This window comes from Vulpes vulpes, chromosome 3 (assembly GCF_048418805.1).
Source record: "Vulpes vulpes isolate BD-2025 chromosome 3, VulVul3, whole genome shotgun sequence".
Classification (NCBI taxonomy): Eukaryota; Metazoa; Chordata; class Mammalia; order Carnivora; family Canidae; genus Vulpes; species Vulpes vulpes.
In genome coordinates this window covers 56,791,731-56,935,909 of record NC_132782.1, presented here as the reverse complement: position 1 = coordinate 56,935,909, position 144,179 = coordinate 56,791,731, and the positions used below count along the sequence as shown (strand labels likewise).

The following is a 144,179-nucleotide window of genomic DNA, read 5'->3' as shown; positions in this document are numbered from 1 at the left end:
GGGAGTCTGCTTCTCCCTTTGCCTATGTCTCTGTGTCTCTCATGAATAAATAAAATCTTTTTAAACAAATTCAATAAATAAATGCATACATATATACTGGTGGAACCCACTCAAGGGATTCCATGAACCAGAGTGGAGGCTTGCAATTTGAAGAAACCAGCAATAGAGGGCACCAAAGTTCTCTCCTACGGTAAAGGGATGGTCCCTTCCAACCATTGCCAAAACAAAAACCAACCCCAAAGTTCCACAAAGGAGGTAATGTAATCCGAAGGGGAGACTAGAGGACTAGAATTAGGATATAGTGTATGACTATAAGAAAAAAAAAAAAAAGTAAGTCAGGGACACCCATGTGGCTCAGTTGGTTAAATGTCAGACTCTTGGTCTCAGCTCAGTTCTTGATCTCAGGATCCTGAGTTCAAGCCCAATTTGGGCTCTGCATTGGGCATGGAACCTACTTAAGAAAACTAAAACTAAGTCATTTAATCATTCCATTGTGACTTCAGGTTCCTCTTTGGAGAAGTAAAGCATTATAATAAAACCTGCCCTCTGTTGTTTTTTTTTTTTAAGATTTTATTTACTTATTCATGAGAGACAGAGGAGACAGAGAGAGAGAGAGAGGCAGAGACACAGGCAGAGGGAGAAGCAGGCTCCATGCAAGGAGCCCGACGTGGGACCTTATCCGGGACTCGCTCCTGGACTCGATCCCGGGACTCAATCCCAGGACTCCAGGATCAGGCCCTGGGCTGAAAGTGGCGCCAAACCTCTGAGCCACCCAAGGATTCCCCCAAAATGAGCATGTTAAAAGAAATCACAATCCCCAGAATTTATTAGAAAGCTTGTAATTTCATCTTTGTGGATTTTTCCCAGTAAACCCACTGAGCAACTGGTGCTCAGAGGCATAAATGCTTACTGCTTAACGGTATTGCTTATCCTAACCCCCTTAAGAAAGTAGGGAACAACCTAGAGTTTGCATTTACAACCCACACTTTATGTGTGGAAAATTATATGTTCTCTCAGTCATTATATCATTCAGTAATTCACATTTGAGGGCTTCCAATTTGTTTGACTCTTCTACAAAAGACAAAATTCTTCTGGCAGATGGCCATCATCCTCGTGCCCACCCAGACTGCAGAAAGCCCTTCACATGAAGCCAGCAGAAGTGGGCTTCATGCTGCATCCATCATCGCTTTAAAAGGGCTTGCTTTTTTCTCTTCATATCTTTGGAAATATATTGTCTAATACAGCATCACCTGATATAGGAAAGATGTTGTCGTTTGAAGCTGACGGCCAAGAAAGAATTCTTGAGATGTCTTTAGTGCAAAAAGGTGTTTTGGGTTTTTTTAAGATTTTATTTTTTTATTCATGACAGTCACACAGAGAGAGGCAGAGACACAGGCAGAGGGAGGAGAAGCAGGCTCCATGCAGAGAGCCTGATGTGGGACTCAATCCCAGGGAATCCGGGATCAGGCCCTGAGCCAAATGCAGACATTCAACTGCTGATCTACCTGGGTGTCCCCAAAAAGGTGGTTTTATTAAAGGACAGGACCCGTGGCCAGAAGGAGCTGCACTGGTGTCATGAGGGGTGGCCCATTATATACCTTCAATTTGGGAGAGGGTTAGGTATCATGTAACTCTAAGGAATTTTGGAAGCAAGGATCTTGAGGGAATTGTTGGGAAAAGGTCATTTATTACTAATAAAACGTGAGTCATGAGATCCTTCAGATGTATATTGGTGGGTCATATGCTTGGGGGATGATTGCCAACATGTATCTTATGGCACAGAGGTAAAGGAAGTTTCCAAAGGAGTTTTTTATATTAAAGGAGACTTACAGGGTTCTAGGGGGTTGGGCTGAAATTGCCTTTTGCCCTTAGCAAAGTACCAACATCCAGGCAGTTGAGTCCCTAGAGGAAGGTCACTCTGCCTGTTTCAAGAACTTGTCTTTGGGCTGCAGGCAGCAGTAAGGAAATTTCATTTTCTTTTGCTTTTGTTTCCCACATCATCATTGATGAAAATAATGCAGCATCTCCTAGGCTGCCTCCTCCTCCCTTACTGCCTGCCAGCCCCCTCCTACCCCACACTAATCCTGCCAGGTTTCTTTTCTCTCCACACTTGCTCTTTGGTGATCCCATCCATTGCCTTTGGTGCCTGACATTTCTAGCCTAGATCCTGGGCCCCCAACTTGAGGGTCTCATCAGTCTTAAGCTGAGCATGTGTGAAATGGGATATCCAAATGCATGGTGGCAAGCTGGTGAATGAGTGGGACTTGAAGGCCCCAGAGGCCAGAATCCTTCTCACCAGGAGACCCAGCCCAACAGGTGACCTGTCAGTAACAGTCGGTGGCCTTTTGTCACTCTGTGGATCTGTTGTCCCTACTCTTGAGAGTCCCCAGAGCTCTTAAGGGTGAGACCCCTCCTGCTCATCTCCACTTCCCTTGAAGACCCTGCCCCAACGCCTTGCACAGAGTGAATCCGTATTAACTGCTGGTCCAGTTGAAGTTTTGCTCAGCGCTGCCCACATTCATCCAATGTTCAGACTCTCATTCCAAGAAGCTTCAGCCACAGACAAAGGCCCCTGTGTACTTCTCCCTTGGAGCCGGCAAGGCCCAGAGCAGACACTGGAGGCACACTAGTCCCTTTCCTCCTCCGGCTCTCGCCTCTGCGCCTGTGGTTTGGCATCCTTTGGCATCCTCCCTCAATTCCAGGACCTCGGCAGCTGCGTGAAAGCATCATAGGTATGGCCAGAACGGAAAGCTGTAGGGAACTGATGGCACACAGAGGCCCTTACCTGCAGGCCATTCTCAGAACCCATTGTCTTCCTTTCCTTCCTCCTCTACCCTGGGGACCCTCCCCCCATACCCCGTGGTCCTCTGCTTCCACATCAACACACAGGGTGCTCATCTAACCCTCCAGTGGGGCCCCACGGGGATGGGGACAGTCTTGGAGGCAGGCCCTGCTCCTGAGACCCTCCTTGGCCCAGCAGAGCTGAGAGGGTGAGCCTCTCAGGGTTGGGGGGTGGGAGTGAGGCTGGCTGGGGCTTCCCCTCCGTGCTGCAGGTGCTCCAACAGCCCCAGGGACAGTGACTGGATACGGCTCCCTGACAATGACTCCTCAGCATCATCTCTTCTCCCCTTCCACCTGCAGATCTGACACAGGCTTCACACCCCCAGGGCTATGCGGGGTTCTGGCAAGTTCCAGGGGGCTGCTTCTCACTCCACCTCCCTCTCCTACTCAGGAGGGCATACCCCACTCATAAATGAGTGACATTTGTGAGGGACAATCTTGAATGCCGTCTGGTTATTGCTTATATTTTAAAAGACAACTGGCACCAGCCTTGCCAGAGCTATCGAAACTGAACAAAATGACTTGGGTCCGTGATGGGGTGGTACATCTGTAACATTACAGAGCATGGAAATGTTCAGAAAATAGTTATTGGCTATGGTACGGGGATGCATGCCTGGCCCAGACACAGTCATTTGTGTTAGAAATTTTGTACTTAGTTTAAGTTTGGTTGTGCTGATATTTAAGGGACAACTAGAATATCATTCTCTATGGCCCTTTTTTTTTAAAGATTTTATTTATTTATTCATGAGACACACACACACACAGAGAGAGAGAGAGAGAGAGAGAAGAGAGACACAGGCAGAGGGAGAAGCAGGCTCCATGCAGGGAGCCTGACGTGGGACTCGATCCCAGAACTCCAGGATCAGGCCCTGGGCTGAAGGCGGCGCTAAAGGGCTGGGCAACCCGGGCTGCTCTCTATGTCCCTTTTCTTAGTAAATCATTACTAAGTGCTCATTGTGGAGTGTGTGTGGTTCAAATCCCATTCAAAACAATGCTGAAAAGCAGTTATAAATCTATCTGGAACTTCTAAGGGATATTTTAAAATGTGAGTTGGTTGTTTTTTTTCAACATTGAGAAGGTGAAAGGAGATGTTTGGAAAAACAAGGTTGTCCTGTTACGCAGATAGATTGTTTAAGTAAAGGGGAGTCTCTGTTAATAGCTCTCTTCCTGTTACAGGCTCTACTTTCCCACGTAAATATAGGCACTTAATGGGAGAGGCAGATGGCTTTTCCTGCATTGGCTGAGTTTTTACTACTTTTAACTCAAAATAATCTTTATGCCAAAGTGGTCCATCTTGGAGCAGCTTGCCCTGGGCCCCTGCCCATGTCTTTTAGGAGTAAAGGGACAGATTAGTAGAATAATGGACTATCTGCTTGGTCCATAAAGATGAAAATGGGCATAGGAAAAGCAGCAGGCTCTTCTAAACATTTCTGGAATATTAAATATGTTTCTCACCCATGAGCATTTTTGTACTAAATCAACTTTTGCTTCTGTGTAACCCAGCTGAGAGCACGTTGATCATTTCAGTGGGTTGTTTTCTTTATTGAAGATTATTTCGTTACTTGGATACCTTCCACCCCCTATCCCTCCGTGCCTGCTAGGAATTACTGCCAGGGCAATTTTCTCCCGCGTGTTGAAGCAAGGATGGTTTTTCCACAAGTTCCCATCTGCACTACTTCAGGAATCTCCATGGTGTAGGGGGAATGCCCTCTCATTCAGCATCTTGCTGTGTTTGGACTGCAGGTGTGCGGCACACTCTGACTCGGATTTTTTGTGCCCAAGATTACATATCCGAGAAACCACCAAGGAGCCGACACCGATGCAAACACACGAGGGTTTATTTACAAGCTCGAGCTTGGGTCCAAGTATACCCGACACAGCGGAGCAGGGACTTGGACCCCGAGGTGGGTTCCAGCTTAGTTTTATGGGCTGGTCTAGGGGACCTCCAGAAGGGCGGGGGGAGGAATTTCTCAAATTCTGTTTACATTCTGATATGGGGCTTTCAAGGGCATTGAGCTCTGTTCTCATTCTAATATGGGACTTCACTGACTAAGGTGAAGTTCAGCTCTTATTCCCAGGGGCTGCACTTGTGCTAACACTGAACTTAAGGTGGAATGGCCTTAATTTTCTCGGCCTCCACAGGGTTCAGGCCAGGGTCCTTAGAGCCCAGGCACAAACAGGTGAGGGCTTGCTGCCGGCTCCTGTCTCTAAACCTGCCGTGCAGACCTGTTGCAGAGCTCGGCTCCAGAGCCAGAAGTTGGCTACCCGCTTGCCTTTTCCTAATGGTCTCTCTCCTTAGAACCTGGAATTGACCTCTTTTTTTCTTTTCTTTCCTTCTTCTTTTAAATTTTTATTTATGATAGTCAGAGAGAGAGAGATCGAGAGAGATCGAGAGAGATCGAGAGAGAGGCAGAGACACAGGCAGAGGGAGAAGCAGGCTCCATGCACCGGGAGCCCGATGTGGGATTCGATCCGGCGTCTCCAGGATCGCGCCCTGGGCCAAAGGCCGGCGCCAAACCACTGCGCCACCCAGGGATCCCTTCTTTTTTTTTTTGAATTTTAATTCCACTACAGTTACCATAAAGTGTTATATTAGTTTCAGGTGCACAATACTGGAGTTGATCTCTTAGCCCACAGCTGAACCTCAGCTGAATCACTTCACTACTATGAGTTGTCATTTCAGTGGTCTGCTGGCAAATGCTTCAAAACCGGCTCTCAAGGGATGGGAGGGGAAAGGGTGTTGACTTACAGTATTTGCTGATTTCATTTTTTAAAAAGATTTTATTTATTTATTTATTCATGAGAGACACAGAGAGAAAGAGGGGAGCAGAGACACAGGCAGAGGGAGAAGCAGGCTCCATGCAGGGAGCCCGATGCGGGACTCCATCCTGGGACTCCAGGATCACACCCTGAGCTAATGGCAGGCACTAAACTGCTGAGCCACCCAGGGATCCTCTATTTGCTGATTTCATGGGGGTAAATACTCCCGCCAATGCCAATTTCAAACTGCCAACGTCAAATCTCATGCGGGAAACAAAGGCAGAAGAGAAATTATTAAGTTTCTCTACTACCTATGGCCCCATTGGCAAGTCCTTGAAATGGACAGAGTGACATTGCTCTGGGAGCTCCACAGCCTCGATTATTGTTTAGTAAACCCTCACTTAGGAGACCCTTTAGATGTATATCTAAAGTGGGTCATATGCTTGGAGGATTAGTGCCAACATGTTATCTTGGGTTAGGGGGTAGAGATAAAGGGAGTTTCCAAAGGAATTTTTATATGTTAAAGTAGACTTACAGGATCGTGGGGTTGGGCTAAAATTGCCTCTTGCCCTTAGCAAAGTATCAACATCCAGCAGTTGAGTCCCTAGAGGAAGGTCCCTCGGCTCGGCTCTTTTCAAGGACTTGTCAATGGGCTGTATGGAGTAAAGAAAGGTAATAATTTTTCTTCTGCCTTTGTTTCTCACATCATCATGACTGAGGGTTTACTAAATAATAATATATGGCCTTTCCCAACAATAGCTAGCCCCCTCGGGATCCTGGAAACCTTGTTTCCAAAATACCCGGAAGACTTAATTTTCCTTAACTTCCTCCCAACTTGAAGATATATCATCACCAGCCCTCACGACCCCATTGCAGCTCTTTCTTCCCATGGGGCCTGTCCTCGTGCTTTAATAAAACCACCTTTTTGTACCAAAGACGTCTCAAGAATTCTTTCTTGGCCGTTGGCTTCGAACCCTAACATCTTTCCTACATCAAAGTCATTTAGTTGTAGTAGAGCTGGTAAGAAATATGTGCCATTGGCTCTCCTGAGATAGTCCCAGCGACTCCAGCACACCACTGCTTCCTCTTCAGTGAAACAAGAATCATGATTAGAACATATTCTTGCTCACAGAAATATTTCTGACTTATTCGATCATTCATTTTTTTCAATAATGCATTTATGGAGAATCTATGTCAAAATCAGTGCTAGGTGCTGGAGATGGAGGAGCACACTGCTGAGATTGTGGCTCAAACAAAATAACACACACCAGGGAAAGACTCCACCTTCTTGATCCTTAAAATACTATACAAATGTAAATTAACTTGAATTAGATTTAAAAACATGGGTTTACAAAGGGCTTCGTCTGTCCAAAAGGGCTCTATCTATGAAGAGCTATTTTGTTTTGTTTTGTTTTGTTTTTTTGTTGTTGTTTTATGAAGAGCTATTTTGTAAATATTAGTATAATGAGATATTGAAGAAAATAGATCTACAGGAACTTTAATAATTTATGTATCTCCTACCCACTTCCAAAAAGCATTTGCAGTAGTTTGATATGTAAAAACAATTAGAAATATAAGAGCAAGTCCCACCATCACAAAGATAAAATGAGACACAAAAGGAGAAAGGAAGGAAGTGATGACAGAAGGAGCAAGTGAGCCATACTTTCAACTGTAAGCCTCTTAAAGCCAGGGGAGTGTTTATACTCATCAGATTTTTTTCTTAGTGCTTAAAATATCTTTGGTTCCAACATGATCGTTGCGTGAGTCTGTAGCATTCATTTTGCTACCATTTACACTTCTGAGAATTTATTGCATAATTACCGAACACCTCGTTGAAACAGAAGAAAGATGTAGAAGTAAGAGCATCTTTTTTTTTTTTTATAGGTGAATCTGGGTAAAGATATTTTTTTTATTATTCATAGAGACAGAGAGACAGAGGCAGAGGCACAGGCAGGGGGAGAAGCAGGCACCATACAGAGAGCCCGACGTGGGACTCGATCCAGGGTCTCCAGGATCACACCCTGGGCTGCAGGCGGCGCTAAACCGCTGCGCCACCGGGGCTGCCCGAGAGCATCTTTTCCTAAGTCAGAGCCCTTGGGGCCTCTTCTGTGCTTAATGGAACGGGCTCCTGGAGCCTTGTCTGCTTTGCTGGCCGAATGAGTCTCCCATACCTTCCCTTGGGCTCTTGCATCAAGTCTACACTGTAGCCTGACAGGACAGGCTACTCCTCCATCTGGGGTGCCCCTGCCTCCCTTAGTGCCCATCCAGCCGCTGCCCCAGCAGCGCGGCTCCTGCCAGGCCCCACTCATGTTTCCTTCTTCCTCGACCCCACTGTCTCCCCCTTACCTCTTACAGAGGACAGCTCAGATTCCACCTTCTCCAGGACATCTCCAGCCCATGCTGATTCCCCTTCTCCTTGCTGTTTTGGGGCGCTTTGCGGTTACACATTTGGTATTTAGTTCATTGAGGATGTGAAGGAATAGAGAGTCTTGTGAGAAATGAAAAGCAAGGTGTGATTAGACCAAAGACCACATGACAAAAATTTTAGAAATACATTTATAGAATAATCTTAGAGTGGGGAGGGCTACTAACAATGATCTAGCCCAGCTCTTTTACACATAAAGGAACTGAGACCTGAGAAGAGAAGTGACTGGCTCGAGGTTCTCCAGTAGGTTAGCAATAGAGCTGGAACTGCAGTCCCTGAATCTCAGTTCTCAGTATTTTATAACACTAGTTTCATTTTGTGTTTCACTTAATAGCCAGCAACTAGGACTTTAGATATTCAGCAATTCAGGCCCCAAACATGATTTGGGGAAAATAACTGTGAAGTCAGGAGCACCTGGGTGGCTCAGTGGTTGAGCATCTGCCTTTGGCTCAGGGCATGATTCCAGGGTCCTGGGATCAAGTCTCTCCTCGGGCTCCCAAGGGGAGCCTGCTTCTCCCTCTGCCTTGTCTCTGCCTCTCTCTCTGTCTCCCATGAATAAATAAATAAAATCTCAAAAGAAAAAGAACAGTGAAGTCAGTGAGAGGCAGGACATCTCAATTTCCATCCTAACTTTCCAAAGTTACAAATCACTTCAGGGCTCTGGGCCTTTGTTGTTTCATCTGTAAAAGGAGGGGATGAGCTGGATGGCCTTTAAGGTTCTATCTGCTTCTGTCACTCTATAAACTTACCATAGTTGGCCCAGCCTTCCCACAGAACTCCTGGGAGAGGGGACATCTCTAGCCTCTGCTCCCTCCTTCACCCTGGTCCCCAGCCAACCCCTCTAAACCCTCACCCCACATTTCCCTGCCTGAGCTCCTCCCTTCTTTTTTAAAAACTCTGCTCAAACTGCTAACACTTAACATTGCCAGTGTCTTCCCCCTACCCCTGGCTAAATTAGATGTCCCTCCAGCTAATGTAAAATCTTGGGTAAATATCACTATTACCTTCTTGTTCTATATTATCATAATTTTTTCTTATCTCATCTAGTAGCATAAGAACTTACTAAAAAGTCTGGGAATGTGTCTGGCTCATTGTTCTATCTTAAGTACCTATAAATATGTGTGTCTCATAGCAAGAGTCAATAAATATTTGGTGAATGAGCTGAATTATTTTAGACCAGGAAACAGGATCAAGTCTGGTACTGATTTTGGCTGAATCTGTGAAAAGAGACAGCTTGACTGAAGGCTGGGACTGGAACTGAACATTCGAGGATGATTAAATTATGAAAGATGTGGAAAATGGTCACAGAACACTGGCCTAAGTCAGGGCTCAGCAAACTTTTTTTGTAAAGGGCCATATAGTAAATATATTAGGCTTTGCAGACCATATGATCTTACCACGATAGCACAAAAACAGCTAGACAATACGGAAACAAATAGGCGTGTCTGTGTTTCCATAAAACTTTACACATAAAGAAAGTGACATTTAAATCCATATAATTTTCACACGTCACAAAATATTCTTTTAGTTTTTTCAATTATTTAAAAATATATGGGGAGCCTGGCTGGCTCAGTCGTAGAATATATGACTTTTGATCGCAGGGTTGTGAGTTCAAGCCCCACACTTAGTGTGTAGTAATCTCTAGTGTAGAGATTACTTAAAAATAAAATTTTTAACAAACCAACCAAAATATATAAACCATTCTTAACTTGTGGGCTATACAAACACAGGGAGTACATGGGTTAAAAGTGTTATATCAGTGTAATTTATAAAATTAATACTGCACTATGATTATTCTAAGGAAATACCCACTGAAGTATTTAGGGGCAAAGGGTCCTGAGGAATGCAACTATGCTATATAGGACATAGTAATTAGAAATCCAGATTGTTGAGATTTTTTTTTTCGCATAATTTAGAAAGGATCATGGGATTCTAGTGTGGGGTGTCTTTCTAAGAACAAAACAGGGAGAAATAATAATACAATAAACTATAGAAAATAAAAGACAAATGAAAAACTGGGGAAATAGTTTGCCTCATATATGACAAAAAGTTGGTAGCCTCAATGTGTAATGAGCCCTTGCAGATTAATAAATAAAAGATAAACAAAGGCAGTTCACAGAAGTAGGAAAATATGTTCAACTTCTTCAGTTATCAAAGAAATTCACGTTATAACAAGATAGAATGGCTTTGTGTGTGTGTGTATGAATATATATATACATATATATACATATGTGTGTGTGTGTGTGTATATATATATATATATATATATATATATATATATATATATTCTAATAGAGACCACACCAAGTTTCTCTTGGAGAAAATGGTGATTGTTTTAACATGAGACAGAACCCCAGGGTAGAAAGAAATGTATGGTTTAGCAAGGGGGCTTCTTTCATAATTCCTGTAGAATATACAGGTTTTAACCAGTGCAAAAACTCAAGACCTTTAATAGTATCTTAAGGAGCAGGATCTCTGGCCCCTCTGTGGTCAGAATATGGTGGGGACCTCTTGAAATGGCTTTAGCTGTGTTCTAATAACACATGACACTATGATCTACTGACAATGAAGTTTGAACTCCATATAATTTTCATGTCATGAAATCTATGCTTCTGATTTTTTTTCAACCATTTACAAATATAAACACCATTCTTAGCTTGTAAGCTATACAAAAATGGGCTTTTGGTCCACTGGCTATTTTTACTGACTCCTGAGGTAGAAAAAAGAAGAGGGGTGGATTTCCGGAAACCGCAAAGGCTAATCTTTTCTTAGCTGTAGACTTGTGTTAAAAAAAAGAAAGGAAGAAACTAAATGAGGTTAGCAAGAGAAATCATGAGGGAAAAGAATGTGTAGGGCTCTGCAGGCCTTGGGAGAACCTTGGCTTTAGGGAAGTGGCAAGACATTACAGGGTTTTAAGCAGCATATTCAAAAACTTCTATACTTGCTCCATAGGCTTCTGCCCAAGAGGGTCCCCCCCAGCATTTCTGATTCAGTCTCTACTTCCCTGAGCAGAATGTTGGCTGCGGAGATAAGGCCCAGTAAATGACCTTAACGACTCAGTGGGATTGCCTTTGTATCTTCCCACACTCAAGACACCTCTGTCAAGAGTGGTTGTAAGGAGTAAATGAGGATTAAATAATAATAAAAGCCCCTACCACCGTGCCTGGCACCTGGCAGATGCTGAATAAAGGGCCCCAGGGCTGACTCATTTGGATTCTTGATTATATCGGAAAGGAAGGAACAATTTTGCTTCCAGTGATTATAATTACAGATTTCTCGGTCATACAGTTTCTGCTTTTTTGTTTCTGGACTGGCTTTGTGCTGATTCACTTATCCCGATGTTTGCTCCTTCTTTGTGCAAGAAGTACCGAGCTCTGTCGAATTGCTGTCCCTGCCAAGAATGAAAACCTGGGCATCCAAAAGTGGTCTCTTTCCGGAGGCCAGCCTCACAGACACTTGGTCACCCAGATTCTTCATGTGGCCAGTATAGTCACATTTGAAATCCTTGAATCAGAAGCCTTAACGACAAAATGTTCATGCAACAAAATGACAGCGCTTTTTAAATACCTGGAAGCAACACTTTCTAGTCTGTCTGTGCAGAAGAGATGAGATGAAGCTCTTAGCACAGCACGTGGCTCAGGGTCCCAGTTCACTCATTACTAATGGGTACCATCAACAGTTTGTTCCTCAAAGATGAAAACACCTGGGCCTTGGAGCTTCAGACAGGGAAATGGCACACCTCCTTTTGTGTTAAGCCCCTTAAAAAGCTGTGCATATGTAAAATAAAAGTAAACATATTTTTTGGAAGGAAAACAAGATTTAGAGGGAACCAAAACAAAAATACAGTTCCCTCGACCTTACACCCGCATGGGAGAGTGGCCTCAGAGCTAGGTACTAGTGTGATCCCACCCCGCCATCTAGTGGACAATAAGGAGAACCCCAGACTTAGAGCAAAGTAATTCATCTCGTCATGACATTTGTTTCACAGCCTGGAATTCACTGAAAATGTGTTTTGTAATCGGGATAATTTAAATTCCCGATTATATTCACTAGTTACAAGCTTCTATTCAATTAGTTAAAGCAAAATGACAGTGCTGGTATTTAAAAAAGACTAAGGCCAAACACTAAATTTCCTAAGTCACGCAGCGCTGAAGAAGGTCTGCCTAGGAAAGAGAGAATGGTCCCCAGGTCTCATCAGCATGAATTTCCATGGTCCACCATTCTCATTCATCTGGTACTTTTCTGTCAACACATTTTGTGTTTATTCTGGCACATGGGCTGCGAGTGCCCTCGGAGACCAGGGGTATGTCTTCCCTGCAGACTGCTGGACACTGGCCAGGACCAGAATCATTCCATTCATTTTCCAAGAATGCAACTATCCTTTGTAGCCAGGGTGAATGCTTGGCAAGGGCCCATGTTCTTGGTTTGGTTTGGTGTGTGTGTTTCCTCTCCTTTTATTATTAAGGCTCTTCATGACAAACAACCAGCTTCTTCCTCTAGGTGTTTATTTCTTTTTTGTCTAGGATGAAAACAATAGTAGTCCAGTATCCCCCAAAACTCACTCATAGCAGCACACCTGAAGTATTCAGAGTGGTCCTGAGACCCTCTAGTGAGTATGCGAGTAATTATGATTAACAATGATCATCCCATGTGTTATTTTTTAGTTCCCAGGCACTGTGAGTTATATGCATTTTTGCTAATCCTCACATCAATCCTGCAAAATAAGTAGTATCACCTCCCTCTTGCAGATAAACTGATGCTCAGAGAGGCTACATGGCTTACCCAAGATCACACAGCTAGCAAATGAGTGGCAAAGTCAGAACTGCACTCAGGTCTCACTGGCTCCAAGGCCCCTGCTCCTACCACTGCACAATGGGCCTTTCATTAATCACTCATGTGACTGCCAGACCCAGGGGTCCCCTTAGGGCCGTCACCTCTATAGTCCCTACGACTTAGTACCTGAGACCCCCTAAGAGCCCATGGCCAGTGAATCCAGGAGGAAGGGACTCGATGTGCAAATGACAGACATACAGCAAAACTCTGACTGTGAGCTGCACTTTCTCCCCTGCACTTCCAGCTTAGACTGAGGGACATTCTCGGAGGTTTGCTGGTTCTGAGAATTATGAGGTTCTTCTGGGAGCCCTGGGGGATACTGGGTGAAGAGGGTAGAGTCTCTGCTGGCAAGAGCCCCGGGGCCCACAGGGGAGACATAGGAGGGCCCACAGAAGAAATTCTCCCTTGAAGGGTCTTGTGAGGTGATGGTGGGTGAACCCACCACCTCCACAGCCCCTCTCCTCCTCTGGCCCCAGAACAGAATAGGACAGAATAGAATAGAACACAACAGAATACAGTGGACTGGAGTAATAGAACAGATCAGATAGGACATCATACCCTGTAAGGGGACTATTGTTCCATAAAGTTGTTTTCATTTTAGAAGTGTATTATGTTAAAAAAAAAAAAAAAAAGAAGTGTATTATGTTGTGAACACTGTTGGATGTGAAACTGGCATCTCTTTGTGGCTGCACCCTAAGGAGTATAGACATCTCTAGTCTAGACTAAACTGGGGGCATCCCCCCCACCCTCGCTTGGTAGCAGGAATGAAGGAGGTCATGTGGTGACAGTCCCCAGCAAGGAGGTGGCATCTGGGGATTGTCAGTGCTGAGAGGATCATTTCTCTCTCCAGGCTTAGGCAGATCCTTCCTGAAGGCAGGAAATGGCCCAGATGACCCTGAAATTATGCAGTCTACCCGTGGCCAAGTGTGTGAGGTCCTCTGTGCCAGCCCTGTGCCTGGCTGAGGATCCCCGTCCCCTCCTGCTGGGCCCACAGGAGAGGGGAAAGCAGCCACCAGTGCCTGGTCATCATTTTACCCCAGGTGCCACTTACCTGTGGAGTGGCTGGAATCGGCTGTCAGGTCTCTCAGTTGCAGCATTGTCCCCCAGCCCTGCTGTCCCCAAGCTGTGGGTGTTCCTTGGCTGCCGGAGGCCTCAGGGCCCGGCCCCACCCCTGGTTTTGCAGCGGGTGGCTCTGGGGTTCCTGGCCCACTGCTTTGTCAGGGCACTGAGGCCATGGCCCCTGGAGACTCAGGCCTTCTGTTCACACAGTGGTGGTTGGGGGAGGGTGGTCAAGGACAAGGCTTCTCCATTTCCTCCCTTACAGCCTTTCAGCAAGACTGCCATTCCTCTTCCTCACTGTCTGCTCCTGGTGTAAGGGGGTCTGGGTTGGATGACTGCCCTAGAGAGGAGTCTCTGGGTGTTACTACAGATGTCCCCAGGTCACATCTGGAGGAGGGCAGGGGGAGGCATCTCCCTGAGCCAGCTTCTCCTCTGCTCTCCGCCCTTCACTCCACACATTGTAATCACTTGCTATGTAACAAATCCCCCCATATCTTCATAGCTTAAAACAACAAACATTTGTTACCTTATGGTTTCTTTTTTTTTTTAATATTTTATTTATTTATTCATGGAGACACAGAGAGAGAGGCAGAGGGAGAAGTAATCTCCCTACAGAGATCCTGATGTGGGACTTGATCCCAGGATCCCAGGACCACAACCTGAGCCAAGGGCAGATGCTCAACCACTGAGCCACCCAGGTGCCCCTACCTTATGGCTTCTGCCTTATGGTTTGTTACCTTATGGTCCCTAAAAGTTTTTGTTGTTGTTGTTGTTTTCTTTTTTTTTACTGACTCCATCACATTATCCACATAGATACATGTGTCATCTGCAAATAAAAAATAATTTTAGGGACACCTGGGTGGCTTAGCCGTTGAGCGTCTGCCTTTGGCCCAGGGTGTGATCCCGGGATCCGGGATCGAGTTCCATATCAGGCTCCCCACATGGAGCCTGCTTCTCCCTCTGCCTATGTCTCTGCCTCTCTCTCTTGCTGTGTCTCATGAATAAATAAATAAAAATCTTAAAAAAAATAAAAACAAAAATAAATAAAAGTAATTTTAATTCTTCCTTTCCAGGCTGGATGTCCTTCAGTTTTTCTTCCTTGTCAAGACAATTCAGTGGGGGAGAGAATAGATTTTCTAACAAATGATACTGGGACAACTGGGCATCTACTAACAAAAAAAAAAGCACGAAATTGGCCCTGTATCTCACACTATACAGTAAATTTTTATTTTTTAATTTTTAATTTTTAAATTTTAATTTTAATTTGTTTATGTATGATAGTCACAGAGAGAGAGAGAGAGAGAGAGAGAGGCAGAGACATAGGCAGAGGGAGAAGCAGGCTCCATGCACTGGGAGCCCGACGTGGGACTCCATCCTGGCTCCAGGATTGCGCCCTGGGCCAAAGGCAGGTACTAAACCGCTGTGCCACCCAGAGATCCCTATACAGTAAGTTTTTAATAAAAATTAACTCAAAATGGATCATAGACCTAAACATGAGAACAAAAACTGGAAAACTCTAAGATAAAAACACAGGAGTAAATTTTTAGGCCCTTGGGTTAGCCAATGATTCCTTAGATAAAACACCAAAAGCACAAGCAACAACAACACAAAAAGTCCATCAAAAATTTTTAAAAAGATTTTATTTTATCTATTCTCGAGAGACACAGAGAAGCAGAGACATAGGCAGAGGGAGGAGCAGGCTCCCCGCCAGGAGCCTGATGCGGGACTCGAGCCTGGTTCCTAGGATCACGCCCTCAGCCGAAGGCAGACGCTCAACTACTGAGCCACCCAGGCATCCCAAGTCCATCAAATTTTTTACATTTCATGCTTCAAAACACACAAAAAAGCAAAAAGACAATGCATACACTGAGAGAAAAAGTTTGCTAATCATGTCAGATAATTCATATCCAAAATATACAGAAAATTCATACAATTCAATAAAAAATAAATAGCTCAATTTAAAAATGAACAAAAAATTTCAAGAGACATTTTTAAAAATTTTATTTTATTTGCATTCTATTAATTCACTTACAGTGTATTCAGTTTCAAGGTAGAGTTCAGTGATTCATCAGTTGTATATAACACCCAGTGCTCATTACATCATGTGCCCCCCTTAACGCCTGTCACCCAGTTATCCCATCCCCCCACCCTCTCCCCTCCAGCCACCCTCAGTTTGTTTCTATGGTTAAGAGTTTCTTGTGGTTTGTTTCCCTCTCTGATTTCATATTGTTTTATTTTTCCCTCCCTTCATCTATGCTCCTCTGTTTTGTTTCTTAAATTTCACATGAGTGAAATCATATGATAATTGTCTTTCTCTGACTGACTTACTTGCTTAGCATAATATCCTCTAGTTCCATTCATATCACTCCAAATGGCAAGATTTCATTTCTTGATGGCTGAGTAGTAGTCCATTGTGTATATACATACCACATCTTCTTTATCCATTCATCTGTTGACGGACATTCCGGCTCTTTCCATAGTTGGCTATTTTTGACATTGCTGCGATAAACATTGGGGTGCAGGTGCCCCTTCCAATTACTACATTTGTATCCTTTGGATAAATACCTAGTTATGCAATTGCTAGGTCATAGGGTAGCTCTATTTCTCTCTTTTTTTAATTTTTATTTTATTTTATTTTATTTTTTTATTTCTCTCTTTTTGAGGAACCTCCATACTGTTTACCAGAGTGGCTCTACCAGCTTATATTCCCACCAACAGTGTTTGAGGGGTCCGCTTTCTCCAAATCCTTGCCAACATTTGTCATTTCTTGTTAATTTTAGACATTCTTACTGGTGGTGAGGTGGTATCTCGCTGTTGGTTTTGATTTGTATTTCCCTGATGCTGAGTGATGTTGAGCATTTTTTCATGTGTCTGTTGGCCATTTATATGTATGTCTTCTTTGGAGAAATATCTGTTCATGTCTTCTGCCCATTTTCTCAATTGGATTATTTATTCTTTGGGTGTTGAGTTTGATAAGTTCTTTGTAGATTTTGGATACCAACCCTTTCTCTGATAAAACATTTGTAAATATCTTCTCCCATTCTGTAGGTTGTCTTTTGATTTTGTCCATGGTTTCTTTTGCTGTGTAAAAGCTTTTTATCTTGAAGTCCCAATAGTTCATTTTTGCCTTTGTTTCCCTTGCCTTTGAAGCTGTGTCTAGACAGATGCTGCTGTAGCTAAGGTCGCAGAGGTTGCTGCCTGTGTTCTCCTCTAGGATTTTGATGGATTCCTGGCTCACATTTAGGTCTTTCATCCATTTTGAGTCTATTTTTGTGTAAGACAATGGTCCAGTTTCATTCTTCTGCATGTGGCTATCCAATTTTCCCAACACCATTTGTTGAAGAGACTGTCTTTTCTCTATTGGATATTCTTTCCTGCTTTGTTGAAGATTAGTTGATCATAGAGTTGAGGGTCCATTTCTGGGTTCTCTATTCTGCTCCATTGATCTATGTGTTTTTGTGCCAGTACCACACTGTCTTGATGATTACAGGTTTGTAATCGAGTTTGAAGTCCAGAATTGTGAATGCCACCAGCTTTGGCTTTCTTTTTCAACTTTCCTTTGGTTATTCGGGGTCTTTTCTGGTTCCATACAAATTTTAGGATTATTTGTTCCAGCTCTATGAAAAATGTTGATGGTATTTTGATAGAGATTGCATTGAATGTATAGATTGCTCTGGGAAGCATGGACATTTTAACAATTTTTGTTCTTCTAATCCACGAGCATGGAATGTTTTTCCATTTCTTTTCGTCTTCCTCAATTTCTTTCCTGAGTGTTCTATAGTTTTCAGAATACAAATCCTTTACCTCTTTGGTTAGATTTATTCCTAAGTATCTTATGGGTTTTGGTGCAATTGTAAATGGATCAATTTCTTAATTTTTCTTTCTTCTGTTTCATTGTTAGTGTATAGAAATGCAACTGGTTTCTGTGCATTGATTTTATATACTGCCACTTTGCTGAATTACCGTATGGGTTTTTAGCAATTTTCGAGTGGAGTCTTTTGTGTTTTCCACATAGAATATCATGTCATCTGCAAAGAGTGAGAGTTTGACTTCTTCTTTGCTGATTCGGATGCCTTTTATCTTGTTGTTTGATTGCTGAGGCTAGGACTTAGGGTACCATGTTGAACAACAGTGGCGAGAGTGGGCATCCCTGTCATGTTCCTCACCTTAGGGGAAAAACTCTCAGTTTTTCCCATTGAGAATGATATTTGCTGTGGGCTTTTTGTAGATGGCTTTTATGATATTGAGGTATGTTCCCTCTCCCTACATTGTGGAGAGTTTTAATCAAGAAAGGATGCTGTATTTTGTCAAATGCTTTTTCTGCATCTATTGAGAGGGCCATATGGTTCTTGTTCTTTCTTTTATTAATGTAGTGTATCACATTGATCGATTTGCTAATGTTGAACCCACCCTTGCAGCCCAGGAATAAATCCCACTTGGTTGTGGTGAATAATCATTCTAACGTACTGTTGGATCCTATTGGCTAGTATCTTGGTGAGAATTTATGCATCCATGTTCATCAGGGATATTGGTCTGTAATTCTCCTTTTGGGTGGGATATTTTTTAAAATTTAATTAAAAATTAATTTTATTAAAGATGTTATTTATTTATTCATGAGAGACACACAGAGAGAGGCAGAGACACAGGCAGAGGGAAAACCAGGCTCTATGCAGGGAGCCCGATGTGGGACTCAATCCCAGGACCCTGGGATCACGCCCTGAGCCAAGGCAGACGCTCAACCACTGAGCCACCCAGGCATCCCTTTGGTGGGATCTTTGTTTGGTTTTGGGATCAAGGTAATATTGGCCTCATAGAAAGAATTTGGAAGTTTTCTTTCCATTTCTACTTTTTTACAAGACCAGTGCTCTAACCCCTGACCTATGGAGTCTCATTTCTACTTTTTAAAACAACTTCAGAAGAGTGGGTATTAATTCTTCTTTAAATGTTTGGTAGAATTCCCCTGAGAAGCCATCTGGCCCTGAACTCTTGTTGAATTTTGATTACTGCTTCAATTTCCTTGCTGGTCATGGGTCTGTTCTGGTTTTCTTTCTGTTTCAGTTTTGATAGTTTTTACATTTCTAGGAATGGATCCATTTCTTCCAGATTGCGTAATTTGTTGGCATATAGTTGCTCATAATACGTTCTTATAATTGTATTTCTTCGATGTTGGTTGTGATTTCTCCACTTTCATTCACAATTTTACTAACTTGGGTCCTTTCTCTTCTTTTTGATAAGTCTGGCCAGGGTTTATCAATCTTTATAAATCTTATTAATTCTTTCAAAGAACCAGCTCCTAGTTTCATTGATCTGTTCTACTGTTCTTTTGGTTTCTATTTCATTGATTTCTGCTCCAATCTTCATTAATTCTCTTCTCCTGCTGGGTTAAGGGTTTATTGGCTGTTCTTTCTCTAACTCTGTAAGGTTAGGTTGTGTATTTGAAACTTTTCTTGTTTCTTGAGAAAGGCTTATATTGCAATGTACTTCCCTCTTGGGACCGCCTTTGCTGCACCCAAAGGTTTTGAACAGTTGTGTTTTCATTTTTATTTGTTTATATGAATTTTTAAAACTCTTCATTAATTCCTGGTTGACCCATTCATTCTCTAATAGGATGTCTTTAACCTCCATGCATTTGTTTTCCTTCCAAATTTCCTCTTGTGATTGAGTTTTCTTGTGATAGTGTTTTAAAGCATTGTGATCTGAAAATATGTAGGGAATAATTCCAATCTTTTGGTACCAATTGAGACCTGATTTGTGACCCAGTATGTGATCCATTCTGGAGAATGTTCCAGGTGCACTCAAGAAGAATGTGTGTTCTGTTGCTTTAGGATGGAATGCTCTGAATTTATTTGTGAAGTACATCTGGTCCAGTGTGTCATTCAAAGCCCTTGTTTCCTTGCTGATCTTCTGCTTAGATGATCTGTCCATTGCTATAAGTGTGGTGTTAAAGTACCTTAGTATTATTGTATTTTGATGTGATTCTTTAGTTTTGTTATTAATTGGCTTATATAAATGGCTGCTCCTTTGTTAGGGGCACAAATATTTACAATTTTTATATCTTCTTGTTGGATGGACTCTTTAATTCTGATCTGGTAACCTTCTTCATCTCTTATTACAGTCTTTGGTTTAAAATCTATTTTCTTGGGGCAACCCAGATGGCTCAGAGGTTTAGTGCCACCTTCAGCCCAGGGCCTGATCCTGGAGATCCGGGATCGAGTCCCACATCAGGCTCCCTGCATGGAGCCTGCTTCTCCCTCTGCTTGTGTCTGTGCCTCTCTCTATATATGTCTCTCATGAATAAATAAATAAAATCTTTTAAAAATTATAAAATAAAATCTATTTTCTCTGATAAGGATTGCTACCCTAGCTTTCTTTTGATGTCCATTAGCATGATAAATGGCTTTCCACCCCTCAATTTCAATCTGGAGATGTCTTTGGGTCTAACATGAGTCTCCTATAGACAGCATATTGATGAGTCTTGTTCTTCTGATAACCTGTGTCTTTTGATTTGAGCATTTAGCCCATATACATTCAGAGTAACTACTGAAAGATATGAATTTAGTACAATTATATTACCTGTAAAGTCACTGTTTCTGTATATTGTCTCTGTTCCTTTCTGGTCTATTACTTTTGGACTCTCTCAAGAGACATTTCTTCAAAGAAAAAATAAGAATGGCCTATGAGCATATGAAAAAATATTCATTACTAGTTGTTAGGGAAATGGAAACCAAAACCACAATGAGATACTACTTCATATTGACTAGAATGGATTTAATAAAAAACACAATAGCAAATGTTGTCAAGGATGTACAGAAATTGAACCCTTGTACATTGCTATAGGGGATCTAAAATTGTGCAGTCACTTAGAAAATTGTGTGGCAGTTTTTTCAGAACGTTAAGCAGAGTTGGCATGTTGGCATGTTACTGCCTGACTCAGCAATTTCATAAGCACACACCTAAGAGATATACATGTCCACACAGAAACTGGTATACAAATGTTTATAGCAGCATTATTCATAATAGCCAAAAGGTGGAAACAATTCAAATGTTTCCGTCAATGGAAAAAAGGATAACTATGTTATAACCATTCAATGGAATACATGTTACAATATACCTGATCCTTGAAAACATTGGTAAATCAAAAAAGCCAGCCAGCATGACACATATTGTATCATTCCATATATATGAAATATCAAAATTAAGTAAATATATAGAGGCAAAATGTGGAACAGCCTTTGCTTGGGGCTGTGGGTAGAACTGAGGGTGACTGCAAAGAGGCATGAGGTTTCTTTTGGGGGTGACGAAAATATTCTACAATCTGATTTTGGCTATGTTTGCAAAGCTTTGTAAAAGCTTTGTAAGTGTGCAATTAAATTGTACACTTACATCATGTGAATCTCAACAAAGCTGTTTTTTTAAAAGAAATGAATGTATTGATACAAGAATAAAAATGAATCTCAAGATAATTGCTGAGTGAAAGAAGCCAGGCAAAAAAAAAAAAAGAGTACAAGTTGTACATTCTTCTATAAAGAACCTAGAAAATGCAAAGGTTCTAGAAAATGCAAACTGATTTATACTGACAGAAATCAGATCGTTGCTTCCCTGTATAGATGGGAATGGATGAGAGGGAGGGATTCCCAAAGGGCAGGAGAACCTTTGAAGGTGAATGGTTTTATCATCTTGTTTGTAATGATGGTTTCATGAATGCATACATATGTCAAAACATCAAATAGTATACATTTTTAAAAAGTTTTTTTTAAGTAATCTCTGCATCCAATGTGGGGCTCAAATAGATCAAATAGTCAGTCGCATGCTCCACCTAGTAAGCCAGTCAAGTGCCCTCAAATAGTACACCTTAAAGATGCACAGTTCAGTGGCACCTGGGTGGCTTGGGCAGCTCAGGTCCTGATTTCAGGGAAATTGAGCCCTGTGTGGGGATTGAGCCCTGTGTGGGGCTCCATGCTCAGTTGGGAATCTGCTTGATGATTCTCTTCCTCTGCTCCTCGCCCCCTACTCTCTCTCTCAAATAAATAAATAAATCTTTTTTAAAAACCCCAAAAATCCAAAGGGACCAATGATTCAAAGACAGAAAAGAATAATTTTTTCAGCAGCTGGTAGTAGGACAAACTAGATTTTTCTTTAAGATTTTATTTATTCCTTCATGAAAGACACACAGAGAGAGGCAGAGACATAGGCAGAGGGAGAAGCAGGCTCCATACAGGAAGCCCAATGTGGGATTCAATCCCGGTAGTCGGGATCATGCCCTGAGCCAAAGGCAGACGCTCAACTGCTGAGCCACCCAGTCGTCCTGGTACAAGAACAGGATAGTAGATGTCAGAGGCTGCAAACTCAAATGCCTTTGGGGCCAAGCAGGTTAGTGGAGTCTGGTAAACTAGAGAGCACAGCCACTTTCTAAAGAGAACATTTCCTTCTGTCCCAGCCAGTTGTTAAGTAGAAATACAGCCCCAGTATTGCCATTTTTAAAAAATATTGTACAGTCCAAACAAAAGATATCACCAGTTTTCATCCTTCAACATTTAATGTGTGTCCAGTGACTGGTAATGGTGGTGGCCATTGCTGGGGTGGCAGCTTCTCAGGACCCCACCCCCGCACATTATTCCTGCCAGGCAACAGATTCTCTGCAGGGTGCGGTAGTCACAAAGGCCACCAAAATCCAGCCCCTATCATAACCCTCCTTGGGAGGCAGGGAGGTCGCGTGACAATGCTGGAACCTAGTAGAATGAACCTCATCTCCAGCCTTGGTCTCTACTGAGAGTTCCAACTACCTCCAGGGAAGACGCGATTTTTTAAATAAGATTTTTATTTATTCATGAGAGAGAGAGAGAGAGAGACGCAGAGAGACAGGCAGAGGGAGAAGCAGGCTCCATGCAGGGAGCCCAACGTGGGACTTGATTCCGGGTCTCCAGGATTAGGTAGGCCCTGGGCTGAAGGCGGCGCTAAACCACTGAGCCACCGAGGCTGCCCGAAGACGCAATTTCTAAAGTCATCTGGAAGTAATGCTTTTAGTGTTTGCATCTGAATTGCCATACACACTTTAGAGAGATCTTTTAAATAAATAGCTTGTTGGTTTGCACTTAACCACTAAGGATTTTGATTTTTTTAATGTGCTGACCACAGTCTGAATTATTTTGAACTACTGGTAAGAAGTTTCCAAATATCATCTAGGCTTCCTGGGGGTCCACTGACTTTAAAAGTTCCGGTTTTCATCCCCTTGCCCCACTTCATCACCACCACCACTAGTGATATCATTCTTATCAGGATGCCCATGTATGTGAGCGCTGCCATTTCTATTTATGCAGGGAATGATAGACCTTATTTGAGGAGCTTTCCCCAAACCCCCCACCCTAGGCTCATGTAAATAGGTAGTTGGGAGGAGGCAGCCCAGCCAACCTTGGTATGAGTGGGGCTGGCTCAGAAAAGACCAAGGATTTGGAGAAAGAGATTAATGTTTGTTGGGTTTACAAAAACCTTGCGTTCAGCAGATCCTAGCTACTGTCACTGGGAATGCAGGAGACTTGAATACACATCCACAAGCTTGGGTATGCAACATTTGTGAATCTTTAGCATTTCTAAACTTGTCTTATGCCCTATCATCTTACTCTGATCACATACAAAGTGCTTACAGCAGCCTTGAGACTCCTTGTCATTGCTTAGAATTCACTCCAACTACACAGACCTTTTTACTATTCTTTGAAGACACTGAGCCTCCTGCCTCAGGGCATTTGCACTGGCTGTTCCTTCTACCTGGAATGGAACATGCTTCCTCAGATATTCACAGGCCTCAGATTTTCTCTTCACTCAAATTTCTATGTTATTGTCTCTATCAGGAAGCACATGTGCTCACTCTGTGTAAAGTAGCATGTGTATACCCTTTATCCTGCTTTCCCAGCATTTATTACTAGTTGGCCTTATTGATATACTTGTTTGGTTGTTGCTGGTCTTTCTTTACTGGTATGGTAGCTCATGAGAGCAGTAACTTTGTTTTACTTGTGGATGTGGGCCCTAGTACCTAGAATGGTGCCTGACACATAGTAGGTGCTCAATAAACATTTGCTGCTCTATTTCACAAAGACTAACCCCATTGCTTCCTCCACCAATGTCTACTTATGATTCAGTCAGAACGAAGTCTAATGTATTATTTTTCCTCCAGGTTTCTAGGGTGACCTTTTCTCAGATGCACTTTGGTAATGAAAAACTCCCAGCATTTCTACCTAGACTGGTTTTGTCACTGTTCCAATCTCTTTGACTACTTCTGGCTCTGTGCCATGTTTCTGTGAATTACACAATAGGTGCTCCCATTACTATATTTTTGTTATAAAAGAATAGACTATTACCCACAAAAAAATTCTGTTTGTCTAAGGTCAGACTCATGGGTTTCTTCATGTAGTCAGATGTTTCCCTCTGGTTTCTGCTTTACGTGTTAAGCCAACAGTTTGCCAGCCTCCTCTCCTTTCACCCCTGTCCTGTCTTTGTCTGGATTTGTGCCCAGCAGCCTTGTATTTTTTCAGATATAGATTGTGACTTGTCACTTTTTGGTAGGTGACACGATTAACTTAATAAATTGTGAACAGCATTTTAAGAAAAAATAGTACAGAAAATATTGAAAATGTTTCTATTTTGAAACTGTGCGATATATAATCCAAAAACTTTGAGAGCACCACTCTGGCGTATATAGGTTGAAAGAAGTTTTAGCATTATTTTTCTCTTTACCTTTAGAATGTTCTGGAAGGAGGGGTTTTTGCACTCCTGGCTTGTGTTGGGTTGTAGAAAACAGGCAGTGCCCTTCTAAAATTTCCCCACCAGAGTGGCGGGCACACTTTTTCCTTTAACTGTATCTATTTCATAAAGCAAATACACAAAGGGCACTGAAATTGAAAACGTTCTTTGCAGGAACACTCCATTCAAACCCCTGCACTAACAGACGTGATCAACCTCACACGGCTGCCTGAGAACACGTCCCGGAGATGGACCAGTCCTCCTTTTGTGTTTCTGACTGGAAAAGCTCAAGACTGTCACAAGAATTTACCATTTGCTGTAGCCAACACCTGATGATAGGCCCCTGACCTCCCTTAGAGCATTTACTAATAAGGTCTTACAGTAGTAAATCTGTCCTCTATTCCTTTGAGATATACACGTTTGCATTTCCTATAGCCCAGGAGTGTCATTTGCAAGGACCTGATAAGCCATTCCTTTGAATCTATCTAGGAAGTAGAGGGCCTCTACCTGCCAGTCTCTGTGGGAGGACAGAACCCTAACATTGTCAGCTAGCAGACACAGCAGGGCTAATCACATTTACTGACCAATGCTTTATAATTTTTCACTTCTCTGCCTCTACTTCAATGCCCACCTGCTTTCTCTCCCCTGCTCTAGTCAGGGGTGCCTGGGTGGTTCAGTTGGTTAAATAGCTACTTTCAGCTCAGGTGATGATCCCAGGGCCTGGGATTGAGCTCCAAATCAGGCTCCCTGCTCATGAGGGAGTCTGCTTCTTTGTCCCTCTGCTGCTCCCTGTGCTTGTGTGCTCTGTGATTGATAAATAAACAAACAAACAAATAAATAAAATATTTAAGAAAATAGCAGAATGGGGCTTGGCTCTTTATGTCAGTAGTTACTGGATAAAATCTGTTTTCTCTGCTTTGTGTGTCTAGCTTTGTTTATTGTTGACAGTATGTACACACACACACACACACACACACACACACACACTCCTCCTAAGGATAATGTTGCTCCTCAAAGACAGCTGAATCTTGTCATCCTCATTATCCAGAGTGTTGCTCCTGTTTATGCTTATTTCCATATGTCATCCCTAAGTCATTATTAGTAAAGTCTTATTCAACTGTTTCAGCCTGGTCTGTGACGTCCTTTGGGAAATTAAGAGCCACGTATAGGACTCTTTCCTTATACAGATGAGAGTTCGGTCTATGAGATTCAACTCTCTGTCCCCACTGGGAATTTCTCCCTCTACTGCAAACTTGGGGGGAAGTGGGTTAGTTTTACCAGGGGAAAAGGAAAGTTTTCTTACACACAAACCTTTTTTAAAGAATTTGTAGGGACGCCTGGGTGGCTTGGTGGTGGGCATCTGCCTTCAGCTCAGGGGGTGATCCTGGAGTCCCAGGATCGAGTTCCACATTGGGCTCCCTACATGGAGCCTGTTTTTCCCTCTCCCTGTATCTCTGCCTCTCTCTCTCTCTGTGTCTCTCATGAATAAATAAAATCTTTAAAAAAAAAATAAAGGATTTGTAGTCAGGAAGTCTCCTATCTTCTTTTGCTCTTTTTCCAAACTTCAGAAATTAGGGGACCCGAGAAATACCAAGGTTCTAGGATAGCTAGAGGTCAACACAAGAAGGGTAAAGAGGTTTCTATGTTTGGAGACCCCAGGGGAGGCAGCAGGTTAGGGACCAGAGATGGGGCAGGCATGGGTGTCCAGGTAGCCTGCCATGCAGGAATCAATAATAAAGGAGTTATCTGAGCACGCAAGAAAATGGAAATCCCTAGGAGTTAGAACAAACATGGAAGTGAAACCAGAATGATTGGTAATTAGGCAGGCTGATCCTGGGCAGTTTGGGAGTAGGGGGGACCTGACCCAAATTTGCCCCCAGCACCAAGGGTCTTGAATTATGGCAGCATACAAGAATAGAAAACAAGGGGTGTGTGAGTGACTCAGTTGGTTAAGAGTCCAACTTTTGGTTTCGGCTCAGGTCATAATTGGAGGGTCATGCCACTGCACCCACACTAGGCTCTGCACTCAGCAGGGAGTCTGCTTGAGATTCTTTCCATCCTCACTTCCCTCTGCTCTTCCTACCTCTGGTGGTCTCTCTTAAATAAATAAATAAATAAATAAATAAATAAATAAATAAATAAATAAAATGTTAAAAAAAAAAAAAGAACAAAAAATATGGCAAGAGCCCACAGGAGGTAGGGGAGGACTGAGATCCTATCTAAAGGCCACATTTCCAGAGAAAAGGTCCAGAAAATGGCACACAACAGTAGAGAGCACCAAGAGCGGGGAGAGGAGCCAAGGAAAGCTAGGCGGATGCCAGGCCTTGGCCAAGCAGCGCAGGCATCAGATTACCACTTAGTGGGGAAACTGAAGGGGTCGGCAGTGAATTTAAGGTCAAAGCCCCATTTTGACTCACAGCCAGTGCACTGGCTGTCGCATCTATTGCCCAGGATTAACTCCAGAACACTTCCCACCAGTGAGATGGGGCTCTGCTTCCCAAGGTTTCCCACCTAGAGTCCCTGGAGCAGAGGAGCCAGAACCTCTACTTCCAGCAAGGCCAGGATGAATGGTCTAAAGTTATCATGTGACCCTACACTTCTCTAAAACCTCAGGTTTTCCTTTTCAGTGGTGTAGGATCTTTGCAGTGTAATCCAAAACAAACTATGTTGATGATAAGTCTTCCAGGGGCCAAGAACTCCAGCTCTCTGTCTCACGTGCCAAGTTCCACATGTCCTGATCTGAGAAACCAAGTCGGTTAAGGCTTCAGAGTGAAGTCGACAGTGATGTCGGTGAAGGAAGGGTTAAGAGTCAGACCAGATATCAGAAACCTGGAAGGGGTCCTCCTGTAAGAAGGGGTAAGGCAGGGAGGATGAGAGTCATGGTTTGTAGGTGGGTTGGTACCAGCATGCTCTAAGAGGCAAGGAGACTCCAGAAAGGGAGAAGCTATCTACCTCTTGCCATTCTGTAGACCACCTCAGGGAATTCTATCCTACAATTTTATTGAAACCCTCTTGAACCAACTGAAATGTTTTAAGTTTCCACCTCCTAAATTTATTTCTACTCAGATACTACTTACTCTATCAACTAAAACAAGCAAACAAACAAACAAACAAAAACTTACCTAGGGATGGTGTACAACATATTCTTACCTGTTCCACACGTTATAGAATAAATACAAACTTTATTTGCATATTTACGTTAAACAATATCTTTAGTTTGATAGTTTAAAAAAATACAAATCCATGTAACCAAAATGCTTAAAGGATTTGGTCAACTGAGCGTTGACTATTTTACCTATAAATATGAAAATTCGGCCTGTCAAGATGGTTTTGCAAGAGCCATATTTGAGATATTTGTGGATTTCCATGAAGGTTGACTCTTCAGACTATGAGATCTAATACAATACTCAAATCAGATATTAAGGGAAAAGTGATTTTGCAACCCCAAGTTAGGACCTTATATAAGATACACACTTGAAAAATTCTGAGTACTTATTCAAAATCAAGTAGGATATGTAAATAACAGTACCTCAAGTGCTTTTATAAACAGCAAACCTATACTTTCACAGCTATAAGAAAATGATATTTGTATTTCCCTGAGGGCATAGTTTGAGTTCAAGGGCAGTATGCAAGTGTGTGTGTGTGTGTGTGTTTCCTGAAGCCACAGATTGCAGACTGTGGTGAAGGCTAAGAAGAGAACATTATCTATTGATGTTCAGGTGAGCTTAGCTCCCTGCCCATTTCAGACCAGCTTTGGCAACTGGGGTACCTTAGCCTCTCCTCCTAGTTTCCACGCCATCAGAGCCTGTGGGCCTCATTCTCTTTAGGTCCAGTAAAATAGGAGACTCAGCCAAGTAGCTCAGAGGCCCCCCAATAAGTGGGTCTGGTGGCCCCTCTTGTTCTAACTTGTGCCTATATTCTCCTGGAACCCACCTGCCTGAAGCACCTGTTCCTTATCTCCCTTTCCTTCTTGAGAATGGAGTCATGCTCACAAACTCAAGGGACCATGATATCATTTTCTAGATCTGGATCCTTAAACCTGACCTCCTCTTCCTCCTCCTATTTCATCCTCTTCCTCCCAGCCCGGGGCACTCTGTTCATTCACAGGACCTGCTTCAAAATCCAGTCTGTGGTGCCAGGATGTCTCACATACCCCACTCTCAGCCCAGGGCCCTTTGCCTCTGGTTGCTCCTGCACCTATCTGCCTCATCCCCCTGCAGGTGGTATTGGTTATGACAGCTACACAAACTAAAATTTTGATTATTTATCTATTAATGGAAACTAGATTTTAAGAGCTTCCCTCCCTGGCTAGTGCCTAGAAGCTTAAATCCTGAAATGCTTATAATGTTCCCCCAAATTACTTGGACTGTTTTCTTTCCCTCAAAGCTGGTGACTGGCAGCTTTAAGTGCAGAACTCTGTGTTTTAACAGGTGTAAACTGTTTGCCAACCCATGCCATTATTGAGAATTTCTATTTCTTGAGGGCCAGGCATCTGGGATTCTACAATTTACCTGCCTATCTGGTGAAATAAAAATCACATAGAATCCTTCTCTTGCCTTCATTTAGATATTCTGAACTAGTCCTGAAACTTGGGTCCTGCAGTTACAACCAGATTTATAACACAGAGATCTTAAATCCTCATTTTCCCAGAGTAGGGCTGGTCCACTGAGGGTACAAAATTTGCTGATTGCTCTTATCAAAGGACTGCCATGACAAGGAACATTCTTTTTCCAAGGGAAGCTCTCTACACATGTCATTGATTTTGTCATTTGTTATCTTTTTGGAAGTTCTTCCCTGAAGTTGTCTTTGTAAATGTTTCCTCCTATAGCTCATATGTGGTTTCTGAAGGTGATCTCAAAGAAAGTCAAGTATGTAAGCAATGGCCACATCATTGACCCAAGAGCACAGCTTTCCAAGATGACCATTAGAAGGGCAATAAAGACATGGATGTAATCTCATAACTTCACATATATTTCATTTTTTCTCTAACTTGATGAAAAGAAAAATTAAAATGTTGACTAGAGGCTTGTTTACCAGTTTATTGAGTGTTGGGAGGGGGGGTGTTTCTCATGGGTGTTCCCAAAGCTTGACAAACAGAACTCCTTGAATGTTTGCTAAATGGAACTAGATTAAATGGTTTCAGTTGAAAGCTTCATTAAGGTTATTAGTGCTCATGAGTACACTACTTACTGTAATGTGTTCTAAATTTCCACAAATATGTTCATATTTTCCCATCCTACTCTTCAGAGCAGGGAGCTCAACCTAACCCGACCCTCAGGCATGGAGCTTTTCACAGACTGATGTGTTTATATTTATCCTCAATGACCTACGTGTACATATAAATCTCATTTGTAATGTTCCAAGTCTTTTTTAAAAAATCAACTTTGAACTTTAGTTTCTTCTAATCATAACGTTTCTATGAAAATTCAACTCACTATCAACTCTAATACCTCTAACTTCCCAAACTACTCAGAATACAAGCACAATCTGCCACATCTAACCTGAAATAAAACTCTGTAAAGAGATTTGAAATCATATGATGAAAATAAAACACTGAGTAATGCAGTTACTATGTTGTTACCATTGTTGTTGCTTTTTAAGTACAGCATATGAAACAGGATCTCTTAATCTGTTTCCCCAATTTGGGGATTAGAATGAATTTCCAATGAGCTCATTTAAGAGCTCTACCTCTTAGAGTGAAGGACAGACCCTATTCTTTGAGTCAAAACAGTGCCAGGCTGATCCAAAAACCAAAAGAAGGGCTTAAAAAGATCCTGAAAACTAAGGTTCCAGGGAGGTGGGGTCTCAGGGACACAGACTCAAATCACAGTCTAAAAAAGTAGTAAGTATACAGTCAAGAAGAGTCCGTCATTCCTGCAGTGGCCAGCAGTGGAGGGATGTTTACATTTATTTATTGATATATATCTCAATCATCCTGAGTCTCTGGAAAACCCTTTCTATATTGCAATACAGGTGTTGGCCATGAAAAGGCCAGTGCACTGGTTTGTGCTGAAAGTACAATTTCATCTGACAATGACAGTTCTAGTCTGAAATGTACCTCCGTGATCATAAGAAATAGAGGTTTTGATGGGGGAACGCCTTTTATCTCTTTCAAAGCACATAGGTCCTCCCAGACCCATTTCCCAGTCCTGTCAGATGGAACAATATATGAGACACTCTTGACAAGGAGCCAAAGGCTCTAACACTAGGGATTCCATATGGTTTAAATGTAAGGAAAAAAGAAAAAAAAAAAGAACTTTATTTCCCCGCCTTGCTGAGTGAATCCTTTAGCAAACTTGTCAGAACAAAAAAATGAGCCAGTTTTTGTTTGTTTCCTACTTGGAGATAGACAGCATGACAGAACAGGACTGACTTGCAATGCAAAGACCTCAGTTTACACTCCTGGCTTAGCTACTTACGAACTGAGTGACCAGGGGCAAAGCACTAAGTCTTTCTAAAGCTCAGTTTCCTCACCTATAACACAGACATTATAATATCTGGTCACCACGTTGTTACAATGGTTAAATGAACTGATATACAGAAGTGCCTGGCACAGAACCTGGCACAGAACAGGTGTGTCCTGAATGTTAAATATTCTTCTTTCCTCCTGAGGTAGGTCATGCAAACATTCCTGGCTGGTCTCAAGTATCCCAAAGCTGTGACTTCCAAGGAACCCCCACGGGGAGCTGCAGGGAGCCCACGTGAACGGCCTGTAGCTCAAGCCCAGCCTGCTGTCTTTAGTGGGATGAACCTGGGCAACAGGTGAGGAGGGAGGTCTCCTGGCACCCAGTCCAGAGCACCAGGGGCTCCCGTCCTGCGCCCTCCCACAGTCACACCGACACTGCTCCAGGCACGATCCTCCGGATATGGGTGTAAGATTTCCTGATGGTGACACTGCCATGGTGTGACACCCCCCGGGGCAGAACACACTCCTCCGTCAGTTTCTGGGCCTCGGGGTCCCAACATAGCACGGTGGCGATGACCTCGTTCTTCTCGTCCCGCCCCCCAGTGATGTAGAGCCGATTGTTGCAGGGCGCGATGCCACAGCTGGCCCTCTCATGGCTGAGCTGGGTCACCAGGCACCAGCTGTCCTCCAGAGGGCTGTAGGCGTATAGTGCTCTCATGGCCCCTCCTGAAGAAGAAGGGAAACACAGTGGGCATTCACTGTTTTTCTGGTTTTCTTCCCCTTTAACCACAAAAATCCTACTTCTGTTAGGTCAAATCTACCATCTTGCCAATAGAAAGAGTAGATTCATGGCTCTCCAGAAAGCTCGAATGGATTCCACCAGTCTTATGCTGAAAACAATTCAGAGCCCTTTAAACTTTGTGGCCAGGCATTAGGTTCTAAATGGACAATTAGCTTCACATGGTGCCAAAATGTACCCTAAGATGGCTCCCTAGAAGAAATACCATCTGGTGCATCAGGTGCATTCAGTTTGTAATCTCAGCTCTACCACTTTTTTTATTGTAACCATAAGCACTGATACTGTGGTGGTTTTGAGACATCAAAAGGGACCATGTGCATATGGCCCCTGCAGAAGGTCTGGTGCATAGAAACTATCAACACATGGCAGTGACTAGAAGTGGTGGCATCTTTTGTAGACTGAGCATGCCCTGGGGCACCAGTCCAAATTACTACCTGAAGATGAGCTTTGAAGTCATGAGGCTGACCATAAAGAATCAGGGAACCTGAAGCAAGGGCTCCCTTAATCCGTCCCTGTATTTTGCCTCTGGGAAGCCTTCTCCAATTAGCTCTTATTTGCTGAAATTACGTATTTTTGGCATCTCCTAAAATCAGTGACTCTCAATTGTGGCTGCACAGGAAAACCACCTGCACATTAGAAACAACTTGCACTGTTGGTCAGCATCCCGTCTCCTGGTGATGTCATTGGTCTGGGGTAAACCCCATCTATGTGCATTTCTGTAAAAAGCTCCCTAAGTGATTCTCATGAATAGTCAGGATTGAGATCATCCTTAACATTTACATGCCAACTGTGGTCTGGCCAGCCAGCCTTTCTTTTTGGCTAAATGCAACTTTTTAGAGCCCTCAAATCAAGTGGAAGGAGTAAAATTCTCATGAACACAAAATAAGGAATAATGATAGTTATCATTTATCGGTCACTTGATAAACTGTGCACATTTCAATTTCTGTACATTTCTAAAGTTTACAATACACTTTTTTTCCTGCAGCAACCTCTGGCTCCTCCACTGGGCCCCAGTGTCATGTCCCCTGAAAGTGGGCTGCTTCTGCATCCAGGACTGCCACGGTAAATTCCACCAAGGCCTGGACAAATCCCATCTCCTCTTCCTTTTCAACTTCACCCAAATCACCCAGAATCTGTGAGTTCCCAGGAGGACCTTATCTGATCTACCTGCATGGCTGCATGGGTGAGGAACCTCAGCTAAATAAGATGCCATTCATTCACTTACCAACAACATAGATGCGATCCCGGAAACTGACTGCATTGATGCATTTAGCCTCCACCGGCATGGATGACTTTAAATTCCATTTATTGGTTGAAGGGTCATAACACTGAGTCTTGTCTGTGGCCAGTTTCCCATTGGGCCCGCCCCCAATCACATAGAGCTTCTTCTTATGGCTGGTGGCTGCGAAGGAACTGACGTGGACAAGAAGGGGTGCTGCCTGCAGAGGCACAGGGCACCAGGAGAAGTTGTCAGTCACAAATTGCTGATTGCTACTGTAGCTTACAGGACACAGGCCAGGAGCTAGAGGACATAAACCTGGGCATCCTCTGACTGAAGTTACAAGCCTGTGGAGAGGTCAAAACACACATTTCCCACCCTCCCTGTGGGCTCAGGACACAGACTAGAACAGGCTGAGTGATGGACGTTTCCAGCCTCTGTCTTCTACAGTCCAGCTAATCAGGAGAGGAAAAGTGTTTATAGGAATAATTGTTTCTTTTTTTTTTTTTTTAATTTTATTTATTTATGATAGTCACAGAGAGAGAGAGAGAGAGGCAGAGACACAGGCAGAGGGAGAAGCAGGCTCCATGCACCGGGCGCCCGACGTGGGATTCGATCCCGGGTCTCCAGGATCGCGCCCTGGGCCAAAGACAGGCGCCAAACCGCTGCGCCACCCAGGGATCCCGGAATAATTGTTTCTACAGATGAAACCAGCCAATGTTGGAGGAAAATGCTTTCACAGACATGCATCTTTATATTCATTCATGTGTTCTTTCATTCAAAAAATATTTACTGAGTGCCTACTAGGTGCTAGGCATTGTCCTTATTGCTTATGTCTATGAAGAAAAGCTGGTATAAGGGTTTCAGGTGGCCATAGGTATGTGGACTCCCAGACTGGGGCAGCATGAAGATTCAGGTATTAAGCCAGACTTGTGCTTCCACCCTGTGAACCCTCTGGCACTCAAGCGGACTTCCAAGAGCCTCTTTTCCATTGATATGGCCCTCTTGAGTCATAGAGCAACTCTGTAATGGGACTTGACAAGTTGACAAGATCTGAGATATACTGCCATAAATATTAAGGGCTATACAGGACCCACAGGCATTAGTCCTCTCAATCCTCTAGAAGTTCCATTACATAATACTTCTGTTCTCTTAGGTTGACAGATCTTGGCTAGATGACATGATGACCTGGCTACCTTTGCTTGTGTCTCTGATGACCATGTTTTACACTCCCCAAAGTGGAACATATTCTGACATATGATAAGAAGAAAATCAAAAAAGAAAAAAAGAAGGAGAAGAAAGAAGAAAATCTGAAATTGGGAATAACCTGGAAATATAGGAAGTGAGATCACTTTACTTATTATTATTATTATTATTATTATTATTATTATTATTACTACTACTACTACTACTACTACTATTACAAGGTCAATATGAGATCTACTCTCTTAGAAAATTATTTTTCCATGTCAGTTGGGTAATGTGCCAAGATCTTAACAAGGTTTGAGGGAGGCATATATCACACAATGGTGTGAACACTCTACTATCACACTTATACACTACAGAAGGATTTCTCTAAATAAATTTTTAAGCATAAAATGTAGTATTGTTATCTGTAGGCAGATCTCCAGAGCTTATTCACCTTGGATAATTGAAACTTTATGCCCACTGATTGGCAATGATATACAGCTGAGGTTGAATTGCTAAACAACATATATATGCAAGCAGCATATAGATGGTTTATCATCAATAGGCAAATAAATAAGGGCTGACCTCTAAACACTACCATATGACTCTGACTCAGTAAACAGTGTAGTAAAGGGATCCCTGTATGCCCACTGTGGTGACAACAGGGCAGATGGCATCTGAGAAGACAGAGACTCTGAACTAAGACATGCAGACTGTGGTTAGGACCAAGCCCCCCTCTAAATCTGGGGCTTTTGGCTGGATAGACAGGTGTCTACAAGAGCTTCCCCACCTCGAACGAAGCTGTTTCTATGACCTGATCAGCAATGACATAGCAATGGCTCCTTTTAGGAGGGAAGCTCAGAGCCACCAATAATGTTCTCAGTGGGAGCACAGAGATGAGAAAGCCATATACCTATATTGTCATATACTTTTTTTTAAAGCTTTGAAGTATTAATACAAAGTTACTCATAGAAATATAAATCTCCTATACCTCTGACCAACAGTTATGGAAGGGATCATAGGTCTCCACATTGTTGATCCTCTGCAAGCCATCAAAACCTCCAATCACGTAGACCTTGCCACCTAACACCACCATCTTATGCCTCCAGCGGCCAATGTTCAAATACTCAATTTGAATCCATTTGTTGATTGAAGAATTATATTTCCAAACATCGTGCTGTGTTTCTTTGCCACCTAGAAGAGATACAGAACATTTAAGAAACCACCAGGTATGTCAGAAATAGAGCTTCTCCCATAATTTCCCATAGTCCTTAAGTGCTATATCCCCAGGCCAGCTCCCTCTAAACAAAAGAAATCATGAAGGCATGAGTGGTCTGGTTGGGGAGACAGAGCCAATACAGGGGAACAGAGAGAGAGCCAGTGTGAGGCTGGAGCGAATCATGTACCAGACCGTGTCATGTGTCACCTCTGTGCTCTGAGTTCAGAGAAGAGGTGGCTAAATGAGTTGGGTCCAGAGATGTCTTCACGGAAGTGGCACCCAAGTCCACATGGGTGGGTAGGGGACAACAGGAGCCTGGACTTGGTATCTGTGCAGCCTAGGGACGGGAATAAGGGCAGGACAGGTGAGGTTGGACTACTGTGGTGGGGATAGTAGGGCCTTGACCAGCAGCCAAATAAGAAGGCATCTTAAGTTCTGTTTGCTTATTTCTTTAGATAAATACAAACCTGGAAAAATCACCAAGAAATCTTACAGAATTGTCTCAGTTCAAATCTCCAATCTATACAAAAACGTAAGTGGGATTTGTCCTATTGTTAAATAATTTTTATTATAAAAGAATGAGATGCTCACAATAGATAATTTGAGAATGAGCTGGTAAATATTTTTTTTCAAAATCACTCTCTTAATAAACAGAAAATACATAATCCAGTTAGGGAAAGAGACCAACACAAAGGAGAACTGACCTTTTTTGGTGACTTTAATAAAATATTTTTACAGCTTTGTGTTTCCATTTCCCATCAGCACAGAGTACCACCAACTACTTATTTTTTTTTTCTAAATTTATTTATGATAGTCACAGAGAGAGAGAGAGAGAGAGGGAGGCAGAGACACAGGCAGAGGGAGAAGCAGGCTCCATGCACCGGGAGCCCGATGTGGGATTGATCCCGGGTCTCCAGGATCACGCCTTGGGCCAAAGGCAGGCGCCAAACTGCTGCGCCACCCAGGGATCCCCCACCAACTACTTAAAGTAAAAGATGCACTTTTCAGACTTATAAACGTGCATGAGTGGGGCAATATGTATCACTGATGATGCTCTGTGTCCTGGGTAAGTGTTTCTCTAGGATAAAGCTCAGAATTGAGATTTCTGTCAAGAGCCTGCCCACGTTGAATTTTTATAGGTGTTGCCAAAGAGCCTTCCATAGCTGTCCTGGTTGATCTTCCTCTACCCCACCCACAGCATATATTAAGAGCATTTTTCGTTTTGTTTTATAAGCTGATGGAGAAAAATAATGTCATAGTTTGGTTTTTCCTGGTTGCTAGGGAGACTAAGCTTCTTCCTCTTCCATGAAATGTTTGTTCATATAGTTTAAACATTTTTCCTTGAGATGTATAACTTTTAGAGGCCTCTATTCAAAATACCGTGTGTGATATTGATCCCATTTAGGTAGTGTCAAAAATTATATATATATATATATTTTTTTTAATTTTTATTTATTTATGATAGTCACACACACAGAGAGAGAGGCAGAGACACAGGCAGAGGGAGAAGCAGGCTCCATGCACCAGGAGCCCGACGTGGGACTCGATCCCGGGTCTCCAGGATCGCGCCCTGGGCCAAAGGCAGGCGCCAAACCTCTGTGCCACCCAGGGATCCCAGTGTTAAAAATTATAAAATAGGGGCGCCTGGGTGACTCAGTCGGTTAAGTAAGTGTCTGACTCTTGGTTTTGGCTCAGGTCATGGTCTCAGGCTTATGAGATAGAGTCCCGTGTTTGGGTTTCACGCACAAGGGGGAATCTGCTTGAGAATCTCCCTCTGCCCCTACCCCCACTCATGTGTGCTTGCTCTCTCTCTAATATAAATAAATAAAATCTTTTTAAAAAGTTATAAAATAACTATGTGCTTTCTTTTTTTAAAGATTTTATTTATTTACTCATGAGAGACACAGAGCAAGAGAGAGAGAGAGAGAGAGAGAGAGAGAGAGAGAGGCAGAGACACAGGCAGAGGGAGAAGCAGGCTCCATGCAGGGAGCCTGATGTGGGACTCGATCCCGGGACCCCAGGATCACACCCTGAGCCGAAGGCAGACACTTAACCGCGGAGCCATGCAGGCATCCCAACTATGTGCTTTCAAAGAAATATATGCACACTCTATTAAAAAGAAAAAAATCTATGATTTTTACTTCAAGATGTAAAGGAAGACCTGATTAAGTGGGACACGTATCATGTGCATAGATGAGACAACATGTTATTGCAAAGATGTCAACCTTCCCTAAGTCAATCAATACATTCAGTGCCTTCAGGACTTTTCAAGGAGCTTGAAGAGGTTATTCTAAATTTCATTTGGAAGAGTAAATTTGGAAAAATTTCTAAGAAACTTTTCAAAAAGAATGAATGAGGCTTTTCCTAGCAAATATTGAAATAGAAAGCTATGGTAATAAAAGCACTGTGGTACTGACATAAGATGAGACAAAATGATGAAAAACAAGAGTACAGAAGAGACTGAAAGATATAAGGGTCATTAAATAAATGGTATTAGAACAGTTGACTATTTGGAGAAAAATTGTTAGATCCTTCTTTCACATTACAGTTAAAATTTCAAAAGTAAATGGCATAAAAGTAACTGCAGAATATATAGGAGAAGATGTTGATGATCTTAGGGTGGGTAGGGGCTTTCTAAGCATGACATGAAATATAGAATCACACAGGAAAGAAAGTTACTATGTGAAATGTAAATCAAAGTTAAAAGATAACCATAGTATGAGAGAAACTATTTTGCAATACAAATAGCAAAAGATATATATATTTATATAGATAATAATATTTATATATATTTATATATATATATAAAGATTTTTATTTATTTATTCATGAGAGACACAAAGAGAGGCAGAGACATAGGTAGAGGGAGAAACACGCTCCCCACAAGGAGCCCAATGTGGGACTCAATCCCAGACCCTGGGATTACGCCCTGACCGAAGGCAGACGCTCAACTGTTGAGCCACCCAGGAGTCCCAAGCAAAAGATATGTAATAAGAGCTCCAAAAAATTAATAGAAAGTCAAACAATAGGGAAACATAGAGTAGGAATAGATGATTTTTAAAAAAATAAAGTGTTGGCTAATAATATATGAAAATATGCTAACATCATTAACGATCCAATAATGTAAATGTAAATATTCTAAGCTATTAAAAAATTTAATTCACAATAAAAAATGTTAGCAAAGATGTAGAAAATGGGCACTGTCATTCAACACTGGTTGAACCGTAAATTGATTCAAACTTTCTGGAGAACAATTAAGCAATACCTATAATTCTAAACGGACATATCTTATGACCACCTCCAGGAATCTTGCCAAACAGCAGCACAGGTTCATAAATATATCTGTATTAAAATGCCTGCTGCAGAATGCCTCAGTGACTCAATTAGTTGAATCTGACTTTTGATTTTAGTTCAGGTCATGATCTCAGCGATGTGGGAATGAGCCCCATGATAGGCTCTGTGCTAAGTGCAGAGCCTGCTTGTCTTCCTCTTCCTTTGCTCCTCTCCTGACTGTGCTCATGCTCTAAAATAAATAAAATATTTTAAAAAAAGTTTTAAAAAATAAAATGCCTATTGCAGCATTTTTTTCAGGGGGAATATAAGAGCTGAAAAAAAACCCCTGTGTTTTATTCATTCCATAGACTGCCATATAGCTGGTGAAAAGAGTGCCAGTATTGATGACAATGGATAACACTGCTGAGCTGTCCTGTGTGCTTGGGGACTGCACTTTACATGTATTACATCACTTAATCTATATGATAGATCCATTATATCAACATGTAACGATGTCCAAAATAGATTGCTAAAGTACAATCTTCCATGATTTAACTGTGTATAACAAGCACACCTTCATGCATTGGTTGTATAATTTTTCTTTTTTTTTAAGATTTTATTTATTTATTCATAGAGACACACACAGAGAGAGAGAGGCAGAGACACAGGCAGAGGGAGAAGCAGGCTCCGTGCAGAGAGCCTGACGTGGGACTCCATTCAGGGTCTCCAGGATCACGCCCTGGGCTGCAGGCGGCGCTAAACCGCTACGCCACTGGGGCTGCCCGGTTGTATCATTTTTCAACAGACAACAACAAATCTAAGTGAGGGGAAGGACAAGCTGTAGAATAACACAGGTAGTGTATGTGACAAAGACTGACTATGGTTACCAAACCCGTCTTTTCCTCCTGGGCACACAGGCAAACTAAATTTCCTAGTTCCCCTGTGTGGGGGCTGGCAGTGCAGGGGGAGCATGTGGCTAGTTCTTGCCAATAGAATGTGAGCAGAGTGATGCCTCCTGTCCAGGCTGGGGCTATTATGAGCAGGTGTGCCTTCTCAACTCCTTCAGGGTCTCTGTCTTTCTGAAATGCATCCACCTTTGAAGGCCATGTGTGGAAAACGGCAGCATCATCAGATGGAAGGAGCCTAAGTCCCTGAATGACTGAGTGAAGCAGATCCACTCTCCCCAGGGCCCACATACTATTGCAATAAGTCACTATGATTTAGTGTTTGTTATACAAACTAGCATTACTTAGTCTAAGACAATATAAAACTATTTTGTAAAAAAGTTAAAGGTATAGTATTGTAATGGCACAGTTGAAACTGCCATATTTTACTGTATACTCCCTATATTATTTGAATCTTCTACAACAATCAAAAAATATTTCTACATGATAAACAAAAAGCTATGGTATTAACATACCTAGGGAAGAGCTGATCTGACCACGATTTTGGATGAAGCCAGTTCTGGGAAGAAGCTCTTCCCCAAACAACCTCAGATTAGACAAAGCCTCTGAGAGAGGGCTTGTCTCCTCCCTTGGGGCCCCAAAAAGAGCTGGGTGGCTTCTAATATCATGGGGGAGAGCATGGGACTCAGAGAACCTGGATTGGAGCCCTGCCTGACATTTACCAGTCCCATAATCTTTCAGAGCCTGCATTTTCTCCATTTGTAACTCTACCTTATAGAGTTAATGTGAGAGGCAAATGATTAAGTGCCACTAAAGTATAAATGCATCTACTGTGCTGTAAAGGTGGTAGAGACTTTGTTGCTTAATAAATATTAAGCATTTACCATGTAGCCAGGTGCAGTGCAGGGTAATGGCAGGATGGTATTGACTCCCCTGGAATTTAAGGACTAAGGGGAGTCACATAAAAGTATAATTGTAAATATGCAAATAACTTAGAAGTGAGAAATGACAAAGTACTGTGCCTACTGGAGCACTGAAAAGTATGACAGTAAACTTGAAGTGAGGTTTCAGGTTTGGGCAGAGGAACAGACATTTTTATTCATTACTGCATCCCCAGGGCCCAGTTCAGTGTCCTACATCTCTAGCAAATACCAGATAAATTCTACTATCACTTTCCTTCTTCCTTTTCCATGAAGTACCGGAACTGTCTTCCTGCTCCCCAGATCTCGTAAAATACTGCTCACAAGTTAGTGTCAGTTAAGTAAGAATGTGCTTCCAAGATAAGACCACCTGAACTTCTGGTTTGCACATGCTGACCCAGTCATAGCTAGACCACTGCCATTCCCAGTAATTCTTCTAAGTTGGTTGCCTGGCTCTCACTCAGGAAAATACATAGTGCCACTGGGGGCTTACTTTGGCATCATGTGGCTCCTGCTTACCTGAGATGTAGACCTCATTTTTTAATGTCACGCATGCAAACTCCACCCACTTCTTATTCTCACTCTCCAGCTCATGCTCCGTCAAGGGGAGCTTGGCCACCTCCAGGCGGCTGCGCCTCAGGGGGTCCAGGCAGGTTACCTCCGCCACAAACCGTTCATCCTTCGTGCAGCCACCAATGATCATGAATACCTCAGACTGAAACTCATGCATCCTGGGCTTGGTGCGCTCCGAAATGATCTGGAAAACCAATGGGAGTATGTAAAGGCAGGAAGACACAGAGGTTCAGAGCCCAGGCTACAGAGCCAGACAGAGCAGAGCCCAGTTCCCAACTCTGCCACCATGTGACTTCACCTTGAAGTTCCATTATCTGTGTAATGGGGACTTTAGTGGTAACTGTCTCATAGGTTTGTGTGAGGATGAAATGATATCATATACGTAGTGTGCCTGGTCTGCAGGCAGGTATACATAGATAACAGATACTGAACAAAGATTACCTATTGTTGCTTTTGCCACTATCTTAGGAATTCCAGGTTCATTTACCATTAAATGCACTTCCCACTTTACCCTTCCTGCCTGGTTTGAAGGCTTGAACCCTGGAATTTCATTTCTGTCCACCTTCCACTCCCTCCTGGTTTTTTTTCCCCCCTCCTGGTTTCAATTTCTTGATGATATCCCAGACTTTGCTCACTACTAGACCTCTTCTGAAAGAGAAATCCTGATGGTAGGCACATAAGAGCACTTACAGACTTAGGGGAAAAGAGCCAAAGAGAAGCACAGTGTGGCTGGGGATGTTGAAGGACTAGACCCCTACATCAAAGATATGACCCTTCAGAGCCTTGAACAAGCAAAGAAATCCACACCACGGATATTTGAACCCAGCTGAAAGAACAGAGGTTTGAAAGTCAAGTACACCAGAGTTTGGTCCTTGTTTCACTACCTATGACTATGTGACCTTGGAGGAGCAACACAATATATGGCTGTAATCACTTCTATGCCAACAAGCCACTGTGAGCATTCACTGAGGTTTTGATGTAGAGGGATGAGCAGAGCACCTGGCATAAGCACAGCCCTCATGGCAGTAGGAGCAGCTAGAGATGTCACATTGGCATTATTAGGGAAAGGGAGAGCTGCCCTCCTCCTGGTTCCATCCACCCTCTGGACTCAGTGGGGAAGGTTCCGCAGGTGGGCTTGTGGGGAGAGAGCCAGCACCCATTTTCCAGATGACCAAAACAGCCTGCAAGCTGAGGCTGACCTAACACATGCAATGAAACTTCAATCTTGACCACAGATGTGACAAACAAGTTACAGTAGCAAAAACTACCCCCCTCAAGTGGTGAATCTATTTTTTTTAAAGATTTATTTATTTATTCATGAGAAACACACACACACAGAGGTAGAGACACAGGCAGAGGGAGAAGCAGGCCCCATGTAAAGAGCCTGATGTGGGACTCGATCCTGGGTCTCCAGGATCACACCCTGGGCTGCAGGCAGTGCTAAACCGCTGCACCACCAGGGCTGCCCTCAAGTGGTGAATCTAATCAATGGTCACAAATAAGCAGATCAGTCAACACCCAAACTCTACTTTTCCATAAGAGACTTTGGTTTTCTGTACCAAAGAGTCCGATACAATAAAATTTGCATCCTCAATTCATGGCCATAAAGCTTGTCACAGGGCCCCCTTTTGGAGGTTGGCAGAAAGAAGTGGGGCTGTATGGGGCAATGGGCAGAATCTCAGGGTGTGGACAGTGGAGAAGACAGTTGGGGTAAGAGTGGGAGGGGCAATCCTAGGAACCGGGGGTACTGTGAGGACAGTGGCAAGACTGTCAAGGACAGGATCTGAGCAATGAGTTGGCACCAGAGACAAATTTTGCCACTCTGTAATTTTCTTTCCCACTATCTGCCCTGCTTCAAGGCTCTAAGTCTCTCTTCCCCACAGTTGAAATGCAACCCCCAACAGTAATCTGGTCCTTTCAAAAGGATTAGGGATTATGGAGTAATGCTTAGAGGACAGCATTAGCCTTCCAAATTGGTCCCTATGTGAACCTTATTCAAGCTCTGAAAGCCAGGTCTCTTCTTCACAGTGGCTACTCTCCTGCCTCAATAACCTGCTGGCCAATAGGGGACTGGATGAGTTGTGATCTTACTCCTGATTCCCAGGCTGTTACCCCATTCCTGAGTCCTGGGTTTTGTGGAAGACTCTGCTCCCATTGACTGAAACCTTTGCATTCCTGCCTGCTATCTAGGTATTCCCACAATATCTGTCCTTGATTTCCCACACCACCTCCCCATCCACTTACCCTTTAAGTCACTGGCATTATTTGTAATGTCTTTTTGTCCTTTCCTCTAAGAAGCCATTCTTGACTTTCGACACATTTCCACAGCGCCGGATTTCCCCATCACAGTACTTTTCATACTTCCTTGTAATTTATTATAAGGTCCCTGATGGCAGGGACAGCCCTTATTCTCCAATGAACAAGTGCTTGGAGGTTGTGGGTTTCCACAAACATTTGTTGAATGAGTAAATGAATGAATGAATGGGAGAGCTAGGCAACCCAAGACTTGATATTGACTTTTTTTCCAGTCCAAATCACTGTTGTAACCAGCTTCCACAGTGGGGCCCAGGAATTCTCACCTCAGGGTACTTATGCCTTATGTTCCCCCCACAGTGTTCAGGGTTGGGCCTCTATGCCAGTGGAATAAGGCAGAGGTGATGGTTTATCACTGCTAAAGCTAGGCTATAAAAAGCACAATGGCTTTCATCTTGATTGCTCTCTCAGTCTTTCTGGGGCCATTTGCTCTGGAAAACCAGCTGCTATGGAGAGGCCCACATGGCAAGAAACTCTGAGGCTTCCAGCCAACAACCTGCAACAAACCTGTCAACGATCCTGTCAACAATCCTGTGAGTGAGCTTGGAAGTTGATCCTCCAACCTTATTTGAGCTTTGAGATGACTGTAGCCCCTGCCAACAGTTTGACTACAGCTTCATGAGAGACCCTGAGCCAGAATCACCCAACTAAGTCATGCCTAGATTCCTGTGAGCTGTGATATAATAAGTATTTGTTGTCTTAAACTAATGAAGTTTGGGGATAATTTTTCATACAGCAATAGATAACTAATATAACCATCTAACTGATGGAATTGCTGGGTATTAAGATCTACCTTATCACTTGGCACCAAAGAACTCCCAGGCGGTCACCATTATCAAACTGTAAATTCAGCTACATCTGACAAAATATTAACCCCAAAGGCACAAGTGCCAGTCTGAAGTGAGATGTGCAAGTTTGTTGCAGACACATGGAAGTGTTTGCTAATGAATCATATGCAACAATCAGGCCTAACCAGTTTCTTTTCACATTGTTAAAAATAGAACAGACAATTGCACCTTGCTGACTACTCATTAACAGGTCTTACACTAGGGGATCAACAAAAGTGACTGTGTTGCTTCAACAAAGCTGTCTTTAAGGGTGAGCTTCTGCTCCACTCAGGAGGAAGAGCTACCACACATGTCAGAGCAGCCTTTGGTATAAATCAAGGTGGTTGCTGGAAATTTAGGAGGCAATAAAATAAAGGGGAAACTATCTCTTCTCCAGAAGACTTCTCCTTTTTTAAAAAAAATTAATTTATTTATTCATGAGAAACACAGAGAGAGAGATGGAGACACAGGCAGAGGGAGAAGCAGGCTCCATACAGGGAGCCTGATGTGGGACTCGATCCCGGGTCTCCAGGATCACACCCTGGGCCAAAGGCAGGCGCTAAACCACCGAGCCACCCAGGGATCCCCAGAAGACTTCTCTTAATGAAGGTCCTCGCTACCACTCCTAAATCAAATGCAGATTGACATTGGCTTTTATTTTTCTTAAATATCCCACTATTGCCACCTCCATAAGCTTAGAGGAGGAATAAGGTTAAAGGGGGGAGATGATGATAGGATAAAAAAGGTTTAATTTGGAAAAGGAAGGTTAAGAGGAGAAGTGTAGTCAGAAAATAGCCTTCAGACTTACACTACTATTAACAGAAGTAAACCCAAGATCATTCAAGCAGTGAGCAGACAGGGAGTTTCAGGGAATGAACTGGCAATTAGACCCCATTCGAAGATTACAGTGGTTGGTTGGTTCATTTACCAAGATTGTAAAAATGGAACGAGAAAGTGGCAGCAACCCTAGGACACAAAGAAAAGAGAAATCTTAGCTTCAGAGAAAGAAAATGCTTGGTTGTGTGAGATAAGCACCATAAAGGAACTATGAAAGAATGAGAACAGTCTTTATTTGTGAGGCCTTACCATGTACCAGACAGGGTGCTAACCACATCTTATTCATTACCCTATTGAATTCTCAAAACAATTGTATCAGTTGGTGGGCATTATTATCACCATGTTACAAGTCAGGAGGGAGCTTTCAAGCAGTTAAGTGGGTAAGCCCAAGGTCACACTGTCAGTAAATTGTGCAGTCAAGATTAAAACCTAGATCTGCCTAAATGCAAGCCCAGGTTCTTACCACTGGAAACTCTCCCAGATATCAGAATTCTCTCTTCTCCTAAATCCAAAACTCATAATCCCACTCTCCCCGACACTGCAAATACCAGAGTCAGAGCACATACTTCATAGCAGCAATTTTGCAGAAGGCATAGCAGAGATATTTTACATCAGCAGAAAATCTTTATCACCTGCATTTCGGGGACTTAGGAAACAGGAAGCAGAAATAAAAATAGCTAGAATACTAGAAGTGTAGTTGATCAAGACTCCGTACTTTATTATTATTTTTTTAATTTTTATTTATTTATGATAGTCGCGCAGACAGAGAGAGAGAGAGAGAGAGGCAGAGACACAGGCAGAGGAAGAAGCAGGCTCCACGCACTGGGAGCCCGACGTGGGACTCGATCCCGGGTCTCCAGGATCGCGCCCTGGGCCAGAGGCAGGCGCTAAACCGCTGCGCCACCCAGGGATCCCCAAGACTCTGTACTTTAAATGCTGAACTGAGATCAGTTGCAGAGACAGACACTATCTGCAGTTTTATGAGGGCTTTGCTACACAGTTCTGAGCCATCTGCCAGCAACCCATATACCCAGCGTAGGGTAGGACTCATATGGTTGTCTGGATTCCCTCCATCAGTCTGCTCAACACCGTTCATTTGCCTAGTATCTGGACTTCTCTGACAGACAATAAATTTCACAAGGCAGAGACTGTTTTTGTAGTGCCTGGAGCCATATCTGGCATATAGTTGGTATTCAGAATTTATTTGCAAAAAATACATACATAGTATAAGTATAGCTTATTAAAATATATGGGATACTGTTGAAGTAGTATAAGGGGGAAATTTATAGTACTACTGACAATACTAGAAAAAAAGAAAAGTTCTCAAATCTATGACTTCAGCTTCCACTTAAAAAAAAATAAAAGTAAACCCAAAGTAAGCAGAGAAAAAATAATTCAAGATCAGAATATAGGGACATCTGGGTGGTTCAGTGGTTGAGCGTCTGTCTTTGGCTCAGGTCATGATCCCAGGGTTATGGGATCCTGCAGGGAGCCTGCTTTTCCCTCTACCTATGTCTCTGCCTCTCTCTGTGTGTCTCTCATGAATAAAATACTTTAAAACATCAGAATACAAATAAATGAAATAAATCATAAAAACAAATGAAACCAAAAGCTGTTTCTTTGGAAAAACTGATAAAATTGATAAACCTCTAACTAGACTGATCAGAAAAAAGAGAGAGGAGACACAAACTATGAATATCTGGAGTGAGAGATGTGACATCACTATAGATCCTACAGATATCAAAAGGATAATAAAGGAATATTGTGAGCAACTTTATGCTAATAAATTCCACAACTTCTACGAAGTGGGGAAATTCTTTGAAAGACACAAACTACCAAAGTACATTCTAGAAGAAATAGATAGCCCTGTATCTATTAAAGAAATACAATTTGTAGTTAAAAACCTCATAAAGGAAACTCCTGGGATGCTTTGGTAGCTCAGTCAGTTGAGTGTTGGACTCTTGACATCGGCTGTAGTCGTGATCTCAGGGTTTTAAGATCAAGCCCCATTTTGGGCTCCCCGCTCTGTGTGAAGTCTGCTTGTTCTTCTCCCTCCCCTACTTGCATTCTCAATCTCTCTCTTAAGTAAGTAAATAAAATCTAAATAAACAAAACAAAACAAAACAAAACTCTCCTGACTCTGATAGTATCACTGGTAAATTCTACCGAACATTTAAGGATATATTTGCAGAGTGAATTGATGACAAACACAGAAATGAATTGAGGACAATACAGAACTAGAAAAGGACACACAGGAAAAGGATGAGGCTCCAGGGGCCTCAGACAGACAATTCCTAAACCACTTGTGGCTAGGATCTCTATCAATATCTTAATGAAGGGATCCTTGGGTGGTGCAGCGGTTTAGTGCCTGCCTTTGGCCCAGGGCGCGATCCTGGAGACCTGGGATCGAATCCCATGTTGGGCTCCCTGCATGGAGCCTGCTTCTCCCTCTGCCTGTGTCTCTGCCTCTCTCTCTCTCTCTTTGACTATCATGAATAAATAAATAAAATCTTTTAAAAAATATCTTAATGAAGGTTTGGTAGCCAATCTCAGAACTATTGTACAGTGCTATATAGGTGTGTATGTTCATGTGTATAAACTTAATACACTGTCCCTATATTATTATTTCCTGATGGGTTTGTTTCTCTCCACTAAGACTATTTTTGTCTTTATGAAGTTTTGAATAAAACATTTCTTCAGAAATTGTTAAGGAAAATCTGGTACATCCAAATGATATGTATATTCATCATCTTGGTACTCATTTATTCATCCAACAAACATTTACCAACTGCTTACTCTATACCAGGGAGTCTCCTAAGGTCTGTAGATGAAAAGTGCAGTAAGACATATTTCTGACCATAACAAGCTCCCAGTATAAAGATGTTTACAAACAAGGAATTCAATGGTTACCATGTAGCAGTTGGTGCTATGATAGAGCAATGCACTAGGTACAATGAGAATGAGAAAGATGTAGCTGGAGTAGAAATCAACTAGATGAAGAGGGGAAAAAGGCACCTGAACAGCACCTGCATTAGTGGATAAAAAGGCACATTCACTTTGGGGAACTGCAAAGAGTTCATTAGCAGGAGCTTAGCAGGAGGGAAAGGTTGGAGATGGCGCTAGAGAAGTGGGTGGGAGGTGAAGTATTAAGACAAGGCTCTGGGAGCTCAGGCAGGAAGCGTGTGGGCTTTACCCTGAAAGTCAGGAGGAGCCATGAAGAGGGTAAGCCCAAGAAACAATAATTGGTCTGAGTTTTAGATCATCCAGTTGGTGAATGAATTGGAAGGAGGCCAGACTGAGGGCAGGAAGGTGAGTTTTGAGGAATTTTCAGAAATTCAGGAAGGAAATGACAGTCAGAACCAAGGTAACGTCACAGGATATCCATGAGACTTGAGGTTCTCCAGAGTGGGCAAAGTAGGAAAGCTACTCTGGAATGGCAACTGGACAGGGCACATTCTGTCCTGTGTGTCACCCCCACCAATCACCACCCTTATGCACTCGGAAGAGGATGATGGTGCTGAGTGAGATAGGGAATCACTCATGTCTTCATGAGAGATACAGAATTTCTTATCTCACTCCGTCCTCTCAGTAGCTGTTTATGATGTAGTAATTTTACAGATCAGAAATCCAGGGCTTCTGGAACTGCCTGCCTCAAACCATAAACAGTACAGTGTCTTCTTCTCCATACCATAAGGATTGGTACACACCTATGCTTCGGTGAGGCCGCTGTCTCCTTTACTTCACTGCTTAACTACAGTGTCACCCTTTGTCAACTCACCTCATTGCCTGAAAGGTGATACATCCTGGCTTCCTGAAGCAGTGGGAAGACCTCTGGGCATTGCCTGATAAGAGGATCTGCCTCCACTGTCTCCACGAAGTACCATGGGTCCAGAAGTGGCAAGCGCACATTCTCAAGTACATAGGGGAGCAAGCAGAGCCGTTCTGACTGTTTGTGCCGGACCCAACTCATCACAGTCTCAAACACCTGAGCCTCTTCTGTCACATAAAGGTCATCACTCTTCAAGATGTGGTACAGAGTGTCCACGGGAAGTTCGAGGAACTCTTCGGAGTTCAGAATTTGCACAAAGTTTTGAATGATGTAATTTTGAACCTGCTTTTTCAGACTGTCCAAGGAGTGTGTGTCCGCCAGCCTTAGTATTCCCACACAGTTTTCTGGATTCAAGGCTTCTGTTAGGAAGCTGGCACAGGCATCCACCATCCGCAGGAACTAAAGGAACAGAAGGGAGGCAAATCAGGCCAGAAAACCATTAGTCCACAGGGAGCCTTGTCAGTGAGTTGTGTGTAGTAGCAAAAAATTGGAACAACCCAAATGGCTGACGATAGCAGCTTGCTAAAGAAATGATGCTACATTCTTATTTTCCACAACTCTGTAATCACTAATACAAGTAAAAAAGATTGTTAAAGGATATAGAAAATGTTCCTAATGTATTAAGTTGAAGAATCTCACTGAATCTGACCAAGCCTCTAGATTTAATCAGCAATTTACAAGAAATATAGCAGAAAGAGGAATATGTTAAATGATACCATGGGAATATACAATCAGCAAAATCTGGACTGTGAGAAACTGAACTGAACTAGTTGTTCAGTTTCTTCAATAAGCACATCATAAGGGGAAAAGAGAGAGAGAGAGACAGGGAGGAGGAACCTAAAAGTGAAAAGACATGGAAGAGATACAACAACCTCGTGCAATGTATGGACCTTATTTGGATTATTATTCATTTTAAGTGGGATAATGGTATTGTGATTATGTTTCAAGAAGAATCCTTGTCTTTTAGAGATACATACTAAAATATTTGAAGATGAAATGAGAAAAGCACTTCATAAAATCATAGGTACACTATGATCTTATTTTTATAAAAAATATGGAACATAGGCATAGAAACAAGACTGAAGGGTACACACCAAAATACTGACAGGTATTATGTCTCAGTATATCAGGATCTTAGGACAATTTATGCTGCAGTAACAACCCCCACATCTCAGGTACTGACGAGAATAAATGATTATGTCTCACTCATATTCCATGTCCTACAGGGATCTTCATTCTAAGACCCCGAATAACAGAAAAGTTCTTAGCTGAGATATGCCAGTCTGGTGACATAGGGAGAAAAGAGATGGCAGAGCCACATAAGGCGTTTAATTTTAACACTTTAGCTCAGAAGTTGCACATGCCATCTCTACACACACTTAATTGGCCAGAGTAAGTTACATGGCAAAATTTATAGTCAAGGGAAAAATAATCCTCCCATAGAAACAGTCCTGCAGGGGTAGAAAGGGAAGACATTACATAAGTAACATAAAGTACCATATTTTCTAATAAGACTGAGAATTTTCCTTACTTTTTTTTTTTACATACTTTAAAAATCCCCTAAAATGAGTAAGTAGCACTTTCGTAACTTAAACATTCATTTGTAAAATTGTTGGCTCCTATGTCTTTACTTATTTTTACTTTTTAAAGATTTTATTTAGGGGGATCCCTGGGTGGCTCAGCAGTTTGGCGCCTGCCTTTGGCCCGGGGTGCGATCCTGGAGTCCCGGGATCGAGTCCCGCGTCGGGCTCCCGGCATGGAGCCTGCTTCTCCCTCTGCCTGTGTCTCTGCCTCTCTCTCTCTCTATCATAAATAAATCTTTTAAAAAAAATAAAATAAAGATTTTATTTATTTAATCATGAAAGACACAGAGAGAGAGGCAGAGACATAGGCAGAGGGAGAAGCAGGCTCCCTGCAAAGAGCCCAATTGGGACTTGATCCTGGATCCCGGGATCACGCCCTGAGCCGAAGGAAGACGCCCAACCACTGAGCCACCCAGGTGTCCCTATGTCTTTGTTTTAAATTATCATCATCCTCATGAGAATATAAGTTCCATATGCTTATATAGCATTTAACCATTTACAAAGCACTGTCATGTCCATTATATTATTTAATACTCATTTTACAGTTGAGATGTCTAAAATCCATCAGTTCATTCTTTTCTTATTGTTTTTAAATTTTAATTCCAATATAGTTAACATACAGTGTTTTATTAGTTTCAGTTGTACAATATTCAAATGCATCAGTTCATTCTTACTCATTGCTCTCTAGAGCTTAGCTTTGAACAAGTCCAACTTCCTATCCTCCCCCCTTGTCCCCTGGGCCAGTAAAGGGTCAAGTTCTCAGTGTTTGTGGGTTGATGAATTAACAGAAGGGAAAGAGGAAGGCTGAGTGGAGAGGACATGGTGGGGAGGGCTGGTCTGAAGGCAGGGCCCAGTGAGAATTTGGATGGGAAAGACCCACAACGGAAGGGGTACAGCCTGCAGAGGAAGCACTTCTATGATGACCTGAGGGTGGTATGGTTGTGGGGCCTGAAGGGTGGGGCAGGGCTGCTCTTAGAGTGAACCATATTGATTTAGGCTCTCACCTTCACTCCAGAGCATTCTAGGGGACCCACATCTCTGAACGCTGGGTGAATCCCAATTGCAACATATTATATTTCCATGTCAGAACACTGGTTCCAATAGTCGGTTTAAAAAACATTGACTGAGGGTCAATGAAATGTTAGAAAAGCTTGAATTCTGCCTCAGCCCGCTGTGTCTCCTGGCCTCAGCCATTGTCTGCAGATATATTCTTCGCATGAGCAACTGTAGAAACGGTTGAGACTGAGAATTCTAACATCTGTTTAGTTGTCTGCAGATTTTCAGTTCAAAGAGTAAAAATATACAACCGAGACGAAGCCTTACTGAAGCCTCAGAACCTGTCACCAGAGCCCTATGTGGCCCTGCCCACAGAGACACCTATGAGCTCTAAAAGGGAACTCATTTTTAAGGCAGCCTCCAGGGCAAAGAGCAGGTATGCTATACCAGTGTTTGGGTGAGAAGAAGATGATATGAAAATTAAATAGATTTTCTAAATATGTAAACTGTCTCTGGGAGACCACCTAAGAACCTGGTAACAGCGGCTGTCTCTGGGGAAGGCAGCTGGTAGCTGGGGACAGGGTAGAGAGGAAGACTTACTTTTCACCTATTTGTACTCCCTTGCATTGTGTGCCATGTGACAGAATCACCTATTTAAAATACAGTTTTCTCATAAAAATAAATGAATAAAGTTTTTTTGTGAACAGAGAAAACACTAGAAGGTAACATATCAAAATACTATCCATGTTTATCTCAAATGCAGCTTTAGAGATAAAGTTATTAATTTGTCTTTTATAAACTTTGCTGTTTAGAACAAATGTTCTACACTGCATATGAAGTTTCTTTTTTATTTTTATTTTATTTATCTATTTATTTTTTTGGTAGAGAGAAAGCGCAGGAGTGGGGAGGGTGGGGGAAAGGGCATCCCAGGCAGGCTCTAGGCCCAGTGCAGATTCCAACACAGAGCATGAACCCATGACCCAAGCCAAAATCAAGAGGTGGACGCCCAACTGAGTCACCCAAGTGCCCCAAAATCAGATTGCTTTTAAAATCAGAAGAAAAAAAAAACCTCCTTGTGATTTTTCAAGTACACAATGAGAAAATGTTAAAAATGTAAAAAGCAAAGAACACTTCTTATATGCCAGCCCCTTTGTATTACCCAGATAACTGAATCTTTACAATACTATAAAGTAGCTATTTATTATCATTCCTGTTTTATAGATAAGGAAAGGTTGTCCAGAGAAGGGAGGTAATTTCCTCAGAAACTTATAGCTAGCTAACCAGAGGTAGAGCTAAAATCTGAGCCAGTCTTATCCAATTCCAAAAATGCATGTTTTAGACCATTTCAAGCTACTTCAGGTTAAATAGTGTGTGCAAAGGACAAGGGCTTAACAGACGTCAATGATGATTTGCACACTTCACCATGGAGAGCTCCAATAATCTGATCTGCCAAAGGAAGGCTTGGCCGACAAGGTGTTAATTCCTACCCTTGCTTGATGACTACTGATAAGCAAAAAAGGAAACCATGGAAAAGAATCAAAGCAAGTAATGGAGCTCACATTTGTTAAAAGCATTGTTCTAAAGTGTCCCTCCCCATCCAGAAACTGTTAATCCCCGCTTTCATCCACCTGTTAATTTCCAGAATGTGGGGACGCCTGGGTGGCTCAATGGTTGGGAGTCTGCTTTTGGCTCAGGGCATGATTCTGGGGTCCTGGGACTCAGACCCACATCAGGCTCCCCATAGGGAGCCTGCTTCTCCCTCTGCCTATATTTCTGCCTCTCTCTCTCTGTGTCTCTCATGAATAAATATTTTTATTTTTATTTTTTTTAAACTTTTTATTTTATTTTATTTATTTATGATAGGCACACAGTGAGAGAGAGAGAGAGAGAGAGAGAGAGAGGCAGAGACACAGGCAGAGGGAGAAGCAGGCTCCATGCACCGGGAGCCCGACGTGGGATTCGATCCCGGGTCTCCAGGATCGCGCCCTGGGCCAAAGGTAGGTGCTAAACCACTGCGCCAATATTTTAAAAAAATTTTCCAGAATGTGTGCTGAACATCTGTTATGTAGCAGGCCATCAACCAGTGCTGGGAGTATAGAGGTGAGCAGAAAGAAATGCAGTGCCTGTGCTCATTGGACCTTACAGACAAGTGGGGAAGGCAGACGTTAATCAAATAATCACACAGTGCCAAATTATAACTGTGATAAATGCTATGTAGCAAAGTTCAGTGATTTCTCTGTTTAAAAGTGAAGACATAGCCTTATCCCTACCCCTGTGCACTGTCACCAGGACTCTCTCTGATATATACAGTCAACCTGTGTACTCACCTTTCCCCCAATATTCCTAAGCTTGCCTGTCCCTTTTTGTACTAATGCTGTTTCATCAGCCTGGACCAGCTTTCTCCTTCATCACTATCTGCTAAAATCCTGTTCTCCTTGCCCAGGGAAGTTTGACTCCAGAGCTCCACTTTTTTTTTTTTTTAAGATTGATTTTTACTTACTTACTTACTTACTTATTTACTTACTTACTTACTTATTTGACAGAGACAGACAGAGAGAGAGAGAGAGAGAGAGAGAGAGAGAGAGAAAGTAAGCACACAAGCAGGGAGAGCTGCAGAGGGAGCAGGAGAAGCAGGCTCAATGTGGGGCTTGATCCCAAGACCCTGGGCTTATGAGCTGAACCAAAGCCAGACACTTAACCGACTAAGCCATCCAGGTGCCCCCCAGAGCTCCACTTTTTAAGAAAGGACTCAGGATAGATCATCCCAATTTCAACTGAAAAGGCTCCTTTCAAGGTAACCTCAAAAAAAAAAAAAAAAAAAAGAAAGAAAGGGGGGTGCAGAAAGAGTACCATGCCCATCACCTTATCTACACAGGGTTACTTTCTTCATTCAAAGTGTTAAATCTGGGACTGACTGACAGATGGGCTCCAGAGTCTGTGAAGCCCTATAATGGTGTGCAAATAGATGTTTGCACATGTGGCAGTTTCTTAGAAATTGAGTTTGCAGGAGACACTGTGATCTGCTCTCTATTATCCATGAACCCGAGGAAAAAGCCAACATAAGAGCAAAAGCCAAGCTGACAGGACCAGAGAGTTCTAACTAGGCTGTGCTTTAAGCCTTCCCTGCCTTTGGACATTTTAAATTCTGGATCAATACTTGCTTAAGAACAAAAGAAGAGAATCAAAGAAGGGAAGGGAAAAGAAATGGAGAAATCCTACCTATTCATGAAGTTCTTTCTCAAGAGCTACTTCCTTCTTTTTGGCTTCTCCAGTTGCCCAACATGGAATCAATTCCTCCTTCCTCTGTACTCCACTGAGCAACTCATTTGCCCCTCTGTGGAGCACTGATCACATTTTTCCCCTGTCAAGCATCTCAAGGGCAGATGCTAACAGCACCTAGCATAAACTCTGCCAAAAGAAGGAAAGAAAAGAGAGAGGAGGAAAATAGTTTTCAGGTACCTAGTATGTACCATGATCTGTGCTAGATACTTTCCCATCCATTTTTCAATGAAACAAATTTTATTTTTTAATGAATATATTTTATTTAATAAGTGATAATAAGGTAGGTAATTAGTACAGACTATTTGCGCAGAGGAAGAAACAGAATTCAAAGAGTGAAGTGCATTGCTTAAGGTCATACAGCCAGTAGTTGGTACAGATGACACTCAGGGTCATGGCTAACTCACTCTTCTCACTGGCCATCACACTGTCTTTATAATGTCACAATGTTGAGCTAACAAACTTTCCGGAGAGTCTGAAGAGGCCTTATGAGGACAAAGGTAGTGGGGATCTCCAAGCTGCCTACATTTCCCCCAAAATATGCTTCAAGAAACACTTTTGAGTGTGAGGAGTATAGAGCAGCATCCTAACCAATGGCTTGGAAACTGATGTGTAAGATAATCATGGGAACAAGAATTTGTTTTCTTTAAAATATATAAGCTTTTTGTTTCTTCATATTCAAGATTACTTAGGACTTTAGCGTAAATTTTCTTTCTCAGCCTGTCCTAATGACACATGAACTTGTTTATTAAAGCAGAGCGATGACAGATAATGGCAACAGACAGCTAGCTTCCTGTTTGAGGGGACATGTGAGCAAAAGGTTACAGTCAGGCACCTGACTCTTGAATAGGGAGACTAAAAATACAATCAAAGAAACCACTTGAGACATGGCTGCAGTTCCCATGAGAAGTGTCTACCTCAATGAGAATATACCCTTGCTACCCATCTTCACTGCCCCTCCTCAGCTTCCCGTCATGCTCTCCAGAATATGAAGTCTTAACAAATTTGACCAATGTAATTCCACATCTCCCTAGAGATGCCTTTAAATCCATTCAGGGAAACTGAAGCCCTATTTTGGCCCAAATCAGCAATTCCATTGACCAGAGTCCCTAAGTGACCATACAATTATTGCAAAGGGTGTATAAAGACATGGATATTCTTTTTTTTTTTTTTTTTGACATGGGTATTCTTACCTCCAAGTTCAACAAATCAGTGTATGTGAAAGGCATATGATTTGTTGATGAGATTAATAAATCAAAATCATTTGAAAATGTTTGTGAATTCATGACCCATTGTCATCATCTTTCTTCTCAGATAATAGTTATGAAAAGTAAAGCTGTTCTCCTATGGGGTATGTACTGATTGTTAGAGGTCTTCAGAGGCATCCAAGTGGCTCAGCTGGTTAAGTGTCTGACTTGATTTCAGCTCAAGTCATAATCTTAGGGTTGTGAGATCAAGCCCCATGTATGGCTCTGCACTGGGTGTGGAGCCTGCTTAAGATTCTCTCTCTGCCACACACCCCCACCAGAAAAAGAGGAGTCTTCATACTTAAGAACTGTAAATTACTGCTGATCTGAATCTTCCATCCCTGCCCCTTTCCCTCTTTCTCAGGTGATACATCAACTTCAGAGCAAGGGGAATATGTGCCCCCTACTCCCAGGATGCCTTCTGCTCCCTCCAAACTTTCAGTCTTTGCTCTAGACTTGGCCAAGGGGTCTGCTGGTCCCTAGAAGCTCGGTGGGGTGGGTAGGAAGGGGAACAAGACCTGTAAAAGGCCTACTCACTAAGGTGGGGCAGGTGCTGGGGGACGGGTACAACTGTAGAGGTAGACTGACCTCAGAAGTGGAATCAGTGGGAAAGGAAAGGGTGTGGGAAGTTTGGTCAAGATTCAGGCAGCAGACAGCCTCTGAATTTGCAGAGGAGCCAGTGGGGCCCCGAACAGGCCAGCAGCACATAATGAAGGGGGACACCACATAGGCCATACTAAGATTCAAGGGGCAAGTGCCACAGCTGGAGCTGTGTGATTCATCCGAGGGACAGGATGAAGGCCAGGGAGGGATTAAATGGAATAACTGTGTCTGGGACATGTTTGATGCTCAGGATATGGGTTAGGGGGTGGTTACAGAAGCAGTAGTCATCTAAGTAAAGCCACGTCCTGAGAAGCAGGTCCATGAGCAGACAGCTGTAATATATAAGGTAGCAGGTAGAGCAGGTGGAAACTTTAGTCTCTGCTTACAAGTCCTCTCTGCCTAGAATACGTTTCCTCCAACCCAGCTGCCATTTGTTAAAATCCTACCCATTTTATGAAGTCCAGTTCAATGCCACCTCCTTCAGAACCAGAACTTTTTTCCACTCCTACACTCTGCTCTGGGGTCTGGCTGGATTGCTCTGTGGTTTGAAAGCTCAGTGCAAATCCTTGCTTTTGAGGCTTTGGGGGTAATGGTGGGTGGCAGGTATGTTCTGGCTTAGGTCTCAGATCATAGCTTCACTCTTTGATGATCTGAACTCTCTGTGAGCCACAGTTTCCTCTTATGGAAAGTATTGAGAATAATAAAGCCCAAGCTCCCTATAGTTCCACACTGGCCCAGGAGAGTAAATGGAAGTTTCTTGTGTGTCCTTGATAAGGACACAGAAGTCTCTGAGAGGACTGGAAGTCCTGAGGAAGCCTTGCAAATGGGACAAAGAGAATGCAAAGTGACCCCACAGAGACTGAGGGCCAGAATCAGGTGGGCCTGAGGATTTTCAGCTGATGCAAGGGTACAGGGGTGGGTGTCAACGATCAGAGGGAGACTGATGGAAACACAGATGCTCCACCAGGTGCCAGCATGCACCAGTGATGCAAATAACCATGGTAAGCCTGGACCAGATGCCTCTTTCTACTATGTCCTGGCATTCTGTAAAAACCCCTTGTAACTATGTAAGCAAGCCATATTCTAAGTTAATGAAGCTTTCCTGAAGTGAGATGCCTATAAGTTGACTACAATTTCTATCACTGGTAGAATGGGAAGCTCAGGATACAGATTAAGTTCAAAGTTAGGAAAATAGTAGGTTAGGGGCACCTTGGTGGCTCAGTGGTTGAGTGACTGCCTTTGGCTCAGGTTGTGGTCCCAGGGTCCAGGGATCGAGTCCTACCTCAGCCTCCCCACAGGTAGTCTGCTTCTCCCTCTGCCTATGTCTCTGACTCCCTCTCTGTGTCTCTCATGAATAAATAAATAAAATCTTTAAAAATGGAAAAAGAATAGGTTAAGTCACGGCTTTATCTTTGCACACCTGGGCTTCTAACCTACGAGTTAGACCCTCTACTAATTAGAACTCAAGAACAATATGAAATTCAGACAGGCAAAACAAACATATGGTGACAGATGCTAGAGTGATAGTTATCCATGGGGAGGTACTACCTCAGGAGGGCACAGAGAGCTTTCTGGGATGCCAAGGATGTTTTTGGACTTGATCTGGGTGGTGGTTACATGGCTCCAAACACGTGTAAAAAATAAAAAAAACTGTACACTTAAGATGCGTGCATTTTACTAAATGTAAGTTATACCTAAAAATAAAAAAGAGTAACCATTAAGCTTAAACACAGAACTGGGAAGACTAAAGAGGTCCCACGTGGACAGCAGCAGGCTCACTGTTGAGATGGGGACAGCTGGTGGCCTCAACTGTCCTAGTTTCCCCAGAGGGAGTTAGGCATGAGGGATGGCAGCTGTGCCAGTCTCGCCCCCTAATGCAGTTACAGGGCCCAACTGGTTCCCAGATTTCCATTGGGCAGCCCTCTTTGAGGCTGCTGCCAGCCCCTGCTGCCTTCAGGATCACGGCTTGTTTTATTTATTTATTTTTAAAGATTTTATTTATTTGTTCATGAGAGACAAAGAGAGAGAGAGAGAGAGAGAGAGAGAGAGAGAGAGAGAGGGAGGCAGAGACACAAGCAGAGGGAGAAGCAGGCTCCATGCAGGGAGCCCAATGTGGGACTCGATCCCAGGTCTCCAGGATCACACCCCGGGCTGCAGGCAGCATTAAACCGCTGTGCCACTGGGGCTGCCCTCATGGCTTATTTTAGGCCTGGCTCCAAGGAATGGATGCAATATATGTAGTGGAGAATACACCAGCTAGCATTAGCAGATAAGAGTGAAATTCAGGCTCCTCTCTCATTAGCCATGAAACCTTGAACATTTACTTTACATCACTGAATTGTATTTTTTTTCTCTCTTTTTTAAAGATTTTATTTATTCATGAGAGACACACAGAGAGAGGCAGAGACACAGGCAGAGGGAGAAGCAGGCTCCATACAGGGAGCCCGATGTGGGACTCGATCCGTGGACCCCGGGATCACGCCCTGAGCCAAAGGCTGAAGCTCAACCACTGAGCCACCCAGGTGTCCCTGAATTGCATTTCTCTTATCTCTACATGGGGAGTAAAAATACCTACCTCATTTTAAATGAAACAGTACAGGCAAAAGAGTGGCCACATAGTGAATGTTCTGAAAGGCACAACAATCGCTGTCATGGACTAGGAGATTAACTCTAATTTCTTATCACTTACAATGTCCACAAGGCAACACTGGTATGTGGGAGACCATGCATCAGTCACAGATTGATTTTATCTAGATAATAGCAAAGAGGGGCAGTCTGGGTGGCTCAGCAATTTAGCGCTGCCTTCAGCCCAGGGTGTGACCCTGGAGACCCGGGGATCAAGTCCCACGTTGAGCTCCCTGCAAGGAGACTGCTTCTCCCTCTGCCTGTGTCTTTGCCTCTCTCTGTCTCTCCCATGAATAAATAAATAAAATCTTTAAAAAAAATTAAAAAATTTAAAAAGATAATAGCAAAGAAATAGTTGGGCTAGTTTCCTTGCTTAAATCAACTGACTATTCTGATATTCAGTAGATATAATCTGTGGGTCCCTGTCAATGACAACAGAAGTTCATCTGTAACATATAGTAATGAGACCTGCTTTCGCTAGGTGCCTGGAATTTAGTTGGTGCTTAAAAATGAAGCAATTATTAGTATTAACCTGTGGAATACTTCCTTCCTACAACATTTCTTAAAGCCAGGAGTGGGCCTCTGGTGTCCTCTTAAAGTAGGTCAGGCAATTTCTCAATGGGGTCTTGAGCAGTTTCTGAGGTAGTCTTCATACTCAGCTAGTAATGAAAAGGGGAACATATATACCTTCATTGATTCAAGAAATATTTATATACTATGATCCAGATATTAGTAAGCTCAGAAGCCAACCCAGCCATCAGGGTCAGCCACTGACCACATGGCTACGTCGTCCATACAGATCTCAGCCCAGAGTGTGTTGTGGTCTGTGTCTTCTCAGGCCCAGGCCAGATGAACAGGCTCTCACTCTGGCATCGCCCTATTTTCCCTCATGTCAGCCCACATGACTCACCTGATGTTCTTTCCTCTTTTAAGTTCCTTCTTCTAACCAGCTGCTCTGTTATTTTAGGTATCCTCTATCCCAAAACTAAATGAGGGGTGAGCCTGGTCTCCTTGATCTCACATCTTTTGCTTCCCTGCAGAAAAGCTCACAAGCCCTTATTCTTTCATGAGTTTTTAATAATAAAAATGAAAGTAATGAGTATGACAAAGTTCTCCAAACGAATGGGGCTGAAAAATCTTACCAAGTTCTTAAAGCCATTGTCCCAGGGTCTATAGTTTCTACAGTTTCTGACTGCCTTGTTCATCTAGAACTCAGGAGCCTGAAGTTCCAGCTAAGTTAAGTTCTCTGGGGCCCTCACTGGTTGACATTCACCTCAAAAACCCTGTTCCCCATGTGAAGTATAATTCGGGCCTTTCCTTCTCTTACTCTTACCTTTCTAGAAATTACTTGGAGAAAATATATTTCTTCCCATCATTGACCAATAAATTATGTCTAGGTTATTGCAAAGTTCCTCTAGTGTGCAGTTCATTCAGTACTTGCCCCACCCTAACTTTTCTCCTAAAAGAAACTGTCCCACTCTGTGCTATAGGTGATTGCACCAATGACAACTGACCCCAGGGTTATCATTTTCATGAGGCCAGGAACTCATCAAATTGCCTCTCATGAAAAGCTCTTTCAAACAGCAATAGTGGTGACTAGCTGGGTCAACTGAAAGATCTCTTTCTGGGAAATTCTGGTATAGAAGCAATCAGTGGATAATAGACCTGAAAAGAGAAGTAAAAAGTGAGGAAGCAGCTCAGGCATAATGATGGTGTGACAACTAAAAACTTTTACTATTGGATGGGATAGAGAACATCAAGATACTCTGATTCCCATTGATTTCAGTCCCACAGAGGTGGTATTGGCTTCTGTGGATGTTCTAAATAACAAATGCCAACTCTGGCACACTTTTCTCCATCTATAATTCTGAGTTAATCAAATACAGCACTAGTCCAGTCCATTCTACTAACCAAGTATCATATGAACATCATAAAACAAAACTTTAAATCATGGTCTCTTATAATACTAATCCAGGAAAAAGCAAAGAATGGGGGATGGCACAGGAGAATGTTCTCACAGCTCAATGCCAGCCCAGTTTATTCAAGGCACAAATTGTCCAAAGTAAAGTTAAAATTAATGGACAAATGATGGGAAGGAAATTCCATCCAGCATCTATTATGTGCCAGGTATTTTACAAATAGCATCTCATTAAATCCTCATAATAAGTCTCCCTAAAAGGCAGGTATTGTTATCATCCTAATTTTACAAATAAGAAAGATGAGGCTCAGACAACCTCAGTAACTTGTCCATATCCACAGAGCAAAGAAATGACTGAACTGGAATTTAAACCCAGGTTATGCCTGACTCCAGCACCCATACTCTTTCCACTCTATCACTCTGCCTTATAAAAGACTATGAAGATCTTGACATGTTTCACTCCTCAGGAGAGTCCAACAACATTATGCAGCCATCAAGAAGGCTCTATGCAGGGGCACCTGGGTGGCTCTGTTGGTTAAGCGTCCTATTTGGTTTTGGCTTGGGTTGGGCTCTCAGGGTCATGAGATCAAGCCCCAGGTTGGGTTCTGTGCTCAGCAGAGAGTCTGCTTGGGAATCTTTTCCTCTCCCTCTCTCTGTGCTTGACTTGTGCTCAAGCACGTGGGTGCTCTCTCTCTCTCTCTCTCTCTCTCTCTCAAATAAAGTATTTTTTTTTAAAAGAAAAGGCTCTACACATTCTGATCTGTAACAATCTCCAAAATATATTGTGAAACAAAAAAGCAACATGTTAAAATAGGGTACAGAGTGTGCCAACATTCGTGTTTAAAAACCAGAAACAATGAGTGGGAGTGATATATGCACATGGACACGGGTGTGCATAAGATATGAAGGACAGTAACACAAGGTTAAAAGTGAACATGGCAAAATGTTCCACTGTCTCATTTTTTGTTTTTCTGAATTTGGAACAAAAGTATGTTCTATCCATTCAAATGAATACATACTTTTTTAAACCACAAAGTGATTTCAAAACCTATAAACTTCTGTCCCTTGTGGTGCTTTCTAGCATGAAGATATTCCCAGTTTTCTACATCTGAGACTTCAAAGCAAGTCATTCAGAAGCAACAGAAATCAGAAAGTGGTTTTTTTTTTTTTTTAAAGATTTTATTTATTTATTCATGAGACACACACACACACACACACACACACACACACACACGCACACACACACAGGCAGAGACATAGACTGAAGGAGAAGCAGGCTCCCTGCAAGGAGCCCAATGCGGGATTTGATGCCAGATCCCGGGATCACGCCCTAGGCCAAAGGCAGACGCTCTTCTGCTGAGCCACCCACACGTCCCCCAGAAAGTGGTTAAATAGATACCCAGGCACCCAGAGCACTCTACTCTTGTTTTCGTAAGAATTAACACTCATTGGAAAATGAGTAAAATAGCCTCAGAGAGAAAACTTTGTATTTTTTGCCTACAAAGTGAACGAGATTTGGAAAAATTTTGAGGTGAGGGATTACCAGAATAGGGGAATCAATAATAAACAAAGCATGCTCTATCTCTCTTCTGTCTCTGTCTTCCTCTTCATTCCACCTCTGATTAAAATCCAAATCTCTTTTGAGGCTCACCACTTGAGAGAAAATGAGAAGGAGGAAGTGGAGGAGGAGGAGGACAAGGATAAGGAGAGACTTTATGCCAAAATAATTTCCAGATTCATGAAAGATTTAAGGATAAAGCTATGGAGATAGTAAGACTAAAAGAAATTATAAGTTGGTAAGTATATAAGTAGTGGGGAAGGTCTTTCTAAAAACATATAACAAAGGTGGAGATCCCTGGGTGGCTCAGTGGTTCAGTGCCTGCCTTTGGCCCAGGGTGTGATCCTAGAGCCTAGAGTCCCAGGATCAAGTCCCGCGTCCGGCTCCTGGCATGGAGCCTGCTTCTCCCTCTGCCTGTGTCTCTGCCTCTCTCTATGTCTATCATGAATAAATAAATAAAATATTTAAAAAGAAAACATATAACAAAGGCAAAAAACATAAGGAAATGATCAGTAGGTCTGACTAAACACAAATTTTAGATTTTGTACATGAAAATAGCCATAACCAAAAATTAACAGTCAAACAGCCAAAGGAAAATATTTGCTGCATTATTATAAAACTCTTTACTATCTAAAGAGTTTTTATAAAAATCACCCAAAACTGAAAGGAGAACAAGAAACAGAAACACAAACTCCCTCCTCCATGAAACCAGGAGTTATCAGTAACCCCAAACCACAGAATATAAAAACTGGAAAGTGGCTTTGTTGAGAGCAAAGAGATCAGACCAAGTACCTACACAGGAGTTTGTCCCTCAGAACCCCAGAAAGCAGGAATATTAAAGTCCCAGGGAAAGAGCTAGGCCAGGGCAGATGGGTTTAATAACAGGGATGGGTTTAAGAACTTAAGCCTCCTGGGACTCCTCCCCACTTCTTGTGATCTAACAACTCCACTCTCGGAAAAGAAGATTTATCCTCTGGAGAAACCAGACCAGAGAGGTTATGGACTCAGGGACACCAGAAATTGAGGAAGACGTGTGAGGACATCATACTGAAAATAAGGAGGCTAAGTAAAGATTTGCACATACACCCACACCCCCAGTGTAGAATCCTTGCAGCTGTCTTATAGCTCCCAGGCAAAAGCTGAACTAGATAGAGGCCCTATCTAATGTGGGAAAGATTTCCCTGAGGTCAGACTGTTGGAGCAGAGTGTGGGGGTGGCAGGTTGGATGAGATAGGGCTGCCGAGTGTGCGGTTGCTGAGTCCTTCCCTCCACAGAAAGAGGAGTATTTATTTCCCTGCCAGTTAGTAAGGCTGAAAGGGTAAGCAGGTCAGGACAGAGAAGGGGGGAGGGCTGTGGGAGGTGGGGGGGGGGAGGGGTTTACCAGAAGGCATGACCTTCCTTAACAGAAGTACCTTGCTCTGTATCTTTAAAATGCCCCGAGGAACCCAGGACAATAAAACTGGCAAACAATTATTCGGAACTCAGTGTTGTTTCATAGTTTCCTCCCTCTTTGTATTCTCCCTTCCTTGCTGGACTCCACAGGTCTTGCCTAGGCTTCAACATCCCATTGCCCCTGGTCTTGACTCATAGTCCCTCATTCCTCACCTTCCCAGACTTTGTTTTGTTTCCCCTCAACTGCTGGCCTACTGAGGATCCAAAAGGACACCACCTCTCAAAGTCCCAAACCACACACAGGATCTGATGTTTGCCAGTTTATGGGAATGACCGGGCTTGTCCCTGGACTCTGTCATAAATCTCAATATCTTCAAGGAGACAATCTTTGCTTAACCTGGCAAAACAAATTCAAGGCATACTTTTAGGCCTAGGCAAAGATGGTAACCAGGGCTGGGACCCTACAATAACTATGGATGCAACTGACAGAATCGATGGGTCTAATTATTCTATGAAGCTAACTGTAATCAGATTGAAACAAACATAGTCAAATGGAAACAATAAAACTTAGTCCCCAGGGTTCTCTCTTTCATCTTCCCTATTACTCCTCATGAAAATGCTCTTCTTTCATACTCACCACAAAGTCCTAATCAGGCAAGTTCTTGTGGGCCTCCAAATCTAGACACTGCTCCCAGAGAGGCTGCATGGTAACTGCAAGAATGTAGCTCCTGGACTCAGAAAGCCCAGGGTTCAAATACACCCTTCTCTGTGCCTGATTCTTCCCACCTGTAAAGTGGGGAGAAGTACCTATGTCCCCAGGTTGTACTAAAGATTAGAAGTTACATATAAGAGAGATGCCTGGGTGGCTCAGTTGGTTGAGCATCGGCTCTTGGTTTCAGCTGGGGTTGTGCTCTCAGGGTCATGAGATGGAGCCCCCCCCTGAGGCTCTGGGCTCAGTGTAGAGTCTGCTGGAGATTCTCTCCCTCTCCCTCTGCTCTTCCCCCTGCTCAAGCTCTCTTTCTCTCAAATAAATAAATAAGATCTTTTTTTAAAAAAAAGTTACACATACAAAAATGATGATTGGAACCCTGGCTCTAATTAGGCTTCTGCAAATTGTAGTCATTGCAGTCCAGAACTAAGTACAGGTTCTAGGCACCAAGCTGCCCTGGCTTGATGGTATTAAAGAGTCAATGCCACATTTCATCATCTCTCAAGAAATTTCCAAAGGAGCCTTTTCTGATTTTCAAGTAAGTAGAGGCCCAATTAAGAGAGAGTGTGTGTGTGTGAGTGTGTGCACGCGCGTGCACCAGATACGAGCTTGGAAGCCAGTCCAGGCAGATTTCTGAGGAGTTGCTGCTTTCCCCTGCTCCAGAGGAGAGCATCGAGATTGTTTGTTCACACACCTGGAAGAGGTTAGCAGCTTCCAGGACCCGTTGCACATTCTGCTTGGTGATCAGCGCCTTGCTGGTGTATGTGTAGTCCAGAAGAGTGTGCATGGTCTCAGCATCAACCCCTTTGATGATGATCCTCTTCTCGTACTTTTCCTTCAAATCATTGCAGAACATGGCCCTGGAAGAGAAAGGTGTGAATATGAGTCCTACCATGACTCTTAGTTTTAGGTCTAAACAGACCCCCTTCACATCCATCTGCCTCCATGGAACAGCAAGGTTCCTAAGATCAGGATCCTGGGATGATTGCTCTCTGTTCCTCCAGCACCCGCCACACTCTAAACATTTAATCGATACTTACTGAACTGTCCTGCATTGCTGTGCCCAACTGTGGTCCCTAAAGCAGTCTCAGGTCTGAAGGAACAGCAGGAGTCCTTCTGGCAAAGCTAGTGGGATCTAGAATTACTTTACTGGCCGAAAGAACTACTTTAATGGCTTCAAGTGCTGGAGATTTATCCGGGAGCATTATGGGGTCTCTCCCCTGCCCAGGCCTTCCTTGTACTTTCTCAACTACTAGTACCCAAAAACAGGATTTCTGACTTCATTCTTAGTCCTCATTCCAGCTTTCCTCTGGCCTGGCCACTCAAATGCCCTCCAATAACACAAAGAGATCCTGCCAGTGTCTCTCACTCCAGAGGCTGGACCTCTGTCTATCGGCTCCTAGTTGTAGCTGGGAGCCTCAAATTGCCTTATCTCAGGACAGAACTCCCTAAGGCCATGACTCTGGTCTATGCCTTTTCCTCTCCAGGACTAGGCTTTAAGATATTTAGCCTCTATCCAGGAAGCAGGGGAACAAGATGGAAAAGATGTTGTTTTGACATGAGATAGACTAAGATTTGAACACCAACTCTATCAACTCAGAACTTAGAATGTTAATCTCCATGAGCTTCAGTTTTCTCATCTGTAATAGGAATTTTAATAGGTGTTTAAAAGTTTGTTGTAAGGATCATCTCAATAACTAATAGATAAGTAGAAATAAAGATGTGGTATCTATACACAATGGAATATTACTGAGCCATCAAAAATGAAATCTTGCTATTTGCAATGACGTGGATGGAACTACAGGGTATTACGCTAAGAGAAACAAGTCAGTCAGAGAAAGACAAATATCATATATCACTCATATATGGAATTTAAGAAACAAAGATAAACACAGGGGAAGGGAAGGAAAAATATGAAAAAAGAGGGAAACATACTATAAGAGACTCTTATAGGAAACAAACTGAGGGTGGCTGGAGGGGAGGTTGGTAGGGGGATGGGGTAACTGGGGGATGCTCATGAAGGAGGGCACTTGATGGAATAAACACTGGGTGTTATATGCAACTGATAAATCACTAAATTCTACTTCTGAAACTAATAATGTACTATATGTTAATCAAATTGAGTTTTTTTAAAGATTTATTTATTTATTCATTCAGAGAGAGCGAGAGAGAGGCAGAGACACAGGCAGAGGGAGAAGCAGGCTCCATGCAGGAAGCCCGATGTGGGACTCGATCCCGGGTCTCCAGGATCACACCCCAGGCTGCAGGCAGTGCTAAACCGCTGCGCCACCAGGGCTGCCAATCAAATTGAATTTAAATTAAAAAATAAAAATAAAGCATGTAACCAATAAAAAAAAAAGAAATAGAGATTTTTTTTCACCCCCTGCCAAGCTCATATATGAATTTATCATGCTTCCTGGACTTCAATATTTGAACGGTTGATTCTTCTCAGGAAATGTATGAGCAATTTAATTTAATTTAATTTAATTTAATTTAATTTAATTTAAATTTTTATTTATTTATTTTTAAAATGCATTTAAGCCCTACTATGTTTCTGAAAAGATTTTTGGAGTTTTGAAAATTTAAAAGGTATCTAGGGGATCCCTGGGTGGCGCAGCGGTTTGGCGCCTGCCTTTGGCCCAGGGCGCGATCCTGGAGACCCGGGATCGAGTCCCACATCGGGCTCCCAGTGCATGGAGCCTGCTTCTCCCTCTGCCTATGTCTCTGCCTCTTTCTCTCTCTCTCTCTCTCTCTGTGACTATCATAAATAAATAAAAATTTAAAAAAAATTTAAAAGGTATCTAAAATATAATGATTGCATAAATTATAAGCAGGGGGGAAAAGATAAAAAAAATATGAGTAGAGGAGTGCCTGGGTGGATCAGCTGGTTAAGCATCTGACTCTTGATTTCAGCTCAGGTCTTGATCTCAGGGTTGTGAGTTCAAGTCCCATGTTGGGCTCCAAACTCAGTGTGAAGCCACTTAGAAAAAAAAAATATATATATATATATATGAGTGGAGACATGAAGATAGCCTGAATGAGGCTAAAAGTGCCAACTGCAATGTCATTATGGGTGGGCCTCTCATTTGGCCAATGCAAAAAAAAAAAAAGATCAGCTAGTCAGTTACACAATTTTATAAATATATATATAAATACATATTTATATATATTTATAGTTATATATTTTAAAACAAATCCAAATGCTCAGAAGAATTACTGTTTTCTTAGCACAAAAACTAGATGGAGTTTCTCTTATGAATGTACAGCAGCCTCACAACATTCTTACCATACTATGTTCATGAGTTTATCCTTAATAGTTGTAGTTGAGACAATCCCCTCAGTCCCATTCCCACAAAAGCCTGTTAACTCTCTCTTGCCCTCCCAGTAGCTGTGAGACTCCAGTAGTCCCACAGGCTGGCACAGCATAGGTTATAAAAATGACTACTGAGAAGCTCTAGAATTCAATTTCTTTCAATGTACATGTATTTACTAAGTACCCTCTCTCCATAGGATACTGGGCTAAAGCTGGAAGGGATTTAAATATCAGGCAGTCTCTGGACTTAATTGTGCCCCTCTAAAATTCATATATCGAAGCTCTAACCCACCAATATAGATAGCACTTTTAGGAAGTAATTAAGGCTAAATGAGGTCATAATGGTGGGGTCCTAATCCAACAGGATTGGTGTCCTTAGAAAAAGAGGAAGAGACACTAAAACTATCTCTCTCTCTGCTATATGAGCACACAGTGGCTGTCTGTAAACTGAGAGAGCCCTCACCAGAAGTCCACCATGTTGGCACCCCGATCTTAGACTTTCAGCTCTAAAATTGTGAGAAAATAAATTTCTGTTGTTGAGCCACCGTCTATGGTACTTTTATATGACAGTCCGGGCTGACTAATACGGACAGTCTCTCCTCAGTCCCTATTACTTCAGAATCTAGCAGGTGCACATACGCACAAATAATAGTCTACGAGGGCCAAAAAAGACTCACAAAGTGCTACGGTAGCCAGGGATGGCTGCTCATGGAGAAGGAAAATGTTACTATGTAACAACTATGAATAGGACTTATAGATACTAAACCACAGTAAGTCAATGCAAGAGTGTGGGGAATGCAGAGAATTTAGCAGACACATGGTTTGGCTGGAGCCCAGGGACTATCAGCGAGGGTGGGGAGAAATCAGTCCAGACAGATAATCTGGGTCCTGACTGTGGGAGGTACTAGAGGCAGGCTCAGGAGTTGGGTTTTTATTCAGTGGGCAATGGGGAGCCATTGAAGGTTTATAAGCAAAAGCAGGACTCAAAAAGAACATTTTTAATAGGTGTGTTCTCACTTTAGTTTGCTGGTGACAGGTGCCTTTGGAGTAAAGCATTTATTGCACCCAAACAGAGCTGGGAGGCTTGTGACAATGCCAAAGCCTTGCCCCAGAAATACTAATTGAGGCAGTCGCCATACTGCTAAGCAACTGGACTTCCTGAAAGTCAGACACATGAACAGAGCCATTATCTCCCAACCGAGTCTTTGAAATGGGAAGGTCCCAGGGTTGAGCCCTGATGATAGCATGCATTTACCCAAGCTAGGACTTCCCTGCCAACACTGAGGGATTTACCTTTAGGGGTAAATGCTCCTCCTCCCTTCTCCACACCTCCTATTTATCTCTGGAAATCCCTCATCAATTTTTTCCCTCATTGCCTAATCTGCAAAACAAAGGTAACTGCTTCTGGTTTCCCAGGAACAATTATAAACATCAAAAGTCACAAATCCCCAGAAAGAAAGAGACTGAGAAAAAGAGAGAGAAATCACTTCACTAGATGACTTTTTGGAACTTTCTGTTTTAACCAATGAGATCTTCCTCCTAGAGTATCCTTGTGTCCTTTTTCCCAGCTCCTTTTAATCCTCCAGTAATCCTCCCACCCTTCTCTCCCTTCTCTTCTTCTCTTCCCTCAACTGGCCTCTTTCTCCTTAAGAATATGACAGCAAGAAAGAATAAATATGAATTCTGCAAAATTACTAAATCCCAACTTGGAAGCAGAAGGGCAATGATGTCATTTGGGCAGATGACTGATTTACAAGCCACTTTTGTCAGCCATAAATCTTCTTGGCCAGAGACACACAGAGCCAACTATAGAACCTCGTGCCTTTTAAAACAGTGTCACATACGACTCACCTTGCTGCCTCTTGATCCCATAAAGAACTCTGCCATCATAGCAAGCGCAGTTTCTTCCCAGCTCAGCCTGTCCAAGATTTGGACAACTTCACTTGCTAAACCTCCCTTTCTTTGAGTCCCTAGAGAAGCACTACCCAATAGAAATATAATGCAAGCCATATGTATAATTTCAGATTTTCTAGTAACCATGTTTTTAAAAAGTGAAAGGAGATAAAATTAATTTTATTTAACCCAATATACCTCAAATGTTATTTCAACATGTAATAAATATTTTTAAATTATTAAGATAACCTACATTCTTTTTTCCACACTGAGATTTCAAAATCCCTCATGTACATTAAACACATCCCTTGGCCTGGGTGATCAGTTGATTAAGCATCTGCCTTTGGCTCAGGTCATGATCCCAGGGTCCTGGGTTCAAGCCCCGTGTCAGGATCTCTGCTAAGCTCCCTCTCCCTATTACTCCCCCTGCTTGTGCTCGCTCTCTCTCTCTGTCAAATAAATAAATAAATAAAATCTTAAAAAAAAAAACCCAAACACATCTCAATTCAGACCAGTCATAATTCAAATGTTCAATAGCTGCATGCGGTTAGTGGCACCTTGATTAAGGTAGCACAGCTCTAGAGCATCACCCAGATCTGTAATCGTCTCAGGAGGTAAAGTGAATATCACCCACATAAATATGGAAAACAGGACATTTGGCAGGAGACGATGGGCAGTGATGATAGGGTCAAATGAAGCTTCACAAACTAAGACAACATATTAACAGAGTCCTACCAAGGTAAAATTTAGAAATGCTATTTCACCTACAATGTGATTTTAAGATTAGGAAAAGGTGAATTTTGTTGAATCTACATGATCTCAAACATTCCAATGAAAATTGTAAAAGTCCAAAGTCCACAAGAGAGATGTCTTCATATTAAGTAAGATAAGTATATACATTGTCTAATTCAGTGTCTTGCATTTTGAGGGGCTCTTTTGAAGCCTATGTATTTCTCATGTGACATAATTATTGGGGTCTCTGGTATCATCTGGACTCTTGATCAGGCTGTCACTGCTAGACACAGCTTCTGAATTCTCTCTTGGAATCAGTCACTGAATAACATCTTGCTCCAGCTCAGCCCATGTCCAAGTGGGAATTCTGATTATCCAGAAGCTGACCCCTTTTGGGCTAGTGATGCGTTAGGGGTATAAGAAGAACAGACAGGGGGAGGGAGGAGGCCACGCAAGACGAAAGTCATCCAGAAAGCAATTTCTGTCTGATCCTGCACAGGACCGCTGGGGAACACACTCCAGAGTTGTCCCCACAAGAGACAAAGAGGCTGGTCTGTGATTCTCTAGCACCTGCTGACAGTCTTAGTTATGGGCTTCCCCACAAGTAGGTAAATTCTCAGACACTTCTGGCTTTCTGTGTGTGTGAGTGGATGTGCACATAAGCAAAGAGGTTCCAGGGGCCTAGAAGAGGGTAGGAGGAAGAGCCTGCAGGGCTGCTATTGGAAGGCAAAGAGGGCTGTGGTCTAGTCTACACTCTGACTTTGTACACGTGAGCAAACCTGTGTCCTCCCATGTAAAATGATATTATAATAGTCCCTACACCACTGAGTTGTTGGGAAGAATAAGTAGGATAATATAAACAAAGTGGTTAGCACAATACCCAGCACTTACTAAGGGAAGGCGTTCTGGACCAGATCAGAGGAATCTTGGCAGACTAGTGAGAGATACTTGGAATAGGCAGGCCCATCACACTCTGCCTTGCAACTCTTGACTTGTCAGCATTTGGCCTGGTGCCTATTGGGTAAGTGGGTGTCAGAGTCACCTGCACTGCTGTCCACTGCTCCTCCAGAATAGAGTTAGGGCTATGGCTACACACAGACTCGTCCAGAGACATTAGCATGGTGCCCGTCACATATTAGGAGCTCAGTAAATGTTCATGGGAGAGAGAAAGGAAGTACCCTAGAGACAGAGTCCTCTCTCTAGGGCTCTTTTTGCCTGCTTTAGCTCCCAAAGTCCCAACATTTCTCTGCTCTCCTCAAAGACTTTGTCACTGATTTTCCACCACTTAAATACACTCTCCTGGGCCACAATCATGCTGAATACAGACAGGTGAAGCTAGAAGAGATCTACATACTTCTCATAGACCAAACTCTCAGGCCTCCTGCTGCTCTTATGGGCAGTCCATGGAAACACTTAGGCCAAGTTGGGACCCCATGAACAATATATAACCTCTGTAAGGTGGGTTACCCCTAGATTTCCACTTTAATAATAGTAATCTCTTACTGTTTATATTTGTAGCACTTTGTAGGACAAACAATGTATCTTATTTGATTATTATACCCATTTTATAACTGACAGACTGTAGAGGTAGAAGTTAAGTGAACTGCCCAAGGCCATACAGGTTGTCAGCAATAGAATGGAGATGAGAATCTAGGACTTTGGGCTCTTATTCTGGAGCTCAACAGTGTACTTGAAACCAAGAAAATCAGCATGAGTTCAAGGCTCTCTTTGGAGCGGGGGGGAACCGGACCAAGTTTCCCTCTCTGGAAACAAAGCTAAGTTTGTTGCTATTTACTCCTTGGCTTATACTCGAGATAAATAAAATTTCTATGTAATAAAAAATACTTTCTAGACAGACACTGACCAATTCTCATGAGATTCTTATAAAACAGAGGTAGCTATTAAGATCCTCATTTTATAATAGAAATAGTCTCAAGCAGGGAGCCAGTTGCCCAATACTCAGCAGTGAGTCATGAGTCACTAACCAATCCCAAAATAGAGGTTGGGCGAGTGAGCTATCTCCCACAATAGCCATAAAAACCTCCATAGGTTTTGGAATGAAGTCAGGGTGTGGTCCCAAACATAGCTTGAGCCATACTCTTTTCCGAGCTCTGCCAGCCTTATTCCTCACACTTCATTCAAGTCTCTGCTCAGAAGTCACCTCCCCAGAGAGGCCCTCCCTGATGCTGCCCCAAATCTAGTCACTCCCTAATATCTTCACCTCCTTTATTTTTCTTTATAACCCGCCACAATCTGAAATTAACTAGTTTAGCAACTGTCTCCCCTCTATAACATGAGCTGAGGGTACGGATTGTGCTGTACTCACCTCTGTATCCCTGGGGCTAAAACAGTGCCTGGAGCCTAAAAGTACTCAGTAAATATTTGGGGAGAAAATGAATGAGTGAATGAATGAGCAAATGAACTTGTCCTTCCTAATCCCTGTGTGTTTGCCTTAAACAAGAATCTGTCCCTCCAAAATTATCAAACACCCTTGGGAGAATCAGGCCAAGGAGACCTGTCTTATTGTGCCCTCCATCCCCATAGAGAACTCCCATCACACCCCCAAGTCCAGGGCCTGGAGCTTGAAAAGGACACAGCCACACTGGAACATTTTACTTCGACCTCTGATGAGTGCTAACATGCCTCTGCAGTTCCTAAATGTTACCAACTCAGAATCTTTCACCCAGCCCAACATTACTATAGTTCACCCCTTCCCTGGGCCTCCACACCTGCCTCTGAACCCCCTGTCTCCTATACCTCTAACTCCAATCACAGGCCCGTAGACCAGTACCCCCTCAACCATCCCCACTATCTCATTCCTAGGCTAGCTCCCCCCATGCTGCCCTCTCCTCTATACTTCCTCTAATCCTCTCACCAAACCATTTATACCTGAAACTAACTCTGCATCAATGAGACATTCGGCATTGGAATTGCTTTAACGTTGGTTGACTGAGTTAAATTCTATTTAAGAATATAGATGTTGGGGCACCCAGGTGGCTTAGTCAGTTAAATGTCCAACTCTGATTTTGGCTCAGGTCATGATCTCAGGGTTGTGAGACAGAACCCCATTGTTGGGCTCCGTGCTGAGCATGGAGTCTGCTTAGGATTCTCACTTTCCCTCTCCCTCTGCTCACCACCCTCAAAAAAAAAAAAAAAAAAAAAAAAAGAAAGAAAGAAAGAATATAAATGTTGAGTGTTTACAGCTGGTTAAAATTTTTTTAAATTAGTAATTATGTGCTGGTCAATGAACACTATGTTAAGAAAATATTATTTGGATATAAACCCAATTTGGATGGCCAAAGGGGTCTCTACTCTAAAAAAGTAGAGAGCAGATGCAGGGGTGACCTAGCATGGGATGACAACAGAAGTGTTGTCATCTTCTGATGGTCTCTAGGACCTCTAAGCTGAGAGCACAAACATTTTCACCTGCCACTCCTAACCAAGAAAAAGACATAAACATTTGGTTCAGCCTCATATCTGACCTTAAGGTACTCACTAAGCCTTATGTTTTTTTTTTTTCTTTTTTAGAGAGAGAAAGAGCCTGTGAGCAGGTTTGAGGGAGGGGCAGAGGGAGAAGGAGAGAGAGAATTTCAAGCAGCTCCATGCTCAGTGTGTAGCCCAATGCAGCACTCAATCTCACAACCCTGAGATTATGACCTGAGCCGAAATCAAGAGTCTGACCCTTAACCAACTGAGCCACCCAAGTGTCCCCCAACACTAGAGTTATGCCCATGTCCCTGGCCTGCAGACACTTAGCCTCAAAACCAGTGGGTCTCAAAGAATGTTCACTGGAGACCTGCATTGGAATTCCTGGGGTTACGTATGCAGAATCCTGAACTCTACCCACTACAGACCCTACTGAATCAAAATCCCTGGCTATGGGGCTGGGAATATGAATTTTATTAGGCTCCTCCAACCTCCACTCATAATTCTTTGGCAATCCAATGTTTAAGAACCAATGCCCTAGGAGAGGTCACCTTACTTTCTTTTTTTTTTTTTTAATAATTTATTTTATTTTATTTATTAATGATAGTCACACACAGAGAGAGAGAGAGAGAGAGAGGCAGAGACACAGGCAGAGGGAGAAGCAGGCTCCATGCACCGGGAGCCCGACGTGGGATTCGATTCCGGGTCTCCAGGATCGCGCCCTGGGCCAAAGGCAGGCGCTAAACCGCAGCGCCACCCAGGGATCCCACCTTACTTTCTAACATAAGCTCCTTTGGCTCACCCTGAGAAGGAGGAGATTGCACAACATTCCATGTCAAAGAAATAACTAACTGTGGTGCTGGGACACACGTGCCCTTGAAAATCCTCCCTTGCTGGGCAGCCCAGGTGGCTCATCGGTTTAGCACCGCCTTCAGCCCAGGGCCTGATCCTGGAGAGACCCGGGATCAAGCCCCACTTCGGGCTCCCTGCATGGGGCCTGCTTCTCCCTCTGCCTGTGTCTCTGCCTCTCTCTCTCTCTCTCTGTGTGTGTGTGTGTCTCTCATGAATAAATAAAAAATCTTAAAAAAAAAGAAAAGAAAAATCCTCCCTCCCTATAGATTCTCCCTTTTACCTTTTGAGATCTAACCCTCCTAGAATTCTGTGAGGCCTAAGGCTGCTCCCAAACTGGGGGTGGGGTGCGGCACGCAGCCTCATACGGAAGCTAGCCTCATGCTGGCCTTTTAGGTCTTTCTCTAGATTAGCTGTATAGATATGGCCACTAGAGCTTATATTCAAGTAATAGTGCATTAGAGCTAGGAGTTCTGAAGCAGAATGTGGTGCCAAAGCCCCATTAATAATAAACAGTGGACAATTCTCTGTTCTTATCTCTCTGTTCACATGTGAATCTCACATATCTGGAGGGGAGACTTCCAAGAAGGATTTGGGGGTTCATGGCCATTTCTAGAGACATGACTCACCACATGCTGCCATCTCTACCTGGGGCCTGAAGTCAGCACCCTGAGCCCCCAGCTGCTGGCTGAGGGTGCTCCAAACTGACAGAGGATCTAGAACCCCAGAGATGCCCCCACCTGAATCTAAAAATCAAGTCCTGAAAGAACTGCATTCTGCCAAACACTTTGCTCAAGTTTAGCACTCCTCAAGGACATTGCACATGGACTCTTTGGGGACCAGAGCTCTAGCTATGTTTCTATAGAACCAGAGTCACTCCCAGCCCCACTGGACCTTTGCTGAGGCCTCAGCATGCCATGTAATGCAGCCCATCCAAATGTATAACAGGAAGAAGGGCTTGTTCTGTCCTGCAAGATCAAGCAGGCTAGAACATCAATCACAAACATCATCAACAGCAAACGCTTATGGCCAGGATTCAGCAATGATTCAACTACAAGGTTATAACAAGCAGTTCTTATTTTCCCTGTCCAACATCATTCCTAATCTTCTTAGTAGGCATACCCAAATTTTCCTTTGGGAAACTATCGCTCTTCCAGTATCAGTCTAGGAGGTTTGGATGGAGCTAGCCCCACCTCTTAAACCAGGAGTGAGCATAGTCCCAAGTCACATACTAGTCTCCCATACTGCAGGGATCAGTTCACTGATGGGCATAGGAAGAAGCCAGTCCAATTGAAGCCAATTCTAGAACTTTCTCTGGAACTACTGGGAAAGAGAATTCTCTGCTATCATGGTTGAGCTGGGAGAAATAAAAGTTTGGAGCTACAGGATATTTTCTTGCCTCCACAGGAAGCCCTCTGATTGCTTCTTCCCCCAGTCTGATTTAATGCCCCTTCTGTAAGCAGAACTCCATCACAGTACTTATCTCTGTACTGAAACACTGATTTGCCTGTCTCTCTCCTCTAATTGATTTTGAAGTCAACAGGAAATCAGAATTCATTAATCTTTCTAAACTCAATATCTAGTAGAGTGGTTTAGTGAAATTCCATTTATCTATCCATTCATGTATTCATTCAATCAACCCAAAGTGCTGTGATCCCTAACCCCACCTTTCAAGAATTATTCACTGGGCATCTGCCCCTCCTCTTACTCCCCCACATAACAAAATGCCCTTGACATCTACCTCTGACAAGCCTGAGCTTGCTCTGCGTGACACATGATCTCTTGAATGTCAGTGAATTCTTACTAGACCCCGGACCTGATACATTATACGCAAACCTGCTGGTGGGTAATTTTTGTAGATCCTTGAGTGTCACCTCAGAAAGAGCTATGATGCAACTTTTGGTTTGTGTTTTAAAGTCAGAGCAGTATCAGCACTCCTGTAACTACTGTGGCCTTAAAGCTTTCCACAGAAGTTAGATGTAATAAAAGAATGCCTACTCTTACAGCTTGCAGAGGATAGGAAGGTTGCCTAAATGATATTTTTTTCATAGCAAGGAAGACTTATCTTTATGCAAAAGTGGCCTCTCTAGGGGCATTTGGCTGGCTGTCAGTAGAGCACGTGACTCTTGATCTCAGAGTTGTAGGTACAAATCCCACATTGAGTCTAGAGCTTACTAAAAAAAAAAAAAGGCCTCTGCAAAAGAGCAAAAGAACTTAAAGTGGCTTATACTAAAGCTTCAGAGGTTATTATAAAATACAAACCAGTAACAACAAAAAGTAAGAAGATAAGATCTAAGTAATTAAAGTAGGAGAATATATCACTGAAACCTAGGCTGAAGTAAGCTCAGGCACTGAGCCTCCTGATAGCCAAAGCAAAGACAGAAGTACAATAAGTTAGCTAATAAAACAAAGTAAACTGGGATTTACTATCCCTCTTTAATGTACATTTATTTTTCCTTTTGTCTAATGCTTTCCCCTTTGGGGAAATGCTCTCTCAAGTCCCACTCAAATCATGTGGCTCAAATAGAAACTCTCACCTTTTTTACCAATATCTCTCCTCTCACCGATCCTTCCCCATACCCTTTTTGGCTAACCTTGGATTCCTAAACTAAACTGGGCTGATCCTTGCACCCCACTTCCCTGACATAGTGATTGGTCTAGGATTGGGTAATTGGATGGAGCTGAGCCAATCAGTCTTTCCAGTCTTTCCTTTTCAAACTGAAGCTAGCCCCTCAGTTTCTCTCCGGAACCAACCAAAGAGAAGTGAGTTTCAGAGCTACCAAGAAGCAAGCCCCCAACCATGTGGCAGAAGTCCATCTGAGAAATCCCACCTGAGAAATAAGCCAAGCGAGGGTTGAAGAAACACTGACTACATTCAAGGCCCTGGTTCCTTTTCTCCACAGTCTCTGCTGCATCCCGGCCCTTCCTATGAATTGGCTATGTGGCCAAATACCTTCCTCTTTTGCCCAAGCTGATTTGACCTCAGTTTCTATCCGTAGCAACCAAAAGAATGCTGACTATAATAGGAACATTGAGCAACGTGATGGATGGTGAGCTCCGAGGCAGTTTTACCAATGTTCTACATATGAACAACTCTTCTCGTGGGCTGCTTGGTGTTTACAATATTAGAATCTATTACAAATCTGTATACTTGACATAGGGGTAAAGCTGAGAACTTGAGATGTGAGTGATGAAAATATTTCTCTGTTGTGTTGTAGTTGAGAGCTCCATGGAGCATTATTCAAAACAGAAGAATGGATTTTCTGATCTTGACTGAAGGACAAGCCACACACCCTAGACACTAGGGGTGGAGATGACAGAAATGAATTTTTGTTGTTGTCGTTGTCAGGTAGGCTCCACACCAAGTGCAGAGCCCAACACAGGACTCAAACTCACTATCGTGAGACCAAGACCTGAACCAAGGTCAAGAGTCAGACATTCCACTGACGTTCAACCAACTGAGCCACCCAGGCACCCCCAGAAATGATATTTTATTAAAAATTCAAAGGACCCGACTACACTTCTACCCTGGGGCAGCAACTCCTGTCCAGTACCTTCCAATGCTAAAAAAAAAAAAAAAAAAAAAAAAAAAGGTCTGCAGGAATCACTACGTAGGCTTAGCATATTGTGTCCAAATAGTCATGTGAGTAAACTGTTAAATCCACAACATTCTGCTTTGACCAGGATGCTACCTAATTAGTGACAGAAACTGCAGGAGGAATATCAAGTTTTTATTGACATCAAATATTTACAAATTGTTTGCTGAATGCCAGCCATTGCAATGGTATCAAGGATTCTCTCATAGCTCATACTTTTAGCCAGTTTCTTGACCATGCATGATGGATGGTGTGTCTGCATGCCACATACTCTCACAGGTATACTGGGGGCTAAATATTTGAAGGGAGAAGAGAAGTAAAAAGTGCAAAATAATTTTTAAAAAAGATTTTATTTATTTATTCATGACAGAGAGAGACAGAGAGGCAGAAACATAGGCAGAAGAAAAAGCAGGCTCCACACAAGGAGCTCGACACGGGACTTGATCCTGGGACTTCAGGATGACGCCCTGAGCCGAAAGCAGATGCTCAACTGCTGAGCCACCCAGGTGTCCCAAAAAGTGCAAAATAATTATCCTATTGCCTGTAAGATCTCAGGATCCTTCCTCTGATGCATTTGAGACAAGAGTCATGGAATTCTCTAATACTTGTGTATTTTTCATGATATCTTAACCCTTATTCTGCACCTTATGCAGGCCTGGCACATAGTAGCTGCATGTAATGGACTCTTGCCAGCTTTTGGCTGCCCAGCATCTGAAGCCCTTCATAGGTATGGCAAACTCTACCTCTGAATGATACACAGCGTGTGGCAGAGGCCGCAGAGGCCCAAGGCATGCTTTTCCAGCCTTTGTCACAGTTAATGCATTGGCATGTGTAACTCAGGCTTGACCAATCAGATAAACTAACTCCAGGCTAGGAACTGGGAGTTGGTAATGCAAAGAAGGAGGGACAGGGGAAAGCCCATTATGGTGGAGGCAGCAGAAGCATCAGCAGTCTCCAGTTTTCAGGAACTGCAAGGGCAACAGTGCCAGTGGCCAGAACTGTGTTAGCCTCCAGGATCCCGCAGTAGCAGGAAAGTCCTCCCCATGACATGGGTTGATTGGCTCTGGGCTGTGGTCCTGGCCACTGCCTGCTTGTTTTCTAAGTTCGGCCTTCCGGGGGACTCTGCAAGTTACCTACATAAATCCAGTTGATTTCTCTTAAAATGAAGAAATCTGAGTTATTGTCATGCATAAAATGTTTAGGCAAATGAATTCATAAATAAATCAACTTTATTATGTGTATTTCATAAACTTACTGGGATAGCTATACATAAATCATTAGCTTCATTGTGTTGTCTAACAGCCCTGAGCAATAAAAAGGCCAAACAATTCCTCTAAGATGCACACAGCCAATAAATGGAAGGATATAGACTCAAATGTCAATGACAAGATTTTAAGATGGTGTTTTCATTACACCAAGCAGTTATTGGTGCCTGCCTCAATGATGTCCTATAGGTTCTTGAGGCCCTATACTTTCAAAGTGTACTGTCTCTTCACTTCACCTCCTGACCTGCTTCCTTATTTTGTATTAAATCCCCTGACCAAGGCAACCCGGGTAGCTCAGCGGTTTAGCGCCGTCTTCAGTCCAGGGCCTGATCCTGGAGACCTGGGATCTAGTTTCACATCAGGCTCCCGGCATGGAGCCTGCTTCTCCCTCTGCCTGTGTCTCTGCCTCTCTCTCTCTCTCTCTCTCTCTCTCTCTCTCTCTGTGCCTCTCACGAATAAAAAAAAAAAAAAAAAATCCCCTGACCCAGACTGGTGTCCTAAGCCATGCTGAGTCTTTGCTGCTTTGAGGGCGTCTGTCAGATCAGGCCCCAGACACAAATTGGCTTGAATGTTCCCACAGTACTCTGCTTACCTCTGTGTGTGTTGTGCGTGTGTGTGTGTGTGTGTGTGTGTGTGTGTAGGGTGGGGCTTACAGGCACAAAAAGGCAATTTTTACATTTTCTCCTCATTTTCAGCTTAGGTAGACCATTCTAGTATGTGGTGGGGAAAAGGAATTAATGGTCTTACACAGGAAACGTCCCAACAGCCATATTTCTGCACCGTGGAAAGATCTGTTTTCAGTTTGGATCGCAATGGGGAAGCCATTCTTCCTATGAAGTAAGTTCCTTGGAGGGTAAAATTTTAGGAGACAATGTTATCTACTTGTTGTTACCTAATTGTTGACATTGTGAAGATTAAACCAAATGAAAAAAAATCCAGCAAAGTTCCTGGCATGCAGTAAATACTCAAAAAATGTTGGCCTTTCCAGACTGCAAATTGCAAAGAATACTTAACACAAATACGTTTACTACCATATTATTTATTTAAAAAAAACCAGAATATTAGAAGTAACCTGCATTCTCAATGAGAGAATGATTTTCATACTATGCATCTATTAAAAATGGTAGCAAAAAAATAGAGTCATGAAAACTATGGAGGAAAGATTATAATGAAAAAAGATACAAAGCAAGATGCAAAACTGCATGTAAACTATGTTTACAAGTATGTAAAATATTCCTGTGAAACAAGGTAGAAGAATAACACCAAAATAAAAACAAACTGTACCAGAAAGTTCCATAATCCATTACCCCCAAATCTTGCAGGCAGATGTGCTCTGGCATTCAGAATTGTTTGGACATTACCATATCCTGAATATTAAATAGCACCCTCAGCACTCCTTAATCCAATGCACTCCTACTTCAGCAGTGAATAAATGGATAGTGGCCCTAAGTGGAATAAACAGACTCTAAGTAGCCTTCCCTCAGTTCAGGACAGATGTCTCCATCAGGCAAGAGCAGTTCAAGACACAGACTCATCCACAATAAGTTATAAAAACCTTTCCAATTATCAGCACTTTGAGGATTTTAGAATTGCAGATAAGAAATTACAGACCTAAAGTACGTAAATATTAGTCACCACATTGGTTCTGCCAAACGAACAATATTAAAAGCATAAAATGCTTGACCGGATGGTAGAAGTATAATCACCAGTTTGCTTGAGTTCACCACTACGGCAACAATAATCTTCAATGCTTTCACCATTAACCAGATTTCTAATCCAGATCCAGATGGCCTTAACTCGTTTTCTTTTGCATTTATTTATTACCTGTGCTTACTGGCTCCTTTGTAGACACCTTACACTATTATGTAGAGAAAGCAAAGGCTTATAATGTTTACACATGGTTTAAGACTAGCCTCTCACCTCACTTTCTGCCTTACAGTAATTGGTTGATATATAATAATATATAATAATAATATTAATAGATTGGGCCCACAATGCCATTCCCATGCCTGACCTGTGCTTGCTTTTTGTAGCCAGTGGTCAAAGTCCCTTCACCATGGCCTCATAGACTGAGGTACAGAGGTATGAGACAGAAGCCAAGGTTCAGGCAGATTTGGGCTATCAGCAGCAACAAAGGAGTTTGCTGTTGACTTAGCCACAGCCTGTAAGTTTTTTTATACATGTAGGAAGGCCGGTCATCAGGTAGGACTGTGAGAAACCAGATGATCCCTCCCTACATCACCATTCCTCCTCTCAGCCATCCCTGGGACTCACAACATGATTGCCCTCAGGGGTCAACATCATTTATGGAGTGTGCGTATCCACTGTGCCCTGCCCCCTAAAATGGTAAGAACCACTGGTTTAGATGGAGATATTTGGGAGATGGGGTTCAGCATGCAGGATGCACAACTGGTTCCAAAGACTTTGATCTGGGGCCATGGCCAGAGGCATAACACAAATGGCAGCTTTCTTAGCAGTCTTATAAAAGACACTAGCAGTCTTATAGCATTTTAAAAAACATTACTATGAATGTTAAGTTATGCTTCGCTTGATATTCCTGCCATGAGAATATTCAGACACCTTGCCATTTGGTTGTTTGACATTTAATGTATGCCATGAGCTACTTTTAATAAAGTAGCTTTTCTTCTCCTTTGCCCTTTACTCAGCCTCAACACTGTGTATCTTCCCAAATTCCTCACTACACTCAAGACTTTTAAATAGGTCCCCAAAGGGAACTATATTGTCTGAGTTACTAATACAGTCCCTGTTTATAGCCACTATGGCTACATATGCAGCTAGACAATAGCTAGGCAGTGGGTCCAAAAAACATGTATAAAATGATGTCAGTGAGCAAGATTCGGGGCGGGGGGGGGGATGGAACTGGGAGATTCTTTGATTCACTTGACCACATGAAAGATCATTATAAGAGGCTGTGAGTGAAAGACAGCCCCCAAATTAAACAAATGGGGATGCCTGGGCGGCTCAGTGGTTGAGTGTCTGCCTTTGGCCCAGGGCATGTGATCCTGGAGTCCTGGGATTGAGTCCCACATCAGGCTCCTTACATGGAGCCTGCTGCTTCTCCCTCTGCCTGTGTCTCTGCCTCTCTCTCTCTGTCTCTCATGAATAAATAAATAAAATCTTAAAAAAAAATTTAGCAAATGGAAAAAGGAATGAACTATTAACTTCAGGAAAGATAAAAAGCTTTATATGAAACAAAGTGTAGGGATCCCTGGGTGGCTCGGCAGTTTGGTGCCTGCCTTTGGCCCAGGGCGTGATCCTGGAGTCTCGGGATTGAGTCCCGCATCGGGCTCCCTGCATGGAGCCCGCTTCTCCCTCTGCCTGTGTCTCTGCCTCTCTCTCTCTCTCTCTCTGTGTCTATCATAAATAAATAAATCTTTAAAAAAAAAAAGAAAAGAAATAAAGTGTAACATTATCACACAACTTGGCTCAGCAGGAAACAATGTTTTCATGGACATAATGTAAATTCTTAGTACAAATTTCACCAAAAAAAGTGATAACATTATATTGAGAGAGTGTAGGGAAGGGAAGTGTGTGGTAAGGGAGTTAGGTGTAAGGGCTAAGTCCTTATCAGACATACAGGAAATTAATAAATGATGTCTAACATTGAGAAATCAGGAAATAATAGATAACCATATTTTGAAGAAATATAAATATTAATACCAGAAGAAACAGCTAAATGTCAAAAATGGTGGCTTCTGACAAGGAAAACTGAAGGGTAGAGAAGGTGAAGAGGAACTTTTGTTGTTCATTATAAGCCTGTAATATTTGGCTCACTGTTAACTATCTGCACATAGTACTTTTATCAAAACAAATTTTAATTTTAAAAAATATACATGAAAATTTGAAAGACTATGAAGAGAGGGTTCACAGAAAAAGAACTATAGATGATCCTTAAGCATATAGAAAGCTTTTTTAAAAAGATTTGTTATTTACTCAAAAGACACAGAGAGAGAGAGAGGCAGAGACATAGGCAGAGAGAGAAGCAGGCTACGTGCAGGGAGCCCAATGTGGGACTTGATCCTGGCACCCCAGGATCACGCCCTGAGCTGAAAGCAGATGCTCAACCACGGAGCCACCAAGGCATCCCAAGAAAGATGTTTAAGCTTATTAAAAATAAGAGAAATACAGAGTGCCTGGGTGGCCCAGTTGGTTAAGTGTCTGACTCTTGGTTTAAGCTCAGGTCATGATCTCAGGGTCATGGGATCGAGTCCCAGGCTTAAGCAGACTACCTGCACTCAGCTTGAGATTCTCTCTTCCTCTCCCTCGGCCCTTCCCGGCTCAAATAAATAAATCCTTTTTTAAAAAAAATTAAGGGAAATGCAAATTAAAACAAAACTGAGATACTGTTTCTCATCTGTCTGGGAAAAATCCAAAACTTGGAAGCCATCTTCTTTTGGCAAGCCTATAAGGAGTGTAAAATGATCGAACCCCTATCAAGGAGATTCTGGCATATCCACTTAAACTGCAGGTGCATTTCTCCTTGACTCAGCAAACCTTCTTCAAGAAATGCACCCCCAGGTACTCCTGCATGCATATAAAATGACATGTAGAAGGTTATTCATTATGACATCGGTGTATAGTAAAAGATAAGAAACAATCCAAATGTCAGTCAACAGAGGACTGGTTAAATACACTATGGTTCAATCATTCCATGGAAAATATTTATGTTTTCAATGAATAAAGAAAAAAACCTTACATAATTTAACAGGCCCTCCCAAGCACAGAGGGCTGTGTCGACAGCCTCTCAGACACAGCAGACTCTCTGCCCTTCCGAAGTGCAAGCATAAAGGGAACTTGGCTCCCAACCCCTTTCAAAACCATAGAAACAAAAGCAAGACAGGCTGTGAGGCAATGTCTGATTTCATGTGAGACCTAGGTCAAAATCCCACTTGGTCACTTTATTAACTGAGATACTCTGGGCTTTGGTTCCTCATCTGTAAGTGGGGATAAAACTACCCCACTCACAGGGTTGCTGTGGGATAGTGCATGTGACACAGATTGCACAAAACTTTGCTCACAGTAAGTGTTCAATGACAGAAATTATTCTTCAGAGCAATACTAGAAAAAAGAATCCTGTCTCCAGGACTGTGTTTATTATAGGAGGAAAGTCATCTTAGAAATACCAAGATAAGAATCAAAAGTCACTGCTCTGAAGAAAAGAATAAAAGGAATTTCCCTCCATAACCAGGCAGTTTTGGAAGAGACGCTTCTTACACAGGCGTACATACCATGTACGCAGCCTCCAGCATCTCATTGTTACCAACTCCTCTGAGGACCAGTAGACACTTACCCTAAGTATCCCACATCAGCATGGTTGGAAGGACCTGGGCCCAAACACCTTCCAGTTAGGGTGAGAAACCCAAGGACCAGAGGAACCGGTGATCTACTTGAGAGCACACAGTCAGTAGTCCTGTTCCATAAGCAGGACAAACCACTAACAAAATTGCTAATGGGGTATAACTTTGTGTGACAACCATTTTCCAGTGATTAAAAACAGAATGAATAAACCTAAAAATGGGTACTCAGGACATTGATCCAAGAAGCTGACTTTCATGTACTTCTGAAAGTGATTGTGATCGATGTAAAGATATGCTCAGAAAAAGTAAAAAAGTAATGTGTTTATCTGTGTCAACTTGTCTTTATGACTGTGCCTACACGTTACCGTTTATATAGTTCCTATGGAATGAAGCCTCAAATATAGTGGCAATTTGTATTTTAGTAAAAACAAGGATTTCTAGAACATGCCCAATCCCTGCTCTAGCAATGATTACATATGTGAAGTTGGGTTTCCATTTCCTCATTCGTAAAAGGGAACATCAGCCACCTTCACCGCACTACTGCAAAAATAAAATCAGATAACTATGTCTGTCTGGCACATAGCAGGCACTACTTCCTGCAAACCCAGGTGTCCCCTTGTCTTGTATACATATGGGATCTAATCATTCCACAACAATTCACTGACCCTGCTCTCTGAATTCCCTCTAAGCATCTTAGAAAAATGAAAAAATAAAACACTTTTCATGATATTTACATCTGTAAATACTTTTTAATTTCCTCAGTCAGAACCAAGAGTTAAGAAGAATCTTATTAAAAAGAATGATAAAAACAAAAAGAATTATAAAGGTGTTTCTTTTTCAAGTTTTCCAAATACCTTCTTCATCCTCATTTCCCTTGGGGACTGGTTCCCACCATGTCTACACTGATCTGGAGAACTCTGAATCCAGCCCTATTCACTTCATTCCTGATTATTCCACATTCCTATCCCAGGCATTTGCTTGTGGTAAACATTCAATAAATGGTTCTAAGCTGAACCAAACAGAATGAGGTGAAGACTTTCAGCAGACATAGTGAGCATCTACTATACTGTAGGCACTGTGTAAGAGCTTTTTCCTTCTCATATTTAATTATCACAACCCAGAAAAGTAATCATCATTGTCCCCAGCTTACAGATGACAAAACTCAGAGCATGCAGTGACTTGCCTCAAATCCCAATGTCAGGAAGGGCAGGACAGGATGGAACCCAGGTTTCAGAGTGTGTTATAACTGGGAGCCCCTCACTGCTAAAGCACCTTTGTTACTGCTTTCTTTTCCAATCCACCCTCTAAGTTTCAACAAGTCACTCGATAACTCCCAGAGAGGGGCCACAACCTTTTCTCTACATCTGCTGGTGAACAAAGACAACATCATGTTTCCAACACACTAGTCAGACCAAGGGGGAAGAAATCCCCATGACTTCAGTAATTTTCCATCCTTTGGAACAAAAACACATATCCAGAAGATTCCCCATAACATATAAATATTGCTTTTAAATTATACTAATCTCTCTTTTAATATGCCTTAAACCCTAAAATCTATGGTTTAATAGCTTCCTTCCTTATATCTTGAATAGACACACAAATGTAAATAGATATCCAAAATGTACATACAACAGCTACCTAGTTAGATCAGGCTCTCACATCAATACCCATTTTCTTTAAACCTGCACCCAATTTGACTGTAATCCTAGGCGCGCTGACCTGAAATAGTTGCTGGCTGCAGCAAGCACCACGCGGTGGCAGGAGAATTCCTGAATGTCCACACACAAGATGACATCTGTCAGAGCATTTTCCACACGGAGGGTGTCCAGGCCATTCTGCAGAATTAAGGAGAGTCCCGTGTCATCGAATTTTACCTTATCCCCATTTAAGATTTCTACCAGGTCTCCCCTTTTCTGGGAGGGCTCATTTGTAGAAGGTGCCAAGGGCTCTTCCAAACTCTTCTCTACCACGTCGCCCATGGTCCAGGAGCCCCTTTGTCCTGCCATCTACATCCAGACTGAAGGAGCGCCCAAGCTTCAGGCAGGTCACATTGCAGAAGCTGGGCGGATTTCCTGTGCAGAGCCCTCCACTTATCACCAGCTGTCACACACACACAACAGGAAGTCTCGTACTTTCTCATCCTGTTACTACAAACGCCAGTAACTTCTATTCTTCTTCTTTCTGTGAGTCAACAAAAGGTTAGAAATTACTTAGAAGGGGTGTGTAGAAAGGGGCTCCACGAGAGAAGGGGTAGCTTCTCAGAGTCTGCTATTAGTGCTATGGGGTTATTTTGGTCCATCTCCCCCTCATATCCGTAAGCAGGAAGCCTCTGATTCTGGTTATTACATTTGTACCTCTGGCATTTTTATAATCCAAGTCCTCAATGATAGGATGGGCAGGGAACATTATGCAATCTTCCCCCTCCCTCTTGTCAGGAGTCTGAGACCCCACGATAAGCCCCCACCCAGTCCCTTGGGAACTCTGGAAAACCCACTTATTGCTGGCATTCTCATTTATATCAGCACCGCACATCTTCTGCCCTTGTCTTCCTCCCTGCTCAGGGGAAAATAATGTCATAGCAAATATTAATGTTCTCCCCCTGCCCCAAGAAAGTCTATTGTTTCAGATATGTCTCTGGGGACAGAGAAAAAATGGTCTCCAGAAACTCCATCCCCAGAGTCTTCTCTCTTAGTAGACTAATCAGGGTAGGTCAACACCAGATTACCCTAGCGAGTCTCCAACTGGTCTGATCTCACTCAGCATCTATTGGTCATGCATCTGATGGTACACCACAAAGTGTCTTCAGTACCTCTGCAGGTCTCTGTTAAATAATAATAACTACCTTTTCATAAACTCCCACTATATTACAGATTAAAGAAGTTAATTTATTTTAATGCATTTTAATCCTTGTAAGAACCCAAGGGGGCAAATATGATTTTCCTCATTTTACAGAGAAGGAAACTGAAGCTCTGCTCAAGTGAGTGGGAGAACCCAGGTCTGTTTGGCTCCAAAGCCCATTTCTTCCACCATCATCAGGCTAAGAGAGCTGTAATATCATGTTTGTCCTGACTCCTGCATCTCCCACAGAGAACCACAGGCCTTTTCTGCCATGGCTGCTCCAGTCCACAGCATCTCCCCAAAGGGGCCTTTAAGGTCTGGTTCCTGTTCTCATGAACCATCTAGCAGTGGGAAACACTGGCTGCTCTGATCAAAAAGGAGTCCCAATCCTTTCTCTGCCCTGGTTAGTAACTGAGCCCTCTTTAGGGGTCCTGGTTCTGCCTCAGCTCTTCTTCTCTTCCATGGATACTTCCTAATGTCAGCGTCTTTGTTAACTCCCCTCTACCAGACTTGTGCTATATCCAGAGCTCTGTCAATCAAGACGGTTTGGTCTCAATAACAGAAAAGCCCATCAAAAGTGGTTTAAACAATAGAAGTCTCACATTATAAGAAACCAGAGATATGGAGTCCCAGGTTAATCCAGAAACTCAGTAATGTCATCAGGGACAAGAATTTTTCCATTTTCCCATTCTGTCATATTCTCAATGTGATGGAGATGCCACCTCATGATGACATAATAGCTGCCACAATACCAAACAATCCAAAAGCAGGACAGGTCTCTTCCTTCATCTCTATCAGACTTCTCCTAAGTCACTTGACCACTCAGCCCAAGCTCCAGAAAATACAAATAGAATAACGTGATTGCTTTGCACCAAACATGATTCATCTACTGCCTCGAGTCCACTTTCCCCAAGATCAAGGGTCTAATAGCCAAACAAAATCAGGGCCTCTTAGCACAGAGGAGGGGCAAGGGCTGGTGTGCAGTTAGCCTCCTGTGCCCACTACCAGGACATGCACAATCCTGACTCTTCCTGCAGGCCTCAACTAGGAGGAGCTCAGCACTTCCACCTCCATGACTCCAACTACCATCTCTGTTGCAACTAAGGACAACACATAACCCAATCTTTCTCATGGCATCTTGTCACCCAGAACCTCTCAAAGTTTAAACAACACTGATCATTCCAATCCACCCTCCAATAAAACAAAATAAGAATAAAACTCAATTTTCCATTCATGATGGATCCTGTTTACCAAGTTCCCTTATTATTTTTCATATGCCTTCCAAGGCCACCCACCCCATTCCCTTGACGTAAGCAGGTTAACTGTTACCTTGCCCCCACCCTTACATTTTCCTAGTAGGGATGCACACACAGACTTGTGGCATAGGTGTGATAATGCTTACAATTGGATTTAGTGCAAAGGTAAAAAACACAACCAGTTTGGCATCCATGTCAACCTGGATATGCTCTGAGATTTCAGTATGAACTGATAAATATTCTTTATAGCTACAAGCAAAATAACCCTGTTCTGTGGAAGTTTTATTTTCCCTACCAAGCAACAAAATGTACAAGCCACTGGCAAAAGCTTTAATACTGAGAAAACTATCGTAATTATATTTTACTAGGCCAGTTGGCTTTATAGTGCTTGAAAGGAATAGATTCTATTATTAGGCAAATGAGTGGCTTTACTCAAGGGAAATCTCTCTTCCTAAAACCAATAGGTTGCCCTTCTAACCCTGTCAACTGTCTTCTCTGACACAACTTATAGTGTCAGAAGTAAGTCTTAAGTCCCCTACAAAAGAAGAGCCACTGTTCTGTCATGTTAACTTATTACTACTAAAGCTACCATTTACTGAGTATCAACTACATTTCAAGAACCGTGAGAGGCTCCTTGTGAAGCCTGATGCACTTCATCTTCCCACCAACCCAGGGCAGTTAGGTATTATGATCTCCATTTTAGAGACATGAAGACGGAGAAGATCACATAGTAGATATCATGTCCATGTCCCTTCGTCTGTCCTGGAGGTCACCCACAGATAGTTCCTATAAGCACACTAAAAGCATCACTGTGCCTGAGAGCATTCTCCAGCTACGAGAGCATGTGGGCTCATTAGAAGGCACCTGCAACTGAGAGCCAGGAGTTGAGAGATAAAAATGCTAGCTTTCTGTCTCTTTGTGGGACAATGCTGAAGTGTGTTGTCCCCATCAAAGACTCTCAGAGGACTGAGCTCTAGTTGTCCACAGTAGTGGACACATTCATCATTCATCCTCTAAGGGAGGGAAGCCTCTGATACCATTTGTTTATATCTCAGGGTAGAAAAGGAAAAGTAAGGATTGCCCCCCTCCCCAGAAGATTTGTTTACATTCCAGAATAAAGATTTCTCTCTCAGGAGGAGGCCATGTGCCACCTGCCCTATATAAGCTCTGAGTCTCATAATTTCAGCATTAAACTTTTATGGGCAACCCCACTGCACATTCAGGGTAACATCAGGCTTTCATCACATTATCTATAGATATAGGAACATAGGTAATTGGTAAGAAGATGGTCTGTGTGTAATAAATGATCTTTTCTCAGGTTCAGAGATTTTGTATTTCCTGTCAGAAAAAAATTTTGAAATGTATACATACATACACATTTAACATGCAATTCATTCTATTTATTTATTTATTTAAGAGCGGAGGAGGGGAGGGGCAGAGGGAGAGGGAGAGAAGGAAATTTAAACAGGTTTCACACTCAGCCTGGAGCCTGACACAGAGCTCCATCCCACAACCCTAAGATCATAACCTGAGTCGAAAGTTGGAAACTTAGGGGAGCCTGGGTGTCTCAATTAGTTAAACCTCTGACTATTGGTTTCAGATCAGGTCATGATCTCTCAAGTCCCACGTGGGGCTTTGCATTCAGTGTAGAGTCTGCTTCAAATTCTCTCTCTCTGTCAAATAAATAAATATTAAAAAAAACAGAAGTTGGAAGCTTAACCAACTGAGCCAGGTGCCCCAATGTGCAGTTCATTTTAACTTGATTTATCCAGAACAAGCGGCAAAAAAAAAGGTGTGGGAGGGTAGAACCAGCAGAATGAACAAAGTAGAACTTGCTTTACTGTCTAAATGCAACTGAAGGAGATCTGCACTTCATACTTTCCTGCTGCCTGCAAAACTTAACCTTCAAGATAAGTGTCCTTCCCACCTTCATAAAGCTTCCCCAACATGCCTACACCTACTGCAAACCTTGCATGTGTACATACTGCACTGCTCACGCTTCTGTGGATGCATTAAAGCACTATACTGTCATTATCTGGCTGCTCGTCTGTCTTCCCCAGTAAGCTATGAGTTCACAAGTCAAGTCATATACCCCAGAAGCCCAATTACATATGATTCAGTCAAGAAATAAGGGGTAGATAGACAGATGTCATGGTTGGATTAAAGAATAATCAAAAACTGGAAGAAGAGCTCTGCCTTGGTAGCTAGTGGCTCTCTTAGCAGGAGTGCCTGCATGGCTGAGCTAATGTGTGAGTTGACCTGGGAGAACAAGAAGAATTTATGAGAGTAAAGGGAGAGGGTAAAGGCTTTCCAGGGAAAAGGAATGAACACACCAAAGGGGTAAGGAACAAGGAGTATTTGGAGAACTATAAACCATTAGGTACAACTGGAAGACAAGTTGAATGGGATAGGGTTGGAAAATGGTGTACAACAGTAAGACACCAGGTCAGAGGGGGCTGCCCCCTGCCCCCTAATTCCCTGCCCCCTAATTCCCTGCCCCCTAATTCCCTGCCCCCTAATTCCCTGCCAGTTGGGGTTCCTGAGCCACTGCAATGCAACCCCCACATCCCAATGAACATGGTGGTATGAGCCTGAAGCCTGGGTACCACCTCCCCGCCCACCAATCCTGGGGGCTTAAGGTAGGTGCCAGCCGGAGGCTGCTTGGGTTCCACTCTGCATTAGCTCCCAGACAGACATGAATGGATAGCAATGGAAAATGGTATTGGAACAGTGGGAATCAGCAATTTTGTACAGGAAGCTTCGGGGGATGTTATTTACTGTAGTCTGCCTAAAGTCGGGGCAAAACTGGACAAACAAGGTTAAGTTCAGTGTTTTGGAAAGTGTGAAAGCTGCTAGTGAATGCTATTTTCCTCTATCAGGAGAAGTAACTGAAATTAATGAAGTTCTTGAAGAAAATCCAAAGTTTATCAACAAATATTGTTATGAAGAATGTTGGCTGATCAAGATACACGCAGTAATCCTTCAGAACTGGATGAATTAATGAGCGAAGAAGCATATGAGAAATACATAATCTATTGAGTAAAAATGGAACCCCTAAATAAACTAGTATGAAACAACTTAATCTAGCATTGTTGTCTTAAATTAGTGATGGATAGAGGATTTAAAATTGCAACTTCTAGCAGTGCCAATGGGTAAGAAACTACTTGCAACAATGTTCATGGAAGAAAATACCCCTTGACTTTCTAATGATTACAGATAAATACAATATGCATCTTTTTTGCAACACTCTATGATTTTTAGGCTAGGCTCCAGTTATAATATTCAGAATCCTGAAATTATGTGTGGTTAAAAACTAGTTATAAAAATTATGTAATTTAAGAATAACATTGTAATCTAAGCCTTAGGGAATACTGTAACTTGCTTACAACTATCCCTGTATTGGGGTCAAAATACTTAAATGATCTTTCCATTGGAAATAACTGGCAGTGTTGAAAAATTTATTAGTTGTATAGTCTCAGATAAAGAACTATCTTAATTTTGCAATATACTGTGCTTGCTGGTGCTATTTTTACACAATGAGGCAACAGCCTTGCAAGAAGATAGTTTAATAATAAAACATTCAACTTCTTCCTTAAAAAGAGAGAGAGAGAGAGAGAGAGAGAGGAGAGAGAGAGAGAGAGAGAGAGAGAGAGAGAGAGAGAGAGACCAGGCCAGTGAGGGGATCTGGACGCTTGCCCTCTGGCAATGATGCTGAAACTGGAGCATGCATCAGTATAATCTGGGCCCCAACCCTAGACCTTCTAATTTGGTGGGTCTAAAGTGGTGTCTGAGAATTTGCATTTCTGACAAACTCCAGGTGATACAGATGCTGCTGGTCCTGGTACCAGGTCCATTCTTTAGGAACCACTGTCATATGTGAATCTGTTGGAGGCTCTGCAGGTTTTTAACAAAGGAGAAAAGGACTCTGATAAGGGATTTGAAAGGCCATCAGGTGGAAGAAACTAGAGGATGACTCCAGTGAATCAAATCAACAAAAAAGAGTTACAGGCAGGCCACTTGGAACCCAATATGAAGAATTCTCAAATCCTTAGTGTCATCCCAGGCTGGGCTCCAACTACTTCAAACAAATAATTTGTAGATCATGAAATAAACCCAGGTAATTAAGTGACTTCCCTAAAGTCACACAAGTAGTTAGTAGCCGAAATGGGGCAAGAATTCAAGACTTGCAGTTGCTGAGCCAGTGCTTTATCCACCCCAGGCCCAAGTAGCATGATCAAGACTTTGTATGTATCTTGCTTGTAAGTGGGAGATAACCGGAAATATCCACCCATCCCTCAAACAAGAGTAGCCTTACTTTCTGTTCTGTGATCTTCTTCCAGTTCCAGTTAATACATGAGGATCCAGAGGACAAAGAACCTCCAGCTTCTACTTCAGATCAGGTTCACCTGTGTATCCCCCCTCATGAGTGGAGCACCCCAGCCTACCCCAATCCCATCCTGCAGATACTGTGGCCTGGTCTCTCTTCCCTGCCTGATTCAAAGCTGCCCAAGACTCCTAGACTCTTGCCCATCAAACACTAGCCCTGGGCCCCTGAAACCAACTCCTCTAGACAACCTTGTCCCAGCTTAATAATAACAAAAGATAAATGCTTTCATAAAGAACAATGAGCTGGGGGCCTGCCTGCATCAGAAACAGGAAGTTGGGAAGTTGCATGAGAAGGAGCATAAGGCTGATCTAAGTGAGGAGCTCAGACACCAAAATCTGAGTACAAGGCCAAGTCTAGACCGAACTGCTTCATTTAATCTGGAGGTGATTATTTTTTAAAAGATGTGTCAAGGTTTTATTTTCTCTTACAAATGCCACGTACAGAACTTCCCATAGCATAACTTCATTTTTTAGTCACCATATTGAAAGACTTGTCACATACTGGTTATGTTTACCTATACTCTCTTCAGAGCCACCTAAACAGGTTTCCGAACATCACTCTGAAATGTCCTCTACAGAATTCTGAACATAAAGGAAGGTCAGGTGTTCCTGAGACCCGCACCAGGTGGTTCTGAGCAACCTCTCTCTGAAACAATGTCCACAAAATAGGGAGTCAAAATTTAGAAGTGAGCTCAACCAAACCTGCTGCAAGCCCCTGGGTGGATCCACAGGCCAATGGCAAAAGTTAAGAATGACCTTCAACAAATGGCAAAATCAGAGAAGCTTACCCATAATACATCTGTCTATATCCTGCAGATTTCTATTTCTTTTTTTAAAAATAACTTTTGTTACTTTATTTCTGATTATAAAACAATCATAAACCAACTTCTTGAAAACTTGGAAAGTTCAGGAAAAAAATCAAAGTTAATATCTGGTGTGTTGGAATAGACTTAAACTGACTAGAGAGATAGAGTTGTATTTCTTCCCAACTTCAAGTTCAGTGATATTATGTTGGTTGAAACTAGCCATAATAGGAGTATTTACACTACAGAAGTTGGTAAATGCTATAAATCATCATTTTTTGTTTGTCTGAAATCCAGTTATGAAACATTTACCAACACACAACCAATGTACCACCTTCCCCTTTCACCTGTGGAGGTCCTGAAGTTACCTTGAATCTGGACCCCCCTCCAGCTCCAGTTAAGGCTCTACTACTGGATTTCAGAGAAATTCTGCCTAAAGCCCCCTTTTCTCAAGGTAGCTTGATTGATCCTCTGCTCCTTACATCCAAATGGGCTTCCCCGGAAGAGAAACAGCACTACCAGGATGTTCCTCTGTCTGACCCTCACACTTACCAGCATATCACTCTTCCTCCACAGATGCTAATGTTGGCCCCACCTCAAGGAATCATATCTGCAGCCCTTTGAGCTTCTACACCTGCCCTGATGGCAATTCCAGCGTTCTCATAAAGGGAATTTCCCAATACACACTTACTTTTGAACCACTTATCTTCATATAGCCTCACTCACTGTCCCGTTATGATTCCTGTCCCAATTCTCCTCTTAGCCAGGGTTGCTCAAGATATTAAAAGTTTTTCTTTTCTTCTTCTCTTTATTTTTTTAAACCAGAGCCACCATACTCCAATAATTCACCAAAATTACTATCACAAAAGGAAAGAAGAGAGGCACCCATTATATGTTTTCTAGGCCTTTTAGAAAACACGGACTTGTTCCTTTTTGAACAATGCTTTCCCTTAGGTCTACAATATTGTAGATTTGGATCTTCTAGATTTGGATGTATGTGGCTAAAGGCATGATACTGCTCCAAAAGGGGCATGTGCCCATGGCAAAACTAGAAGAGTCTACAATATTATCCAGCATGCCATTGATATTGCTGTAAACAAGTTAAGGATAATATCCTTGCCAAGAGAATTAATGTATTAATTGAGCATATTAAGCACTCTAAGAGCCAAGATAGCATCCTGAAATATATGAAGGGAAATAATCAGAAAAAGAAGGAAACCAAAGAGAAAAGTACATGAGTTCAACTTGTTGAGGATGAGGAAAATTTTATCCCTAGCCTGCTTGGTTCTTTTGACTTGTGTAATAATTAAACTGACATAAGATAGATTAACAGGAGAAAAAATAAATTTAATTCATGTGTATGGAGACTCATAGACATGGGATCTAAGGAGTATACATGGCAGGCAGCTTTTATACTTTCTAGACAAAGAAACAATAAATTTCTGACAAATTGGTAAGACAAACTTAGGTTGGGGTATTAACTAGTGGAGAATCTATGCAGAGTTTGTTCACATAGTCTTTTTGGCCCTCAATTTCCAATATCTAACGACAAGCGTGTCTCTATACTTCCTGGTACAGAGACAGTACCTTTCACATGAAAGACTTATTTCCTGCTTTCTGGAGACAAAGGAAGATCAGAGTGTTCCTCTAGCACTGGCTGTTTCTTAAGTAACTTCAGTTCAGAATAATCAATATGTCACTGTGGCACATCTTGGTACACAGCCTGCCCTGAGCCCAAACAAACTGAAATGCCAGGCTGCTTCAACCAGAGAAGCACACTTTGTGAAAACCAATGGAAAGGAATCTGAATTTCCAGAACCCATTCTTTATGAATTCATGCCATAATGGGAAAAAAACATAAATAAAAGATCTCTGGACGTTAAAAAAAAAGGGTATTAATGGCTCTGGTGGCAGCCCTCAGGTTTGAAGTTTATGGAAGAATGTTAGTCCTGCGAATAAGCTGAAGAAGAGAGGCAAAACCCTAGTCTTGAAAGAATAGCAATATGAAACGTGGTACACAGAGGACTAAGGACTAGAGATAGGCATAAGGTTAAAGCAAGGTCAGTTGATTACAATTTATTGAAAGGATTTTATTTATTTTTTTTAAATTAATTTTTATTGGTGTTCAATTTATCAACATACAGAAAAACACCCAGTGCTGCTCATCCCGTCAAGTGTCCACCTCAGTGCCCGTCACCCATTCCCCTCCAACACCCGCCCTCCTCCCCTTCCACCACCCCTAGTTCGTTTCCCCGAGTTAGGAGTCTTTATGTTCTGTCTCCCTTCCTGATATTTCCCAACATTTCTTTTCCCTTCTATTGAAAGGATTTTAAAAACAGGTCAGTGTCTCAGTATCTTTATCTATAAATTGAAGAGAGTAATAGTCTCCACCTCAATGTGATTGTGAAGAAAGGGTAGTGAATGAATATATGTGAAGCCTTTAAAATGATGTCTGGCAGGGATGCCTGTATGGCTGAGTTGTTAAGCAACCAACTCTCAATTTTGGCTCAGGTCATGATCTCAGGGTCTTGAGATCAAGCCCCACATGGGATTCTCTCTCTCTCTCTCTGCCCCTTCCCCACCCTCCTCTCTTGCTCTCTCTCTCTCTCTCTCTCAAGAAAAAAAATTAAATAAATAAAAATTTTAAAAAACTGATGTCTGGCATATATGAAATCCTATGTAAGCATTAGCTATTATTATTCAAACCTTTCTATAAAAAAGAAGTATGTGTATTTCAGTCTAAATCTGGCTTCTGGCTTCAGACCAAAGACTGCTTCAGCACAATGGCCTTTGTTAGTACCTACAGGCAGTCTATTGTCCCCATCTTGGATAATTTCCATATAATCAGTGTAGAGGGGCCCATAGACCACCATCTCCCCAGGGAGATAAACATTCCTATCCCTCACTCTGTGCATCAGAAATATTATTCTCCCCAGAGTCACAACAATTCATAGAACTTATCCATCGGGAAATTCTTCGTAGAAGTAACCCAGTCTAATCAGAGGCAATTAAAAAATATGTTTCAATTACATTTATATGTAATAGATATGTTAATTATAAATACAGTTGACCCTCAAACAACACAGGGGTCAGGAACACCAAACCCCAATGCAGTTGAAAATTTGTGTATGGGGATCCCTGGGTGGCGCAACGGTTTGGCGCCTGCCTTTGGCCCAGGGCGCGATCCTGGAGACCCGGGATCGAATCCCACATCGGGCTCCCGGTGCATGGAGCCTGCTTCTCCCTCTGCCTGTGTCTCTGCCTCTCTCTCTCTGTCTGTGACTATCATAAATAAAAAAAAAAAAAAAGAAAAAAAAAAAGAAAATTTGTGTATAACTTTTGACTCACCCCTAAAACTTAACTAGTAGCATACTGTTGACCGAAAATCTTACCAATGACAGAGTTGATTAACACATATTTTTGTACACTATATATATTATATATACATATGTATTATATTCTTACCATAAAGCAGCTAGAGAAAGTGTTATTAAGAAAACCATAAAAAAGAGGAAATACATTTATAGTACTGTACTTAAAAAAATCTGCATATCAATGATATGCAGTTCAAACCCATGTTGTTTGGGTCAACTGTATATTAATACACTATAGATGACACTAACTAAAAGAGCATCATTTGTTGAGATGCTTTAGGCTAAGTGCTCTGTGTGCTTTATGTCACCCTATTTCCTTTTATCGACACCTTGATAAAATGGATTATTTTTCTCTTTTTACAACTGAGGAAACCACAGCTCCAAAATAAAGTTGAGTACTCTGTCCCAAGTTTCACAGGCTGTAGTAGGTAAGTCAGTTATAGTATCTGATTTGTCCAGGCCCTAGTCTAATGAAAAACTCCCAGTCCACATCTTCTGCTGCCCAGGAAGCTATTTGTGATACAACATGACTCGGCTACTCCCCTTTGTTAATTGGACTACAGTGGGTACACCCATCCAAAGACAGTCAAGTGTATACAGAGATTAAGTTCAGGGACACATATAGCAAAGATCCTATGGGACAATTAAAGACTCTAATTTGAAATAAACACAGTCATTCAAGAGCAAAAACAGGAGGCAAAAGGAAGCATCAAGAGATGCCAAATGATAGAAACAAACTAAAGCTATTTGCAAGTCAGCTTCTGAAGAGAAGAAACCTGGAAGGTAAGTACTCAGGGAGATCTGGAAGTAAGAAGACCGAAGCTAACATGAAGAGAGTAGCTGAGAAAGGTCACCTAGACACTGGGTAGAAAACCATAGGCTCCTGTTGCTTAAGTCATGAAGCTACTTTGATCTGAACCACCCTCTAGCTCTAGTTAGGGCTCTGCTCTTGGATTTCAGAGCGATTTCTACCTAGGTCCCACATTTCTTGAAGTAGCTTGATTGAGACTGTTCTTACATTACAATGGACCCTAGTGGATCAGAAGCAGAACAGTGCCGTAAAGCTCATCCGTCTGATCCCACATACTAACCACCGTGCTACCCTTTCTCCACAGACCAGGGATGTTGCTAGGTGCAGAGATGGGCCCTGAAAAAAGATCAGATGTCACAGCTGCAGCCAGTGCCAGTGCTAATTCAGGTCTGCTATCCATATCCAGCTCTAAAGTGGACTTTCCAAATGAAGACTCAAGGAGTAAACTGGAAACAGCAAAAATTCCAGGGAGTGGGTTTTGCAAAGACGAACAGCCCCAGGGACACCTGGGTGGCTCAGCGGTTGAGCGTCTCCCTTTGGCTCAGGGCATGACCCTGGGTCCGGGGATCGAGTCCCACATCAGGCTCCCTGTGTTCTCTCTCTGCCTGTGTCTCTGAGTCTCTCTCTCTCTCTAATGAATAAATAAATAAATCTTAAAAAAAAAAAAAAGAACAGCCCCAAAATATTCACTTATTGCTAAGTGGGGAGAAAAACTACAAAATAGTAGGTAGACTATGCTCCCATTTTTGCAAATATGAGTGTAGTAAAATACCAGAATGAAATGCATTTGCTTATTCATCTAATGTTTAATGAGTATATTCCCGGTCTCAGAATACAATAATGAGCAACTATTGACACGGTTCCCACCCTCAAGGAGCTCACAGTCTAGTGAGGGATGACCAACATTAAGAAACAAACAGGGGCAGCCTGGGAGGCCCAGCGGTTTAGCACCGTCTTCAGCCCAGGGTGTGACCCTGGAGACCCGGGATCGAGTCCCACATTGGGCTCCATGCATGAAGCCTGCTTCTCCCTCTGCCTGTGTCTCTTCCTCTCTCTCTCTGTGTCTCTCATGAATTAATAAATAAAATCTTTAAAAAGAAACAGAGTTGAATCCTGGCAGCAGCTCTCATCTCTACTGACCCTCTTTGCTATCTCCCTTTCACTTCTGGAAACATGACCTCTGGCATGGTAGTCTCTGATGGAGTTATCAAAGTGTTCAATGACATGAAAGTGTGTAAGTCCTCAACATCAGAGGGGTTGTAGAAGTGCAAGAAGGCAGTACTTTTCTGCCTGGGCAAGGACAAGAAGAACATCATCCTGGAGGAGGGCAAGGAGCTCCTGGTAGGTGATGTGGGTGAGGCTGTAGAAGATACCTACACCACCTTTGTCAAGATTCTGCCAGACAAGGACTGCCACTATGTCCTCTATGATGCAACCTATGAGACCAAGGAGAACAAGAAGGAGAACCTGATGCTTATCTTTGGGGCACCTGAGTCTGCACCCCTTAAGAGCAAAATGATTTTTGCCAGCTCCAAGGATGCCATCAAGAAAAAGCTGACCAGAATCAAGCATGAATTACAAGCAAACTGCTATGAGGAGGTCAAGGATGGCTACACCTTGGCAGAGAAACTGGGGGGGTAGTGCCGTCATCTCCCTGGAGGGCAAGCCTTTGTGAGCCCCCTCCAGCCATGTCTGGAGCATCTGGTAGTCCCAGACTTTCCCATGGGAGTTGCAGGCTTCCCTTCCTGCCAGACCAGAGGGGCTGGGGGGATCCCAGCAGGGGGAGGGTAATACCTTCACCCCAGTTGCCAAATAGCCCCCTTCAGCCCCTGGACCTTCCTCCTCCCTCTATCCCTGATGGTTCTGGCCTTCCCAAACCACTTTTGATCTTCTGATTCCTCTTGGGTTGAAGCAGACCAAGTTCCCCCCAGGCACCCCAGATTGGGGAAGCCTGTATTTTTAATGACACCCTAATTCCTCACCTGTTACCCTTTCCCATGCTGTCAACTTCTAACCTCAATAGTGACTCTGTGCTTGTCTGCTTAGTTCTGTGTATAAATGGAATGCTGTGGAGGTGAAAAAAAAAAACCCACATGTATGGAGTGTGTAATCACTATATTGTATACCTGACACTAATATTACACTGTGAGTTAACTAACTGGAATTCAAATAAATCTTTAAAAAACAAACAAAAACCATGAATGCACTGCAACCATTCTAAGTGCTGTGACGGAGATGCATTTGGTAGAGAGCCTTTATCAGGGGCAGTTTGACCTGGTCAGGGAGGTCAGGGAAGGCTTGTATGCTGACTGAGCTGTGATGGACAACTGTACAATAACTACATAAAGAGTTGTCTAAGCAGAGACTATGAAGTGGGCAGAGCCCAGTGGTACAAGGGACTGTGGCAAAGATAAGGAGCTGAGAAAAAGGCCATGTGGTTGGAGTAAAGTCAGCAGGGCAGGGAATGGTGTGGGAGGGGCTAGAGGGGTAAGTAGACCAGGTCAGGCAGGGCCTCATAAGCCACCTTAAGGAGTCATTACCTCTGGGGGTAGGAGGTGGTGGGGAAGCAAGGGAGGCTGGGGTACTAAAGATACCACTGGATTTGCACTGTAAAAATATTTGTCTCTGTATGGAGAGCAAATTACTAGAGGCCAGTATGCATAAGCTAGAAGAGAAAGGGACCAGTGTGGAATCTCTCATAATCCAGATGGCCTGTGACTGCAGCATGGACAGGGGAGTAGTGCTGGGGAAAGAAGTAATGAATTTGAGGCATACAGAAAAGTTAAAAGCAAGATAATGTGCTGAAGGATTGGACATGGAATGTAAAGGAAAAAGAATTTTCGAGAACAGCATAGGTTTCTGATGTGAACAGCTGGATGAATGGAGATACCAACACTCTCACATGGAGAACACCACTAGGGAAACAGATGTGGGGGGAGAGGAGCAGGAGTTTATTCTTGGTCATGCTGGGTGCAGAGTCTGAGACATTCAAGATACGCTATCAAGTGAGATGTTTGATACACGGTCTGGGGCTCAAAGGAGAAGTGTGGCTTGGAGATAAAACTGATGTACTAAAACATGAAAAGTGGTTATTTCTGGGTAATGTTTTTGTATTTTTTGTTTTATTCTTTGTGCTTTTCTGCTTTTCTCCCTTTTTCAGCAGTGAAAAAAAATTTTTTTCTAAAGAGAGTGTTTAAAAAGAGTAAAATTTTCCCTATGCTTGTAGCAAACAGGAATACTCTACTTCTCATCACTGGCATTAGTAACCTCAACAGGAAGGTCCCTAGAGTGGGGAAAGCCAAATTTGTTTGACACTAATATCTCTTTGGCAATATCATATTCCTTTCACATCGGTTTACAAAGAACCTGCCACCTTCCAAATTGTAACTTGTTATCTTGAGCAGGTTTATGCAACAGGAGGGGGTTCACTGTGCAGGTAGATGTCCAGTTTGGTATTCAGGTGTCTCCCTGATAACTGAGATGTTTTAAGAAGTCCAATAAAAAGCAACGTTTTCCCTCTTATCCTGGATGAACCAACTGAAAAATAAAACAAAGAGTCAGGAGATGAGGGCCAATATTTGTGTACTAGCTGAGCTAGGGAGTCAAACTGTATAATCAATATTATCTACCCAGTTGTAGCAACAATGAAACAGAGCCAGCTCCCACTCCTACCCTTCCCCTAGAACTGCAAAACAGAAGGCACATGAGAGTAGACAGCAACAAAAGGAAGAGGAAAGGAAGACTCTGGGCCATGTATACAGTTTCTATCTCCTCACTCAGCATTTTGCCTGAGGCAGAATGAGGGACGGATGTAAGGATGGAGAAAAGCCAGGACCTTAAGGCTAATCCCAGAAACGAGGTACAGTCATACCAACACCCACTATGAGTTACTGTAGTTAGCATCAGGTTTATAAATCGAGTTCAATCATGTAAAAGATACTACCCTATCCATATGCATTTGGATAACGTTTGCATCTCTGATGACTAGCAATAAGTCAACACCAGCTGATTTTTAGCAGAAACTGAACTTATTAGCACAATATTGAGTGTATAATTCTCGTCCGGATCCTGGATTCAAAAAGAAAAACAACCCCCATATTCAAGGCAGCATTTTCACAATAGTCAAAAGGTGGAAGCAACCCAAGAGTTCACTTGACAGATGAACAGATAAACAAGATGTGGTATTTACATAGAATGGAACATTATTCTGCCTGAAAAAAGAAGGAAATATTGTCATATGATACAACATGGAAGAACTTTGAGGAAACTATGCTAAATGAAATAAGCCAGTCACAAAAAGATAAATGCTGCATGATTCCATTTATATGAGGTACCTAGAGTCATCAAATTCATAGAGACAGAAAGTAGAAGAGTGGCTGATAGGGGCTGGGGGAAGATGGGGACCTATGAGTTAGTGTTTAATGGGTACAGAGTTTCAGTTTTGCCAGATGAAAAGAGTTAACTAGACTGGTGTACAACAATGTGAATATATTTAACACTACTAAACTCTACACTTGAAAATGGTTAACATGGTTAAAAAAGAAAAACAACCCAGCAACAAGAAACAAAAACAGCTAAAAGAAAAGAGTTTTCTTTCTAGTTTTAACACACTGGGAATTGGGGGCATGGGTTATTCCAGAGTCCCAAAAGTATTAACACCAAATGTCACGTTTTAAAATATCCTTAGGTGCACTAAATAAATAAAATAAAATAAAATAAAATAAAATAAAATATCCTTAGGTGAAACACTACTGAATATGGACTTGGGTTTGAAATAGAAAATTAATCAAACTTGAGTCCTGGGATATTTGAGATAATCTAAGATTTTTCAATTACGTGTGAATTCATCTAGCACAAAAGTGGTATTAATGGTTTGATTACACTGCCCAAAAATGTAGCTACAAATGACATTTTAAGAACTAAGGAAAATTCTAACAGAACTATACTCAGTGATTTTATATCAAAGTTAAGTTCCTTGCATGTGATAATGGCATTGTGGCTATGTAGGACAGCATCTTTGTACTCAGGAGATACATGTGGTTTTCAGAGTGAAGCGTCATACCTGCCACTTACTTTCAAATGGTTTAGCAAAAGAAAATATTGGACAAAAAGAGAGAGATAAAGCAAAGAGTATATGGAAGTTCATCATACTATTCTTTTTTTTAATTCTTTTTTTTTTTTTTTTTTGTCTTTTATTCTTTTATTTTTAAGCAATCTCCACACTCAACATGGAGCTCAGACTCACAATCCTGGGATCAGGAGTTGCATGCTCCACCCACTGAGCCAGCCAGGTGCCCCATATTCTTTTATATTTTAAATTTAAAATGTTTGGATCCTTTTGTAGTTCATATAAGAATGATGATTGGGTGCTCACACCATTGTGTGACATGTACCTCTCCCTCAAACCTTGTTATGATATTGGCACATTACCCATCTGATGTGAAAATAATAATAATAATAATAATAATAATAATAATAATAATAAATTAAAAATGTTTGGAGAAAGTATGAGGAACACAAAATCTCCAGCTTAGAAAGAGAACAAGGCTTGAAAGATGCAGTTAAGAATTGGCTTAAAATCACTCTGAAGAATCAGCCTGGCAAGGACACCACTTTCCTCACCCCCAAGCAAAAGATACTACAGCTTTCAGTATAATATTGCTGGTACAGGGCATGGAGATACCATCATGACACCCATGCCATCGCTTCCCCCAAGGACTCGGGTCTTACAACGACCTCCAAATGAGTAAATAAGTCCAGCAGTGATGGTCACCTCTGGATGTACCATTAGAACTGAAGTGTGAGCATGATCAGCTAACAATGTAAGAAAGACAAGACATAGCTTGGGGCAGAGGAGTTGGGGACGGGAACTTCCAATCAACCTCATTCTGAAACAGCCAGGTGGCCTTCTCACCCTTAAGATACTTCGTCCAGGGTAAAGAAATGTGATCAAGTCTGTTTGAAGTTTCAAGCTACTGAATTTCAATATACTTTTTTTTTTTTAAAGATTATTTACTCATAAGAGACACACACACAGAGAGAGAGAGAGAGAGACAGAGACACAGGCAGAGGGAGAAGTAGGCTCTTCACAGAAGTCCAACGCAGGATTCGATCCCAGATGCTGGGATCACAAGCTGAAGGCAGCCACCCAACTGCTGAGCCACCCAGGCGTCCCTCAACATACCTTTACACAACAGATGAAAAATAAGAAAAATACTGGATTAATAAAATCTATTTTTTTCTATATCTCCAGTTCAAGGAAAGTTTTCATATTGTTTTTAAGATTTATTTGAGAGAGAGTGTGTGTGTGAGAGAGTGCAGGCTGTGGGGACAGAGGGAAGGGACAGAGGGAGAAGGAAATCTCAAGCAGACTCCTTGCTGAGCCCAGAGCCCGGTGTGGAGCTCAATCTCATGACCCTGAGATCATGACCTGGGCCAAAACCAAAAGTCAGACACTTAATTGACTGAGCCACCCAGGTGCCCCAGCTCTTATCTTTTAAAAATATGTAGATATATTTTAACACATTCCTAAGCCATTCAGGAAGGACTTCTACAAGATCCCCAATTTGGGTTAACAACACTGCTGCTCAGTAGCAATGGATATATCACATATAAATGAAAAGAGAAAAATATTATATGTGCCCTACATAACCAATAGTCTATCTATATAACACAGTTAATCATCATACCAACCCTTCCAAGTACAGATATGACAAGAGATGTTGAAGGGGGGTACACAAAGTAAAGCTCCCTGCTCATTTCTGTATCTCACATTGCCACTTTGCAAACTGCCTCCTTCAGCATGGTGTACAAGAAAGGAAAGGTGTATTAACAAGTTCAAACTGGGGACTAGAAAATTTAGCCATCACTTTCTCAGAGGAATAATTGGGATTTTGAGTTTTGAATGCCTGGAGAAAGAATCCTGGTATCAAGAGTCAGGAGATCCATCATTTCATTCTAAAGGTCCAGGAACTCTGCTTGAGCAGGAAAGAACACTAGAAAGAGTCAAACTCTAGAGTCAGAGACCTGGATTTTAATTCCAGTTATTTCATTTCCCATAGTGTGGCCTTAGACAATTTGCTTAACTGCAGATCTACAGATTCTTTATCTATAAGATGGATTACCCATCTCAGAGCATTGTAGTTATTGAAGGAGATCTCATTATGTAAAGCCCTCAGCACTGCACCTGACATGCAGTAGTGCTAAATAAATAGCAACTATTATTAAATAACGAAAGTTTCAAAACCTAGGCAAAGAAGAATAGAGACATAAATTCCCTCCAGACATAGGAACCATTCTGGCCACTGACTGACTTGACATGTAAATTATGTCTCACCGTCTCAAAATAACCCACCATAACGGAAAGTCATTTCTATGTCTAAATTGGACATAAAGTACACCCCTTTCACTGAGCGGCCCCTTTCTCTATGGGCTGGGTCATCAACAGGTCTGAGAGACACTAAGGACTTGAAACAGGCCTTTTTCAGCACTTAAGTTTAAGTTTGATCAATTTGCATGAAATGTCAAGTTATTTGTCCAGCTACAGTGCTGGAAACTAGGAGACATGAAGTAACTAAATATCCCCCAGAATATCCTCACAGAGCTCCCAGACTAATGAGGCTAACATGTGAACAGGAAAACTGAATAGCATATGGAACATACAGGCTACTGTGAGAAAATAATACACCTTAAGTTTTATGTAGCCTTTTTAACCCAATATTTATATATCTTCAATATTTTATTCTGTTCTGTACTTTATTTTCCTTAACAATTACTCAGAAAATAGGCCTAAGACCAATCTACATTCAAATGAGAAAAAATTCAGCACTTTCAATTTGCTTAAGAGTTACCATCTGTAGAGTACCTGGGTGGCTCATTTGGTTAAGCATGTGACTTTAGTTCAGGTCATTATATCTGGGTCCTGGGATCCAGGTCATATAATTGAGTCCGTCCTCAGGCTCTGTGCTCATCAGGGAGTCTGCTTCTCCCTCTCCTCCTCCATTTGTCTCTACCCCTGCTCTTGCTCTCTCTCTCTCTCAAATAAATAAAATCTTAAAAAAAAAAAAAAAAAGAGCTGCCATCCTTGCCTGGATTATGCAAATTTGTGAACCATGGTTCTTGTCACTAACATCGGAGCAAAGGTATCAAATACAGTCTGGACAAGTCTACACCAGAAAAGATCTCTCTGTCACACCATCTGTGAGAGTCATACTGGTTAAGATTAGGGCTTTCAACATATGAATTTTGTGGGAACACAATTCAGTCCATAGTATTGTGACTCTGGTCCCCCCAAATCCATGTCCTTATTGCATCCCAAATATATTCATTCCATCCGAACAACCCCCAAAGTATTAGCTTATCCCAGCATCAACTCTAAAGTCCAAACTCTCATCTAAATATCTAAATCAATTATAGGTGAGACTAGAATTGTGATTCATTATGAGGCATAATTCCTCTCCAGCTGTGACCCTGTGAAACCACAGGGTTACATTTGGGAGTTATATCACATTTGGGAGTTATATGCACTTCCCAAATACAGCAGTCAGTCAGGTATAGGATAGACATTCCTATTCCAAAGAGAGGAATAGGAAAAATAGAAGGAATGATAGGTTTCAAGGAAGTACAAAACCCAGCAAGCTAAATTCTATTAAATCTTCAGCCTTGAGAATAACCCTCTCTGACTCAATGCCTGGCCTTCGAGACCCACTAGGGCAGTGGCCCCCACCCTACACCTGTCAGGCCCCTCAAGGCTCTGCCAGCAGCAAACCTGCCCCCTAGGCTCCAGTTATTTTAACAAAGAGAACTTAAAGAATGGTTAACTAGGTAATAAAGAATTGTTAATTGAAAAGGCAAAGAGAACACTAAGCTATAGCAACAGCAGGAAACAGTTCATAAGGCGGGAGGAAAAAAGGGAAAAGATAATGATTAAAACTTAGAAGCTTGGAGGAAAGTCTCAATGGTTTGGGACACAGGTTTCCGAAAAGGGGTGCCTGCCAGCTTAACTGCTGTCTCTGCAGGGGTATGTTAAGTGTGCCTTTGCAAGCTGGTAAAACTCAAATTAGATCAAACTGTATGCATGTTATTTGCTAGGCTGCCTTAACAGACTGGGTGACTTAACAAAAATCTATCATCTCGGGGTCACTGGATGGCTCAGTCGATTAAGCTAAGTGTCTGTCTGGCTCAGGTCATGACCTCACGGTCCTGGGACTGGCCCCCACGTCCGGCTTCCCTGCTCAGTGAAGAGTCTAATTCCCTCTCTGCCTCTGCCCCTACCCCTCCTCCCTGCTGATGTGGGCTCTCTCTCACAAATAAAATCAATCAATCAATCAATCAATTAATATCTTTTTTTAAAAAATGTATTGTCTCATAGCTCTGGAAGCTAAATGTCCAAAATCAAGATGCCAGCATGGAGGGTTCCTTCTGAAAGCTATGAAGAACAGATCTGTTCCAGCCTTCTATCCTTGGCATCTTCCCCCATGTCTCTTCACATCGTCTTTATGCAGATCTTTTTTTTTTTAAAGATTTTATTTATTCGGGATCCTTGGGTGGCGCAGCAGTTTGGCGCCTGCCTTTGGCCCAGGGCGCGATCCTGGAGACCCGGGATGGAATCCCACATCGGGCTCCCGGTGCATGGAGCCTGCTTCTCCCTCTGCCTATGTCTCTGCCTCTCTCTCTCTCTCTCTCTCTCTGTGTGTGTGTGTGTGTGACTATCATAAATAAATAAAAATTAAAAAAAAAAAGATTTTATTTATTCATCTGAGAGGGAGAGATAGAGATAGTGACAGAGAGCACGAGCTGGGGAGGAGAGGGAGAAGCAGGCTCCCCACTGAGTAGGGAGCCTGACCCCAGGCTTGATCCCAGGACCTTGGGATCATAACCTGAGCTGAAGGCAGATGCTTAACCAACTGAGCCACCCAGGGGACCCTATGCATAACTTCTTATAAAGAGATCAGTCATAGTGAATTAGGGCCCACTCTAATGACTTTATGCTAACTTGATTACCTCTTTATTTTTTTAAAAGATTTTATGTATGTATGTATGTATTTGAGAGAGCAAGGGAGAGTGGGGGGAGAACCAGAGGCAGAGGGATAAGCAGATTCTACACTAAGTGCAGAATCCAATGTGAGGCTCAACCCTATGACCCTGCAATCATGATCGAAGCCGAAACCAAGAGTCACAAGCCCAAACGACAGAGCCATCCAGGTGTGCCTTGATTACCTCTTTAAAGATTCTATCTCCAAATAAGGTCCCATTCTGGGGTACTGAGGGTTCAAACTACAGCACATAAATCTGTTTCGCGACACAGTTGAATCCGAACAAAGTGCTTCTGGAATGTCTGCCTCTGGGGGAGTGAAGCAGCGGCATTGCTGGACAATGATGACAGGAATAGGAAGTATACCAGAAAAATACCAGAAGCAAAGAGGAAAGACTAAGTCCCTTCTTCCTCATCTGGCCAGTCAGCCTCCCTCCAATGTCCCTTATTGACAGAACCTAAAAGGAAGCAGTTGGTAAAGGAAAAATGTGGTTGATAGAGTCCCAGTCCCTGCATGACAAAATAGAATATAGAAGAATGGATTTGGGGATCTCTGGGTGGCTCAGCTGGTTAAGGATCTGCCTTCTGCTCAGGTCATGATCCCAGAGTCCTGGGATCAAGCCCCAGGTCAGATTCTCTGCTTGGTGGGGAACCTACTTCTCCCTCTCCCTCTCCCTCTGCCTACCATTCCCCCTGCTTCGGTGCTCACATGCACTTGCGCTCTCTCTCTCTCTGCCAAATAAATACATAGAATAGTTTTTAAAAAAGAATAGAAAAGAGGAGTGGGTTTGAAGCTGAGAGCCAACAGTTTAATAACTGGCACAGTGCTGAATAATTGTCAGTTATTGTTATTACTCAACAGCATCAGCACTTTGATTTTTCATTTTCCATATATTTTTATAATAAGAAAAGTTGCAATAAAATATTTAACTGAACAAACATACACTGCTGCTACACTGCTAAAGGTGTCCTGACCACTGGTGGGCTGGAACATCACCATATTGCAGTGCACATTCATTTGTTCATTGACATACAGCACTGCATAGTGACCTTCCAATGGGAGGCCAAGGTGTATTGTGTACAGTGTGTAAGTAAACTAAAAGTTTGGAATCCAAGTTATCAGCAAGTGTTTTTTCAATTTATGGCTGAGAAGATGAACATTCAGAAGAAGTTGCTTGACCCAGGTCACACAGCTAATAAGTGACAAAGCATTGATTTGAACTGAGGTCTGATTCTCTGAGCCTCAATTTCTTTATCTGCCAAATGAAGATAACAATATCTATCCAATAGAGCTGTTATGAGCATTAGATGAGATAATACTGTAATGTGCATAACACATATATGGCCTGGCACTTACTAAGAGCTTCAAAAAAAGCTGGCCAAGGGGATCCCTGGGTGGCACAGCGGTTTAGTGCCTGCCTTTGGCCCAGGGCGCCATCCTGGAGACCCGGGATCGAGTCCCACGTCGGGCTCCCGGTGCATGGAGCCTGCTTCTCCCTCTGCCTATGTCTCTGCCTCTCTCGCGCGCTCTCTGTGTGACTATCATAAAAAAAAAAAAAAAAAAAAGGTTGGCCAAGTGGTACCTGGAAGGTGGGGCACTCGGTTAAGCATCCATCTCTTGGTTTTGGCTCAGGTCATGAACTCAGGGTTCATGTCAGGCTCTATACTCAGGGCGGAGCCCACTTGGGATTCTCTCACTCTATCCCTCTGCCTCTCTCATCTGTGCTGCCTCTCTCTCTTTTTCTAATAGATAAATACAATAAATACATAAATAATAATACAAATACATAAATATAATCCTAAAAAGGATAATAATAAATAAATAAAAATTTTAAAATAAAAAAATTTAAAATTGACCAAGTCTGGGGCTTTTACTACCATACCACACTATCCTATTCCATGTACTTGTCAAAACTTCACAGTATTTGGAGGATAGAACTGTAAAGAATAGAGAGATACGGTTGGGAATAAAATTCCTTTAAAAATGTTTTTATTATATTTGCTATCAAATCGTTCTGAGGGCATTCATCCATTTTGGACTCCCACAAACTACAGACAAATGTTTATTGAGCACCAGCCACAGGGTAATTCCTAGAGATACAACACTGAGACACAGCCCCACCTTGAAGTGTCTCATCAACTACTTATCAAGCAATGACAGCACACAATCAGGCCTATGATCAATGACATCCAGCACAGGAACCTGTAACAGTGAAACCTGATATAGACTTGAGGAAGTCAGAAAAAGCTTTCATGGAGAAAGTCACATTTAAGTTGAAATCTGAAGATTGGTTAAGCATTTCAAACATAAGCGAAAACACAAGAAAAACCCATAGAGGCAAGAGGGAGTAAGGAATATTCAGAAGGACACTAACTCTGGCATGGAAATCAGGGTGGGCAAAAGACAAAGCTGGAAAGACCCCCAGGACCTATTCCTGAAGGGCTATATGAGCCAGAGGACCCTGGACATTAACTGGAGGCAGTGTAGGACCACTGTAGGGTTTTAACAAGTGAGGGACTATTACATGTGAACTTTATGAAGATCAGCTTGGACGCCATGCGGAAAATGGCTTGGAGTGAGGTAAGGAGGGAGGGGGAGAAATCAGAAAGCTGCTATCTGCCAGCAAGCCAGGTGAGAAATGATGGAGATCTGAGAGCAGTGTTCCTAAGGATGCAGGAAAATGGATTAAAGTAGCATTTAAAAGGTAGAGCCATCTTTTATTAGAACTACCAACATGGGCCACATTCGCCCATGAAGAAGGCAAAATCATGAAGAAGGCAGCCTGGGTCATCATTGAGAAGTACTACTCATGCCTGGGCAATGACTTCCACACCAAAATGTGTGTGCATGAGAAGATTGCCATTATTCCCACTAAGAAGCTCTGCAACAAGATAACAGGCTATGTCTCACATCTGATGAAGCAAATTCAGTCAGGCTTGGTGAGAGGTAGCTCCATCAAGCCGCAGGAGGAGGAGAGAGAAAGCAGAGATAATTGTGCTCCTAACGTCTCTTCCCTGGATCAGGAGATCACCAAAGTAGATCCTGACACTAAGGAAATGCTGAAATTCTTGGCCTCTGGCAGTCTGTCGAACCTGCATATCACTCAGCCTAAAGCTGGGATGAATTTCAAACACCACATGGAGCCTTTGAATCTTTCTGTTGTGCTGTAATATCTTCAATAAACCTTGGACAACAAAAAATAAATAAAAATTTAAAAAATAAAAGATAGAGCCAACAGGATTTAGTAGGTGACTAGAAGGAGTGAAGAGCAAGAGAAAAAAGAGAGAAAGGAAAATGCCCAGATTTCTACTTTGGGCAACTGGATGCCTGGTGATATCCTTTACCAAGACAGAGAGTGCAAAGGCAGAGCAGGTTTAATGCAGAAGCTGATGGGCTTAGGTTTAGGTTTAGGATTGAGTTTAAAGTATACAAGGGTCATCCAGTTGGAGATGATCTGTATGTAACGGCAAACCATCACAACTTCTTTTTCCATTTCAACTGTTGACCACAGTACTGCCTCCCCAAGCAGTAAAGCTGTCTGAACCAACTGATAAGTGTCTTGAGTACCACCTGCTGTCTATTATTAGTCTCGTTTTAATAACCAATGAATTAAAATTTTCCCCCACCAAAATGCATCCTAAGTGAGAACAGGATGTGAATGCAACCAACAGATAATTATATACATACTATGAAATCTATTTAAAATGAGACCATTCTTATTCAATTGATAGAAACTTTCAAACCCAAGTCAAATTTTTGCTCTTTATTTATCACCAACAAGAATAGAGGGTCCATTTTTTGTAATGTCATCCTGTCCTACTGTTCTTCACAAAACTCAGCTCTAAGGAATAGAACACAAGTTATTTGAATTTTTATTCCTGAAAAGAAAATCCTAAACATTACAACATCAAATAAGATTTCTTAATCTGAGAATGTAGCCAGTTTAGAATCAGAAAACGTTATATAGCTAAAACATTTAAACAGCGGTTATTTTTCATTCAGAAATCTGTATATACAAGGTTCTTTTCAACAAATTTTGGCCTGTGTTGGAAGATATGTAAGTGTAATTCTGATCTCCTCCACAAGGGTTATGTCGCAGCTTCAGGGGAGGAAATGGTGAAGTTTCTTCAGGTATAAGCTTCTCCCAGGTGGGAGCTGCTTTCCATGGAAGGAGGGGTAGCCAAGTCTAGGACAAAACCTCAAGCGGGATAACACCTTGAGGACTGAAAAAACAGAAAAGCCACAGCCCACCTAATCCAAAGGAATCATATATATTGAGAGGGATTCAAAAAGGCCACTTCCTCCAGGAAGCCTTCCTTTATCCTACGCAAGCTGGTTTAGATGTGTCCCAAATGTGCTCACATAGAACCTTGGCCGTTTCTGCCATGGCACTTGTTACCCTTATTAGAAATATTTGTTCCAGGGACCATTTCTGTACTACATACCCTGGTGTGCAATGTGAGGACAGAAACTATGTCTCAGATATCTCTATCTCCCTAGGCACAGTAGATATTCAGTAAAATCTGATAAATAGAATAGTGAATGCCCTACATACATTTCTCAGGCAGCTATATCATCAATAAAAACACCCGAATGTTTAGAGTTAAATACAAATAAGCATGTAATTTTATAAAATCTTATTGACTCTTAGTTCTTCTACTAACACAAAACCCAGCTCCCTGAAAACGTATTTTAAAGAAGGACTTGTTTTAGATGTGTCCCCAAATAAATATGGTTTTGCCTTCGATCAGCCACTACATGAAATCTGTCTTTTCTCCTCTGCTCTGGTCCACATCTGCGGGCACCATTCATACATCCTTTAATTCAAATATATTTATCCAGTGCATACTCAACAGCAAGCACTGTGCTAAAAGCAGGATATGCAGCATTAAACATGACAGAACCAGGCCCATGTCCTCATAAAGCTTATAGTCTGTTGTCCACTACTCACCTCGAAAACTCGAAAGAGTCTGAGAATGCCACATGGGCATAATACATTTTTATCTTTAAGCTCTTGAAAATATAATACATTGATAAGGCTAGCCCAAGTTAATTCAGAAGCATCTGGAGGCTTGCTGTCTAGAGTTTAACAAGTCTGTTAAAATATTTTAATTTTCCCAAGGCAAGTGAGAACTGATCAGTCCAAAGGGATCCATTCTGAGGCACATCCAAGTTTCCTTTTGTCTGCATTCAACATGGGCACCTGGAGGCATATTCCACGCTGACTGCCATCTCAGAACAGCCAAAGGGAAACAATGGTGTCCTGCAGCATCATTTGCTAAGGTCTCTCAATTGCCTGCTTATAAGGCACCCTTGTGTGAATTAGGGAAAGGCGCCCCCTCTAGGCAGGTGCATTGGAAAAAGGCATCCCTTCCTCCCCAGCAGATGTAGCCTCACTCAGGGATGCACAGCTGAGTAAGAGGAACTCAGCCAGGATTTCTTTCTTTTTTTTTTTTTTTTCAGCCAGGATTTCAATCCCAAAGTGAAATTTCCAGACTAAAGCCCTGCTACCAACTCCCTGGTCTATGCACTGGGTGCAAAATGCATTAGTGCATTTATATTCCATGTGTTTTAAATTATCCTTATAACTAAGGAACAGTTTTTCTGTGAAATTTCTGAACTATATGGAAATCCTTTTGTAAAACCCAGCAGCAGCCACAGGAACTTGAAATAGGATTCAAGCTTAACAGTCATTAAACTTTTTCCAAGAATGCAACTTATTTCTGCCAAATAACTGCAATGCTTCAAAACCTATGACTTCACTGAGCTCTGAGCAATTCAGAAATGGAAAATGAGCACAGTCTCCAGCCATGTGGTTTGGGACTAAAGCCTTGCACCTCCCTGGACAAATATCAAGGTCAGTGTTCCCACAACTTGCCAAAGTCATATCACTGAAGAAGTGCAGTATAGTAGTTTTTTAGTCTTTCAGAGTTTATACTCTCAATAAGTCATTTTTCTCAAGTAGCAAGTCAAGAAATCCTTTCATCCTAGCCATATATTATATTAAAATAACCCACTCCCTGTACCCTTTAAGTTCAGCTACTTCCAAATAAACTTTAAAATAATAGTTCAAAGCACAGACATAAGGAAAACACACAAACTTAGTCATTTTTTCTATCACATCATTCAATAAACCTCACTTGAAACGTGGCCCTAATGGTAGCTGGGGTAGCCATGCCCCTTTGAGATCTAGATAGGACAGGTTCAAATCCCAATCCTGGGTCCTATGGAATGTCCACACTCTCCTGAGATTTTTGCAAATGGAAGAGGGCAGGGCTCACAGCTCCTTCAGCTCTGATTCCCAGCATCCCTGGCCATCCATTCTGCGGCCCCCTCCTCTGGGCTTGTTCCTTGGTGTGATTCACTTAGGACCAGTATTTTCACCTGGGACCCCAAGATGTAAACCCTGGCCCTGGTGTGATTCACTTAGGACCAGTACTTTCACCTGAGACCCCAAGATGTAAACACAAGGCTGCTGGAGGGAGACACTACAGGGTTGCCGTATATCAGCTGACACTCATGTAGACAACCTGTTCTCAAAGGTCTCCTGGACACCCAGCACTGGGCACATCTTAATACCCCATACCTAGCCTAGGACAACCTGGCCTTGCTCATGCCTCTCCCCCCTGCTCCTCTCCCCTCTTTCCTGTCACCACCACATTGTAGGTCCGGATTTTCCACACAATTTGAGGTGAGCCGTTTAGCCCCTGCTTCCCAAGTTATCCTAGACCCACTTCCAGCAACCCTTCAAGTTGTTCAGCTGAACAAACAGGCCATTTACTCTCTCAACAGAGGCCTTAACTTACAGGTTTTTTTTTTTTTTCAACAATATTCACCATCCTTGAAGACCGCTGTGATTTCAAAGAGCCATTTCTCTTTGCTTTTGCTTTTCTAATGAATGATGCAATGGAAATCAGGTACTTGAACCTCTTTCTTCAGCTTGAATAAACAATGGAAACCTTTTGTTCCTCCCTTTTATTGCAGGTGTTTGGTCTATGGTCAATGCATTCAAATTTTCCAAGCTTAGAATAAGGTTCCCAAATCAGAATAGGGCAGGTGGTTTAGTCCTACTGGTTTATCGAGCTAGCTACTTAAGACTTAAAAGACAGAGTTTTCATGAAAAATCTTGGTCAGGCCATGGTCCAAAATCTGACAGGCCCATTTGGTTGACAAGCTCTGTGTTAGGCAGCCTTTCTCAGCAACACTGCCATACAGTGGCTCACACCACGCCGGGATGTTCGATGGGTTACTCAAGGCAAAGGACAGGCCTTGTTTACTTTTGTGGCTACTTTGTCTAACAGTCATTTTACTTTTTCCTCTGATCCTTCTCTGTCATTCCTACTCGCATATCAAAAGCAGAAAGGGAACAGATTGTAATTTTCTACATTCTTTGAAAAAATGAAAAGGAACACTCTCTTACCCTGTGTGAGTGTATAGTCATACACATGTATATATCTGTATATATGCATGTACATATATATCCATCTATGTACATGTTTGTGTATATACATTTTCATAGACTCCTACAGCTCATCATCTTAATACCAAACCCTAACAGCATATTAGAATTACCTCAAAAGCTTTTTAAAAAAGATTTGTGCTTTGGCCCATCCCAGACTAATTATATCATTGGAAGTAGGGCCTGGACCTGTAGTTTCTGTGAGTCCTTTTTAAACTACCAAGAAGATTCTGAGGTAGAGCCAGGATTGAGAACTCCGTAGAGGTCTTCTAAGCCCTAGCTATTCAACTCTGAATGGCAGAGCAGCATCACTCAGACCTACTGAGTCAGCATCTGTATTTCAATAAGATCCCAAGAACTCTACCTGCACGCCACCATTTGAGAAGCACTGCTCTGGTTGCTCTCTCTCTTTTGATCCATGAGGCCCCAAGACACTAAATGACTTCAGGGGTCAGTCTGTAAAGTGGAGACTCAAATGAGACCTCTACTACTAGACCCTTTATTTTCATTATATTAGTATTTTTCAGATTTAACTAATAGTTAAGTATTCCTCAAAATATGTGTAATACAGTCTTTCTCAAGTTTATCACAGCTCTCTCTGACTTGCCTCTATTTTTTTAAGTATCAAGTTTAAAAAAATATTTAAGCCTTTAGAGGCTTCCTTTTCTACTAGTGGAGGACAAAATGATGAGATGACATAACAAAAAATATTTCAGAAAGACATGGTGGAGCAGTTGCAGAGAAAAAATGGAAGACATTTAACCAAATACTTGCACCTAAGCTGTGAATTATCAGTTTGCAGAAGCCAACTGATGTTAATAGGAGAACAGACATTGCCTATAAGCTAGCAAGGCTGTATCCTGTGACAAATCAGAACTGAGCATTAGGGGGACACCAAAGCCTTCATCTTACATCTGAGAAAGAACACCTAAAAGAGGGGAGGTTTTAGGCTTGTGAATTTCATAGGTGCCTTTCCTGTGAGAACAGTCCACATTATGGACAAAGGAAGTTAACAAAATTCTACAAATTCATATAAGACAAAGTTTTACCATCAGGATGGCCAACTATATGAGGAATCTCATCAATACCACACTTCTATAGCCCTAGGAACTTGCAGGATTTCCCTTCTACCAGGTTCCAGGCTCTGCATTCCATTTGCATCGTGAACAGCTACTTTAAGCCCTCATACCCATCCCCAGAATCACACAGACCCTGAAGGGAAAGGATACTCCTTCACAAACTTGAACCAGTCCTCATGCTTTCTTCCATTCTGATTATGCTACTTGTTTGGAAGATGATTCTGATTGTCCAACCTGGCCACATGGGCTCAAGCTGCTTCAAGCAAACAGCTCTCCCCCATCTGATCTGCCTATGACACTTGTGTCCTGGCCCCTCTCCTATAGTAGAACAATCTCCAGTCTTGAGAATGGCATCAGGCCATCAGAAATCCACAGTCTCAGGCCCAGGAGCAGCTGCTCCTCCCTGGTACCCTTGTCCTACTCCCTTAATACCCCTAGCAGTACCATACCCCAAGACTGCTGACAGAGTCCAGAGAAGAGGCCTCACCCCTGTAGACTGAGCACTGTCCCAGGACCACTTCCTACCCTAATGTTTTTGCTGGGGCATTTTCTGGCATATTAATACAGCTGCTTAGCTTCTCCATGTAGTTTGTGCTTTCATGACTGTGACTCTCAAGAGAGACAGAATGAGTAGTATTTTGGTTCCTTGCCTGATGAAAGTGATCCATATCCAAGGACACATTCCTTATGTGATCTGCACTGCTTTTCCAGCTATCTCTGGCAATGGTGGACTCAATAGCAGAAAATGCCACTGCCAATAGCAAGGATAACAGAAGAGAGACTCCACAACTCAAAGAGGTCAGGCTAAACGCCCCTCTACGGAGACATGGGGAAATTTTCTTCCAGCTTCTTGGATGCCTGCTCTCATGAAGCCAGCTGGAAGCAAGGCCGGGTTTGGGGCAGCACCAGGGAAGGAGGCAGCAGCTGTTACAGGGTAATTAAAGTCAGGCAAAATGCAGAGGTGGCCAGAAAGCTGATGTGAGGTCAGGCAGGACATGGATCAGCTCAGGCCTGTAGCTGCTGTTAGAAGCCGACAGACAGGAATGGTTCGTTTAACCACTGTCCGAAGACAAGAGAACTCTAACTGAAAGGAGCTGACAAGTCTTCCTTCATGCAAACACCATCAGATCCATTCTCTCACTCCCAAGTGGCTTCTTTTAATGGGGGCTCCTTCAGGAAGATTGAAGAATCCCTGTTTCTTGTTAGATGATTTGACTGACAGGAAACTATTTCCTTACTTTGTGCCACCCTAGATGGATGGATGGATGGATGGATGGACAGATGGATGAATGGAAAGAGAGACTTAGGAACAGATGTATTCTGTAGATAGAACCAGTTACAAAGATTTCATTTAAGGCTGGGATTTACTACCCTCCCCAAATATCTCTGAGGACCGCACTGACATTTGAGTTTCAGAAATGCCCCCCAATAAGGCTGAGTATGATCCTCAAGGAGTGGTATCAACAGCAATAGTAATAATAATAATGATTGTTTTTGTCAGAGAGCTGCTGCTATGTACATTGTGTCATGTATTACTCAGGACCCTTGCCTGTTCTGTACAAGATACTTTGAGAAGAGTGTTCTTTCAGAGAATGGATGTGATAGCTCTTCTGTAACACATTTCAAGAAGTGTTTAAAAACACTTGTAATAGGGACACCTGTGTGGTCCAGCAGTTGAGCATCTGCCTTTGGCTCAGGGCATGATCCCGGAGTCCCAGGATTGAGTCCCACATCAGGTTCCATGCAGGGAGCTTCTTCCCTCTGACTGTAGCTCTGCCTCTCTCTTTCTGTGTCTCTCATGAATAAATAAAATCTAAAAAAAAATACCCACTAGTAGTAATAACAATGGTTATAAAAGTGGTACTCACATGGAACAAACAATGCTATTTAAATGGAAAAAAAATACTCTTCCTGTCACAAGTAACAAAACCCAACTCAAACTGACACAGGTATGAAAAAGGAAACTGTTATAGATACACAGAGATCACTTAGGCTGTCCCAGGGCAGGGAATGAACCAGGAAACATTCTCTTAACATCTGATTTACTATTTTTCTCAGACTGGCTCTTTTGGCTTCTTCATCCTTATGACAAAACATGACTGCTACCCCCACACACATTTATGTACAATTGTCCCAACTGGCAAACGATTACCCAGTGCTCGAGGGGATATGTAAGATGTCATTGGTAAAGGGCTAGAAAACACAGGCCTTGAAGAAACTAAATGACATGTGGAGTAATTAACAGAGTCTCATGGCCTTTTGATTAGAAAACAAGTGGTTTCCTATTTGTCTACTGAGAAATTGAACGAGCCTAGATTGTCATACCTCTATTTAGATTTCATCTCTTAAATTATGATTCAACCTGCCACTTTATAACCCTGCTACTTCCTGATCTTCCTATCCCTTGGAATTAGATTGCCTTTTGTTTCCAGCATAGATTACAGGTGCCTCCATGTCTTAATATGCACTTATGATATGTTAGATGTCAATCTTGACTCAAATTCACTTGAAATCAACTTCTTGCTTTACAACATTCAGCTTCTCTAAAAAGCTCAGATCCTCCAAGGTATAGTAAAGAGACGGGAAGAGAAAGATAAGACAGGCTTTGCATTTTATTATGCCTATGAAGTATTTTAGCACATTGAGATATAAGCAAAAGATCTCCCACCATAATATCATCATTTGTCAGACCCTTAATCCATGTATCAGACACTTAATCCTGAACAACTTAGCAAAAATTTTTCCTTAAATGGAGAAATTAAGATTCAGAAAGTTTAAATGATTTGCCCAAGATCATCAAGCCAGTAAGTGACAGAGATAGAATTCAAATCAGATGTCTGACCACATGCTCATGTGTTTTCCACCATACCATATTGATAAATATTTAGTCATCTGTTATTTGTGATTTGAATTTGGTTATGGAGGAGGAGATGAAAGTTATGAACACAGGGGCAGCCCCGGTGGCCCAACAGTTTAGTGCCACCTTCAGCCTGGGGTGTGATCCTGGAGACCTGGGATCGAGTCCTGCGTCGGGCTCCCTGCATGGAGCCTGCTTCTCCCTCTGCCTGTGTCTCTGCCTCTGTGTGTGTGTGTGTGTGTGTGTGTGTCTCATGAATAAATAAATAAAATCTTAAAAAAAAATAAAGTTATGAACATAGGATGGTATCCCAGAATTTCTCATCACTTCTATGACTCATAGCACCTTATCCAAGTCACCGTGGACCCTCTATTAGTTGGGTGTACACTAAGTAAGTTTTCTGCTGTAGAAGCTCTTGAAGGCTCCAGTTGAGGTAAGTACTCTGTTCCTGAGGAGGCAAGTCTTCACCTCGGCTCTCTGTACTGAAGGATTTGTTACTCAGTCTGGCCATTACAGACTAGAATGCTTAAAGTGTTGCCCTTTTTGCCATTCTAATAGGATTCTGTTGAGAAGCTGCCAAGCCTTAAGTAAGTTTCCTTCTCTATCATCTTCTGGCTCCAGAAAAGAGAAAACTAATTACTGCTAACATCTATCTTCTCCAGACCATGAGGATACTATACCCCTCTTCCGAGGTAAAACAGTGGAGTGGGGGAACAGCCCAGTCAGCTGGACAAAATGCCACCTGGAAGCAACATCTTCTCTTCTGAACAAACTTTAGGGCCCCTGTAATTTCACTCTGGGCTCTTCTAACTCAGGTCCACCTGATTCCTTCAGAGGACACCTACTCATTGTTGGATGTTCCCCTTTTCATTCATTTATTCACTGAATATTTATTGACCACCTACTACCTGCCATGCACTGTTCTAGGTGCCAAAAATACTGGTGTGAACAAAATGGAAAGGTATCGGTCTTCATGAAATTTCCACTTTGGTAAAAGAAATAGGAAATAAAATAAGTAGGGATGCCTGGGTGGCTCAGCAGTTGAGCATCCGCCTTTGACTCAGGGCGTGATCCTGGAGTCCCGAGATTGAGTCCTACATCAGGCTCCTTGAATGGAGCCTGCTTCTCCCTCTGCCGGTGTCTCTGCCTCTCTCTGTGTGTCTCTCCAGAATATATAAATAAAATCTTTAAAAAAAAAAAAAAAGAAAAGTAAACAGACAAAATCATTTATATTTGTGATAAATGCCATGGATATAGGAAATAAGGTGATTAGACAGAGATTAACAGAAGACTTAGAAGGAGCTACTTTAGAGAGGGTGCTCAGGAAAAGACTTCCCCAAGAGGTGATATTGGAGCAGAGACATGAAAGTTGAGAGGGATCCAGTCTTATTAGAATCAGTAAAAGAACATTCTAGGCAGAAGGAAAGGAAGTACAAAGTCCCTGAGGTAAGCAGAAGACTGGGCCATTCAAGGAAGAGGGACTGCACCCCAGTGAACAAAGAGGGGTTGGTCAATATGTTTTTTTTTTAAAGATGTTATTTATTTACTCATCACACACACACACACACACACACACACACACACACACACACACACAGAGGCACAGACACGGCAGAGGGAGAAGCAGGCTCCTTGCAGGGAGCCTGATGCAGGATTCAATCCCAGGACTCCAGGATCATGCCCTGGGCCAAAGGCAGGCACTAAACCACTGAGCCACCCAGGGATCCTGGGGGTTGGGGGGTCAATATGAACTTAAAAAAGGAAGACAAAGACTAGATCATAATGGCTTCTGTAGGCCAAAATTCAGAGTTTGAATTTTATTTTTATGAACTAGGAAAAAAATAGAACATTCAAGCAGAGCAGTGATATGCTTGGATTTAAATGTCTAAAATTCACTCTGGTGATGTAGAAAACAGACTAAACAGGGATAGGGTGGAAGAAGAGAGACCAGGAAGGAGGGCTTGGAGTAGTCCAGGAGAAGTTGATGGTAACTGGGAGAAGGGGATGACAGTAGAGATGGAAAGAAGAGGATGGACTAGGGATATACTCTTCAGGTAGAACTGAAAAGGGGTGGTTGATAGGGGACAAAGGGAAAAATCCCAAGTGACCTTAAGATTTAGGAGTTAAGCAATGGATTGATAGCTGATGCTCTTTATTATTATGGGAGGGAACTGGAGAAAAACAAATGGTGGAGATGAGACAGGGAAATCTGGGGCATGTTAAGATGCCTATTAGACTAGCAATAAGTGGAGTTGCCAGTACACTGGATTCATGATTCTGGGACTCAGAGAAAATGTTTTTGGGCTAAAAGTACACATTTGGTACACATTTGCAAGTCAGCATAAAGTAGGTCAAAGCCAGAAAATGGAAAAGGACAACATATCAAGAAAATATAGACAAAGATGAGGAGAGGACCTGAGACAGGTCTTGGGCACAACCTCATTTAAAGGTTGGACAGAAGAAGAAAAAGTCTATCTTAATGACACATTGAACAAGGGCAATGCATTTGGTATGATCAGAAAACTGCTTTATTCTTTCTCCACTACCTGTTCAACTCATCCCCTCGGTGGAACTCATTATTCCCTGTTCCTTAAATAAAATTAAAGGTAATTTTGTGACTTTTCTAGACATTCTTCAATAATAAAAATCCATCAAGTTACCTTTGGTCAGACACACACATACATATACACACAAACACAGTTTCATTTCAGTAAGTATTACAAGAAGTCCAAAGTAATAACTTCCAAACTGATGAAGAGTTAAAGCTTCTCCACCACCCCCCAGTTTGAGGGTGCTCCAACCTGGCTGCCTCTGGTGGGAAAAGGATAGAAGGGGCTCTTTGTTTCTCTTGCCTAAAACCTTCAGTCTCCTTTCTCTGCTTCTGCTTTCTCAGGATTGAAACAAAATGGTGAGGGGGGAAAGGTATGTGGCAGGAAAGATCTTAACTGACATATGAACTAAAGAAGTTACTTAGGTTTGGCAGGTATTTAGAGCTTATTCTTAATCTCATGGGACTATTTTTTTTTTTAGATTTTATTTATTTATTCATGAAAGACAGAGAGAGAGAGAGAGAGAGAGAGGCAGAGACACAGGCAGAGGGAGAAACAGGCTCCAAACAGGGAGCCTGATGTGGGACTCAATCCTGGGACTCCAGGATCACACCCTGGGCCGAAGGCAGGTGCTAAACCACTGGGCCACCCAGGGATCCCCTCGTGGGACTATTTTATGGCTTTTTCAGAGCTCCATAATCTTGGGAAATCTGGTAATGGTAGTTCCCTCGTTGTAACTAAATACATCTCCTAGGGCTAGTCACTCAAAATTATCCCCTCACCACCCCAGAATCTAATAGTATATCTCCAGGGCTTGTTTTTCACCATGTGGCAATCTTGGGCGGGAAAACTCCCATGTGTGTACTATATGATGTCTATGGGAAGCTCTGAAGCTCATTTGACTAAGACTCTGAGAGAGCAGCCATCCCTAAGACAGCATCATCTCTTTACCGTGCCATCAGAAGAGCTAGCTAGCCATAGTCAGACTCCAGTCCTCTGTGTCCTCACTCTCCAAATACTCCTCAATAAAGCCGCTTTCACTAAACTGGCAGAGAAGAGCAAGCATCCCCACTGCTTCCCCACTGTGGGGGAAAATGTATATTGCAGATCTCTAAAGTAACTTTCTCTCCAATTTCCTATGCACTTTGGTCTCTTCAATCTCTTTTATAAGATAGATTTTTAAAATCAGCTAATGGACATGAAACCCACTCTTTGCCACCTCCTTTGCAAGTCCTGGCTAATTGTCTCATTCCTTATTTTGAAATACCAGAATCATCTGATTGTGTTGAGAAGATAAAGCTGAAGACAAAGTAGAACGAGTCTTGTTTTACAATCCTGTGTACACAGAAGACCAAGAAAAAACAACTAGAGAGAATAGAAAAACCAAGAGAATGTGATGTAGGAGAAACTAAAGTGTACACAAGTAGTGAAACATTGCTAAAAGGTGGAATAAGATGACGACAAAGAAATGCTCACTGGAATTTGGTGCCTTGTGCAGTTCCATCCCAGTGTAGTGCTGGGGACAAAAGTTCAACTCATATGTTAAATACTTCACCAGAATTTGTTTTCCCTTTCTTCCTTCAAACAGCATCCTATGGCCAGCTCCAATGTAAATCCTGACTGGTCAAAGCCAACTACTATAATCTACTTTCCTCTAACGATATGCTTAGGAATGGCCATGTGATCTAATTCTAACAAAACGTGAGGGGAAATTTGTTGGAGGATTTCTGTAGAGGTCTCTTTTTCCTTAAAAAGAAACATAAAGAAAAGACAGCTTCTCTTTTTCCATTGGCTACTGTCATTTCTGCATTTGACACCTAGTTCTGTAGAAACCATCTTGATACCAGCCTGAGGATAAAGCCAATGCCAAAGAGAACAGACTCAAGAGAATTGCCACAAAGCAGAGCTAGAACTCATGCGTGAAGCCTGCTCTGTAGGGTTCTTGTTATTTCAACTTATAAATCCCCAACTGATTCAGAGTTTTCTGTATTTTTTAAAAGACTTTATTTATTTATTTATTTATTTATTTATTTATTTATTTGAGAGAGGGAGAGAGAGAGGGAGAATGCACAGCAGGAGTTGCAGAGGGAGAATGACAACCAGAGCCCCATGTGGGGCCCAATCCCACAATCCTCAAGATCACCATCTGAGCCAAAACCAAGAGCTGGATGGCCAACCAACTGAGCCACCCAGGTGCCCCCAGAGTTTTGCTTTTTTTTATGATAGTCACACACACAGAGAGAGAGGCAGAGACAAAGGCAGAGGGAGAAGCAGGCTCCATGCACTGGGAGCCCGATGTGGGATTTGATCCCGGGTCTCCAGGATCGCGCCCTGGGCCAAAGGCAGGCGCCAAACCGCTGCACCACCCAGGGATCCCTGTTATTTAATGCCAAAAGCATCCTAAAGATAAAGAATAGTCTTAAGGGAGATGAAGAATTAAAAGTAGAGTGTAGGTAACTCTTTTGAGATGTTTTTCTAGGAAGGAAGGCAAAGAGATGGTCTGACAGCTGAAGGGGGGTGAAGGATCTAGTGAAGACTTTTTTAAAGATGAGAGATACTATCTTCAGTTTGTAAATAGAATGGAGATGATCCTGTAGAAAGGGGAGAGGGCAGAGCTACAGGTACAAGCATCTTGTTGCCACCTCACTTAATGTGCACAGCCATTCTTGGAGTCTTCATTACTGATCTTGCTGATACCCCAACAAGGAAGAGCCACCAATTCTCACATTATTGTTTGCACTGTCTGACTACAACTACTTGCATTCTCCCTCCCTGGAGTCTGTTGGCAGCATCCCTCTAGCTATCCCTGAACTGTTTCTTTTTCTAGAGAAAAGTAAATAGCTGATCCCTGCAGGGCTGGGCTCTTTAGGACAAACTCTGGACTCAAGTGAGGCTAGCAATAGCCCAGCTTTTTATCCTCTTGAGGTTCTTCCCAAGGAAGAGCCAATTCTCCAAATTTTTACATCCAGTCACAAAGAAACTTAAGACGTCAGGCTACCCAAGAGCCTAGACTGCAATTATTTGTCAATCCCCAAAGATAAGCCTACCCCTAAGCCCCGTTTCACCCAGGACTGCAGGCAGATCAACTTAATGAAGCCTGTTGTTACTTAATCCCCCACCCTCAACATTCCTACTTTCTAATTATAATTGCACAGAAGAACATGCATCCATGCCTGTTGGAGAATATAGCACCTCTCCTCAAATGAGGGAAGTCTAGTCCCCAAGTCAGCACTCTCTCCCTTTCCTAGCCACCTGAGTCATATGCAAATTAACTCAGGGTATAGGGCCTTTCCCCAGCAGAAAAGACACATTCAGTCCCAGCTGGGGCTTCCACTACATCAGACACCTATTTACTGATCAACTAAATGGTGATCCAAAAGAGCATTGCTATAAAGCATTTCCAGTAAAAATATAAAAACAATGCAAAGGACCAAGTCAAGAACAATGTTGATTTGCCTTTCTATTGCTTCCTGTCCAGAGTAATAATTTGTTCCTCATTTTACTTCCCCTACTCAGTTAGTAGTGAAACAAGATATGTAGCTTAAAACATTTAATACCCATGCTACAGGGTACAATTAGCTATAGTCATATAGATAGGAACACCTGGTAAAACCAGACAACTGGGTTTCATTTCCTTATGAAATTTCAACAATTCGTTAACCAAAACATTACAATTGACCAAGATATTTTAAATATCTAAAACTAGGTCCCTCTGCTGATTACATTCAAATTGATTTACTAGTTCTTGTTTTATCATATTTTCTTGCTAATGTAATTTTGGCTAAAATCCAGACTGCGTTTAAGCAAAAAGAAACAAACCAGTCAAACTTTTTAAAATCTCCATGCTTATCCGTAATCATTACAAATAAAACTTTCCACTTACAACAATAGTGGAAACAGTTCAAGTTTCCACTTAAACTAAGTCACATTTGAAATTCTTAATGATTCTAGGTTAAAGCATTTTAATACTTATTTATGTATTTTCCATGCTTATTATATTAAAGTCTGCACCTGTACATTCTTTAAGAATTAGCTGCTTCATATCCTTTCTCAGAATAAGGCAGTTACTAATTATTTTGTAGTGATCTTTCTCTTGTTGATGAGTCCTTGCAATGATCATCAATGATATATGGTTATAAGAGACTTCTTTTGGGATTCTCCTCTGCGAACTGCCCTTTCCTATGGGGTAATTCTCACAGGTATGTTCCTATTGATTTCACTCTCCTGGTCACATTTGATTGGTCCAAGGATAGACACTTGGCCAAGCTGGGCTGATCAGATTGTCTTTTGTGGAAATTTGGAATTGGATATAGCCATTCTAGTCAGTCTATATGGATACTTAAGAGGAAGGATGAGAGGCTGATCAGACAAAAAAAGCAAAGGAAAGAAAAGAATAAAGCACCCTCTCGGTGAAAAAATAAATAAAAGACCATGGGGCTTCAAAGAGAAAGGTAAAGAGGAAGAGACAGTTTGGTTTCTGGTGGCTTTCCGGAATCCAGTCTGGTACCTCATGAGGCTCTCTCTAGATCTTAAGTTCTGTGAAACATGTAGTCTTGTGTCTCTTTTTAGCTTATGTAAGTTTGAGTGAGGTTCAGCACCTCTGAATTAAGTCTTCTTTAAAATAACCAAGAGGCCCCCCAGGGCCTACTAAATTATGAAGAACAACTGGCAACAACAATAACACTAAATTTCCACAATTTATGCTTTCTGAATTCTTGGGTCTGTTCTTTCTTTGATGTGTTAAGCACCTATGTAGGCTGAATATAATGCTTTCAAAAGTTTCTGACCACGACATACATAGTGAAGTCATCAAAATGGTGAAGTAAGAGTTTTCCATCATCTTATCCCTAAAGAACACTGGCTAACAATCACTCATGGACAAGAGTGTCTTTGTGGAAGCCCAGGAACCCAATGGAAAAGTTCCAGCACACTGATGGAGCAAAAACATTATCTGATGTGGGACACATCGAAGACAGTAAAAGGAAACAGTTTATAGAACTTTACCCGTGTCACCCCTCCCTAAGAGAGCACATCTCAGTGCCAAGAGTGACCTACTCAGACCATGATTTTTCCCGCAGAGAAAAGTGAGAATGGGTAAGTGCCAAGCATCCCTAGTTGTCCATGATGGTGCCAAGGGGACTTCTTTCTCACCTATTCAGAAAACTGAGGAGTACTGCATGATGGGGGTGGGGTGAGCCAAAGAGTGGCTAGTAGACTAGCAGACAGCATTCTTAAAGAGCATCAAAGGACAGAGATTTTATTAACTGTGTCATGTATTCAATTAAGAAGCCCATGTATGAACCCCTGGGGATGCCTGACCTGAGGATCCCCCAACTGGCCCATAGGGACCCACAAGCTCTACATGCCTCACCCACATACCCACATCCCATGGCCAGCTCCCTGTGTGTGTCCTGAAGGGCAATGAGAGTGAGCCTTTGCAGAGAACCAGTGAGCACACACAGAAAGCTGGCCAAGCCCTGCAGGATTAGGTGAAAGTAAACAAATTTAAGCATTTAGCACCACCCTAGGGAAAGCAAAGAGTCAGCACCCAGCCTGGCTTTGCATACAATGTTAAGAACCCCACCCACTCCCCAGAGGGACCAAGAAAAGTGAAGCAGGAATACCCATAGTAAAGATCTGAGAAAGCCTCAGAATCCTTAACAGGGTTGACAAAGGTATGTCTCTCCCAAAGCCAGTCAGTAAAGGCTTAAGGTAACTATTTCTTCAAATGTGGAGACAGTAATGTGAGACTTTAGGAAACATTTAAAAAAATCAAGGTAACATAATACTAGCGAAGAATCACAGTAATTTTCTAGTAACTGACCCCAGAGAAATAGAGAACTATGAGTTGTCCAATAAAGAATTCAATATAGTTGTTTTAAGGAAGTTCAGTGAATTATAAGAAAACACAGAAAGACAATTCAACAAAATCAGGAAAATAATACATGAGAAATGAGAAGTTTAACAGAGATAGAAGTCACAGAAAAGAACAAACAGAAATTCTAGAGGTGAAGAATACAATGTATGAAATGAAAAACACAATAGAAGGCATTAACAGCATGCTGGATCAAACAAAATGAATATGTGAAGTAGAAGATAGATCATTTGAAATTATATAGAGGAAGGGCACCTGGCTGGGTCAATCAGAAGAGCATGTGACTCTTGATCTCAGGGTTGTGAATTAAGCCCCATGTTGGGTGTAGAAGATTACTTAAAATAAATAAAAATTAAAAAAAAAAAGAAAGAAATTATCCAGAGGAGAACAAAGGAAAAAAGAATGAAAAATAATGAAGAAAGCTTAGGGGAACTATGGAACAGCACTAAGGAAAACATTCTGTGCATTGTTGGAGTCCCAGAAAAAAGAAAAGGGGGCAAAAGGGGCAGACAGTTTACTTAACTAAATAAAGACTGAGAATTTACTGGATATTAGGAGAGATGGGCATACAAGTTCATGAAGATCATAGGTTCCCAAAATATTTCAACTCAAAAATATTTTATTCAAGACATATTATAATAAAACATTCTAAATTCAAAGGCAAAGTGAAAATTTTAAAAGCATCGAGACAAAAAAAAAAAAAAAACACAAAAACCTCACATAAAAGGGAACTCCCATAAGGCTATCAGTGGATTTCTCAGAAGAAACTGTGAGGGCAAGGAGAAAGTGGGATGATATATTCAAAGTGCTAGAAGAAAAAAACTGCCAACCAAAAATACTTTACCTAGCAAAGCTGTCCTTTAGAAATGAAGGAGAGAGGGGCACCTGGGTGGCTTAGTCAGTTAAGCATCCGCCTTTGGCTCAGGTCATGATTCCTGAGTCCCTGAATGGTAATTATGTAAGATGATAGATGTGTTAACTAACCTTATTGTGGTAATCATTCCAAAATACTTATGTGTATCAAATCATCCCATTATACACCTTACACAATATTATTTGCCAATTATATCTCAATATAGGTGGAAAACATGTTTCTGACCACAAAAACACATAAGAAATATAATGCGTATCATGATTCTCTTCATATATAGGTATACACAAATATGGTATTGAAATGAGTACTTGTCATAGTCCCTGACCTAAGGTGGTTGTTCAATAAGGATCTGCTGAAATAGTTACCTAAAAAAAAAGAATGCAGGTCCAAAAACAAAAAAACATGACCATGAATTCTTATATTGACTTCAGAAAAAAAACAGACAGGTACCTGGCTGGCTCAGTCAACAGAGCATGTGACTCTTGATCTCAGGATTATAAGTTCAAGCCCCATGCTGAGTACGTAGTTTACTTAAAATAAAAACAAATAATCTTAAAAAGAATTAGAAAACAAGCAATTATTAAACTGATTTCATAAAAAATTTTTCAAAAAGAAATGGAGGGGCACCTGGGTGGCTCAGTTGGTTAAGCATCTGCCTTCAGCTCAGGTCATGATCCAGGGTCCTGGATCAAGTCCCGAGTCAGACTCTCTGCTGAGAAGCCTGCTTCTCCTTCTTATGCTGCAACCCCTGCTTGTACTCTTTCTCTCTCTGTCTCCCTCTCTGCGTCAAATAAATAAATAAAATCTAAAAAGAAAAGAAAAGAAAAAAGAAAAGGAGAGGGGTGCCTAGGTGGCTCAGTTGGTTAAATGTCTGTTTTGGCTCAAGAAGTGATGCCAGGGTCCCTGGATCAAGACCCCTGGGCTCTCTGCTCAGCAGGGAGCCTGTTCTCCCTCTCCCTGACCCTCCCCCTGCTCATGTTCTCTCCTCTATGTGCTCTCTCTCTCTCTCTCTCAAATGAATACATAAAATCTTTAAAAAAAAAAAAAAAGAAATGGAGAAAATCAAAATAAAAGTAGTAAAGAGAAAATTTAAGGTAAATAAAAAAATAGAATGTGAAACTATAGAAATAAAAACTATAGGGGCACCTGGGTGGCTCAGTCGGATAAGCATCTGCCTTCAGCTCAGGTCATGATCTTGGGGTCCTGGGATCCAGGTCCTGGGATCTTGGGATCAGGCTCCCTGCTCAGTGGAGAGTCTGCTTCTTGCTCTCCCTCTGCCTGCCACACTGCCTACCTGAGCTCTCTCTGTTAAAAAAATAATTAAAATATTCAAAAAACCCACGAAAACTATAGAAATCATCAATATTTGGTTTTATGAAATATTTAACAAAATTCAAAGTTAGATGAATTTTATAAGAAAAATCACAAATGAAAGGAAAACACTTTTTTTTTTATTTAGGAAAAACTGGTGTGCCTGGGTGGTTCAGTCAGTTAAGCAGTCAACTCTTGATTTCAGCTCAGGTAATGATCTCAGAGTTGTGAGATCCAACCCCATAAGAGGCTCCATACTGAGTGTAGAGCTGCTTAAGATTCCCTCACCTTCTCCAAAATTAATAAAGAGATATGTACATAGATACATACATTTAAGAAGAACTATTATTTATATCCTATTAAATGGAATGACAAATAGGAAATGTATAAGTAGTTACAGAGATAATAGTTTCTAATTAGAACTTTACTCTCAATCTTACCTTTGTTCTTCTTTGTATAATTGTCCCTTTTCTGTTTTGAAAACTGCTTTTAAAAAAAGACTTTACTTATTTTTATTTGAGAGGGAGAGTACATGTGCATGCACAAGTGAGGAGGTGGGCTAGGGAAGAGGGAGAAGCACACTCCCCACTGAGCAGGGAGCCCTGGCTCTATCCCAGGACCCTGGGATCACCACCTGAGCCAAAGGCAGACACTCAACTACTGAGCCACCCAGGTACCTCCTGATAATGTTTTTCATTGGATGCCTGACACTATAAATTTTATCCCTGGGGTGCTAGATTGTGTTAAATTTTCTCAATTAATTTTGGATTGTGTTCTGGTGTAGTCATGTCACTTAGAATCAGTTTGATCTTTTCAAAGCCTCCTTCAACACCAGAGCAGCCTTTAATTAATTTAGTCTAGGGCTAATTTAGCCTTACTACTTACTAAAGAAATACCTTTCTGAAATGTCTACCCAATGCCTTGGAAATTATGAGATCCTTCCACTCTGGCTGCTGGAGCACAAACTATTCCCAGTTTCATGTGAGCTCCAGGAATTGTTTAATGTACAGTTTGTGGTAATCCTTTCATGGCCTCAGTAGTTTCCTCTTCAACCAACCAAAGACTTAAGGGGATCTCTCTGTAAATATCCAGAGCTCTCTCTCTTTGTGCAGTTCCCTCCTCTCTTTACTTAGCCCCATAAGTTCTAGCTGCATTAACCTCTGCCAACTCCAATTTATATTTAGAGCCTGGAGCATTAGTTGCTTTTCCCTGCACTGAGTCCATCCAGGCAGTATACTGGGTCAATTGTAAAACTCACCTTATTTGTTTTCCTTCTCTCAGGGATCACAGATTTGTTCTACCTGCCTTCCACATTCCAATAACTGTTATATATTTTGTCCAGTGTTCTAGCTGTTTAAGGCTGGAGGGTAAATCCACTCCCTATTAAACTCTATCATATCTGGAAGCAAAGTCAGCTCATTTTTTAAAAAATATTTTATTTATTTAGGGACACCTGGGTGGCTCAGTGGTTGAGCATCTGCCTTCGGCCCAGGGCGTGATCCTGGAGACCCGGGATCAAGTTCCACATCAGGCTCCCTGCATGGAGCCTGCTTCTCCCTCTGCCTGTGTCTGTCTGTCTGTCTCTGTCTCTCTCTTTCTTTCTCTCTGTGTCTCTCATGAATAAATAAAACCTTTTTTAAAAAAAAGATTGTATTTACTTATTTGAAAGAAAGAAGGAAGGCAGCCCATGTGGCCCAGTGGTTTAGCGCCGCCTTCAGCCCAGGGCGTGATCCTGGAGACCCGGGATCAAGTCCCATATCAGGCTTTCCTGCATGGAGGCTGTTTCTCCCTCTGTCTCTGCCTCTCTCTCTCTCTCTCTCTCTCTGTCTCTCATGAATAAATAAAATCTTTAAAAAGAGAGAGAGAGAATGCACAAGAAAGCGCAAGTGAGGGGGTGGGAAGGGGAGAAGGAAAGGGACCAGCAGGCTCCCTGACATGGAGCTCCATCCCAGGACCCTGAGATCATAACCTGAGTGGAAGGCAGATGATTAACCGACAGAGCCACCCAGGTGCCCTAAAGTCATCTCATTTCAATCAAAAACAGAAATCAGACAAGAATCACTCCTTTTATTTAATTTATGCCAATCATTACTAGCACAAAAGAGGAAAAAATATCAAGGTAACACTATTATGTGTTTAGCAAATTTAAACAAACTACTTATATTGTGCCAAGGGTATTCCTGGTCTTGCAAGTCTTAACGTGGTTCTTTGAGAACATAAAATGTTCCTGCCCTCAACAAACAGGACAGCTTGGTAAATCTATGTAAAGAAACCAGTGAGACAATGACCCACATTTCTCTGCCTATTTCAATCAATGCTTAGTTATGAAATTACAATGATGCTGCCCTCTTGCATTTCATTACCACTAAAGACCCTTTATATCATATTTTTCTCATTTTTAAATTTATATTGTTACTGATGTTCACTATAGAAAAAATTAGTACAGATAAACAAAAATAGGATGAACATTCACCCAATGGTTGGTTGCATACAGATTACAAGAGATATCAATTTATATCATATTCCAAAAAACCAAAACTCCATGGTGAATTTTAATAAAATAAAACTAGCAAGAATATGGGGGCACCTGGGTGGCTCAGTCAGTTAAGCATCTGCCTTTGGCTCAGGTCATGATCCAAGAATTCTGGAATGATCTTGCATTGGGAGAAGTCTGCTTCTCCTTTTCCCTCTGCCCCCCCCCACCTGCTTATGCATGCATGCTCTCTCTCTTAAATAAATAAATCTTTAAAAAAAAAAACCTAGCAAGAATATGAATGACCATTTAAATAGCTATATCATAATTAGGAAATCTGTTTGATATGAGGCTATAATCAGAAAAAAATGATGCTCTCAAATAAATAATCTTAAAAAAAAAGAAGGAAAAAATGACAAATAAAGTAGACTCAAGATCCCAGAAACAGACTCAAAATACCAGACCATAAACACCTACTGTACAAATAAATAACACATATAAAACACTAGGTAATAGATCTTGGCAAATGGACTAATAGTAAGTCTTTAATACCCACTGTTAACACTTTAAAGCTGCAGATGTGTTAGAAAACCAAATATTTCTAAATTTTCATTTTAACACACTATAGATAAATTTATGAGTAGTAAAGAAAAATAAAATGCATTTTCTATTATAAGATAGATATATTTTAAGAAAGATCCATACAAGAACTTCAGCACAATGAAATGGAATAGGACTCTACCACAAATAACAGACTGTTGAAAATTATGCAAGGCAAATATAACTGAAAAAGCTCATAAAAAGCATGAAGATTTGAATCTTATATAAAAGACATGATCTTATCACTCATCACAAATTTAAATATTTTTATTTTATTTATCTTAAAGGTTTTATTTATTCATGACAGAGAGAGAGAGAGAGAGGCAGAGACACAGGCAGAGGGAGAAGCAGGCTCCATGCAGGGAGCCCGATGTGGGACTCAATCCTGGGACTCCAGGAGCATGCCCTGGGTCGAAGGCAGGCACTAAACTGCTGAGCTACCCAGGAATCCCCACAAATCTAAATATTTTTAAAGTATCACTATTGACCAGACCCTGGAAATAAATACACCCAGGTATTGCATTTGCACTTCAAATTGGTCCAATGCCTTTAAGCACCAACCAGCAGGCTATAAAGCTGTTTACACCTTTGACCTATCATTTCACTTCTAAGAATATAGCACTAAGGAAACCTGCATTCTAGGCAAAAGTTTTTTTTTTAACCTTAATAGGCAAAAGTTTTTATGGTAGTAGTTTTGAATAGTTCAGACAAATAAAACTTAGAAACCTTAGAAATGTCCAAAACTACACCTACAGAACTAATTATGATAATTTAACACAATGGAATACTATACACACTATTAACAATTTTATTATTGAGCACTTGCTATGTGCCAGTACTATGCAGGGTGTCTTAAGCAGTCTATTTTATTTTTTTAATTGTTTAATAATCCTACCTTAGGTAGATAGCTATATATGGAGAAATTAAGGTTTAGAGAGATTATGTAATGGGCTCAAGTTTGCAATTAATAATAGTAGACAGATAACTCATCTGTCTGACTCCAAAACCTTTAAAAAATTCCTTCTACTTTATCATACAGCTATAGGATCCAAATAGGGCAAATCCCAAAGTTCACAGAAAAAAATCAGGAAACAAACCTTTGAGAACACAGAATGTAGTGATCAAAAATATATGCTCTTTTACTGGCCACCTATAGAGATCTTTCAGGAAGATTTGTAATTGTGATTACAATACAAATTTTCAACACTGTACTCTTTAAGTTCTCAGTGTTTTAGTCAATGTAATACCATTTTCAATCAAAAGTTTCATGTACCAGGCAGCCCCGGTGGCGCAGCAGTTTAGCACCGCCTGCAGCCCGGCGTGTGATCCTGGAGACCCCGGATCAAGTCCCACCTCGGGCTTCCTGCATGGAGCCTGCTTCTCCCTCAGCCTGTGTCTCTTTCGCTCTCTCTGAATAAATAAATAAATAAATCTTTAAAAAAAGAAGTTTCATGTACCTGTCTTGATCCTCTTTCCAAATCTTTTCTCTATACCTCTGTCTCCTTGACACTCTTGTCACAAACCCTTCCTCTTGTTCCATCAATTCCTGGACAGGCTCCTGTCCTCTCTTATCTCTTCCACCTATCTCCCATGCCTTCCCTGTGAAGAGGCCCATCTCTCTGCATGGAAGGGACCAAGCACATCCCTCCAGAGTTGAGAAAGAAAATTAAAAACTGATTAAATCAGTAGCCCTGAAGCTCATTCTTGAGTGCTAAACAAAGTAGACAGATACTGAAGAGGGTGGACCTGGTGACTCCAAGCGACCACCATGACCACTAGCCCCCATTTCCTGACAGAGGGGACTGAATTCCAATGGACAACCCACACCAGGAATGACCAGAGGAACGATACACAATGAATTTAATTTTTTCTATTGAAATATAATAAATGTAGTTTCCATGGGTTTTATTTTACAAATTCTGAGATAAATACAAATATATATATTTATAAATATAAAAATACCAATATTGGCATCATGCTATCACTAACCTGTACATGTACTGCTGATTAATATAATTGCACCATCTATTACAAAGGGGCCCAGGATGCCTTTGCTATATGGAAAGCATGAATTTACAACTTAACTAGTGGGGCACCTGGGTGGCTCAGGTTGTGATCCTGGGGTCCTGGGATTGAGTCCTGCATCAGGCTCCCAGAGGTAGCCTGCTTCTCCCTCTGCCTGTGTCTCTCATGAATGAATGAATGAATGAATGAATGAAGCAAGCAACTAGTGGAAGAACTATAGGTTTTTAAACAGTGTCATCAGGAAAAGCTTCACAAACTGAATACTTCAGTATTGATAATGCAAAAGGAGAGAGAATCTGGCATTTACCTAGGGCTGTCCTCACAAGAGAGGCAGGACCCAGTGAGTTCTAATCTCTGGAAAAATGCACCTTATAGAGGAGGAGACATTCACACTCTGTCACACCCCAGCTGAAGCATAGGGTACACACACACACACACACACACACACACACACACACACACTGGACTGCATTCAAGAGGTAGAAACAGGAAATGGCTTTGCCTCCTAACAATGTCTTTTAACTTGCCTTTTTAAGCCCCTGGACAACCAACATCCCAGCAAGATCTTGGAAGTTTTCCAGGGTTTCCAATGGTTACATGAATAGCTTCACCTGGGGCCCTTTTTTTTTTTTTTTTAAAGATTGTGTTTATTTATTCGTGAGAGACACACAGAGAGAGGCAGAGACAGAGGCGGAGGGAGAAGCAGGCTCCATGCCGGGAGCCCGATGTGGGACTTGATTCCAGGACCCCAGGATCAGGCCCTGAGCTGAAGGCAGATGTTCGACCGCTGAGCCACAGAGGCATCCCGACCCGGAGCCCTTTAAAAAAAAAAAAAAAAATCCAGTCCATAGTAAATCGACAAACGCCTCACATCCAATTGAAGACTTCTCCCGGTCCCTCAGCTCCGACCTGACCACCGCTGGAGGACCCTCCCTGGGGAAGACGGCGGCACGTGTGGTCAGCCATTTCTCTCGCGCGCGACCTCACGACCTCGCCCACCTCTCCTGGGCGAGGGGAAGGGAGAGGTCTCGCAACCTTCCTCTGGTACAGTTTGTGATCTCTTGACTAATAGTGGACGACGTTCAAGCGTTAGGTCGTTTTCTCTTTTCTTTCTTTTTTCAGGCCCAGTACAGCGCTGGGCCGCACCTGGCCGGGGAACCCCTCCCGGGAAGCAGGGGGGTCGGCCCGCACCCAAGGGTGGGCGGTGACAGGCGGCCGTCTCCACAGAGGAGGGCAGGCACCCCAGGGCACGCCCTCGCCCTCGGCTCCGTAGAGAAGGCTTCTTTGCGAGGGCAGGTCACCGCCACCTACGGTCCCCCGTTGGCGGGAAGGCATTGCGACCCCAGGGCGTTGGCGCTTCGGGCAAGCCTGGGACACCGCAAGCCTACAGCCACCCGCGGCTCCCCGAAGTTTTACGGAGTATCCCATGCTGCCCGGAAGTTCGTTTTTCCCACAGAAAGGGAACCAAAGCGCACACACATATTGGCCCCAGGGCCACCGTCAAAGAGGGCCCAAGCGGCGCGTGACTGGCTCTGCCCACCACCATCGCTCACACAGCCGCGTGCAACACGGCCCAGGTGACACGCGGTGCGCCCGGCACACGGCGGGACGATGCCGCTGCCCTCAGAATGGGACTTGGGTCCCTCGCTTACCTACACCACCCCGCTCCGCCGCCGCTCTGCCGCCGCCGCCGCCTCTGCGGGTCGCTGGGAACCGGAAACCTCGCTTCCCGGCCTCCCGCACCTGAGGGAGTGAGTCGCGCGCCTGCGCCAAGGCTGCGCGCGTGCCTGCGCCTGCGCCTGCGCCTGCGCGGCCCTCACTCCACCGCCTCGCCGCTGGGAGGGCGGCACGCGGTATAGTGGCCCAGCAGGCTGAGCGCTGTGATCGAGGACCTGGCTCCAGCTGCGCGGCGGGGAGGAGACAGCGCTGGACAACTCCACCTCCTCCTTCCACAGGCTGCCAGTGCGGTGGGCAGAGCGAGAAGCTGGTGGCCCAGCTCGCCTGAATGCGCGCCCCTCCTGCAGTGTGGCTCAGCGGGAGACAGTGTGAGTGTTTCAAATGCTGGGTCTTTAGAAGAGAAGCGTTTGTGGGTTCTTCAGAGGGTCCTGTGGTATCTTTGTAGTGCACGGTTCCCTGAGGTGGGTGATGTGCTCTCTGGCTAATTTATTGTGATGCGACCTCTGGAGAGAACCCCCACTCTGTCATGCTACTAGAGTCTTGGCAGATAGCCCTGTGGGACAGGATCCCTTCAAGGCAGCTCAGGGCCAACCGTTTACCACAGAGTCCACGTGGCCAAGGAGCTCACCTATCCTGGCCTCGCCAAACGGTTGCCCACTCTCCTTGCCCCTCCATCAAGAGCTGCTCTAGCTTGCCTTCTACTTTCAGAATTCTCCAAGCAAGAAGAAAATAACCAACGTCTGTTTCACTAGAGCCACCCCTAACACCACCACTATCCTCCAGCTAAAACTTCTGGGTCTGTATATCAGGCTTCTCCAAAAACTCTCTTAGCCTGCAGCTCTGGCTCCATGGAAGTCACAGGTGCTGTGATTACTTGTCAGCCCATCAGATATTCACATCACGTCATAATGGGCAGATTCTGAAATACACCACCTTTGAAATTCTAGCTTCCTATGAGGCTGGAAGCGGACAGCAAATGATAGTCTCAGGACCCACTCTTTCATCTTTTAGGAAGTCCTGAAGGTATGTATAATGACATTCTTTAGCAAGGGAAGGGTACTTACCCTTATTACCAACTTTGAGGATTTAGCCAAAATTTTGAGGCCGTAGAAAAATTCCATTCCATATCCTTTTACATTAACAACAATTCAGTTCTATTTCTTGACATAGTTGCTGGTTTCTTGGGTGTATCCATGTTGGGAAAAATTCATTGAGCTGTGTATTTGTCTTTATGTAGGTTATACTTATCTTTATGTAGGTTATACTTGTCTTTATGTAAGTTATACTTGTCCTTATGTAAGTCATACTTGCATAAAAAGTTTGTGTACAGGAAACAATCCTGAATCCACTGTGCACTGGATTCTGTACCAGGTGTTTTACATATCTTATCTGATTTTATCAGGGTGACTAATATTTATTAAGTGACAACTGTATGTCAGCATCTTTTTTGTATGTCAGCATTTTGTTACATTCTTCATTTAAATTTTTATTGTGATATGTAACATTTACCCAGAATATGTTCAGTTTAACAAATAGTTGTGAAATGTGGCCATGACTCAGATCAAAAAATATATTGCCAGTGGGATGCCTGGATGGGTCAGCAGTTGAGCATGTGCCTTGGGCTCAGGGCATGATCCCAGGGTCCCAGGATGGAGTCCCACATCAGGCTCCCTGTGGAGAGTCTGCTTCTTGCTCTGCTTATGTCTCTGCCTCTCTCTGTGTCTCTCATGAATAAATAAATAAAAACTTTAAAATATATATATATACATATGTATATATATAGCCAGCACTCCAGATGTCCATTCATGCATCCCTTCCTAATCATAATCTCCTGCAATATTCTTTTTTTAAAGATTTTTAATTTATTTATTCATAGAGACACAGAGAGAGAGAGGCAGAGACACAGGCAGAAGGAGAAGCAGGCACCTTGCAGAGAGCCCGACGTGGGACTTGATCGAGGGTCTCCAGGATCACGCCTGGGGCTGCAGGCGGCGCCAAAACTGCTGCGCCACCAGGGCTGCCCTGCAATATTCTTTATATGCATTATTTAAGTTAATCCTCACAACATCCTGGGAAATTATAATCAGTGGATGCCATCTGAAAAATTACCAGAGTTTACCTAAATCTGAGACACATTCGAGTTCTGATCAGAGTACAGAAACTTCATTGAGCACCTGAGACACTCAGTGAAGATCCCAAAAAGGTCACATCTCACTAACAGGACATTAGTCTAAGAATAAAAGCTACTCTAGACCTACAATAACAAAACTTTAAGCTTCAAGCGGTACTTGGGTGGCTCAGTCAATTAAGCATCGAACTTGATTTCAGCTCCATCTCATAATCTCAGGGTAGTGAAATCAAGACCTGCTGGACTCTGCACTGGGCATGGAGCCTGCTTAAGACTCTCTTTTCCTCTCCCTCTATCCCTTCCCCCTGCCACTTACATGACTGTGCACGCTCTCTCTCTCTCAAAATAAATAAATAAATAAATAAATAAATAAATAAATAAATAAATAAAAAATAAATAGATAAATAAAATAAGCTTCAAGAAGATCAAACTGATCTTTTTTTAAAAAAAAGAGATTTTATTTATTTTTTCATGAGAGACACACAGAGAGAGAGGCAGAGACACGGGCAGAGGGAGAAGCAGGCTCCATGCAGGGAGCCTGACATGGGACTTGATCCTGGGTCTCCAGGATCACACCCTGGGCTGCAGGCAGCACTAAAACGCTGCACCACTGGGGCTGCCCCAAACTGATCTTCTAATAATTCAACTCCTACCAAATCAAAGGTCAACATTCTTTAAAGGAAGAAAGAAAACTCCTATACTCAACAAATGTCAAATTGTCCAACATCCAATCATATATTTTAAATAAACTAATAAAAATGATTAAACTATGGGCCTTGTGGCTGGCTCGATAAGTAGAGTGGGTGACTCTTGATCTCATGGTTGTGGGTTCAAGCCCCATGTTGGGTGCAGAAATAACTTTAAAAAAATAAAATCTTTTAAAAAATTGAACCATGACAAGGAGAAAAATCAGTCAGTTAAAAACAATTTAGAGGGATGTCTGGGTGGCTCAACAGTTGAGCATTTGCCTTTCACTCAGGCCTGATCCTGTATTTCCGGAATCGAGTCCTGCATCGGGTTCCTTGCATGGAGCCTGCTTCTCCTCCCTCTACCTATGTCTCGCATGAATAAATAAATAAAATCTTTTTTAAAAATTTAGAAATAACAATGGTAATGGAATTGCCAAAAATATATGCTGAAACAACCATTATAGCTATGTTAAAGTATTTAAAAGAAGAATGAACCTAATGCACAGAGAAATGGAAGATAAAAACAAAACCAAATGGAAATTCTAGAGATGAAAAATATAATGTCTGAAATAAAATTTACTGAAAGGGATTAACAAAAGGGGCACCTGGGTGGCTCAGTCTGTTAAGCGTCCAACTTTTGATTTCAGCTCAGGTCATGATGTCAGGGTTATGAGATTGAGCCCCACATAGGCCTCTGTACTCAGCAGGGAGTCTGGTTGTGATTCTCTCTTTCTCTGTCCTAAACCACCCCCCCACCTCCACTTGCTCTCTCTAAAATAAATAAATAGGGGCATGTGGGTGGCTCAGTCAGTTGAGCATCTCCTTTTGGTTCAGGTGATGATCTCGGGGTTCTGGGATCTAATCAAATGGGTCTCCCTACTCAGCAGGGAGTCTGCTTCTCCCTCTCCCTCTGCCCCTCTTCCCTACTCCTCTCTCTTTCTCAAGTAAATAAAATTAAAAATCTTAAATATATATAAATAAATGTGGGTTTTTTTTTTTTAGATTTTATTTATTTATTCATGAGAGACATGCAAAGAGAGAGGCAGAGACACAGGCAGAGGGAGAAGCAGGCTCCATGTGACATGGGACTCCATCCCGGGTCTCCAGGATCACGCCCTGGGCTGAAGGCAGCACTAAACCGCTGAGCCACCCAGGCTTCCCAATACATAAATGTTTTTAAAAAAGATTAGACAGTGCAGAAGAAAAGATCAGCAACCTTGGAGACATAATATTGAAATGTATCTAAACTAAGCACACAGAGAGAAAAAGGCTAGAAAAAACTGAACAGAGTCTCAATGACCTATAACAGCAAGTAGTCTAACATATATATATAATAGGACTACAAGAGGGAAAAGTGGGGGAGTCACAGAAAAAAATTAAATGGAAAACTTACTGAAATTTTCCAAAATTTAATAAAGACTCTAAACCCATAGATCCAAGAATCCCAACAAACCCCCATGCAGGATAAATACACCACACAGAGACATCCCCCACACATACACACATACACATTTAAAAAAACAAAAAAGCAAGGCATATCATAATCAAATTTCTGGAAAAAAAGGTGATAATAAAATATTAAAAGTAGAGGGAGGGGTGCCTGGTTGGCTCAGTTGGGAGTGTGAGACTCTTGATCTCAGAGTCGTGAGTTCAAGCCCCACATTAGGTGTAGAGCTTAATTAATTAATTAATTAATTAACAAATATTGTTCAAGCAAAAGGAAAATTATACCAGATAGAAACTTAGATTGACAAAGAATGAAGAGTGCCAAAAATGGTAAATATGTGGGTAAATATAAAAGGCTTTTTTCTTTCATGTTTTAATTCTTATAAAAGATAATTAACTATTTAAAGCAAAAAAACTCCACAAGTTGTAGAGTTTATAATACATGTAGAAGTAAAATGTATGACAATGGTAGCACAAATGACAAAAGGTGGAAAATGGAAGTATGCTGTTACAAGTTTCTAATATTATACATGAAGCAATATAAAACTACTTGAAAATAGACTTCTAAATTAAAGATGGATATTGTAAATCTTATAGCAACCACTGAAAAGTAAGCCAAAGAAAAAAGATATAGATAAGAAGCTTATTGTGGAAATAAAATACTCAATCCAAAAGGAAACAGGAAAAGACAGGGGAAAATGAGCAAAGCAAATGGGACAAATAAGAAATGAATGGCTTATTGGTAGATTAAAATACAACATATCGAGCATTACATTAAATGCAAATTACCAATGTACTTAAAGGATAGAGATTATCACACTTGATGAAAAAGCAAGACACAATTCTCACTGTGTGGTGCCTATAAGAAACTCGCTTTAAATATAAGGATACAGGGCCACCTGGCTGACTTATTTGGTGGAGCTTGCAACTCCTGAGCTCAGTTTCTATAAGTCCTATGCTCAGTTTCTCACAGTTTCAGGGCTGTGAGTTCAAGCCTCACATTAGGTGCAGAGATTACTTCAAAACAAAATATTTTTAAAAATAAATTAATAAATAAAAGGACACAATGATTATAAGTAAAAGGATGTATCTCAATAAAACTTTTTAAAGTAAGTCAGAAGTAGGGCACCTGGGTGACTCAGGGGTTGAGTGTCTGTCTTTGGCTCAGGTCGTGATCCCACGGTCCTGGGATCAAGTCCCACACTGAGCTCCCCGCAGGGAGCCTGCTTCTCCCTCTGCCTATGTCTGTGCCTCTCTCTGTGTGGCTCTCAAGAATAAATAAATGAAATCTTTGAAAAAAAAAAAAGAGAAAATTAAAGGTAAAAACATTATACCATAAAACACTAACCAAAGAAAGTTGGACAATGGAATGTCCTAAAATTAGGTTTTATTGATGATTGCACAATCTAAATACACTAAAAAACATCAACCGTACATTTTAAGTGGGTAGTTGTGTAGTATATGAACTATATCTCAAAAGATCTGGGTTTTTTTTAAAAGATTTATTTGAGAGAGAGTGCACTGGGTGGAGGAGCAGAGAGAAAGAATCTTGGGCACAGTCCCTGCTGACCACAGAGCCCTATGCAGGCTCCATCTCTCGATCCTGAGATCATGACCTCAGCCCAAGAGTCAGACACTTAACTGACTGAGCCACCCAAGTGCCATTCAATAAAGCTTTTTTTAAAAAAGAAACACAGAGAGGCTTCTGGGTGGCTCAGTCAAGTAAGCATCTGCCTGCAACTCGGGTCCCGGTATTGAGCCCCATATTGGGCTGCCTGTTCAGCTGGGGAGTCCGCTTCTCCCTCTCCCTCTGCTCCTCACCCACTTATCCACTCTCCCTCCCTCTCTCTCTCTCAAATAAATAAATAAAATCTTAGAAAAGGAAAAGAATCCAGAGAGACTATATTAATATCAGATAGAGTATAGCTCAGAACAGAGGAACATTTCATAGTGATAAAGTGATCAATTTGTTAAAAACACATAACAATCCTTGGTATGTCTGCAGCTAACATAGCTTCAAAATACATGAAGCAAAACTAATTGAACTGAAAGAAGAAAGACAAATCTATAATTATATCTGGAGTTATAAATACTTGTCACTCAAATAATGACAGAACAAGTGAACAAAAACAGTAAGGACATCAAAGAGCTGAACAACTCTGTCAATTAACTTAGCCTAATTGACATTTATAGAACACACCATTCAACAACGGAAGATACCTTCCTTTCAAGTGTAAGTGAAATAGTCACCAAATAGACCATATATTTAGGCCATCAAACATGAATGGGACTGCTAATGTTTTTAAATCTTGTTTCTTGGATCAAGCATCTTTTTTGGGAACTCCATGGTTTAATGGGGTATCTATTTTGTGT

General features: G+C 42.2%; 2 protein-coding genes, 2 non-coding genes and 1 pseudogene across 6 annotated transcripts; 3 read left to right on the top strand and 2 right to left on the bottom strand.

The window, feature by feature from the left end:
* Positions 1-27,817: 27,817 nt before the first annotated feature.
* Positions 27,818-137,643, bottom strand: KLHL6 (kelch like family member 6). Of its 3 annotated transcripts, XM_072752585.1 has the most exons (9): positions 137,519-137,628; positions 130,604-130,762; positions 86,982-87,097; positions 65,565-65,730; positions 48,910-49,359; positions 41,101-41,338; positions 35,256-35,458; positions 33,083-33,296; positions 27,818-31,784 (listed from the first exon to the last, which is right to left on the bottom strand). In XM_072752585.1, exons 4-9 carry the CDS (start codon positions 65,724-65,726, stop codon positions 31,483-31,485), a joined length of 1,569 nt encoding a protein of 522 aa, XP_072608686.1. In that variant the 5' UTR covers positions 65,727-65,730; positions 86,982-87,097; positions 130,604-130,762; positions 137,519-137,628; the 3' UTR covers positions 27,818-31,482. The 3 variants fall into 3 exon arrangements, with proteins under 3 accessions (XP_072608686.1, XP_072608685.1, XP_025863025.2); XM_072752584.1 differs by lacking the exon at positions 130,604-130,762 and having other exon boundaries at positions 137,519-137,643; XM_026007240.2 differs by lacking the exons at positions 130,604-130,762; positions 137,519-137,628 and having other exon boundaries at positions 86,982-87,365.
* LOC112926323 (small nucleolar RNA U13) lies at positions 34,544-34,647 on the bottom strand. Its single transcript, XR_003236312.1, has one exon. It is a non-coding gene; the product is annotated as a small nucleolar RNA U13 (small nucleolar RNA).
* On the top strand, positions 99,904-100,405 carry LOC112926181 (cofilin-1 pseudogene; annotated as a pseudogene).
* LOC112926322 (small nucleolar RNA U13) lies at positions 104,063-104,170 on the top strand. The gene has a single exon (XR_003236311.1). It is a non-coding gene; the product is annotated as a small nucleolar RNA U13 (small nucleolar RNA).
* On the top strand, positions 111,533-111,934 carry LOC112926206 (small ribosomal subunit protein eS17-like). The gene has a single exon (XM_026007185.1). It carries the CDS (start codon positions 111,533-111,535, stop codon positions 111,932-111,934), a length of 402 nt encoding a protein of 133 aa, XP_025862970.1.
* Positions 137,644-144,179: the final 6,536 nt, after the last annotated feature.

What these genes read in the sequence shown, in the direction of transcription:
- KLHL6 (XM_026007240.2), bottom strand. Translation starts at nt 87,268, where the DNA reads ATGGCAGGACAAAGGGGCTCCTGGACCATGGGCGACGTGGTAGAGAAG. An exon ending in ATCACCTTTCAGGCAATGAG is followed by an intron (nt 41,339 to 48,909) that starts GTGAGTTGACAA and finishes TTGGTTTTCCAG; the next exon opens with ATCATTTCGGAGCGCACCAA. An exon ending in TCCATAACTGTTGGTCAGAG is followed by an intron (nt 33,297 to 35,255) that starts GTATAGGAGATT and finishes GTGCCTCTGCAG; the next exon opens with GCAGCACCCCTTCTTGTCCA.
- LOC112926206 (XM_026007185.1), top strand. Translation starts at nt 111,533, where the DNA reads ATGAAGAAGGCAGCCTGGGTCATCATTGAGAAGTACTACTCATGCCTG.